Source organism: Phaethon aethereus, assembly GCF_964289735.1.
Source record: "Phaethon aethereus genome assembly, chromosome: W".
Taxonomy (NCBI): Eukaryota; Metazoa; Chordata; class Aves; order Phaethontiformes; family Phaethontidae; genus Phaethon; species Phaethon aethereus.
Genome location: NC_138581.1, coordinates 30,326,407 through 30,470,585, shown reverse-complemented (window position 1 = coordinate 30,470,585; position 144,179 = coordinate 30,326,407).

The following is a 144,179-nucleotide window of genomic DNA, read 5'->3' as shown; positions in this document are numbered from 1 at the left end:
CTCAAATTAACAATTTATTTGAACTTCACTTACAGGTTTAATAACAATATATTTGAACTTTACTCACAGGTCCAATACGCCACTAGTTTTTATGAATACAATGGAGGAATGCACTATTGCAATTCTGAACCATGGGTGCACTAGATATTAATACCTTGAAAAGAGTGCACTAATCACAATCTTAAAGCATGCCAAATACCATACATATGTTTCTTAATCATTTACCCTCTCTCAGGTAAGGCCTCTCAATCCCTGGGAAGTTGCCTTGTACAGCGTCCTGGACAAGGGGGGAGAGAATCTCCTACAGGCCAACTGTAGCGTTGGAAAGACTGCCCCCCCTTTCTGCCCAAACCTTACGTTTTTTATCTCCTGGTTTGATGGGTGGGGGCAGGACTCGTCTGAGTGGATAATTTTGTTTAGTGTGGTGCTGTGATGGCCCATTAGTCTACATTAACACAAAGTTACCGAATAGTGGTGGAATGGTGCTCGGGGCATTTGTTAAGGGATTACTGAAGGCGCCACTCAGGCCTCGGTTCTTACCATGGTGCAGTGTTCAGGCAACCCCGGGCTGAGCCGTTTGTGCAGCTCCCCCCAGGTCATCTTCTGCAGAGCTGTTAAGGTGAGATGAAGCTGAGTCGATTCACAACTCCCTGCATCTCGCCTTTGTGCTCTGAAACCGGTCTAGCCAGGTGATCCCTTACAGTTAGACATCCCTTACAGGGACAGGACATGGGATGACATTGTGAAATATGTTTATCTGATTCGTGTGATGAAGTGTAATCTTCTGTACTTTCATGGATTTCTCCTGCACCATAAAAAGGGGTATTTTACAGGAGAAAGTTAAACTACTTTGCTGGTATATCAGCTCAAACCAGTTTGACCACTGACCGCATAGTATTGTGTAAAGAAAGTGCATGCCTAAGGTTTGGGGTCATCCTGGGGGCACGCCGAGGAAGATTCGAGAAGACTCTAGCAGGAGAAGAGGGCATGCGCTGAAGAAGACACGCCTGTTTATTAATATGTATTAGAAGACACGCCTATTCATGAATATGTATTAGCGAACAGGATCACGCTGAGGAAGAGTCGAGAAGATTCTAGAAGGAGAAGAGGGCATGCGCCGAAGAAGACACGCCTATTCATGAATATGTATTAACGGACAGGATATAAACCAGGAACAGGAACTGAACCGCGTGCGTCTTGGTGGAGCGGAGACTCCCGGCGCACCCAGCGCTGTTTGCTTGCCTCTATTCGCTTAATAAATTGTAAATTTGAATTGGAATCCTCTTTGGGACTAAATCATTTATAACAACATGCATTTGGCAAAAAGGCAACAGTTCATCTTATTCCAAGCATGACTGCAGAACAAGATGCGGAATCATATCAAAAATAAGATGTATGTTTGTTACCCCAATTATGGGTTCTTCCACCTGGTGTGTAGAGAGACAAAAACCACACAGAGTCAAGATATTTGCTTTTATTCCAAATCTGCGCAGAGTTGGGTGGTAGGTCCACAAAGCTAGCACACCTCGGTTAATGTTATAAATGATTTAGTCCCAAACAGGATTCCAATTCAAATTTACAATTTATTAAGCGAATAGAGGCAAGCAAACAGCGCTGGGTGCGCCGGGAGTCTCCGCTCCACCAAGACGCACGCGGTTCAGTTCCTGTTCCTGGTTTATATCCTGTCCGTTAATACATATTCATGAATAGGCGTGTCTTCTTCGGCGCATGCCCTCTTCTCCTTCTAGAATCTTCTCGACTCTTCCTCGGCGTGCCCCTAGGATGACCCCAAACCTTATGCATGCACTTTCTTTACACAATACTATGCGGTCAGTGGTCAAACTGGTTTGAGCTGATATACCAGCAAAGTAGTTTAACTTTCTCCTGTAAAATACCCCTTTTTATGGTGCAGGAGAAATCCATGAAAGTACAGAAGATTACACTTCATCACACGAATCAGATAAACATATTTCACAACCCCCCATCTTTTTCTTTATAGTATTGATTCGTGTTTTCATTTCCAATTGCGTATAACCGAGTAGATTAATCTAGTAACAATCCCCCACATATCCTCAATACAACTATCCCGATTTTAGTCACCACCCATAAAATCTCCCCAAAATCCTCCTAGATTGATTCCATTCCAAGTTTGTCTCTCAGGAGGCCATTCGTTATACACCTGGACTCCTAGTCGCTCTCCCTAATTTATGGGTAACAGGAAAAAACTAGGTTTTATTGTTGATTACAGGTATGCGCTGTACAATTAGAAAAGGTCCTCACTTTTTCCGTTTTTCTTGGGTAAACCCCAGCTGGACTTGTTCCAATATTGACTACAGTTATGTGCCGTAGTCGGAGTCAAGGAACTCACCCCAAGTAGAACTAGAAGAGGTCCGGTCAGGGCCATAGTGATCGGCGGTCACAGCCCGAAGGGGTTGCAGCCCTTGGCAGACCCTTTTTAAGCCGCAACACCAGTTCCCCTCTGGTCTTGCCCTCTTCTTTCCTTTAAGGGGGTGCTTTCTTAGTACTCAAATTAATTGAGCACTGCTTGTGAAGGCCAGAGCTTTGATAGATCAGTGGTTTGTCCAGACCTGAGCAGTTGCCCGAGCCTGGTGATCCTCTTTATTTGCAAGGCTTTATGGCTACAGAAAACTGCCAGTTAGCCTGCAACACTAATCTTACAAATACACACCACCTTCTACACAAAGGACAAATTCTAGTTCCAGCTCCTTTTTCCTGTTCTTCTTTTGCCAACAACTCCTTCCGATTATACTCGTTTGGAGTACCCATTGTTGTTTCCTATTACCCTTTCCCATTGTTTTCCAAACTTGGGGATTACTTATATTTCTCTCCATAGCTTCCCATGGCCATCGTTCACCTTGATTTGTTCCACCACAAACGTAACAGTTATATTCAATGACTTAGCAATGTTTTCAGCAAGATTTACAAATAGATTTTTAGCAGCTGTGGGAATTTCATGTTTCACTCCTGTTTCTATTACAGGAGTAGCCGCAATAAAATTCCCACAGCAATTTAGTCAGATGTGACTTTCCACTCCTTCACTGGACCTTTCACTCGTGACACATGTGTCCATCCTTTTTCAGCAGTTCTCACAGCTGTTTCTGTAGTTAATAAAACAAGAAAAGGTCCTTCCCAGAGGGGAGATAGGTTTCCTTCTTTCCATGTTTTTATCAGAATTTTATCTCCTGGTTCTAACTGATGAATTGTAAATCCTAAAGGTGGTGTTTGGGCCACCATCCCAATATTATATATTGTTGGATACTATGATCCTCAATTACATTGTTCCCCAGAGGCATTCCTTGTTATATGGCATGCCTTATTTTCATTTCATATGGCGATAATCCAGTCTCACTGTATGGTTTCATTCTTATGTTTAGAAATGCCAATGGTAAACATTTCGTCCAGGGCATTTGTGTCTCAATCATTAATTTAGCCAATTGTTGTTTTATTGTTTGATTCATTCTTTCTACCTTCCCCGAGCTTTGTGGGTGCCACGGAGTGTGGTATTCCCAGTGAATACCCAATGATTGACACAATAGTTTTATTATTTTCTTTGCTATTTCAAAAATTCCAATACCACTAAATTGTTTAAGAAAATGATCACTTAACGCTTTTGTACCCCAATGTGTTTGCGCATGCAAACGTTCTAATAATCGCCTGGTGTAGGCTTTTGGCAACATTTCTCGCCCATCGGGTCCTTGTTCTAATTTAGCTCGTATTTTCTCCAATTTTGTTTGTTCTTCTGGGGTAAACTTCTTCTCTCTTTCCTCTCGTCCTTCTTTGCTGGTGTCCTCCTTTGTTTGTATGACATTAATTTTGGCAACTTTAGCCCTCAAGGCTGCTTCCTGGGCCTCTTTATCTGCTAAGTTATTTCCTCTAGTTCGGTAATCTAATCCCTTTTGGTGTCCCCTCACATGTACCACTATCTCCTTTGGTTCTCTTAACGCCTTCAAAATCTTTACTATTAATTCTTGATGTATTAAATTCCTCCCTTGAGTATTAATCAAACCTCTTTCTTCCCAAATTTTTCCAAAAGTGTGGACCACCCCATATGCATATTTAGAATCTGTAAATATTGTCCCGCTTCTTCCTTTTAATAATTCCAGGGCCCTACATAGGGCATACAGCTCACAAGCCTGAGCTGACCATGATGGACTCAGAGGTCCTGATTCCACAAGTTCTAAGTCCTTATTAATTATTGCATAACCCGATTTTCTCTTCCCTTCTACCACTCTGGAGGAGCCATCTATAAACAGCGCTTCTCCATTTTCCAACTCAGCATCTCTTAAATCTGGTCTCACCTTTGTCTGGGTCTCAATTACCTCTAAACAGTTATGTTGCAATTCCTCTGATGGTTCTCCAAACAAAAATTGTGCTGGACTCTGAGCAGAAGTTACCCTCAGTTCTAAGTCAGGGGAGTCTATTAGTATTGCTTCATACTTTAGGATTCGGCTGTCTGTTAACCATTTTTCCGCTTTTAGTAGTAAAACATTTCTGACATTGTGTGGGGTATACACTTTTAAAGGAGCACTAAAGGTAATCTTCCTAACTTCCTCTATTAATAATGCTGTAGCAACCAAAGCTTGGAGACAAGCAGGCCATCCTCTGCTTACTGGATCAAGTAACTTAGAACAATACCCCAAGGGTTTTTTTGATTCCTGCCCAGTCTTGAGTAAGAACTCCATAGGTTTTTCTAGATCTGGGAGGCTCAATACAGGTGCTTGTATTAATGCCTTTTTTACTTCCTCAAATCTCTGATCATCTTCAATAAACCATTTAAGTTGGTTATTAGTCTTCTCTAAGTAACTCCTCTAATCCTCTTTCTTGCCAATCTTCCAATTTTTCTAATTTCCTTCTTATATCCCCCCAGGATTTAGCTACAAATTGTGTTCTAAAGAGTGCGGTCCCAGCCACTGTATTCGGATCTGCAATTTGTCCCCTTGACTCTGAATGCTCAAGTTTAACTTCAAAATCAAATCCCTTCCTAATAAATTGTAATGTTTTGCCCTCGGGGAACCGCTTCCCTTATTCCCTGTATGATTAACGTTCTCAAATCCCTCATATTTTGTCTTCCTTGGGGTTGTTGATGATCCCAGTGGGGATCCACATTTGGCCATTTCTGATCTCCCGGGGGTCCTGCCTGATTCTGTCTTTCCCAAATTCTCATTCCAGCTTGTCTAATCATTCCCCTTTCCTCAACAGTGAATAGGATCCCTAAAATGGACTGTATTTCTTCCCAGGTATAAGTATTGGGGCCTAGGAATTGGTCCAATTTTTCAGCTACTCCGAGGGGATCATCTAATAGGGTCCCCATTTCTTTCTTGAAATTTCTTAGGTCTGTGGTATTTAATGGGACTGCCACAAACCTGATGCCTCCCTGATTGCCTCCGAGGGGTACTTCTCGTAAGGGATATAGAGAAGCTCCCTCAGATACAGCAGTCCTACTTCTCGTACATGCAGCCGGAGGTCGATCTAATTCCGGTGCTGTTGGTGGTGGAGATAGGGGCAACGGTGGTACAGGTAGAGGTACTACGGCCACCGGAGGGGGAGCCGCCGCCGAAGATGGATTATTAGAATATGGAGGCGGTAGGTTATCCAGTGGCTCCCATTTGTAATCTTTTTCCTTTTCCTTTTCACTTTTCTCTTCTTCTTCCTCAAACTTTTCATCTGTTTTTAATGTAAGTATTGAGGCTGGAAAAGGACGTAAAGTTCTGTCCCATAATCCTGCATAATCACTTCCCTTCTAACTAAAAGGTTCCTTTGAATTAACAAATATATTTAAGGCCTGGGAGACCCAGTCTTCAAAAGATCCAAAAACAGGCCAAAAGACATGTGATCTCAAAGGTTCTTTTAGCCATTCTACCATACAATATTGAACTAATTTTAATTTACTTTTTCCTTTTCTGGGGCCCCTATCATTCCAATTTTTACTGTGGCAATTCCTACAGCCCTTGGTTACCAGTAAGAGTGTCTTGCAGGGGGTTTAGGACCCATCACCCACCCACGAATCCCATAGGAATCGCTTCGGTCCTTCACCGGCCAAGTCCCTCGCGGGAGATTGGAACCGCGGTTAGAAGACCTCCACAATCGCTTCGGAACTAGGCTCCGTCTCAGTCACACTCTTACACACTCAGGCAACCGAATCCTACCCAACCGAATGGTATACACCTTAAATACTTACGACCCTGTTGTCTTCGTTCGGATCTTTGCGCGCAGAATTACGGGCAAAATAAACTGCTGCAGCCGGCAAGGGAGCTCATAAAAAAATCAAATTCTTTGCTTGCCCCTATTCAGATTCAGGATGGCGTTAGTCCCGACCCGACCCGATCAGGAGCCACCAAATGGTGGGGCGCCCCTCCTAGATCAAGTCAGAATTCAGGAACCAAGACCATCCCAGACGAGCCCCCAATTGTGATAAATGATTTAGTCCCAAACAGGATTCCAATTCAAATTTACAATTTATTAAGCGAATAGAGGCAAGCAAACAGCGCTGGGTGCGCCGGGAGTCTCTGCTCCACCAAGACACACGCGATACAGTTTCTGTTCCTGGTTTATATCCTGTCCGTTAATACATATTCATGAATGGGCGTGTCTTCTAATACATATTAATGAACAGGCGTGTCTTCTTCAGCGCATGCCCTCTTCTCCTGCTAGAGTCTTCTCGAATCTTCCTCGGCATGCCCCCAGGATGACCCCAAACCTTATGCATGCACTTTCTTTACACAATACTATGTGGTCAGTGGTTAAACTGGTTTGAGCTGATATACCAGCAAAGTAGTTTAACTTTCTCCTGTAAAATACCCCTTTTTATGGTGCAGGAGAAATCCATAAAAGTACAGAAGATTATAGTTCATCACACGAATCAGATGAACGTATTTCACAAGTGTGTTATACTACACCATTCAGACGAGTTACACTGTTCTCTGTTTGCTATCAAGGAACGAGACATACTACTCTTAATTCTGATCTTCTACAATTACAATGTTACATACTGATTAGATCCTTGATGTTTAAATCAAGATGGAAAGGGTTGGGTGGACTTCTGAGCAGCATTGCTGGTGCATAATGTTCTTATGGTTACATCTATATAACTAACGTGCGGAAAACAGGCTCCACAATCTGTAAGATTGTAAAGTAGGTATGTTTATTCAGAGCTGGGCAGCACGGGGGAGTAGTCCCACCAAAAACCGTGTGCGCCCCAACGTGGCACTTACTTCGAATATATACAGCAAAGACCATATGCATGACCTGTCCCCGCTTCGTATTGAAATGAGTTCCAAGACATTATTTCCATGAACCCCTCCCATCTGCGCTTGCGCATTGTCTCCTAGTGGTGGTCGTCAGGGGTCGCGGGGATGAAGGTTGGCGGTTCCTCTTCGTCACCGCTGGTAACCTTTTGTCCCTGCACAGACTCGGTTGTTCCTTGGTTCTTACTCAAACCGCAGGGTCGGTTTTAGCTAGTTTCTTGAGGCAAGTTCCTAATTCTTATCAGGGACTGTCCTTGTGAGGAGCCACAAATCTTCTTGCTCCTGTTAGTTTATCAGGAACTGTCTTTGTAAGGAACTACAGATCTCCTGCTTTAGTTACTTTACGCAATAGCTAACAAGATTTCAAACCTTATCTACTAATTAACTGCTAAGATTCCCTTAACCCCTTCTCTCAGTCCCCCCTTTTCTAAGAAGTTAGTAAATTCTTTTACTATGCCTGTTTCTAATACAGTGTTTCCTTATCCAGCATCTTTTCAAAATACTAGTTAGACTCAAGTCTGCATCGTAACTGGTTCCTCTTCCATTTGCCGTAGGAATCCCCTGTGTTCCAAAAACAACACAGGGCACATCGAACTATAACACAAAGCGCTATGGATAGAACCACAATAATTATTAGAGTAACAAATAATCGTTTTAACCATGATAGGTTTGGTAACCAAGAGGTTAACCTTTCCCACAGCTCAGAAAACCCCCAAAAGGTGTCATCTTGAGTTACTTCACGTAGGATTTTTGCTTGTTCTCTGATCTCCCTTAAGTCAGCAGATATTCGCCCACTTTTGTCTACATACATGCAACAGTTGACATTGATTACTGTGCACATCCCTCCCTGTGAGGCTAATAATAAATCTAGAGCTATACGATTTTGTGATACTATTTTCAATAAACTAGTAGTTTCTTCTTGGAGTGTCCTGATGACATCTATAGTTTTATTCTCGATTATCTCTATTACAGCAGAGATGTTTATTATAGCCTTTTTTAACTCGCTAACACCCAGAAATGGGATTAGCCACCGCACAAAGCTATGATAGAGCTTGTCGGCTTTTCTATTAAGGGGTTACTCATCCTTCAGTTTCTGATTAAAGTGGCTTTCCATTTTCTTCTCACAGGATTCTGTGTTGTTTTATCAATAATAGTGATGTTGGGGACTAGGGTGTCCAAAGTACATGCTCCCCGCCACCCCAGAGGTAAAGTTTTCTGAGCTGCTGTACCACACAACCAGTACCACCCTGTCCCTAGCGGAACCGGGAGGCCAGTATAATTAAGTAACTGAAATGCTGGGTCAATAGAGACAAAATGTGGTCCTCTGTCAGAGGATATAGTTGCTGGAACTCCAAAACGTGGTATTATCTCTTGTACCAATGCTTTAGCTACCTCCTGAGCTTTAGCTGTTCTGGTTGGGAATGCCTCTGGCCAACCTGAAAAGGTATCAGTTAATACCAATAAATATTGATACCCCCCTTTTCTTGGAAGTTCTGTAAAATCAATCTGCCATTGTTGCCCAGGCCCATTGCCTTTCCCAATCTGGGCCATTTCTGGCTTGGGGGTATTCTTAGGATTAGTCTGGAGGCAAAGATCGCACTGCTGAGTCAGCTGCCTCACTGTGGTGTATAAATTTCTTGCCACAATTTCCCTAATTAAATGTTTATATAGAGCCTCCATCCTTCAATGCCTTTTCCTATGTTCTTCCCTTACCAAATGCCATATTAGGCAGGAGGGAGTAACTAGTTTTCCTTGTGGGGTATAAGCCCACCCTTCTTCGTTATATGACCCTTCCAGATCTGTGATAAGGTTTTGATCTTCCTTGGTATATTTTGGCTTACATTCTAGGGAGATTCGCCCATCAGGGACTAAAGCGCCTTCTGTTTTTATCTCTGTTTTAGCTACCTGTTTTGCCTTTCTGTCCGCCAGCTCATTTCCTCTCTCCAATTCTGAGCTTACTTTCTGGTGTGCCTTAATATGTATAATCGCCACCTTCTCAGGAAGTTGGACTGCTTTCAACAGTCTCAAAATCTCTTTTGCATGCTTAATAGTTTTCCCTTGGGAACTCAATAACCCTCTTTCTTTCTAGATTGTTCCATGCGCGTGCACAACTCCGAAGGCATATCTTGAGTCTGTATAAATATTCACAACTTTGCCTTGAGCCAGTTCCAAGGCTCGGGTCAGAGCAATTATTTCTGCTTTCTCTGCAGAGGTATTTATGGGCAAAGGTCTATTATTTCTTGACTAGTGGTAATGGCATATCTCGCGTGTCTTTTATCACTCAGGACATAGCTGCTTCCATCTGTGAACCAGTTTTCTCCGCTTTCCATAGGGCTGTCTTTTAGATCTGGTTGGTTTGTGTACGTTGTTTCAATAGTCTCCAAACAGTCATGATGCACTCGTTCTCCTGTGTTTCCAGTCTGGGAGCTCTAAGGCCGGAGCCGACACCAAAGCTTTCTTTAGTAGCTCAAAGGCTCGTGTGGTCTCTTTGCCCGTCCAGATCATACAATCATCCTCTGTTTTGGTGGCGATCAGGATGTCATCCACATATTGTAACAGTTTCCCTTCTCCAGACCGGATTTCCCAAGATTCCAAGTCTTTTGTGAGCTGATTGCCAAAGATGGTAGGACTGTTCTTAAATCCTTGTGGCAACACCGTCCAAGTGAGCTGAGTCTTGCGACCACTTTTGGGGTTTTCCCATTGGAACGCAAATAATTTTTGGCTGGCTTCATGGAGAGGGAGGCAAAAGAAGGCATCCTTCAGATCTAAAACAGTAAACCAAGTTAGTTCAGGTGTTAATACAGTCAACAGGGTATATGGATTTGCTACTATGGGGTAAAGGTCCTCAGTTATTTTATTTACGGCCCGTAGATCCTGGACCACATGGTACGACCCGTCAGGCTAATGAATAGGTAATATAGGAATGTTGAAATCAGACTCACACTCTTTCAGTAATCCTATTTGTAAAAATTTTTCAATCACTGGCCGAATTCCTTCCTTATCTTCCTTCTTTAGGGGATATTGCTTAACTCTTGCCGGTTCCGGCCTTCTTTGAGTCTAACTTCAACAGGTAGTGCATTCTTTGCTCTTCCAGGTACATCAGTGTCCCATACCCCAGGATATACCTGGTTTAAGATTTCCCCCCTAATCTTTCCTTCTGTGGGGAGACTGGTTAAGAATAGACTCGGTATCTGGATATATTGCTGATCTTTTACTTCCAGAGTAATTTCTCCTTTTTCAAATGTAATTTTTGCACCCAATTGTTCCAACAAATCTCTTCCCAAAAGGGCCTTTGGGGAGCTGGGCATATACAGGAATTTGTGGATACCCCATTGTTTTCCCAATTTATACTTCAAAGGCTTACAAAAATACGCCTTTTCACTTTGGCCAGTCGCCCCTTTTACCATGATGTAGTCGTTCCCCAGGGGCATTAAAGCTTGATTCAAAACCGAATATGTTGCCCCTGTGTCAACCAAAAATTCTACTTCTTGTTGTTCTTTCCCTAGCCTCATTATAACCAGTGGATCTGCTAGGGTAGATTCCCCAGGTCCCCGTCAATCCTTTTTCACATGGGCTACTATTCTTCCTGTCTGATGGCTTCGCCTCTTTTCCTTGTTTCTTGGACATTCTCCTTTCCAATGACCAAATTTCTTACACAACGCACATTGATCCTTACCTAATCGAGACGATTCTCGTCTAGGCCTCCTTTCCTCCTCTTCCCTGACAACTGCTATCATTCTTCTTTGCCCTTGTCTATATTCTTCCTCTCTATTACTAAATACTCTCCACACTTCATCCAGCAACACTTCCAGATTTCTACCTTCTGTAGGGCGCAGCTTCTGGAGTTTGTGCCTAATGTCCCCCGTGGACTGACCCAAGAACAGGGAGACTATTTGTTGTATTCCTACCTTTGACCTAGGTAGGATCCAGCGGTGTGCTATGGCACATTACATCCCTCCATCGATCCAGGAACTCGGATGGGGACTCGGAAGGACCTTGTTTAACTGCATATAGAGCTGACCAATTTATGGTTTTGGGAATAGCCCTTTCCATTCCCTTCAAAATCCATTCTTGATATTCCTGTAACCTCTCCATATGGGCAGATTTATTAGCATCCCATTTTGGGTTTTGGAGGGGAAAATATTCTTTGACATCCCCCCCGTGATCTTGTAATGGTCTTCAGCTAAATTCCCTGCTGTTTTCAAAATTAATTGCTTTTCTGTTTCTGTCATATACTCGAAGAGCAACTGTATATCATTCCAGTCTGGATTATGTTGTTTTACTATGAACTGAAAATGCTTAGTAACACTCACCGGGTCGCTTCTATAGTCCCTTGCAACTTTTCTCCATTCTCCTACATCAGTGGTGGAAAAGGGCACCTCAATCATCATTGTTCCTCCATCAGGTCCCACTGCCTCTCGGAGAGGGGCTTGTAAAGCTGTAGGGACAGTCCTAGAGGCAGTTTTCTTCCTTGTGCGGGAAGATATGGGACCGTCCAGGGGAGTGGAGTTTTCGTCTGAGTCCGCATCCTGTTCCTGTGGTCGAGGGGGAGGCTTAAACAAATCAGTTAGATCTTGTTCTGGTGCCTGGTGAATTTTGTCTACTTTAGTACACCTTTGTCCAATACTACATGTTGAACAACACCGCCTCAGTTTACCCTTAAGTTCCTTATTATTTTCTCACTCAAGTGCGAGTACCATAGGGTCCTGTGGTGGCACCATTCCACAGTCCCTTTGCCACTCCGGATGGTTTCGGAGGGTGAAAAACATATCTGCGTATGAAACTTCATCCCACTTCCCTTCTCTCCTTAAAAACAACATCAACTGTAAAGGAGTGTTATAATCTATAGATCCATTAAGTGGCCACTTAGCTTCACTCTCCAATTTATACAACGGCCACCATTGGTTACAATACTTAATAAGGGTCTTTTCATTTTCTGTCCCTCCAGTTCCAACAATGTCTTTCCAATGAGCAAGCACACAGCCCAGGGGGCTTTTCTTCAAAACTCCCTCATGAGTGTTGCCCATTTTGCAAACCTCTTCTATTACTTTAGTTTCTGATATACTTTTCAATAAGTTTCCACACAAGCCGTTTCTTACACTTCTTTATGGTTTCTTCCCAGTTCTTTTCCCACACTTCCCAAATTTCCGGGATTAGATTTTCCTTTCCACACACAAAACAGGGAATTACTCCTATTTGTCCACCAGCACTGGGGCCTATAAAACGTCTGAAACTTGTTCTCAATCTAAGGCCACTTTCCGCCCTGCAGGAGTCACATACGCTCCTCTTAGATAAGATTGTTCATTTCCCCTTTTTATCCAATGTGCTCCTTCGTTTAAATATTTCCAAGGCTCGAGCCCAAACCACTGAAGGAGTAATTCCCTTTGCCCCGCTCCTTCATTAACATATAGAGGCATTCACAATCTTTCTATACATTACACACACAAAGACAAAGACTTTTAACATAAAATTCCCGGGTACTCAATTTATACGTTTATCACTCCAGGTAACACCCATCCAGCAGCTGCAAATATATATAAAAATAGTAACCCTACCGCAATTGCGAGGAGGTCCGCTTACCCTTCTCCTGCTTCTTATATACCAGTCATTAGCAGGTCCATCCTGGCTCCCGACACTGGGATGCAGCGGTGACCTCGGATTTGCTCGATCTACCCTCAAGATCGCTAGCGGCCGCCCCATCGGTCAGCAAATCCCCTTATTCCCATACAGGGTACCCTCCTCCTACGGGGTACCCTCCTCCCATACGGGGACTGTGCTGCACGCCAGACGTCTCTGCGCGATTTACCAGCTGCCCCGGCCACGCGTACGACTTACAGGCCCCCCTCATAAAACATACCGTTTTCTTCCGCGGCTTCAGGAGGTTGTTGTCTGCTCCCGCGGTGAGTGGCTGGCAGCGGAGTCCCCTCCGAGGAAAGTGCTCGAGGCGCGCCCAGGGGCGTCTGCTCCACAGCCGATCCCAAGGTTAAGCAGAGAGCCTCCTGGCTGGCTCACCAAAACTGACATGCGGAAAACAGACTCCACAATCTGTAAGATTGTAAAGTAGGTATGTTTAGTCAGCGCTGGGCAGCACGGAGGGGTAGTCCCACCAAAAACCGTGCGCGCCCCAACGTGGCACTTACTTCGAATATATACAGCAAAGTGTTGCATATACATAAAGTTTTGCAATATGCCTATACATATGCATGATCTGTCCCCGCTTCGTATTGAAATGAGTTCCAAGACATTATTTCCATGAACCCCTCTGTCGTGGTTTAGCCCCAGCCGGCAACTAAGCACCACGCAGCCGCTCGCTCACTCCCCCTCCCACAGTAGGGTGGGGGAGAGAATTAGGAAAAAAACCTTGTGGGTTGAGATAAACACAGTTTAATAGGACAGAAAGAAAGAAGGAAACAACAATGATAATACCAACAAAGGAATGTACAAGAACAAGTGATGCCCAATACAGCAATTGCTCACCACCCGGCGATCGACAGCCCGTCCCCGAGCAGCGATTTCCGCCCCCCGGCCAACTCCAGTTTATGTACTGGGCATGACGTCGTATGGTAGGGAATATCTCTTTGGCCAGTCTGGGCCAGCTGTCTCGGCTGTGTCCCCTCCCAGCTCCCCATGCACCCCCAGCCTGCTCGCTGGCAGGCCAGCACAAGAAGCTGGACTGTCCTTGACTGCTCAGCAGCAACCCAAAACATCAGCACATTATCAACAGTTTCTCATCCCAAATCCAAAACACAGTCTCACACTGGCTTCTGTGAAGAAAACCAGCTCTATCCTGGCTGAAACCAGGACACCCTCCCATCTGCGCTTGCGCATTGCCTCCTAGTGGTGGTCGTCGGGGGTCGTGGGGATGAAGGTTGGTGGTTCCTCTTCGTCACGGCTGGTAACCTTTTGTCCCTGCGCAGACTCGGTTGTTCCTTGGTTCTTACTCAAACCGCAGGGTCGGTTTTAGCTAGTTTCTTGAGGTAAGTTCTTAATTCTTATCAGGGACTGTCCTTGTGAGGAGCCACATATCTTCTTGCTCCTGTCAGTTTATCAGGAACTGTCTTTGTAAGGAACTACAGATCTCCTGCTTTAGTTACTTTACACAATAGCTAACAAGATTTCAAACCTTATCTACTAATTAACTGTTAAGGTTCCCTTAACCCCTTCTCTCATAACCTTATTATAATTCCCACCACCTTGGTTACAGCATGAGTACTTTTAAATGAAATTATTCCTAGGTTTGGGGTACCAGCTGTGATGTCCTCATGTCACCGAAATCGGGAATAAACCTCGTAACACCAATGTAGTGTTAAAAGGCAGGCATTCTTTATTCACGACGCCGGGAACACGGGGGATAGCTCCTCCTAAATCGTGTTCCCCGATCAGTTCAAAAGTTAAACATTTATAGGCATATGATTACAAAATTAATACATATTCATCAAGTATCCATACAATGATTGGTTAAGTATTCCTCGCCTACCATGTAAATGACCACGCATGCTCACTATAATTTCTTGGGATTTTACTTCCTTAATCTTTTGAGTCGGAGGGTTTCTTGAGTGGGTGGTCTCTGAGTCGGTGGTCACGATCTCCCCCTGCCGGAATTACCTTTCCTACAAAGTTCACTCCAAGTAAAGCGCTTTGTCAAAAACATGACAGACTGTTGGCTCAGAGCAGTGAATCTGCAGCTTATCAGTTTCATTGTACCTTCGAGTTCTCTATATCTCACAGAGCCTGGCCGCGGTGTCTCCACTCCGCTCCCTCCCCTCCACACAGTTTCTCCTAGAATCAGCACACCAAGCTCTCCTGGTGTGGCAACATCTAAAGTTAGAGGCCTAGGGAACTCCTGTGGACTGGATTCCTTGCATACCAGCCACACTACACTCTGGATGCTTCTTCAGTGCTGTATCTTTCTTTAAAATACGGATATAAGTACAGCAAAATTACATTTCATCGAAGTTGTTCCTTCTTCCTATCTACTCATTATTAAAACAAAACATAATACCATGATCACAATGTTACACTTAATTCCTTGATAATTAAATCAAGATGGAAAGGTTTAAATGGACTCTTGAGCAGCATTGCTGGTGCATAACACTAATGCGTAACCTATTCCTATAGTTACGGTTTTTATTACTATCCTGTTTTCTAATTATCGTTTGATTTCCCCATCACCTTGGTTACACTCAGATAGCGGTACTCATTTTTGTGCACAAGTAGTACAACAGGTTAGTAAAATTTTATTTATAGGAATAAACTGGCAACTACACACCCCATATTGGCCACAGGCAAGTGGACAGGTTGAAAAAATGAATCATCTAATTAAACAGCAGCTAGCTAAAATTAGCCAGGAGGCAAATTTGTATTGGTACCAGGCACTTCTGTTAGCCTTATTACGAATTAGAATAAAACCAAGAACAAAAGAGAATCTAAGTCCATTTGAAATTTTGTTTGGGTAGCTGTACCAATCCCAGTACCAAGGGGAAGATCTCACCCAGCTAGGTGAAAATAATCTACAGAAATATATAATAATATTAGGAAAACAACTTAATGAGGTAAACAAGATAGTTTTAGGAACCAGATCTAGAGGTCTGGATTATCCCATTCATCCTTTTAAGCCATGAGACTGGATTTATATTAAGGCTTTTACAGGTGAACCCTTGGAAGATAAGTGGAATGGACCCTTCCAAGTGCTGCTAACAACTTTTACTGCTATCAAGATTAAGGAACAATCGGCGTGAATTCACTATTCAGGGATCAAGAAGGCTTCCCCTCCATGGATGATAGAACAACAGGATTCCTTGAAGCTAAAGATAAACCAACAATATGTATAAATACATTGTGTTTTATTGTAAATTTGATAACCATGAGTCTAATCTGTGAAATGATTTACTGAGATCAGAATGTACATTTGATTCTGTCCCAGAGTGTTACTTTTCTAAACAAGAAATTCTAAACAAGAATTCTAAACAAGAATGTTAAATTTCTAAACAAGAAATTCTAAACAAGAGTGATTGCAAATGCCTAGATATTCTAGCCAGACATTATCTCTAATAGCAGCTCCAGTTCCAGTTAACATCTCTCTATTTAATAACCCCCACTACGGAATAGGTCATGATAAGAATAACTTTAGATGTCTTGGGGATTTGAAGAAGTTTGGAACAAATTAACCTCTTGGTTATCAGATTTTAAATGGATCAAAGAGCTGTTTGTACTCATATTAGTTGGTGGCCTATTCATTTTGTTTACCTGTTGTATAATTCAGTGTTCAGTGTGTTGTTGTCTGAAGAGTGGATGATTATGCTTGGAGAAAGAATAAGATCAAACATGAAGTCGCAACAAGGAAGTATTTTAATCGAACAGATGATAATGGTATGTTATGAGGGATTGCGAAAGAATTAGCAAGGATAATAGAAAAGGGGGGATTGAAACAAGGACCTGGGACAGTTATGAGTTTATTTTAGCATATGTAATTAGTCAGGTGTGGACTTTGTAAATGTCCTTTTGTAGTTGTGTGTACTTTCTGGAGGGTTGTTGATTGCATAATTGGTTTGGCTTTTGTACAGATTTCTTTGGCTTAATGACTGTGTGATTGTGTTTAACAGCCTACTCTCATAGTCCTTAGGCTATGCTTGCCTCAGTGCTAACATTTCAGCTATGTGTAAATAGTTAATCACAAGGAAATGTGTGCATGTAGAACGAAGAGGCCTCATGGAATTAAAACAAAGAGGAGTTAAGAGCAAGGACTGAGAGATTAACCTTGAGAATAGAAACATCCTAGCAGGAGTGCTCAAACAAGGATGATAAGAAAGAATCGCTTGGCTATGTAAATGTAGTAGATCGGCAGGGAGGTGGAGATTTCTCGGAAAATGTGTGGATATTCATGTCTTTAAGGTATATAAAGGATGAACTTTTGTTTCAGCGCACCCATGTTAGGAGGAGATATCCCCCATGCGTCCAGCGCTGCAATAAAGATGTCTGCTTAATAACACTTTGATGTTCTTAAGTTTGAATTTCTTAAGTCTGAATTTCTTTGAATCAAATCTCACGCTGGTGAAAAACAAACATTTACAACATAAGGATCTACGCTGGTTGCTGGGATGTGCCTGAGATGATTGACAAAGGACTTTAATCACCATTCACCATGATGCAGAAGAGAGACATCGTGTTTTGGACCGAATGAAGAAAGATGGAGAACATAGATGGTGGGAAGCTCTCCTCGGATGGTCACTCCAAAAAAATAGACTTTTCTGAACTCCCAAGAAACAGGTGGTTGTGGTATTTGTTAGTATACTAACACTAATTTATCTAGTGGAACTTTTAAGCATACCTCCTGGCCAGTATCCAAAGGCAAAGGATGGTTTTGGTTGTGTGGGACATATGCCAGGAAAAGCCTCCCTTCTAACTAGATGGGTCGATGTACATTAGGGGCAGTTGTACCCAAGGACACAGTTTTAAATCCAGATTCAAAATACTTTAACATGCCTTCCCAGAAGTCTTCAAAGCCCCTCGCACAAAGGCTGAGTGCTTTTCATAGCTTTGTAAGGTGATTCTTACCATGGTTAGGAGTCAGTGAATTAGAAAAATCAATAGTAAACATCTCTGCTGTATTGGAAAGTATTGAGAACCGAACTATTGACGCAATTCAAGCTTTGCAAGCTGAAGTTGATAGTTTATTGTCACCGAAATCGGGAATAAACCTCGTAACACCAATGTAGTGTTAAAAGGCAGGCATTCTTTATTCACGGCGCCGGGAACACGGGGGATAGCTCCTCCTAAATCGTGTTCGCTCGATCAGTTCAAAAATCAAACATTTATAGGCAAAATTAATACATATTCATCAAGTTTCCATACAATGATTGGTTAAATATTCCTCGCCTACCATGTAAATGACCACGCATGCTCACTATGATTTCTTGGGATTTTACTTCCTTATTCTTTTGAGTCGGAGGGTTTCTTGAGTGGGTGGTCTCTGAGTCGGTGGTCGCGATCTCCCCCTGCCGGAATTACCTTTCCTACAAAGTTCATTTAAGCTTGGCAACGCTAAATAGATCTTCACGGGCTGTCAGTCCAATATGCAATCATTCACCCCACAGTCCTTTGTTTTAAGACAAGACTATAGAATGAATAATTACCCACTCACCGGACCGTAGAACTGACCAAGGTGTTCCTTCTTTCTGACTACTTGCTATTAGAACAAAACATAATACCATGATCACAATGTTACACTTAACTCCTTGATAATTAAATCAAGATGGGAAGGGTTAGGTGGGTTCTCGAGCAGCATTGCTGGTGCATAATGTTCTTAGAGTTACAACTTGCTACAAATTCACAAACCTATTTTCTAACTCTATTTTATTGTAATTCCCTACCACCTTGGTTACATTATCACAGCTAACATTAAAAAATAGAATGGCATTGGATTTATTATTGGCCTCACAGGGAGGTGTTTGTACCATCATAAACACTACCTGTTGCATGTATGTGGATCAAAGCTGTAGGATATTTACTGATTTGGAAGAAATTTGGAAACAGACTAAGGTATTACATGGAGTGACTTTAGATGACTCCTCTTGGGGATTTGAAGAAGTTTGGAACAAATTAACCTCTTGGTTACCAAATTTTAAATGGATTAAAGAACTGTTTGTGCTCATATTAATTGGTAGCCTATTCATTTTGTGTACTTGTTGTATAATTTGGTGTTCAATGTGGTATTGTCAAAAGAATATGGATGATTATGCTACCTGGAGGAAAAATAAGATCAAGCATGAAGTCGCAACAGGGAAGTATTTTAATTGACAGACAGATGATAATGGTACGTTATGAGGGACTGCGAAAGAATTAGCAAGGATGGTAGAAAAGGGGGGATTGAAACAAAGGTCTGAGACAAGCAAGACGGTTTTAACATGTCTAATCAATCAGCTGTGTTTTGTAAATTTCCTTTTGTATGCAAGGATTGTGTAAGATAAACTACTGTGGAGAACTTCTTTTATCTTAACCAAGCAACTGGCAGGAACCGATAAGAACCAGTACAATGTTAAAATACAAGCTAAGCAAGTGGAAGGAGCCAATAAGAAAAGAGTTTGGACCGAATGAAGAAAGATGGAGAACACAGATGGTGGGAAGCTCTCCTCGGATGGTCACTCATCTGTAATACAGTTATTAGGCTAAAGAAATCCATACAAAAGTTAAACTAATCATGTAATCAATAACCCTCCAGAAAGTACATAAATGTATCACAGTTCTTACCAGCTTTGCGGTTAGTTCTCAACCTCAGGGCACAGGATGTTTTACACAGTTCACTTACACAATTCTCTTACACAGGAGTTTCAGTTACGATTCAAAGGATACAATGGAAATTTATAACATCAAAGCCCTGTTTCAGATTCATCCCAAAGGGAGTAGGCTGGGGAGACTTTAATATTTTCCCCAGCTCCTCTTCATTCATTGTCTGAATCTTCTAACATAATAAGATTAGCGTTTCCTGTGTGATCTTGTTCCTCTGGCCCCTTTTGGTTTGGGCATTCGTTCTTCCAGTGCCCTTCCTGTCTACGGTCCACACACTGATTTGGTCCTAGAGAGGTTCAGTTTTGTGGGCCTCTTCCTCTACCTTTCCCTTGACATCATCTCTATTTATTGCTGCTGTCAGCAAAGATGCTTGTAACCTCATTCTGCTCTCTTTTTCTTTCTCTCTCATCCGGATTGTTATACGCGTTATATGCTATTTATATCAATTGTGAAATCGATATTCCCCCAAGCCCCCTCAACTTTCTCCTTGTATCCTGAGTCGTTGCCCAATGCACAGCATATTGAACATCCTCTGATTTGCCTCATTGTCTGGATTTAAGTCCATCCATTTTCTAGCTACTTCACATAACCTCTTGTAAAAGGCTGATGGATTTTCATTGGGGCCCTGTCCCACTTCTGTCCTGGTTTCGGCAAGGATAGAGTTAATTTTCTTCCTAGTAGCTGGCACAGTGCTGTGTTTTGGATTTGGGATTAAAAGAATGTTGATAACACACTGATGTTTTCAGTTGTTGCTAAGCCGTCAAGGACTGTCCAGCTTCTCATGCTGGCCTGCCAGTGAGAAGGGCGGGGGGGGGTGCACGGGAAACTGGGAGGGAACACATCTTTTGATTTCTGTACTCTGTGTCAGACACCATATAATATTAATTGCTGATATTGCTTCAGCTGGGCCTTTCCTCTCCCCTGTCAGGATCCCACTCTGGATCTTTTCTAATAGGCAAATAATCCCCAGGGTCCTCCTGTCTACTTCTTTTCTCACCTTCTTCCCTGTTTTTTATTGTCATTCTTTTTCCTCTGCTGTAAAGAAAGTATTTAATAATGCTTGTACATCTCCCATCTCCCCAACTAGGGCTGTGAGTCAGCATTATATGTGAGTCAGTCTCATCTAGAGACTGTGAGTCTCTAGAAGTTGGTGCATTCTTTTAGGATTTTCTCTCTATAAACCAACAGATTGTTTCCAATTTAACAGGTCAGAGGTAGTGAATGGAACATGTACAAAAACTGGCAATCCTTCCGTTCCCACCACTTATCTATATAAAGGTGGAAGGAGGGGCCGTCGGGACTAACAGTTGCACATCCTCCTGCTCTTCTCCCTCTGCGATTTTTTTTTTTTATCATCACGGCCCATGTCAGAACCATTCCTTTTTTTCTTATCAGAAGCTGTATACATCACCAAGTCAGCTGCTAATTTACATTTTTTCTGAATATCAGTGTTTCTGTACAGAGTCATAAAAGCATCAAGATAAGGTACCTCATCCCTTTTCCCTATCTGGCAGCAAAACAACATCAATTGTAATATGGTATTATAATCCACCGATCCATTTTCTGGCCAGACCTCATCATCGTCCAATTCGTCATTTGGCCAACATAGATTACAGTATCTTTTAATTTTATCTTTAGTCATTGGATGTCCCCGAAATGTATTGCAGTTCTTCAAAATACACCCCAAAGGGCTACAGGGAGGAATTGAAAGGGTTAAATACCTGACAATCACTGGCTAAGACCTTAAACATGTAACTTCTTGCCTGACAAGATTAAACTGACCTTGAGCAAGCTCATTAGGCTTCCTGACAACAGGAGCTCAGGACGTTTGGGCTGAGATAAGCACCAAAGAACTAGTTTAAACTGACCCCCTTGTACCATTCTGAGGCCGAAAGACTGATGAGCTAATTCAATGACTATATATGGACAAAGGAAACCCAAAATTCAACTAGCTGACAGTGTGAGGAAGACTCTGGATGACCACTGGAGGGTGAAAAGACCCTAAACCTAATTTTACTGCACATGCTTGGACTATGTAAACGAATTCTGGAAACTCATCACCATAATATAACCAAGGTGATGGGGGAATCAAACGATAATTAGAAAATAGGATAGTAATAAAAGACGTAACTATAGGAATAATAATAATATAATATAATAATAATAATATAATCTGCAAAATGTGACCCAAATAACTGCATGTCTTCCAATTCCTAGAGCAGTAGGGGAATCAATTCCATGGGGAATTTTGACAACACATTTGACCAACGAAAAATCTAATAATGATACCTACTGTACACAAGCTCCTACTACTGGATGGCAGGAACATATAGATTATACCCGAAAACAATGGCAAACCCCTGGGAGTCGGGCAGATTGTGACAAATTGTTACATCCTGTTTATAGCCCAATAGGAAGGTTCCACGATGTAGGTTGGTGTTCATATGATGAACCAACTAAAAGAAATGTTAGTCAAACGATCATGGAATGGAAATGTGGAGAACGAAATCAAACTGGGCAAGAAACAAAGGTTACATGGGATTCAGTGTGGTCTATGGCTATTTTATCTCAATTTCAATATATGGCTAATACTTCATGGTGTTTTACTTGGGATGGAACAGTCTTTACAGTTTTTCCATCAGTTAATGACAGGGGAACCACATCCAGGGAAAAGGAGGATATAGTACCCTGGTGGAATTGTAAAAAAATATATAATTGCAGCACAGTTGATAGAGCAGTTCAAGAAATCCCTCCCTTAGCAGCTGCATTGAAATATGGGTGTTGGTGTAGAGGACTCAAGAACGATTTAGATTTGACTGATGTATATAAAATTAGAAGGGGATCAATATTTAGTTGTAGAAGGTCTACAGTTCAGAGCCCAGGACATTTAGTTTGGGCAATGAGTGATGGAATTGGACTACCCTTTACCGGTGGATGGGAAAGTGAAACAAATCACTTCAGGAATGCCGACATTATGTCCAATCTGGAAGAAAGCTCCCTTTAGGGGAGATTCTGAAAATTTAAAGTTAATACGGACAAAAAGATCACAAATTGATGATGATGATTGGAATGAACCTTCGGCAGGAGTGAAACTTGGATGGGCCTTAGAATCCTTATTGACTCCTTTGTCAACCTATAGGAATAGAGCTTGGTTGTATAAGCTGACAGGACAGGTGGAAAAATGGCTAATGTGACAAAAAAAGGGTTCAAACAGTTAAATTTACAACTACAAGCGACTTCAAAAATGGTTTTACAGACAGGATGGCCTTGGATATGCTCCTATTAAAAGAACATGGAGTTTGCGGATACCTGAGAGATAGGATAGATCATTGTTGCATACATATCCCAATGTTACCCAGGATGTTGAACATGACCTGGATCTATTGGAACAGATAGAAAAAGATACCAGAGAATACAACAGGACATGCAGGTAGATTGGTTTGATAAAATTTTCAGTGGATTGGGGTGGAATTTGAGTACTTGGGTAAAGTCTTGATTAGCACTATGTTATTGTTGCTATTAATATTCTTAGGAGTGTTATTCATTTATCATTGTTAAAAAGAGAATTCTATAGAAGAGCGGCAATGCCATGACTACAGGGGACACCAAAATTAAATGGACTAACTGATAATGCTCCTACCATCATACAATAAATTGATTGAATGTTAATAAGGAAATTAATTTGTAATGGAAGTATTGAAAGGAGATTATTTCAAAACTTCCAAAAGGGGGAAATGTAACCAAGGTGATGGGGGAATCAAACGATAATTAGAAAATAGGATAGTAATAAAAGACGTAACTATAGGAATAGGTTACGCATCAGTGTTATGCACCAGCAGTGCTGCTTGAGGACTCACCTGACCCTTCCCATCTTGATTTAATTATCAAGGGATTAAGTGTAACGTTGTGATCATGGTATTATGTTTTGTTCTAATAACAAGTAGCTAGAAAGAAGGAACACCTTGGTCAGTTCTATGGTCCGGTGGGTAGGTAATTATTCATTCTATAGTCCTGTCTTAAAACAAAGGACTGTGGGGTGAATGATTGCATATTGGGCCGATAGCCCATGAAAGCCTATTGAGTGTTGCCAAGCTTAAGTGAACTTTGTAGGAAAGGTAATTCCGGCAGGGGGAGATCGCGACCACGGACTCAGAGACCACCCACTCAAGAAACCCTCCGACTCAAAAGATTAAGGAAGTAAAATCCCAAGAAATCATAGTGAGCATGCGTGGTCATTTACATGGTAGGCGAGGAATACTTAACCAATCATTGTATGGACACTTGATGAATATGTATTAATCTTGCCTATAAATGTTTGACTTTTGAACTGATTGAGCGAACACGATTTAGGAGGAGCTATCCCCCGTGTTCCCAGCGCTGAAAATAAAGAATGCCTGCCTTTTAACACTACATTGGTGTTACGAGGTCTATTCCCGATTTAGGTGACTACGAGGTCTATTCCCGATTTAGGTGACAATAATGTCACCGAAATCGGGAATAAACCTCGTAACACCAATGTAGTGTTAAAAGGTAGGCATTCTTTATTCACGGCGCCGGGAACACGGGGGATAGCTCCTCCTAAATCGTGTTCCTCGATCGGTTCAAAAATCAAACATTTATAGGCAAGATTAATACATATTCATCAAGTGTCCATACAATGATTGGTTAAGTATTCCTCGCCTACCATGTAAATGACCACGCATGCTCACTATAATTTCTTGGGATTTTACTTCCTTAATCTTTTGAGTCGGAGGGTTTCTTGAGTGGGTGGTCTCTGAGTCGGTGGTCGCGATCTCCCCCTGCCGGAATTACCTTTCCCTCTAAGTTCATTTCAACTTGGCAACACTAAATACATCTTCACGGGCTATCGGTCCAATATGCAATCATTCACCCCACAGTCCTTTGTTTTAAGACAGGACTATAGAATGAATAATTATCCACCCACCGGACCGTAGAACTGACCAAGGGGTTCCTTCTTTCTGACTACTTGTTATTAGAACAAAACATAATACCATGATCACAAAGTTACACTTAACTCCTTGATAATTAAATCAAGATGGGAAGGGTTAGGTGGGTTCTCGAGCAGCATTGCTGGTGCATAATGTTCTTATAGTTACAACTTGCTACAAATTCACAAACCTATTTTCTAACCCTATTTTAATTCCCTACCACCTTGGTTACAATAAGACTGCCCTTTCCAGGAAATCTGATGAATATGTATGATTTTTCTGTATATGAACTGATGTGCTTTACTAACCCATTGGAGCACTCATGGTGGAGCGATCCCCAGTGCTGCCCAGTGCCGCAATAAAGAATGCCTGCCTTCTGAAACTTCAAACTAAGTGTTAGAGGGTTTCCTTGCTGACTTTTCAGTATCAGAATCATGGATTGGTTCGAGTCCATTTTGCCAATTGTTACCTATACCTGGTTCTCACACTTGGCAAGGCACCCCCCTGGTACCAAGCTTCAGCGTGTCGAGAACGTACCCCTGTGCACCCTCGGCTCTGACCGTCAATTAAGGCACCCCTTGCTGGCGTCTACGGGCGACTTATGCGCATGCGACTTTTTTTACCTTTTTGTACCCTTTCCATGAAAATAATTAATTTTTAATACTCACCAATCCAAGGATTCACCCCTCTTTCACCCTTATGCAAATATCTCTTTTTGGGCGTTGCACCTTTGAGTCACTCGTTGCCGCAACCTTGGAGGAGATCCGGAGGAGTCCCCGATCAACAGGTCAGTGCACGCTGGAGTCCTGTACAGTCCCATTCTCCACTGTCAGGGTCGACAAGATGATCCGGGAAAGGCCTTGTGGCAGTCCCATCTGGGGTGCCAAAACTGTTGTCCCAAATATGGGTTCTTCCACCCGGTGTGCAGAGAGCCGAAGAACACACAGAGTTGAGATATTTGCTTTTATTCCAAATCTGTGCAGAGTTGGGTGCTAGGTGGTAGGTCCACAAAGCTAGCACATCTCAGTTAACACACGGAAAATATTTATACACTTTGAGTAACAGTTATCAGTATTTTTAAAAGTTGTCTCCGTTGTTACCCTTGTTCCCACTGGTTCTCACAAGCCTCATCTCCACTTAAAATCACAGCATCCTTCTTTTTTCCTAGGCATGCCCAGTGAGGAAAGGGCTTTTGTTTGTAGGGGGCTTTCCCTGCCCAGGGGCAGTTTTCCATTATGCCAATTGTATGTTAATTAGATGTTAATTAGGATAGTTCACTCAAGGTTGAGTAGCTGTGTTTCTTTTGTGATTATCTTGTTCCTTCCCTCAAGGTTGCACCTTGTTAACTGCTCACAGAGACTAAACAATACCCCCAGCTTCATTCCTTGCATACCTTCAACAGTCTCATGACAGTTACTTTTTTCAACAGTAAAAGAACAACTCAATCTTCATGGTTTCCTGCTTAAGTCCAACTACTTCATCTTCTTGACCACTAAATCCAGGTTCATTAGTCTTCTTTAATTGTATTGTCTCCTACTGACCTGCCCCTCTTACACTCTTTCATTTGTCACCGACATCATTTCCCCCCTTTGAGACTATGAGATCTTCTTTTATAGATCTCATATGTCTCACTATTTTTGTTCATTAACATCATATAGTTTCCCGTCACAGTTTGTAAAATTAAGTTTAACACAACTTAAAGCAATACAAATTATGATCACAATTCCAGTTTGGAATAAACTTGCCAGCCCTCCAGTAAGGGAGAATCCTAGTTCATGTAGTATTTTGTTTAGCCATCCCATTTCCATTGTGGCCCTCAGATCACAACTAGATTTTGCTACTTCTTTTATCTTATCCAATTGGTTTTCTAAATCCTCAGTAATGTTAGGGATATGTACGCAATAGCCTCTATCATTTAAATTCAGATACCCACACACCCCATGTTCATGTAATAACATTACGTCTAACACTAATCTATTTTGCAAAGCCATTTTAGATGTAGCCTTTAACTGAATGTTCAAATCTCGAAGTCCCATTCGTGTTGTTCTTGTGCCCCCATCTCGAGGGGATGGACTGCAAGATGGGGACTGGAGGAGCAAAGTCCCTCCCGCTGTAAGAGAAGATCAGGTTCATGACCACCTGAGGAACCTGAACACGCACAAGTGTATGGGACCTGATGAGATGCATCCTAGAGTCCTGAGGGAATTGGCTGATGTACTTGCCAAGCCATTCTCCATGATATTTGAAAAGTCATGGCAGTCAGGTGAAGTCCCTGGTGACTGGAAAAAGGGAAACATTGAACCCATCTTTAAAAAAGGTAGCAAGGAGGATCCTGGAAACTACTGACCTGTCAGCCTCACCTCTGTGCCTGGGAAGATCATGGAACAGATCCTCCTAGAAGCTATCCTAAGGCACACGGAGGGCAGGGAGGTGATTCAAGACAGTCAGCATGGCTTTACCAAGGATGAAGTCCTGCCTGACCAAGCTAGTGGCCTTCTACGATGGAGTGACCACATCAGTGCACAAGGGAAGAGCTACGGATGTCATCTATCTGGACTTCTGTAAGGCATTTGACACAGCCCCCCCCAAAATCCTTCTCTCTACATTAGAGAGATATGGATTTGATGGGTGGACAGTTCGATGGATGAGCAATTGGCTGCATGGTCGCATACAGAGGGTCAAAGGCTCAATGTCTGGATGGAGATTGGTGACGAGTGGTGTCCCTAAGGGGTCTGTATTGGGACTAGTACTCTTTAATATCTTCATCAATGACATAGACAGTGGGATCGAGTGCACCCTCAGCAAGTTTGCAGATGACACCAAGCTGAGTGGTACAGTTGACACGCCTGAGGAAAGGGATGCCATCAAGAAGGACCTGGACAAGCTTGAGGAATGGGCCCGCGTGAACCTCATGTAGTTCAACAAGGCCAAGTGCAAGGTCCTGCACCTGGGTGGGGTCAACCCCTGGTATCAGTACAGGTTGGGGGATAAAGGGTTAGAGAGCAGCCCTGCCGAGAAGGACCTGGGGGTACTGGTGGATGAAAATCTGGACATGAGCCGGCAATGTGCGCTCATAGCCCAGAAGGCCAACTGTATCCTGGGCTGCATCAAAAGGAGTGTGGCCAGCAGGTCGAGGGAGGTGATTCTGCCCCTCTAATCCACTCTGGTGAGACCCCAGGTGGAGTACTGCGTCCAGCTCTGGAGCCCTCAGCACAGGAAAGACATGGACCTGTTGGAGCGGGTCCAGAGGAGGGCCACAAAAATGGTCAGAGGGCTGGAACACCTCCCCTGTGAGGACAGGCTGAGAGAGTTGGGGTTGTTCAGCCTGGAGAAGAGAAGGCTCTGGGGAGACCTTATTGCAGCCTTCCAGTACTTAAAGGGGGCTTATAAGAAAGGTGGGGATAGGCTTTTTCGTAGAGCCTGTAGCGATGGGACAAGGGGTAATGGTTTTAAACTAAAAGAGGGTAGATTTAGACTAGACACAAGGAAGAAATTTTTCACAATGAGGGTGGTGGAACACTGGAACAGGTTGCCCAGAGAGGTGGTAGATGCCCCATCCCTGGAAACATTCAAGGTCAGGCTGGACTGGACTCTGAGCAACCTGATCTAGTTGAAGCTATGTCCCTGCTCACTGCAGGGGAGTTGGACTAGTCAGCCTTCAAATGTCCCTTCCATCCCAAAGATCCTATGATTCTATGAAAACCAAACCCCCCTATGACCAAACCAATGCGCCGCCTGTAGACAGGAAGAGCACTAGAAGAATGAATGCCCATACTGAAAGGGGCCAGAGGAACAAGATCATGCAGGAAACGCTAATCTTATTATGGTAGAAGATTCAGACAATGAATGAAGGGGATCGGGGGAAAATATTAAAGTCTCCCCAGCCAATCTCGTGGTTCCCGTTAAGCTGGGGAATGAGACCATAGATTTTTTAATAGATAGTGGAGCCACTCATTCGGTAGTCACTAGTTGTAAAGGGCCCCTAAGAAAAACTGCTATACAGATTGTTGGGACAATGGGAAAGAGAACATTAAGGTCATTTTTACCACCTATGGAATGTAAAATTGGAAATAATAATCTAACTCAGGAGTTTCTATGTATGCCAGAATGCCCTCTTCCACTGCTAGGATGGGACTTGTTATGTAAATTGAATGCACAAGTAACTTTTTCTGAGAATGCTGTACAGCTTCACATCCCACCCAAAATGGCATGGAAGGCACAAGTCTGCCTGCTGACAGATAAAACCCTGGAAAAGCCTGTAAACCACATCCCGGACATGATATTGAATGCGGTAATTCCTTTGCCATCGGCCTCAAAGAAACCAGGTAAAGCAAAAAATGTTACTTGGATTAAAATAGAACTAAAGCCGGGGGCAAAGCTGGTAAGGGTAAACTAGTACCCTATTAGATTGGAAGCATGCAAGGGTTTGAAGCCCTTGACAAATACTTTTATGCAATACGGACTGCTTAGAGAATGTCAATCTGAATTCAATACTCCTATTTTACCAGTAAAGAAGCCTCGTACTGAAGAATATCACAGAATCACTAGGTTGGAAAGGACCTTCAAGATCATCAAGTCCAACCATTAATCCAGCACCACCATGTTCCCTAAACCATGTCCTGAAGTGCCACGTCCACATGTTTTTTGAACACGTCCAGAGATGGTGACTCCACCACCTCCCTGGGCAGCCTGTTCCAATGCCTGACCACCCTCTCAGTGAAGAAATTTTTCCTAATATCCAATCTAAACCTCCCCTGGCGCAACTTGAGGCCATTTCCTCTCGTCCTATCACTAGTTACTTGGGAGAAGAGGCCAACACCCTCGTGGCCACAACCCCCTTTCAGGTAGTTGTAGAGAGCGATAAGGTCTCCCCTCAGCCTCCTCTTCTCCAGACTAAACCACCCCAGTTCCCTCAGCCGCTCCTCATAAGACTTGTGCTCCAGCCCCCTCACCAGCTTCGTTGCCCTTCTCTGGACACGCTCCAGCACTAGTACAAGACTGGGCATACACCCCACTGTACTGAACCCTTACACCTTACAATCGGTACCTGAAAAAAATGCCTATTTTACTGTTTTGGACTTAAAAGATGCTTTCTTTTGTAACCCAGTGGACGAACAAAGCCAAACAATCTTTGCCTTCAAATGGGAAAACCCCATGATGGGAAGAAAAGTGCAGTTGTGTTGGACTGTGCTCCCACAAGGATTTAAAAGCAAAACCAGCCCTACTCTCTTTGGTGACGTATTGTCAAAAGACTTAAAGCAATCATGGGGTGAGAATGAAAATTTAACTCTGCTACAGTGCGTAGCAGGTAAGGGAGAATTGATTGGTGGAAATACTGAACTGTTCAAGAGATATGGAAGGATGGTGGGTAACCGCGAATCAGCAAGTTCTTACTGCAGCCAAAATGATGGAAGCTCTCCTCAAGAAACTACATGAAGAAACTCAGCTGGGAGCTGATGCTGTGATCAGCAGTGTTGAGATACGCTATAGGGCCAAAAATGCAATCAAGTGCAGTCCTAATAGTAAGAAGGTGTCAGACCTGCTGCACAAACAGCCCTAAGATACAAAGAAAGCCACCAATGGGTGAACTAGAAATGGGAATAGCCCCCAGGGAGCACTGGCAAATAGATTTCTCCGAGTTACCAAGTGTGGGCAATATAAATATCTACTTGTAGACACATTCTCTGTGTGGTCCAAAGCTTTCCCTTGCCACAACAATCGAGCTAGGGAAGTCATTAAAATTTTATTAGAAGAAATAATTCCCCAGTTCAGAACCCCTGAGGGCTTATTCTCCGATAATACACCTCATTTTATTTCAGAAATAATCCAAGGAGTGCCGGGTCCTTCACTTTGGTCACAATAACCCCATGCAACGCTACAGGCTTGGGGAGGAGTGGCTGGAGAGCTGCCCGGTGGAAAAGGACATGGGTGTGCTGGTTGACAGCCGGCTGAATATGAGCCGGCAGTGTACCCAGGTGGCCAAGAAGGCCAACAGCGTCCTGGCCTGTATCAGAAATAGTGTGGCCAGCAGGAGTAGGGAAGTGATTGTGCCCCTGTACTCGGCACTGGTGAGGCCACACCTCCAATACTGTGTTCACTTTTGGTCCCCTCACTACAAGAAGGATATTGAGTTACTGGAGCGTGTCCAGAGAAGGGCAATAAAGCTGGTGAGGGGTCTGGAGACCAAGTCTTATGAGGATTGGCTGAGGGAACTGGGGTTGTTTAGTCTGGAGAAGAGGAGGCTGAGGGGGAGACCTTATCGCTCTCTACAACTACCTGAAAGGGGGTTGTGGCGACGAGGGTGTTGGTCTCTTCTCCCAAGTAACCAGCAATAGGACGAGAGGAAATGGCCTCAAGTTGCACCAGGGGAGGTTTAGACTAGATATTAGTGTCCTGGTTTCAGCCAGGATAGAGTTAATTTTCTTCACAGAAGCTAGTATGAAGCTATGTTTTGGATTTGGGATGAGAAAATGTTGATAACGTGCTGGTGTTTTGGCTTGTTGCTAAGTAGTCAAGGACAGTCCAGCTTCTCGTGCTGGCCTGCTAGCAAGAAGGCTGGGGGTGCACGGGAAGTTGGGAGGGGACACAGCCAGGACAGCTGGCCCAGGCTGGCCAAAGAGATATTCCCTACCATATGATGTCATGCTCAGTATATAAAGCTGGGACGAAGAAGAAGGAAGGGGTGGAGGGACATTTGGAGTTATGGTGTCTGTCTTCCCAAGAAACCATTACGTGTGATGGAGCCCTGCTTCCCTGGAGATGGCTGAACAACTGCCGGCCCATGGTAAGTAGTGAATTAATTCCCTGTTTTGCTCTGCTTGTGTGCGCGGCTTTTGCTTTTACTTATTAAACCGTCTTTATCTCAAACCATGAGTTTTCTCACTTTTACTCTTCTGATTCTCTCTCCTGTCCCACCGTGGGGGAGTGAGCGAGCATCTGCGTGGTCCTTAGTTGCCGGCTGGGGCTAAACCATGACAATTAGTAAAAGTTTCTTTACTGAGAGGGTGGTCAAACATTGGAACAGGCTGCCCAGGGAGGTGGTGGAGTCACCATCACTGGAAGTGTTCAAAAAATGTGTGGATGTGGCGCAATGAACATATAATTAACATACAATTGACATAATAGAAACCCACCCTTGGGTGGGCAAAACCCCCTATCCACAGAAGCCTCTTCCTCCCTGAGCATGCACAGTAAAAAAATAAGGACGCTGTGAATTTAAGTGGAGACGAGGCTTGCGAGAACCAATGGGAACAAGGGTGACTGAGCCAACTTGCAAAAATACTGATAACTGTTATTCAAAATGTATAAATATTTTCTGTGTGTTAACCGAGGTGTGCTAGCTTTGTAGACCTACCATCTAGCACCCAACTGCGCAGATTTGGAATAAAAGCAAATAGCTTGACTCGTGTGTGTTTTTCAGCTCTCTGCACACCAGATGAAAGAACCCGTATTTGGTACAACACTTTGGGAGTATTATGAGAAACGTTTTCAGGGGAGAACTACAGAACACAAATCTGCCTAATTATACTTTATGGTGCTGGTATTTATCGCAGCTGGGGTAACTCTATTCCGTATAGGGATACTTTTATCCATCTGTTTCAACTGTAGGGAGTATAACTGGTGGGTTAGCCTTGGCTAACAGTCAAACTCCCACCCAGGTGCTTGTTCACTCTGCCCTCTGCAGATGATCGTAGAAAATAGGAAGAACAGGAACAGAAAACTCATGGACTGAGATAAATACAGGAAGAGTGCTTACCAGTTATCATCGTGGGCAAAACAAACTCATCTTGGGGAAAAATAATTTTTTGCCAGTTAAAATAGATATTTAATTACTGATTTGGGTAGTGAGAAACAAAAAGACAAACAGCTTTCCTCCACCCTTTCCCAGGCTCAGCTTCACTCCAGACTCCTCTACCCACCCCAAGCAGCTCAGGGGGAATGGGGAACATGTGTGTGGGGGTTATGGTCAATACATAATGGTTTCTCTCTGCTGCTCCTTCCTTTTCACACTTTTCCCTGCTCTCTTTTGGTCTCTTGATTGGCTGCAGTCCTTCAGGAAAATCTGCTCCAGCATGAATTTGTCACAGGCTGAAATTCCTGTTGGGAAAATTTGCCCTGGTGTGGGTTCTCCATGGGCCACAGTTCCTTCAGGAATATCCATCTCATCCAGTGTGGGTCTTGCATGGGCTGCTCTGCCATAGAGCACCTCCTTGTCCTTTCTTTGACCTTGGTGTTTCTTCTGTTGTTTCTCACTCTTTCTGTTCCCTCCTCCTCTCTATGGTGTTCTCTGACCTTTCTTAAATATGTTTTTACAGAGGCACCACTAACTTTGCTGATTGGCTCAGCTCTGGTCTGTGGTGGGTCTGTTGTGGAGCCATCTGTAACCGGCTCTGACACAGGGCAGCCAGATCCACTCCATCCCCCCACCCTCAACCTTGCCACATATACCAAATGCAGTAATGTATGACAGATCCTAACGGGGGGGGGGGAAGGCCCAGCTGAAGCAATAACAATGGTTAATATTATACGGAGTCCGTCACAAAGTACCAAAACCAAAAAATGTGTCCAAACTATATGAAATGAGACAAGGCCCTGATGAAAATCCATCGGCCTTTTACAAGAGATTATGTGAAGTAGCCAGAAAATGGATGGACTTGAATCCGGATGATGAGGCAAATCAGAGGATGTTTAATATGTTGTTCATTGGGCAGTCGACCCAGGATACAAGGAGAAAATTGCAAAAAGTTGAGGGGGCCGGTGGAATGTTGATTCCACAATTAATAGAAACAGCATATAACGTGTATAACAATTGGGATGAGAGAGAAAAGAAAAAAAAACAGGGCAGAATGAGGTTGCAGGCATCTTTGCTGGCAGCAGCAATAAATGGAAACGATGTCACAGGAAAGGGTAGAGGAAGAGGGGACGCACTGCGATAATACAGGGAAGAGGCCCACAAAACCGAACCCCTCTAGGACCAAATCAGTGTGCAGCCTGTAGACAGGAAAGGCACTGGAAGAACGAATGCCCAAACTGAAAAAGGCCAGAGGAACAAGATCACGCAGGAAATGCTAATCTTATTATGTTAGAAGATTCAGATAATGAATGAAGAGGACCAGGGGAAAACATTAAAGCCTCCCCAGCTGATCCCCTGGTTCCAGTTAAACTGGGGAATGAGACCATAGATTTTTTAATAGATAGTGGGGCCACTCATTCAGTAGTCACTAGTTGTAAAGGACCTTTAAGTAAAGTAACTATACCAATTGTTGGGGCAACGTGAAAAAGAACATCAAGGCCATTTCTACAGCCAATGGAATGCACAATTGGGGGAACCAAATTAATTCATGAGTTTCTATATGTGCCAGAATGGCCCCTACCCCTATTAGGATGAGATTTGTTATGTAAATTGAATGCACAAGTAACCTTTTCTGAAAATGCTGTACAGCTCCATATCCCACCTGAAATGGCTTGGAGAGTTCAGATCTACTTGCTGACAGATAAAACATTGGAAGAGTCTGAAGAGAATATTCCAAATGCTGTATTGAATGCAGTAGTTCCCTTGGTGTGTGTGGAGTAACAGGACATGGACTCTGGCAGGGTTTCAGGCCAAAGACCTTTATTGCTACAAGTGTCCACTTTTTATGCAGTTACAGCTCTTTCACGCGCCACAAAATACGTCCTGGTTGGTTACCACACACAGTCCATGCACTTCTCACACAGTCAGGATTCGCTGCCTGCAGGTGTCCACGCGCTCCTTTACTTCCTCTTAGCTGTTTACCACAGCTCCTTCTCCTCAAGGCTGAGCCATGCAGGTGTCCAGCTGTTTACCAGCTTCTCAATGCCACAGCTCCTTCTCCTTAAGGTCGAGCTGTGCAGGGTGATCCCAACATCTCCCCCTTTTTGTTTATCTATAAACAAAACCTGATGGATCATTTGCAACCCAAGGACTGTGAGGAAGATGGACCATCTGTACATTCTTGTACCGTCCTGTGCCGTGAACTCAGCCCAGCAGCCGGTAGGTGCCAGCTTTACGTGGGCGTCCCCACGGAGGCAACGGTGGCCTTGCCGTACACCGGCCCACTGCCCTTCGGGAAATCCCGGTATTACACATTTGTAGAGGAACGAGTTTCAACACACGTGGCCAGCGAGTGTCAGAACTCACCTCAGTTGTCACCTTTTAACACAGGGAGCCTATGGCGTATGCACCTGCTGGCCAGACGTGCTGCACGCGCTACAGCCATCCCGTCTATTGGTTCGTAGGCTTTGTTCACACGGCATCTTACCATAATCCAGCAGTCACATATCAACTGTGCTTAAATTAATAGCAGAATATTACAAGGCAAACAATTCTAGTTGTACTACTCCTAGCGATAGAAACTACTCCTAGCGATGGAAAAAGCACTTGTACAAAACTATGAAAACTGATATTGTATCTTACTAAAGGATTTGTAGTTATAGAGTGCTTTGCCCTAAAAGCTTTCCATGTTCCTCTCATGATACTGCCAATTTCAGTGTGATTTACCCATACATTTTCTTTTGGCTGAGGTGGCATCCAGATTGCGATGACACCTGATAGTGTCAAGATGTGTCCGACGATGACGATGGTGACTGTTTCACCCATGGTTTTACCCATTTTGCGGGTACCCAATGATTTCCAGAATCTGTAATGACACAAGCATAACCTCGTCCCCAGGTTAGCAGTTGAAAAGGTCCTTCCCACATATTCTTTTCCAAATTTTTAACTTTTACTTGCACATTTTGTGTTAACTCAAACAGACTTCCTGTCATTCCTTTTACATGTTTCTCCTTCTGCTAGGCGCAAATAATTTAACACATATAAGGCTTTATTCAAACGTTCTTGGGGTGGTGTGGTAGCCTCTCCCCCTTTTTGTTTTTGCAATAAACACTTCGGGGAATGATTCATTCGTTCAACAATAGCTTGTCCAGTTGGGGGATGCAGTATTCCAGTAACATGCGTCACTCCCCATTGAGCAAAAAATCTTTGGGTTGACTGGGCTACATAACCAGGACCATTATCGGTTTTAATTTGTAGGGGTATACCATGTGCTGCGAATGCAGCTCGCAAATGCTTTTGTACATATCTACTAGTTTCTCCTGTTTGTGCAGTGGCCCAAACTACTGCAGAATAGAAATCAATTGAAACATGAACATATTTAAATCTTCCAAAGTCTTGATAACAGATTCAACAATGGTGTCATTTCTACATTTGTTATTCCACAAATATTGCGAATCCAATTCAAATCTCCCACTAATTTTTTAACATCGTTCAATGTTCTGATTTCAGTTCTTAACATCATATTCTGTGAATTTTTTTTTTTTTTTTTTTAGGAATTACAAATACAAGTGTATTCCATGGACTTGTAGTGGGTTTAATATGTTTCTTTTCTAATTGCTCTTTTCCTAATTCCTGTAGCTTAGCGACCTTTTCTTGAGATAGTGGCCATTGATCCACCCAAACCGGTGTATCAGTTTTCCATGTCAATTTGTGTGTTAGTCGCTCCTCAATGGCTGCTCCACAAAATGTTCAGGAGTGATACTTAGAACACAACTCATTTGTCCCAAAACGTCTCTCCCTAGCCAATTGATTGGGATGGGAGCTACATATGGTTTTACTGTTACTGTATACCCATCTGGGTTCTTACATTGCAAGAGTACTGAACTTTGCATGGTATTAGAGATACCTCCGACCCCAATCAACCCATGGCTGGATTATGTGTTGGCCAGGTTGCAGGCCAGTCCCTGCTGGAAATAATGGTTACATCTGCTCCTGTATCTATTAGCATATGACAACTCCATTCTTTTGGGTCTGCTTGGTTGTTGCAAAAAGTCATTTTTAAGGTAGGTTGTCGTTGCCCTATTTCGAGCGCCCAAAAAACTTCTGGCAGATTGCAAGTTACCCAAAATTCTCTATCCCCCCAACTCTGTTACACCGTATACACCGTGGGGAGAGTGTCTTATTCAAATATACTCTTTGATTCCCTGCAAAAGAAATGATACATTTGTGACAATAATTACAACGACATAGAACAAACCCACAACACCGTTTTACAAATATGGCATATTGAAGTTCCTGCTCTTGAACGTCCAGGGAGTGCCGCTGAAACGGTCAACGAGCCGTCATTCCCCATACAAAAGAGCGAAAGCGTCAGCTGGTGGTGCGTCGGAGTTGACTGCGTCCGTGGGACGTGTGACAGGATCTTCTGGTCTTACTGCCGGCCGTACCGACCTGGCCGGTACCCACTTCGCTCCGTCCCCTCCCCCTCTGCCGAGGCCTCTTGTCTCATGCCTCGCCAATATCTTGACTTGGGGGAAGGATCGCCCCAGGCAGCCCCCTCCTGTTGCGGCACGGGCGACCAGCGCTCATGTTCCAGGTCAGGAGGCGGGGGCCAAGGAGGACTCGCCACCTCCGTTGGTTGCGTTAGCGGTGGGACGGGGGTGTGGGTGGGAGGCGCGGGCGGGGGTCGCTCGTTCTCATCATCCCCAGCTCGGCCTCCCTTCTCTCCCGGGGCTGCGGCAGCGGCAGCTGCTGCCGCTGCCCTCTACTGATTTTATCGCCTTTATAGAGTCTCTGACTAATCGCCAGGTTGTTAACACTTTCGCAGCCGTATGATCCCCTTTAGAGGCTGCCTCAAACACCAATTTCCCTGCTTTGTCCCAAGTATCTAGCTCAAAAACTGTTGCAGAGTCTGCTGCTAGCCCCTGGCTCTTCAAAAATGCTAACAATAATCGCAAAGTTTGTTCATCATAAGTAATCCCCCTTTTCTTCAAAATTTTTACTATAATACAAAGGATTGCTTTTTCTTCCGAAGATATTTGCGACCCCATTACTTAATGTCCCCAGCTGCTCACCTCTGGTGATTATTCGTCCGGACTGCAGCTCTGGTCCGCTGCTATTTTCCCCTGCAGCTCTGGTCCGCTGCTATTTTCCTTGCAGCTGTGGTCCGCTGCTATTTTTCCCTGCAGCTCTGGTCCGCTGCTACTTTCTCCTGCAGCTCTGGTCCGCTGCTATTTTCCTTGCAGCTGTGGTCCGCTGCTATTTTTCCCTGCAGCTGTGGTCCGCTGCTATTTTTCCCTCAGGTGGGCTACTCCACCGGTTGTCCCTTCCTATGATTCAAGTCCCTGTTCGGGCGCCATTTGTGGAGTAACAGGACACGGACTCTGGCAGGGTTTCAGGCCAAAGACCTTTATTGCTACAAGTGTCCGCTTTTTATGCAGTTACAGCTCTTTCACGCGCCACAAAATACGTCCTGGTTGGTTACCACACACAGTCCACGCACTTCTCCACAGTCAGGATTCGCTGCCTGCAGGTGTCCACGCGCTCCTTTACTTCCTCTTAGCTGTTTACCACAGCTCCTTCTCCTCAAGGCTGAGCCATGCAGGTGTCCAGCTGTTTACCAGCTTCTCAATGCCACAGCTCCTTCTCCTTAAGGCCGAGCCGTGCAGATCAACACCACAGCTCCTTCTCCTTAAGGTCGAGCTGTGCAGGGTGATCCCAACAGGTGTGGGCTTCAAAAAACCCAGGTAAAGCAAAAAACATAAGTCCAAATAAGATAGAATTAAAGGAGGGGACAAAACCAGTGAGAGTGCATCAATACCCCATAAGATTGGAAACTCGAAGAAGCCTCGAACCTCTGATAAATAACTTCATACAACATGGACTGCTCAGGGAATGTCAATCTGAATATAATACACCTATCTTACCAGTGAGGAAGCCTCACTCCCAGGAATACTGATTGGTGCAGGATTTAAGGGCTATAAATCAGATAACCAAAGATATACATCCTACAGTGCCTAACCCTTATACGTCTATATCAGAGAACCATGTCTATTTCACTGTGTTAGACTTAAAAGATGCTTTTTTCTGCATTCCAGTAGAAGAACGAAGCCAAACACTCTTTGCCTTTGAGTGAGAGAACCCGACCACTGGAAGGAAAGGACAATTATGTTGGACTGTTCTTCCCCAGGGATTTAAAAATAGTCCCACTTTGTGTGGTGAAGTATTGGCTAAAGAATTAGATCAATGGCGAATTAATAATAATGATGTTACTCTCTTACAGTATGTGTATGACATCTTGATTGGAGCTGACACTGAACAAGTCTGTACAGAAGCTACGGTAAGTCTGCTAAACTTTCTGGGAATGGCTGGATATCGGGTCTCAAAGAAAAAAGCCCAAACTGTAAGGGAAGAAGTCCGATACCTCGGTTTTAATATATCAAAAGGACAACGGGCATTAGGGGAAGAGAGGAAAGAGGCTATATGCCGAATAGCAGTACCCAAGACAAAATAGCATTTACGGGGATTTCTAGGAATGGCCGGATTCTGCCAAATATGGATCCCCAATTTTGGGCTCATAGCCAAACCCTTATACGCAGCCACAAAAGGTCCAGGGGAGCTGTTAGAATGGACTCCAGAGTGCCGGAGCAGTTTTGATGAAATCAAAAGAAAATTAATGGAAGCTCCAGCCTTGGGCCTCCCTGATCTGACAAAACCTTTTCAGTTGTATGTACATGAGAGACAACAAGTGGCTTCGGGGGTAATAACTCAGACGCTTGGAAGCTGGAAAAGGCCGGTAGCCCATTTTTCAAAACAATTGGATGAAGTGAGTAAAGGCTGGCCGGCTTGTCTTCGAGCTGTAGCCACCACTGTTCTGTTAATTCAGGAAGCCCGGAAGCTCACCTTAGGACAACCATTAACAGTACTAGTCCCGCATGCAGTGGTTGCTATCTTGAACCAAAAAGGACACCACTGGATTTCTCCAAACCGGCTGGCCAAATTCCCAGTCGCATTAATAGCCCAAGAAGATGTCACCCTAAGTGTAGTATCAACTCTAAACACTGCCACTTTATTGCTGATGGCGGAACAAGAACCTTTACAACATGACTGTTTAGCAACTATTGAACATGTTTATGCCAGCAGGCCAAACCTGAGAGATGAGCCATTGAAAAATGCAGATTTAGAACTATTTACAGATGGCAGCAGCTTTATACGGAATGGAGAAAGAAAGGCTGGATATGCAGTGGTTACCTTATGGGAGGAAATAGAGGCCAAACCTTTACCCCCTAACACCTTGGCACAAAAAGCTGAAATAGTTGCTCTTACAAGGGCACTAGAAATTGGAAAAAATCAAAGAATCAATATATATACAGGCTCCAAGTACGCCTTTGGAGTTGTACACGCTCATGGAACTATTTGGAAAGAATGTGGAGTATTAAATTCACAAGGGAGTGGTATAAAATATAGTCAAGAGATCTTAAATTTGCTTCAGGCCGTACTAGAGCCAAAAGAAGTGGCAATAATTCACTGCAAAGCTCAGCAAAAAGGGCAAGGAGAAATAATCCAGGGAAACAAAAGAGCTGATTTAGCTGCAAAAAGCACTGCCTTACACAAGCAAATATTCGGAGCTTTGACACCCAGCAGAAAGATCAATATAAAACCCCCTAAGTATTCAAAGAAAGAAGATCAACTAGCAGAAAAATTGACGTGTACAAAGAACACAGAAAGATGGTAGATCACTCTGAACCAACAAGTTCTTATTACAGCTAAAATGATGGGTGTTCTCCTTAAAAAACTACATGAAGAGACTCATATGGGAGCTGACGCTATGATAAGTAGCGTCAGGAGATATGCAATAGGGCCAAAAATGCAATCAAGTGCAGACCCAATAGTAAGAAGGTGTCAGACCTGGTGCGCAAAAAACCCTAAGATTTAAAGAAAGCCACCAATGGGCGACATAAAAAGGGGAATAGCCCCTGGGGAGTACCAGCAAATAGATTTCTCTGAATTACCAAAATGTGGACAATATAAATATTTACTCGTTTTGGTAGACACATTCTCTGGATGGCCAGAAGCTTTCCCTTGCCGCAACAATCGAGCTAGGAAAGTCATTAAAATTTTTTTAGAAGAATTAATTACCCAATTCAGAATCCCTGAGGGCTTATCCTCGGATAACAGACCTCACTTTATTTCAGAAATAGTCCAAGGAGTGTCGAGATTCCTTCAATTGAAGTGGGATCTACATACCCCTTGGAGACCACAGTCTAATGGGAAAACAGAAAGAATGAATCAGATCCTTAAAAGACAGATTTCCGAATTATGTCAAGAAACCCAGCTTAAATATATAGATATTTTATCAATTGCCCTGAGGAGGATTAGAATTACTCCCTGAATGAGAGAAGGGATAAGCCCGTTGGAAATATTATATGGAAAACCATATCCTGTCAATGAGATGGGTAGTCGGAGTGATCAGATACACATCAGAGGTGAAGGAATTTTGAAAGATTATTTATTATCCCTTGCAGGCATTATCCTCTTTACACAGGTATCTCAACCAGCAGGCTCTGCTTCCCTTGGACTCTCCTGTACATAACTTCAAGCCTGGTGATTTAGTTTACATCTGGACCTGGAAGAATGAACCACTAAAAGAAAAGTGGAAGGGACCTCACCTCGTGCTCTTGACCACATACACTCCAGTAAAAGTAGAAGGGATCAGCTCATACATGAGAGTGAAGGGAGCTCCACCGGAGGAACAGTGGACATCTATACCAACAGGAGCACTAAAGCTAAGACTTCCTAAAAACTCTATGAGCTAACAAACTGTTTATAGTCATAATATGATTTATGGTAACATTGATCTTTTCAAACTAAATCGCAATGACAATAAGAATATTAATGAAGATACTCTTGCTTTTACTGCTAATTAGACACTCTACACTATACATGATTAGAGTTAATGGAAACACAGGAATAATGGGAAAGCCAATACAGAATCTTACATTGACAATAACTAGTAATCATATGTCCTGGTTTCAGCCAAGGTAGAGTTAATTTTCTTCACAGCAGCTAGTGTGAGGCTATGTTTTGGATTTGGGATGAGAAAATGTTGATAACGTGCTGATGTTTTGGCTTGTTGCTAAGTAGTCACGGACAGTCCAGCTTCTCATGCTGGCCTGCCAGCAAGAAGGCTGGGGGTGCACGGGAAGTTGGGAGGGGACATAGCCAGGACAACTGACCCAGGCTGGCCAAAGAGATATTCCCTACCATATAACGTCATGCTCAGTATATAAAGCTGGGACAAAGAAAAAGGAAGGGGTGGAGGGACATTCGGAGTTGTGGCATCTGTCTTCCCAAGAAACCATTACGAGTGATGGAGTCCTGCTTCCCTGGAGATGGCTGAACACCTGCCTGCCTGTTGGGATCACCCTGCATGGCTCGACCTTAAGGAGAAGGAGCTGTGGCGTTGATCTGCACGGCTCGGCCTTAAGGAGAAGGAGCTGTGGCACTGAGAAGCTGGTAAACAGCTGGATATCTGCAGGGCTCGGCCTTGAGGAGAAGGAGCTGTGATAAACAACTAAGAAGCAGCGAGGAAAACAGGAACACCTGCAAGCAGCGAATCCTGACTGTGTGAGAGGCGCATGGACAGCGCATGATATTTTGTATATAGCCAATTGCAATAGTGTGTGTAACAAGCTGTAACCAATCATGAGTGTGTGCGCAGTGACTAAGCGAAAATTATGATATATATTGGAGTCAGACAAGACAATAAATGGCTTCGGAATATAACTCTCATAGAGTTGTGAAGTCCATCCTTCTCCCGCAACTGGTGACCCCGACGTGATACGATCTCTGGGATCTCATCGTTGAACACCGGTCGAGCGCAGAGGACGCCGCAGGAGAAGCCCGGTTGGAAGAATTGCAGTCAGCGGGACTGACGCAAGGAAAAAGAAAAAGGAATACGTTGCAACGGAGAAGCACCCAGCGAGGTGAGGTGAGCAACCGGGGCGGCATGGGGCAGAACATATCGCATGAAGAAGGGGCGATAGTCAGACTCCTGCTGCATATGGTCTCTAAGAGAGGACTGAACTATGATGAATATACACTTAAAAGGCTCCTAATTTGGTGCCGAAAGAAAGGGTACCCCCCCGATCCCTCTGTGGCGTTTAAGGCAGACACGTGGGAGGAGATAGGAAAAACGTTACAGGAGCATATTGAGAATGGAGATAAAACCGCTGCAGAGTTAGTGACAGCATGGGAATTGATATTAAACACTTTAAAAACCTTGAAAGCAGAGAGAAAAGCTGCAGCTGGTACGGAGGAGGCTGTTAAACCGCCTTCAACCAATCCCTTCTTAACCGAGTCAGGGGGTCCAGGACCTTCAGCGACTCCAACTGCACCTCCCGAGGGTGAATTGGCTGCATCAGATAAGTCAGAGAAACAGGTCTACAATGATATATGTGAGGGCAAGACGGGACAAAGTTGCCCAGAACAACGTACTCAATGTTCCCCTGTGTGCTCGTGTGAAAGATTGATGGGGCGGGCTTCACCACCCCCGAAACCACCCAGACTTAACCGATCGAAAGCCGTAGTTTTGAAGCCCTCAGCCGAGCCCCTGCCACCTTTACGGCCCCCGTTGCCTGACAGCAGTGACGAAGGAGAAGAGCCTGTTGTAGAGACTATAGGGAGGCAAGAGCCTAGAATGAAAGGCGACCCTAGGGAGCGGTGGAAAGACGTTTTTTTAGGAGCGATGAAAGACGAGGAAACAGAGTTACCAATGGCATTCCCCGTTAGTGTACAGCCTCACGGGCCCAATCGCTGGGACCCATTTCACTGGGACTTGATTAAGGAAGTGCGGAAGGCAGTGCAAAATTATGGCTTGCAATCACCTGTCATGCAAGCTTTATTAGATAACATATTCACGGGAATGATTCTTACACCATGGGATTGTCGGCAGATGATAGATATGTTGTTGACACCAACCCAAAGGTTATTGTGGGCAGACAGATGGCATAAAGTCTGTATGCAAGAAGCCCTGAAAAACCTGGAGCGTCAAGACGGCGATCCGCTTCAGAACATTACTATGGAACAAATGACAGGCCAGGGACCATTTGTGGATGTTAGATTGCAAGCTCGGCTGCCTTTAGAGGCCTTGCAATTAGTTGGGCAACTAGCGTTGAATGCGTTGCGAACAGTCCCTGAGGAGGGAAAGAGGCAACCATCTTACACTCAAAGTAGACAAGGGAGAGATGAACCATATATGTCTTTTGTTGATCGTCTGAGAGACACTTTGAATAAAGTGTATACCAATGAAGAGGCAAAACTAGCAGTGTTGTTGAATTTAGCGGTAGAAAATGCCAATGTAGATTGTAAAAGAATTTTGTTAACTTTGCCAAAAGAAGCAACGTTAGTACAAATGGTAGAAGCCTGCAACAGAGTAGACTCTGCCACACATCAGGCAGAGACACTCGCAAGTGCCTTTGCAGCAGCAATTAAGCCATTTATAAATGGAAAAGGGGAGAAAAAATGTTTTAATTGTGGAAAGACAGGCCATTTTAGAGCTCAGCGCAAGGCCACAAGGAAAGGACCTAGGCAGATTGAGACAGGTCATAAATCCTTCCAACAAGGACCCTTTCAGCAAGGAATAGGCCCAGCAGGAGCACCATGTGGTCGATGTCAAAAATTTGGTCATCAAGCCTCAGAATGTTGTTCAAAGTATCATCGGGATGGTATGAAATTGGGAAACGGGCGACCGAGCGCGAAGGCACCCCGCGCGACGACACAAATGGGGAAGCACCACCAGGCTGCTTGGCAAGCCTCAGCGCCCAAACCAGAGGGAGCGCCGGAATGGACGCGGAAACAGCAGTAGAAGTTACCTTATGGGACATGTCGGTTTATGATGTCCCGACTAACGCGAATGGACCATTAGGATATGGATTGAGTGCTTTGTTATTAGGACGATCTTCAGCAACAAAGCAGGGACTTTTTGTTCTCCCTGGAGTCATCAACGCTGATTATACAGGAACCATCAAAGTAATGTTGTGGACTCCATCTCCTCCTGTTGCAGTTCCTGCAGGCACACGTATTGCACAACTGGTGCCTTTTACTGCTTCTGTACCTCAGGCAGCACAATCAGTGAGGGGGAATGGAGGGTTTGGCTCAACAGGAAGACCACAAATCTTTCTAGCATTAGATATCAGCAGAAGAAAACCGACTTTGAAAATGAAGTTTAGGCATCCTGACCCCGCCGTGCGACCACGACAATGGACCATCGATATGTTAGTGGATACAGGAGCTGATGTGACCATAATCAGTCAGCAAGAGTGGCCGCCAGGCTGGCTGGCTCACTCTCCAGCTCACGGACTTGTAGGGGTTGGTGGGTTTTCTGCAACACAATAGAACGTAACAACCTTAACCTGTGAAAATCCAGACGGGCTAGTGTGTTCAGTACGACCCTATGTAGCCACATTACCATTAAGTTTGCTTGGGCGGGATGTATTGACTCAAATGAATGTATCACTCTCTAGCGATCCACAGGGTTTTCGGTAGTGGCCATTGAAACGCGACTTGTGCTCAAACTGGAATGGAAAACAGATGATCCAGTGTGGGTAAATCAATGGCCACTGACCGCAGAAAAGGTCGCCCACCTGGAAGATTTGGTAAAAGAACAGCTAGAAAAAGGCCATATTGTGCCAACCACTAGTCCTTGGAACACACCTGTTTTTGTGATTCCAAAGAAAAGTGGAAAATGGAGATTATTTCATGACTTGCGAGAAGTCAATAAGGTTATAGTGGACATGGGAGCCTTGCAACCAGGGCTACCATCTCCCTGTATGATACCGAAGTATTGGAAGCTTTTGATTATAGATCTCAAAGATTGCTTTTTTACAATCCCTCTGCATAAAGACGATGCCAAACATTTTGCATTCTCAGTCCCAAGTACAAACAAGGCGCAACCCATGCAAAGATATCATTGGACAGTATTGCCACAAGGCATGAAAAATTCGCCCACGATGTGTCAAATTTATGTAAATTGGGCTTTACAGCCAATCAGAAAAAGGTGGCCTCAATACCTCATCTATCATTATATGGATGACATATTGTTGGCTGGTGATCAATTAAATCCGGAAGAAATGATTGGGGAGCTCGTTGAGCTTTTGAGACAAAGTGGGCTGCAAGTGGCGCCGGAAAAGATACAAACTGAAGCACCTTGGAGGTACTTGGGGTGGATGATCACTGAAACGTCGGTGACCCTCCAAAAGGTTGAATTAAGAATTCAGATTAAAACATTAAATGATGTACAAAAATTGGTAGGAGACGTTAACTGGATTCGACCTATTTGTGGGATCACAAACCAAGATATGGAGCCCTTGGTTCAGCTGTTGCGAGGGGATAGCAGGTTAAACTCTCCTCGGCAATTGACCAAGGAAGCCCGGGAAGCAGTAGCAAACATTTCTGAAAAGATAACTCAAGCATTTAGTTCTAGGATAGACCCCTCGATAGGGATCCCTTTGGCAGTAATCAATCACGAGCGACATCCCTATGCGCTTATAATACAGTGGATAACAAAGCTAGAATCAAAAGCAGACCCATTGAGAATTTTAGAATGGGTCTTTTTGCCTCAGCAGCACAGAAAAACCATCACCACGAAAGTAGAGTGTTTTGCAAATTTGATTATGAAAGGGCGCAACAGAATTATTGATATATCAGCAAAGGACCCAAAAACGATTTTAATACCATTACAACAAGAATATTTGACTTGGGCTTTGCAGCACTCTGTTCCCTTGCAAACTGCATTAGCAGGATTTGAAGGTGACATTCAGATTAATTATCCATCACGCAAAATGTTTTCCTTTTTTAAAAACCATGAAGTAGAAGAAAAATCAAAGTGTAGTCAATATCCAGTTCAAGGTGCTACAGTATTTACGGATGGTGGTGGGAAAACACGCAAGGCAGCAATAGTATGGCGAGAGCACGGAGAATGGAAAGAACGGGTACTTGTCGTGCCAGGATCAGTTCAAAAGGTAGAACTACAGGCAGTAATTGAAGCCTTTAAATTATGGTCTGAAGAACCTGTGAATATAATTACTGATTCTTTATATGTAGCTGGAGTACTCCAAAGATTGGAAGGTTCAATCCTCAGACAAGTACAGCAGGAACAGCTATATCAACAATTTAGAACGCTTTGGTTTTTATTGCAGAAAAGACGACATCCTTATTACGTTATGCATATACGCAGCCATACCAACCTTCCAGGGGAATTGGTGGAAGGAAATGCAAGAGCTGATCGGCTGACTGCCGCAGTATGGGCTGGACCTGTCCCAGACCGTTTAGGTCAAGCACAAGCCTCTCATGCCTTTTTCCATCAATCTGCCAAAGTTTTAGCAAGACAATTTAATCTAAGTGCAGGTGACGCTAGAGCTATCATACAGACTTGTGCTGATTGTCAACAAATAGGCCCAGGAATTGCGATTACAGTTAGTCCCCAAGGATTGCATTCGCTACAACTATGGCAGATGGATGTGACACATGTTGCTGACTTTGGAAGTTTTAAATATGTTCATGTTTCAATTGATTGCTATCCTGCAGTAGTTTGGGCCACTGCACAAACAGGAGAAACTAGTAGGCATGTACAAAAGCATTTGCGAGCTGCATTCGCAGCCCATGGTATACCCCTACAAATTAAAACCGATAATGGTCCTTGTTATGTAGCCCAGTCAACCCAAAGATTTTTTGCTCAATGGGGAGTGACGCATGTTACTGGAATACTGCATCCCCCAACTGGACAAGCTATTGTTGAACGAATGAATCATTCCCTGAAGTGTTTATTGCAAAAACAAAAAGGGGGAGAGGCTACCACACCACCCCAAGAACGTTTGAATAAAGCCTTATATGTGTTAAATTATTTGCGCCTAGCAGAAGGAGAAACGTGTAAAAGGAATGACAGGAAGTCTGTTTGAGTTAACACAAAATGTGCAAGTAAAAGTTAAAAATTTGGAAAAGAATATGTGGGAAGGACCTTTTCAACTGCTAACCTGGGGACGAGGTTATGCTTGTGTCATTACAGATTCTGGAACTTGTTTGGTACCCGCAAAATGGGTAAAACCATGGGTGAAGCAGTCACCGTCGTCGTCGGACACATCTTGACACTATCAGGTGTCATCGCAATCTGGATGCCACCTCAGCCAAAAGAAAATGTATGGGTAAATCACACTGAAATTGGCAGTATCATGAGAGGAACATGGAAAGCTTTTAGGGCAAACTGCTCTATAACTACAAATCCTTTGGTAAGATATAATATTGGTTTTCATAGCTTTATACAAGCACTTTTTCCATCACTAGAAGTAACTTCTATCGCTGGGAGTAGTACAGCTAGAATTGTTTGCCTTGTAACATTCTGCTATTAATTTAAGCATAGTTGATATGTGACTGCTGGATTATGGTAAGATGCCGTGTGAACAAAACCTACAAACCAATAGACGGGGTGGCTGTGGCGCGTGCAGCACGTCTGGCCAGCGGGCACATGCGCCATAGGTTCCCTGTGTTGAAAGGTGACAACCGAGGTGTGTTCCGACACTCGCTGGCCACGTGTGTCGAAACTCGTTCCTTGGCAAATGTACAAATACTGGGATTTCCCGAAGAGCAGGGGGATCGGTGTACGGCAAGGCCACCGTTGCCTCCATGGGGACGCCCACGTAAAGCTGGCACCTACCGACTGCTGGGCTGAGTTCGTGGCACAGGACGATACAAGAATGTACAGATAGTCCATCTTCCTCACAGTCCTTAGGTTACAAATGATCCATCAGGTTTTGTTTTTAGATAAACAAAAAGGAGGAGATGTTAGGATCACCCTGCATGGCTCGACCTTAAGGAGAAGGAGCTGTGGCGTTGATCTGCACGGCTCGGCCTTAAGGAGAAGGAGCTGTGGCACTGAGAAGCTGGTAAACAGCTGGATATCTGCAGGGCTCGGCCTTGAGGAGAAGGAGCTGTGATAAACAACTAAGAAGCAGCGAGGAAAACAGGGACACCTGCAAGCAACAATCCTGACTGTGTGAGGGGCGCGTGGACAGCGCGTGCTATTTTGTATATAGCCAATTGCAATAGTGTGTGTAACAAGCTGTAACCAATCATGAGTGTGTGCGCAGTGACTAAGCGAAAATTATGATATATATTGGAGTCAGACAAGACAATAAATGGCTTCGGAATATAACTCTCATAGAGTTGTGAAGTCCATCCTTCTCCCGCACCTGCCCATGGGGAGTAGTGAATGAATTCCTTGTTTTGCTTTGCTTGCGTGCACGGCTTTTGCTTTACTTATTAAACCGTCTTTATCTCAAACCATGAGTTTCCTCACTTTTACTCTTCTGATTCTCTCCCCTGTCCCACCGTGGGGGAGTGAGCAAGCGGCTGCGTGGTGCTTAGTTGCTGGCTGGGGCTAAACCACAACATCATATAATGATGGAAACAAATAGGCACCTTATTTCTGTTATACCAGGTGATAAAATCTCTGTTAGATGTGATGTAACAAACTATCTGATGGGACATACTTCCATAGTCATCAAGATGACTGTCCTGGTTTCAGCCAGGATAGAGCTGGTTTTCTTCACAGAAGCTAGTGTGAGACCGTGTTTTGGATTTGGGATGAGGAACTGTTGATAATGTGCTGATGTTTTGGGTTGTTGCTGAGCCGTCAAGGACAGTCCAGCTTCTTGTGCTGGCCTGCCAGCAAGCAAGCTGGGGGTGCACGGGGAGCTGGGAGGGGACACAGCCGGGACAGCTGACCCAGACTGGCCAAAGAGATATTCCCTACCATCCGACGTCATGCCCAGTACATAAACTGGAGTTGGGCGGGGGGCGGAAATCGCTGCTCGGGGACGGGCTGTCGATCACGGGGTGGTGAGCAATTTCTGTATTGGGCCTCACTTGTTCTTGTACATTCCTTTGTTGGTATTATCATTATTGTTCCCTTCTTTCTTTCTGTCCTATTAAACCGTGTTTATCTCAACCCACGAGGTTTTTCCTAATTCTCTCCCCCGTCCCACTGTGGGAGGGAGAGTGAGCGAGCGGCTGCGTGGTGCTTAGTTGCCGGCTGGGGCTAAACCACGACAATGACAAATCAAACTCAATCAAAGGAAAGGGAAAGCTGTTTCTCAAGCCCCTACTGTAATATTAGCTTTGTCTTAAATTACACAACTGTGACAGTAGTTTGCTTATGGATAGATACAGGGAAGGATAATGGAAATGGACTTAAAGATCATGCTAACACCTACTCCTAAACCTCATATCACTCCAACAGTCATCCTGACTGCCTATCATTCTCTATCCCACCTGATAACTTACACCACCACCCAAAGTATATACCCATTGATCTCTGAAATTGGACCATAGGCAATCAGGTATGTAGGACAACAGCAAATGATGTTTAACCCATCATGGTCCCTCAAATGAGTAGAACTATCATTGCAGATTAATATCTCTGCAGTTAAACTAACCTGTTCAGCATTTGTAAATATATCTTATGCAGTGTGGTTAGCATGGTTATGTGAGCGGTCCTTTACCCCTTCAAAGCGAACAAGAAGAGATGTAACTGATATCGTAGGGACAGGATTGGGAGTCTTAAACAGCATAAATGCTGAAATACTTGCAAATAAACTTAGCACAGCCACACATGATTTAAACAAACTAGAACATCCATTACAGTCCTCCCTATCAGCTTTAGGCACTCATCAGTAGCTTTTATCTAAAATATTACCTCAGTGGGAAAGAGTCACTGAAAGGGACCACCAATTAATCCTAGATGCACTTGATGCAGCTCAAAGTAATATTTCTCTGTCTCTTAGTTGCATCCAGGCCCAACTGTGGGTGCAATCTACAATAGCAGCAATTGAAAGAGAAGGAGAAGATGGCACCTTACCCACAGAAATTCGAAAAATAATCCGGGAAAATGCAACCGAATTCGAGAAAAAATTCCAATCATGGTGGTATCTAGTTAATTTCACTCATGATCCTATTAATAATAAAGCCACAGGTTTTGTTCTAACCATACTGAATCTGTCAGTAAAAACCATCTACCCAATCATTGCATTAGGGTTAAATCACAACAGGACTGCACTCTATCCATTAGAGCATAGAGCATGGGCCCAAAGGGCTAATAACAAATGGCAGACTGTTGAAATTGATGCATGTGTGGTACGGGAACAATGAGCATTCATTTACAAAAGTAACACCATTAAAGCTCAGGACATTTGCCTTGACATGGAGCAAAATGTTTGTCACTTCAAGATACATCCGGAGGAGAACCTTAAAACTATTCTTATATATATTGGGAAGGGATGTGTATGCATGAGAACTCATTGTAATTATTTAGTTGTAGATAATGTCACAGTTGATATAAGTAATTACTCGAACACCTGTATTTGTAACTTTGTTAACATTATAGGATGTGATGTCAACTGTTCAGCTCCTATTACACCTTATCAGCTATTACTATTCAATTATACTTTAGTTAAAAATCTATTACCTACTCCCATTAGAATGAATCTCACATTGGTAAGAAAACTTCTACAACATAAGGAACTATGCTGGTTGCTGGAACGTGCCCGAGATGATGGAATTTTAATCACCGTTCACCATGACGCAGAAGAGATACATCATGTTTTAGACCAAATGAAGAAAGATGGAGAACACAGATGGTGGGAAGCCCTCCTCGGATGGTCACCCACAGCAACTGGCATTGTTAATCTCATGCTACATCCTGTTGTGATCTTATTGTCACTAACATGTTTATGTTTATTGCTTATAATCATATTGTACTTTAAGGTTTGGCTCCTAATGAAGCAAATAGCTCAAATGCAATCACCCAAGGTAGGCATGCTCACAACAGAGGAAAATAAACTCCTTAGACCTAAAAGCTTCCCTATAAAGAATAGAAAAAATTTTCAACAAGACATATGGCAATGGGAAGGAACCAAAGAGCAATTTTTGAAAATTCTGAAGCCTCCCAATATGGTTAATCCTTGAGCAGTGATCACGCAGAAATTATGACTCCCCTCTTGTTGTCCCACAAACGGGGTCCAGTACCCAGTGTACAATAGGCCAATCTTGCACACAGAGCCAAGATATTTATTTATTTCATGTTTGCACAAAGATGGGTGCTAGGGGGCAATTCCACAAAGCCAGCACACCACATGAAGGAATTACAACGTATTTATCCTGTTACATGATTAGCAAAAACAATGGAAAACCTGCCCAAATTTACATTCATTGGTTAGTGATTACCAGATCACTTGCTATTGGCTTGTTATATTTAAATTAGCTTCACTTGCCATGTAAATCAGCACGCATGCTCTTGGCAGGTGTGGGGGGGCAATTTGCATAGTCCCTCGATTGAGTCAGTGGTCATGATCTCCCCCTGCTGCCTTTACCCCAGTTACTGTGGATTTTGCTGACTTCATGCCAGTGGCCTTCCTCTATCCTTGTTATCTTCCTTGTAACAAGATGTCTCCTTGAAGTCCCTCTTATCAATTCCTCCTCTGGAGGTAGGTGATTAGTAAGGCATACAAAGTAATCAGACCTAAATTGAACAGTGTCACCATTATCTAGGCATTAACCCAAACATGGTTGTACTCAGTCTATACTCTGACCTAAGGCTTGCAGTGACAAAAGGCTGCTTTTGTATCTCACAAGCCCAGTTAGCATAAGGATGTGTGACGGATGCACTCGACTCCTTAACCAAACTAGCAGTAGTTTGGTACAGGCTCCAAAGGAGGTAAAGGCCTAAGCTGTAACTGGGCCAAGAACTTCTCTATTTACAGTCTGTTCTCTGAAAATCCACAAAGGAACAGTGATACAGTGAGCATTGATGCATATGAGCTTGGAACACCGACCATGCTTGAAACCGATCATGCGATTAACACATGAATAGCAGGTGGCTTTTCCAAGACTCATTTATCAAGGAACAAAGAAAGTTGTGGGTACAGGGAGTCTCATGCATACCTTTTCCATTGCATGTAATTTGACTATGAGCCAACCACTTTATTCCATAAATATGACAGCCTATGTGACCCGCCTTTGAGCTCTACCTGCTAAGCAGCTGGATGCATGGTGGTGATCTCCCCTTGAGCTGGGATGCCTCTCAAGGTTGCTCCTTGAGGCAGAGAGATCTTTCACCAACTGCAGATCTTTGGTAAGCGACCAACATCACGCATAACCTTGTATTATAGTGCACTAAGATTTTGTCTTGGTAATTTTGATTCTGTCTTGGTAGTTTTGAATCATTGTTATATCCTTTGTGCAGTAAGTAATAGAGTGAACCTTGACATCGAACTTTGTTAAGTCACACTTTTACATCATGATATTTCAATAAAACCACTTTTGCTGATACCTTTGACAGTGGTTAAGTGGTCTAAATTGCCTATTCGTGACAGGATGTTTTTCAGAGACTTTTGATCCATTTATGCCCTGCTGTATCAGCTTTGTTAGGAAAAAAAGGCTTCAGCTCCAGGAATGGTACTCATAACTATGGTGTAGAGGATAATTTTTAATGATACTGTCTTGGCTTCAATACCTGGTTTCAGGGAATACATCTAAGACAGAATTCAGACCATTTTAGGACCAGAGGCAACTCATTTAGCTTGCTTCCAGTTGATGGAAGATTAAGGAAAATGCAATGCTGAATCTCTTTACCTTTGCTGGACTCTGCTACATCTGATACTGGGCCCCTCTGCAGGTAACTGAGCTGACTGAAGTCAATAGTCGGAGGACTTGTTTTGCCTTTCATGCAAAGTTACTTGGTACTTTCCCGATCTATGTACATTGATCTTCAGGACCTGGGGGACCTGGTGGACAACAAGCTGACCATAAGCCAGCAATGCATCCTTATGGCAAAAAAGGCCAACAGCATTCTGGGCTGCATTAAGGATATTGTTGACAGCTGGTTGAGGTTGAGGGCCTCACCAGAGCTCTACTCAGCACTGCTAAGGCCATATCTGCAGTACTGTGTCCAGTTCTGGGCTCCCCAGTACAAGATTTGGACATATTAGAGCGAGTCTGCATAGGGCCACAAAGATGATTAAAGAACTGGAGCAGCTTTCACATGAGAAGAGGCTGAGAGATCTGTGACTCTTTAGCCTGGAGAAGAGAAGTCTCAGGTGGGGTCTTATACCTGATGGGAGGGAATGAAGAAGAGGGAGACAGACTTTTCTTAGTAGTACCCACTGACAAGACAACGGCAATGGCACTGATGAGACAAGGCAATGGGCACAAATTAAAACACAGGAAATTCCATGTCAACACAAGAAAACACTTTTACAGTGAGGATGGTCAAGCACTGGTGTTGTCCCAAATATGGGTTCTTTCACCCAGTGTGCAGAGAGCCGAAAAACACACAGAGTCAAGATATTTACTTTTATTCTATTATGCTTTTATTTTATAATCAATATTTCAAATAAGTCTCACTTAGATCTTTTCATTCTAAAGTCCCCATACTTGGGAGGCTTCAGAATTTTCCAAAATTGCTCTTTGATTCCTTCCCATTGCCATAAGTCTTGTTGGAAATTTTTCTATCCTTTACAGGAAAGCTTTTAGGTCTGAGTTTATTTATTTTCCTCTGTTGTGAGCATGCCTACCTTGGGTGATTGCATTAGAGCTATTTGCTTCATTATGAGCCAAACTTTAAAGTACAGTATGACTATAAGCAATACACATAAACATGTTAGTGACAATAAGATCACAATGGGATGTCGCATGAGATTAACAATGCTGGTTGCTGTGGGTGACCATCTGAGGAGGGCTTCCCAACCATCTGTGTTCTCCATCTTTCTTCATTCGGTCTAAAACACGATGTATCTCTTCTGCGTCATGGTGAACAGCGATCATTAAAGTCCTTTGTCCATCATCTCAGGCACGTCCCAGCAACTGGCATAGATCCTTATGTTGTAAAAGTTTCTTTTTTTACCAGCATGAGATTCATCCCAATGGGAGTAGGCAATAGATTTTTAACTAAAGTATAATTGAATTCTAACAGCTGATAAGATGTAATAGGAGCTGCATAGTTAAACTCACATCATATAATGTTAATAAAGTTACAAACACAAGTATTTGAGCGATTACTTATACCAACAGTGATATAATCTACAACTAAAAAATTACAAAGAGTTCTTATAAAAACACATCCCTTCCCAATATATATAAGTACAGTTCCAGGGATCTCTTCTGGATGTATCTCAAAGTGACAAACATTTTGCTCAGTGTCAAGGCAAATGTCCTGGGCTTTAATGGTGTTACTTCCCTGTTGTTCCCATACCACACATGCATCAATTTCAACAGTCAGACATTTGTTATTGCCTCTTTGGGCATATACTCTATACTCTAATGGATAGAGTATAGTACCGTTATGATTTAATCCTAATGCAATGATTGGGTAGATGGTTTTTACTGATGCATTCTGTATGGTTAAAAAAAAAAGCTGTGGCTTTATTATTAATAGGATCGTGAGTGAAATTAACTAGATACCACCACGACTGGAATTTTCTTTCAAATTTGTCTGCGTTTTCACAGATTATTTTTCAAATTTCAGTGGGTAAGGTGCCATATTGTCCTTCTCTTACAATTGCTGCTGTTGTAGATTGCACCCACAGTTGAGCTTGGATGCAAAATTCCTTCACCTTTAATGTGTATCAGATCACTCTGGCTACCCAGCTCATTGACAGGATACAGTTTTCCATATATTTCAAAGAGGCTTATCCTTTTTCTCACTTGTGGAGTGATCTTAATCCTCATCAGGGCAATTGGTAGGATATCTACCCATTTAAGCTGGTTTTCTTGACATACTTTGGAAATTTGTGTTTTAAGGGTCTGATTCATTCTTTCTACCTTCCCACTAGACTGTGGTCTCCAAGGGGTATGTAGATCCCATTTCAACTGGAGGAATCTTGACACTCCTTGGACTATTTCTAAAATAAAATTAGATTCATTATCAGAGGAAAAGCCCTCAGAGATTCTGAATTGAGGAATTATTTCTTCTAATAAAATTTTAATGACTTCCCTAGCTCGACTGTTGCGGCAAGGGAAAGCTTCTGGCCATCCAGAGAATGTGTCTACCAAAACAAGTAAATATTTATATTGTCCACATTTTGGTAATTCAGAGAAATCTATTCACCAGTGTTCCCTGGAGGCTATTCCACTTTTTGCTTCACCCATCGGTAGCTTTCTTTCAATCTTAGGGTTCTTTGTGCAGCAGGTCTGACATCTTCTTACTATTATTTTTTGCTTTGCCTGGTCTCTTTGACACCCATGGCAAAGGAATTACCGCATTCAATATTGTGTCCGGGATGTGGTTTACAGGCTTTTCCAGGGTTTTATCTGTCAGCAGGCAGACTTGTGCCTTCCATGCCATTTTGGGTGGGATGTGAAGCTGTACAGCATTCTCAGAAAAAGTTACTTGTGCATTCAATTTACATAACAAGTCCCATCCTAGCAGTGGAAGAGGGCATTCTGGCATACATAGAAACTCCTGAGTTAGATTATTATTTCCAATTTTACATTCCATAGGTGGTAAAAATGACCTTAATGTTCTCTTTCCCATTGTCCCAACAATCTGTATAGCAGTTTTTCTTAGGGGCCCTTTACAACTAGTGACTACCGAATGAGTGGCTCCACTATCTATTAAAAAATCTATGGTCTCATTCCCCAGCTTAACGGGAACCACGAGATTGGCTGGGGAGACTTTAATATTTTCCCCCGATCCCCTTCATTCATTGTCTGAATCTTCTACCATAATAAGATTAGCGTTTCCTGTGTGATCTTGTTCCTCTGGCCCCTTTCAGTTTGGGCATCCGTTCTTTCAGTGCCCTTCCTGTCTACGGGCCGCACACTGATTCAGTCCTAGAGAGGTTCAGTTTTGTGGGCCTCTTCCTCTACTTTTCCCTTGACATTGTTTCTATTTATTGCTGCTGACAGCAAAGATGCTTGTAACCTCATTCTGCTCTCTTTTTCTTTTTCTTTCCCTGTCATCCCGACTGTTATACACGTTACATGCTATTTCTATCAACCGTTAAATCGACATTCCCAGCCCCCTCAACTTTCTCCTTGTATCCTGAGTTGCTGCCCAATGCACAGCATATTGAACATCCTCTGATTTGCCTCGTCATCTGGATTCAAGTCCATCCATTTTCTAGCTATTTCATATAACCTCTCGTAAATGGCTGATGGATTTTCATTGGGGCCCTGTCCCACTTCTGTCCTGGTTTTGGCCAGGATAGAGTTAATTTTCTTCCTAGTAGCCAGCAGGCACAGTGCTGTGTTTTGGATTTGGGATGAAAATAATGTTGATAACACACTGATTGTTCAGTTGTTGCTAAGCAGTCAAGGACTGTCCAGCTTCTCATGCTGGCCTGCCAGCGAGAAGGTGTTGGGGGGGCTGCATGGGAAGCTGGGAGGGGACACGTTTTTCGATTTTGGTACTCTGTGCCAGATCCCATATAATATTAATTGTTGGTATTTCTTCAGCTGGGCCTTTCCTCTCCCCTGTCAGGATCCCACTCTGGATCTTTTCTTGTAGGCAAATAATCCCCAGGGTCCTCCTGTCTGCTTCTTTTCTCACCTTTTTCCCTGTTTTTTATTGTCATTCTTTTTCCTCTGCTGTAAAGAAAGTATTTAATAATGCTTGTACATCTCCCATCTCCCCAACTAGGACTGTGAGTCAGCATTCTAGTCTCTAAAAGTTGGTGCATTCTTTCAGGATTTTCTCTCTATAAACCAACAGATTGTTTCCAATTTAACTGCTCAGAGGGAGTGAACGGGTCATGTACAAAAAACAGCAATCTTTCCGGTCCCACCGCTTAACTATATAAAGATGGAAGTTGGGGCTGTTGGGACTAACAGTTGCACATCCTCCCTCTCTTCTCCCTCTGTGATTTTTGTTATCGCAGACTATGCTACAATCCCTTTTTTTCTGTCCTAATCAGAAGCTGTATACATCATTAGGTCAGCTGTTAGTATACATTTTTCTGAATATCAGGATTTCTGTACAGAGTCATAAATGCATCAACAATCAAAACTTCATCCCATTTTCCCAAGTCGATAACAGAACAACATTAACTGCAGTATAATATTAAGTTTTTAAAAGCCATTTTCCAGCCATCGTTCACCATCATCCAATTTGTAATTTAGCCACCATTAACTACAATATCTTTTCATTGTTTCTGTAGTCATCAGATCACCTCCAAACTTACTCCAGTTTTTCAAAATATACCCCAAAGGGCTACAGGGAGGAATTACAGATTGGTTTGAGCCTATTTTGCCAGTTGTTACCTATGCCTATACCTATACCTGGTTCTCACACTTGGGAAGGCACCCCCCTGGTACCAAGCTTCAACATGTAAAGAACGTGTCCCTGTGCGCCCTCGGCTCTGACCCCACTGGTCAATTAAGACACCCCTTGCCTGTGTCTACAGGCAACTTATGCGCATGTGACTTTTTTTTACCTTTTTGTACCTTTTCCATTACAATAATTAAATTTTAATACTCACCAATCCAAGGATTCACCTCCCTTTCACCCTTATGCAAATATCTCTTTTTGGTCCTTGCACCTTTGAGTCCCTCTCGCCCTGACCTCCAGGGGATCTGGAGGAGTCCCCGATTTTGGGTGTTGTTGGGTATTGATGGGGGTATTGTTTAGTCTCTGTGAGCAGTTAACAAGGTGCAACCTTGAGGGAAGGATCAAGATAATCACAAAAGGAACACAACTGCTGAACCTTGAGTGAACTATCCTAATTAACATGCAATTAACATATAATTGGCATAATATAAATCTGCCCCAAGGCGGGGAAAGCCCCTTCCTTACTGGCCATGCACAGTAAAAAAGAGGACACTGTGACTTTAAGTGGAGACAAAGCTTGCGAGAACCAATGGGAACAAGGGTGACTGAGCCAACTTTTTAAAATACTGAAAACTGTTGCTCAAAGTGTATAAATATTTACCGTGTGTTAACCGAGGTGTGCTAGCTTTGTGGGCCTAACCCCATGCACCCAACTTTGTGCAGATTTGGAATAAAAACAAATATCTCGACTCTGTGTGTTTTTCAGCTCTCTGCACACTGGGTGGAAGAAACTATATTTGGGACAACAGCTAGAGCTGAACTTGGCAAGGCAAGACAAAGAAAAATAAGGGCTTCTACAGATATGTCAGCCGGAGAAGGAAGATCAAAGAAAGCGTACTCCCCTTGATGAGCAAGACTGGCAAATTGGTAACAATGGATGAGGAGACAGCTGAGGTACTCAACGACGACTTTGCCTCAGACTTCACTGGCAATCTCTCTTCCCACACCTCTTGAGGGGATGGCCTGCAACACAGGGACTGGAGGAGCAAGGACCCTCTCACTGTAAGAGAAGATCAGGTTCGAGACCATCTGAGGAACTTGAACATGCACAAGTCTATGGGACCTGATGAGATGCAGTCCTGAGGGAACTGGCTGATATAGTTGCCAAGCCACTCTCCATGATATTTGAAAAGTCATGGCAGTCAGGTGAAATCCCTGGAGACTGGAAAAAAAGAAACATTGCACCCATTTTTAAAAAAGGTATCAACGAGAACGGGAACTACCTGACATGCGGAAACAAACTTCACAACTCAAAAAAGTTATAAAGCAGGTATGTTTATTACAGCGCTGGACGCATGGGGGATATCTCCTCCTAACATGCGTGCGCTGAAACAAAAGTTCATCCTTTATATACCTTAAAGATATGAATATTCACTCATTTTCCAAGAAATCACCGCCTCCTTGCTTATCTACTACATCTACATAATGCTGGCATTGCAAAACTACACTACGCATGCGCGGGGGTCTCGGGTGGTCGTTGGTGGTCATTTGGGGAGTTAGCCCCTTACTCCTTTTTCCCTTTTATGGTCACGGGTCTCTTGAGGATAATTTCTTCTCCTTGGATGTTTGCCCTTTCTGTTGTCTAGCCAAGCGGTTCCTTCTTATCATCCTTGTTAGAGCATTCCTGCCAGTCTGTCTCTATGCTCAAGGTTAAGATATCTTCTCTGTTCTCTTTAATCTCTCAGTCCTTGCTCTTAACTCTTCTTTGTTTTAATTTTCATGAGGCCTGCTTTAGTCGTGATTAACCATTTACACATAGTTACAATGTTAGCATTGAGGAAATACAGCCCAAGGACTATGAGAGTAGGCCGTTAAATATAATCACATAGTTATTAGGCTAAAGAATTCTATACTAAAGTCAAACTAATCATGTAATCAATAACCTTCAAAACTTAGAGTTGATTAGCGACACATGCTGAAAACTTATAATTGTTTTAGATCCTTGTTTCAACCGACCTGTCAGCCTCTCACCTCTGTGCCTGGGAAGATTATGGAACAGATCCTCCTAGAAGCTATGCCAAGGCACATGGAGGACAGGGAGGTGATTCGAGACAGTCAGCATGGCTTCTCCAAGGGCAAGTCCTGCCTGACCAACCTAGCGGCCTTCTATAATGGAGTGACTGCATCAGTGGACAAGGAAAGAGCTACCGATGTCGTCTATCTGGACTTCTGTAAGGCCTTTGACACGGTCCCCCACAACATCCTTCTCTCTAAACTGGAGAGAGATGGAAATGATGGGTGGACTGTTTGGTGGATGAGGAATTGGTTGGATGGTTGCATCCCGAGGGTAGTGGTCAAGGGCTCAATGTCCAGATGGAAATCGGTGATGAGTGGTGTCCCTAAGGGGTCTATTTTGGGACCAGTACTCTTTAATATCTTCATCAATGACATAGACAGTGGGATCGAGTGCACCCTCAGCAAGTTTGTAGACGACACCAAGCTGAGTGGTGCAGTTGACACACATGAGGGAAGGGATGCCATCCAGAGGGACCTGGACAAGCTCAAGGAATGGGCCTGTGTGAACCTCATGAGGTTTAACAAGGCCAAGTGCAGGGTCCTGCACCTGGGTCAGGGTCAACCCCTGGTATCAGTACAGGCTGAGGGATGAAGGGATTGAGGGCAGCCTTGCCGAGAAGGACCTGGGGGTACTGGTGGATGAAAAGCAGTACACGAGCCGGCAATGTGCTCTTGCAGCCCAGAAGGCCAACCTCATCCTGGGCTGCATCGAAAGAAGCGTGGCCAGCAGGTCGAGGGAGGTGATTCTGCCCCTCTAATCCACTCTGGTGAGACCCCAGGTGGAGTACTGTGTCCAACTCTGGAGCCCTCAGCACAGGAAAGACATGGACCTGTTGGAGCGGGTCCAGAGGAGGGCCACAAAAATGGTCAGAGGGCTGGAACACATCTCCTATGAGGACAGGCTGAGAGAGTTGGGGTTGTTCAGCCTGGAGAAGAGAAGGCTCTGGGGAGACCTTATTGCAGCCTTCCAGTACTTAAAGAGGACTTACAAGAAAGATGGTGACAGACTTTTTAGCAGGGCTTGATGTGATAGGACAACAGGTAGTGGTTTTAAACTAAAAGAGGGTAGATTTAGACTAGACACAAGGAAGAAATTTTTCACAATGAGGGTGGTGAAACACTGGAACAGGTTGCCCAGAGAGGTGGTAGATGCCCCATCCCTGGAAACATTCAAGGTCAGGTTGGATGGGTGTCTGAGCAACATGATCTAGTTGAAGATGTCCCCGCTCATTGCAGGGGGGTTGAACTAGATGACCTTTAAAGGTCCCTTCCAACCCAAACTCTTCTATGATTCCATGATTCTATGACCAAAAAGTTAAAGCATGTTATTAAGGGCATTGTCAAAATGTCTCTTAAACACTGACAGGATTGGGGAATTGACCACCTCTCTAGGAAGCCTGTTCCAGTGTTTGATCTCCCTCGTGGTAAAGAAATGCTTCCTAATGTCATGTCTGAACCTCCCCTGATACAGCTTTGAACCATTCCCACATGTCCTGTCACTGGACACCAGGGAGAAGAGATCAGCACTTCCCTGTCCACTTCCCCTCCACAGGAAGCTGTAGAGAGCAATGAGGTCTCCCCTCAGCCTCCTTCTCTCCAAACTAGACAAATCCAGAGTCCTCAGCCACTCCTCATAGGACGTGCCTTCCAGCCCTTTCACCAGCTTTGTTGCCCTCCTCTGGACACAATAAGGACCTTAACATCCTTCTTAAATTGTGGGGCCCAGAACTGCACACAATACTCAAGGTGAGGCTGCACCAACGCTTAATACAGCAGGATGATCACCTCTTTTAACTGTCTGGTTATGTTGTGTTTGATGCACCCCAGGATGTGGTTTGCCCTCTTGGTTGCCAGGGCACACTGCTGTCTCCTATTGAGCATGCTGTCAACCAGCACCCCCAGATCCCTTTCCAGGGCTGCTCTCCAGGCACTCTTCTCCCAGTTTATACTTGTGCCCAGCAGTACTCCATCCCCCATGCAGAATCCAGCATTTGTTCTTGTTAAATTTCATGCCATTGACGATTGCCCAATGCTCCAATCTATCTAGATCCCTCTGCAAGGCCTCTTATGCCTCAAGAGAGTCAACAGCACCTCCCAGTTTGGAATCATCAGCAAACTTGCTAATGGTGCATTCAACTCCTGCATTCAGATTGTTGATAAATAGATTTAACAGAACCAGCCCTAGGATTGAACCCTGAGGAACATCGCTGGTGACTGGTCACCAGCCAGATGTAGCCCCATTCACTACAACCCTTTGAGCCCTGCCATTCAGATAGTTCTTCACCCAGCGCACCGTGTTCCTGCTCATCCCACAGCTGAACAATTTGTCCAGAAGGATGCTATGAGGGTCAGTATCAAAAGCCTTACTAAAATCTGGAAAATCTACATCTACTGCCTTCCCTTCATCTACCAGGAGAGTGACCTTATCATAGAAGGATATCAAATGAGTTAAATGGGACTTTCCCTTTGTGAACCCATGTTGACTGTTCCTGATGATTGCATTGTCCTTTAAATGTCTTTCAGTAGCACCCACTATGATCTTCTCCATAATTTTTCCAGCAATGGAGGTTAGACTAACATGTCTGTGTTTTCCTGGGTCTTCCCTCATGCCCTTCTTGTAAATTGGAATAACATCTGTCTCTGGCTATCTCTTTCTCCCTCTCTGTCTGTCTTAGTCTCTGTCTCTGTGTCCTTATCATTCTTTTTCTCTGTCTCAAGCTCTGTGTATCTCTTCTTTTCTCTCTTGGTCTCTTTTTCTTTTTCCTATGTCATTTTGTTGTGTTGGGATGTCTCCTGTGACTGGGGTGACATGATGGACGTTTACAGGCTTTTCAGGAGGGATAGGCAGGGTAGGCAAGCAGGGAGGTGGCACTGTGTATAAGGAAGGGGTTGGATTGTATGGTCCTTGCACTTGTCAACAGCATGGTTGAGTGCCTCTGGGTAAGGATGAAGGGGAAAGCAAATAAAGCAGATGTTGTTGTGGAAGTCTGCTATCAACCATGCAGTCAGGACCATGACACCCATGAATTATTCACAGAATCACAGAATCACTAAGGTTGGAAAGGACCTTCAAGATAAAGTCCAACCATTAATCCAGCGCCACCATGATCCCTAAACCATGTCCTGAAGCACCACATCCACACGTTTTTTGAACACTTCCAGGGATGGTGACTCCACCACCTCCCTGGGCAGCCTGTTCCAATGCTTGACCACCCCCTTGGTGAAGAAATTTTTTCTAATATCCAATCTAAACCTCCCCTGGCGTAACTTGAGGCCATTTCCTCTCGTCCTATCGCTGGTTAATTGGGAGAAGAGACCAACACCCTTGTCGCCACAACCCCCTTTCAGGTAGTTGTAGAGAGCGATGAGGTCTCCCCTCAGCCTCCTCTTCTCCAGACTAAACAACCCCAGTTCCCTCAGCCGCTCCCCATAGGACTTGTGCTCCAGACCCCTCACCAGCTTCGTTGCCCTTCTCTGGACACGCTCCAGCACCTCAGCATCCTTCTTGTAATGAGGGGCCCAAAACTGAACACAGGATTCAAGGTGCAGCCTCACCAGTGCCAAGTACAGGGGCACAATCACTTCCCTACTCCTGCTGACCACACTATCTCTGATACAGGCCAGGACGCTGTTGGCCTTCTTGGCCACCTGGGCACACTGCCGGCTCATGTTCAGCCGGCTGTCAACCAGCACCCCCAGGTTATTTTCTGCCGGGCTGCTCTCCAGCCACTCCTCCCCAAGCCTGTAGCGTTGCATGGGGTTGTCGTGACCCAAGTGCAGGACCCAGCACTTGGCCTTATTAAACCTCATACAGCTGACCTCTGCCCATCAATCCGGCCTGTCCAGATCCCTCTGCAGAGCCCTCCTACCCTCCAGCAGATCAACACTCCCGCCCAACTTGGTGTCATCTGCAAACTTACTGAGGGACCACTCGATCCCCTCATCCAGATCATCAATAAAGATATTGAATAAGACCGGCCCCAGAACTGAGCCCTGGGGAACACCGCTTGTGACCGGCCACCAGCTGGACTTAACGCCATTCACCACAACTCTCTGGGCTCGGCCATCCAGCCAGTTCCTCACCCAGCAAAGAGTAAACCTGTCCAAGCCACAAGCTGCCAGTTTCTCCAGGAGAATGCTGTGGGAGATGCTGTCAAAGGTTTTAGTAAAAGTCCAGGTAGACAACATCCACAGCCTTTCCCTCATCCACTAGGTGGGTCACCTGGTCATAGAAGGAGATCAGGTTGGTCAAGCAGGACCTGCCTTTCATGAAGGGCTGGGCCCGATCCCTTGGTTGTCCTTCATATGCCCTGTGAGCACTCTCAAGACGAACCGCTCCATGATCTTCCCCGGTACAGAGGTCAGGCTGACAGGCCTGTAGTTCCCAGGATCCTCCTTCCGGCCTTTCTTGTAGACGGGCGTCACATTGGCAAGCCTCCAGTCATCTGGGACCTCCCCTGTTAACCAGGACTGCTGATAAATGATGGAGAGTGGCTTGGCAAGCTCCTCTGCCAGCTCTCTCAGTACTCTCGGGTGGGTCCCATCAGGCCCCATAGACTTGTGGGTGTCCAGGTGGTTTAACATGTCCTTAACTGCTTCCTCCTGGATTATGGGCGGGTTATTGTGCTCTCCATCCCCATCTTGTCACCGAAATCGGGAATAAACCTCGTAACACCAATGTAGTGTTAAAAGGCAGGCATTCTTTATTCACGGTGCCGGGAACACGGGGGATAGCTCCTCCTAAATCGTGTTCGCTCGATCAGTTCAAAAATCAAACATTTATAGGCAAGATTAATACATATTCATCAAGTTTCCATACAATGATTGGTTAAGTATTCCTCGCCTCACATGTAAATGGCCACGCATGCTCACTATAATTTCTTGAGATTTTACTTCCTTATTCTTTTGAGTCGGAGGGTTTCTTGAGTGGGTGGTCTCTGAGTCGGTGGTCGCGATCTCCCCCTGCCGGAATTACCTTTCCTACAAAGTTCACTTAAGCTTGGCAACACTCAATAGATCTTCACGGGCTGTAGGTCCAATATGCAATCATTCACCCCACAGTCCTTTGTTTTAAGACAGGACTATAGAATGAATAATTACCTACCCACCGGACCGTAGAACTGACCAAGGTGTTCCTTCTTTCTGACTACTTGTTATTAGAACAAAACATAATACCATGATCACAATGTTACACTTAACTCCTTGATAAAATAAATCAAGATGGGAAGGGTTAGGTGGGTTCTCGAGCAGCATTGCTGGTGCATAATGTTCTTATAGTTACAACTTGCTACAAATTCACAAACCTATTTTCTAACCCTATTTTAATTCTCTACCACCTTGGTTACAATCTTCCAGTTCAGGGGGCTGAATACCCTGTGGATACCTGGACTGGCTATTAAAGACTGAGGCAAAGAAGGCATTAAGTACCTCATCCTTGTCCTCATCCTTGGAGACAATGTTCCCCGCCATATCCAGTAAGGGATGGAGATTCTCCTTGCCTCTCTTTTTGTTGTTAATATATTTGTAGAAGCATTTTTATTATCCTTTGCAACTGTGGCCAGACTGAGCTCTAGCTGGGCTTTTGCCTTCCTAATTTTGTCCCTGCTTGACCTAACGAGGCCCTTGTACTCTTCATGAGTTACCTGCCCCTTCTTCCACAGGTGATAAACTCTCCTTTTTCTTCTGAGTCCCAGCAAAATCTCCCTGTTCAGCCAGGCCAGTCGTCTTCCCCGCCAGCTCTTCTTATGGCACATGGGGACCGCCTGCTCCTGCGCCTCTAAGATTTCCTTTTTGAAGACTGTCCAGCCTTCCTGGACCCTTTTGCCCTTCAGGACCGTCTCCCAAGGGACTCTCAACCAGTGACCTGAACAGGCCGATGTCTGCCCTCCGGAAGTCCATGATAGCAGTTTTGCTGACCCCTCTCCTTACTTCCCTCACAACTGAGAATTCTATCATGTCGTGGTCGCTAAGCCCAAGACAGCCTCCAACCACCACATCTCTCACCAGTCCTTCTCTGTTTGTAAACAGCAGGTCCAGCAAGGCACCTCCCCTGGTGGGCTCACTCACCAGCTGTGTCAGGAAGTTATCTTCCACACACTCCAGAAACCTCCCAGATTGTTTCCTCTCTGCTGTGGTATACTTCCAACAGATGTCCGGTAGATTGAAGTCCCCCACAAGAACAAGGGCCAGTGAATGCGAGACTTCTGCCAGTCGCTTATAGAATGTCTCATCTGTCTCTTCATCCTGGTTGGGTGGTCTGTAACAGACTCCCAGCAAGATATCTGCCTCATTGGCCTTCCCCCTCATCCGTACCCACAAGCACTCAACTTGGTCTTCACAATCATTGATTTCTATACAATCAAAACACTCCCTAACATACAGAGCCACCCCACCACCTCTCCTTCCTTGCCTATCCCTTCGGAAGAGCTTATAGCCATCCATTGCAGCACTCCAGTCATGAGAAGCATCCCACCATGTTTCTGTGATGGCAACTACGTCATAGCTGTCCCGCTGCACAATGGCTTCCAGCTCCTCCTCTTTGGTGCCCATGCTGTGTGCATTGGTGTAGATGCACTTGAGCTGGGCTATCGATTTCAACTCTGGTACGCCACCCCTAGGCTCAACTCTAGTGAGCCTGGTTTTATCCCCTCCCCCCTTCAAGTCTAGTTTAAAGCCCTCTCGATGAGGCCTGCCAGTTCATAAGCAAGAATCCTTTTGCCCCTTGGAGTCAGTTGCACTCCATCTGCTGCAAGGAGGCCTGGTGCCGTGTAAACCGCCCTGTGGTCAAAAAAACCAAAATTCTGACGATGGCACCAGCCCCTGAGCCATGTGTTGGTCAGATGTGCTTTCCTCTTCCTTTCAGCGTTCTTCCCTGTCACTGAAGGGATTGATGAAAACACTACCTGTGCTCCCGCTCCATCGACCAGTCACCCCAGTGCTCTCAAGTCCTTTTTGACTGCCTTTGGGCTTCTTAGTGCAACCTCATCGTTGCCAACCTGCATGACCAACAGTGGGTAGTAATCAGTGGGCCGAACCAGACCAGGGAGTTTCCTGGTGACGTCTCTCACCCAGGCCCCAGGGAGGCAGCAGACTTCCCTGTGAGTTGGGTCTGGTCGACATATTGGGCCCTCTGTATCCCTCAGAAGGGAGTCGCCTACGACAGTCACCCTCCTTTTTTTCTTAACAGAGGACGTCTTGATGCGTGGGGCTGGCTGACTCACCCTAGGCACCCCCTTGGACGGACCTTTGTCAGGGTCCTCATGTTCCTGTCCCTCATGTTCCAGGGCCCCATACCTGTTGTGTAAGGGCAGCTGGGACGGTGAGGGAGGCCGGGAGGGGATTTGCCAACCTCTCCAAGCAGGGACCTGCTTCCATTCTCCCTCATCTCTTAGGTCCCCTCCTGCCCAGCAGCAAGAGGACAGGGGATCCCCTGCTGCTTGTGGAGCCTCCACCAGCTGCCCCTGCTTCAGGGATGGCAGGGTGTGGCTCCACCAATCTACCTCCCTTTCACACTCCCTAATGCTCCTCAGCCTCTCCACTTCCTCTTTCAGCTCTGCCACCAGGCTGAGCAGGTCTCTCACCTGGTCACACCGCGTACAGGTGGTGTCCCCATTGGTCTCTGGTACAACCGACAGGCTCAGGCACTCTTTGCAGCCGGATACTTGGACAGCTGCGTGCTTGAGTGGGAGCTCTGTCTGTGTCGCCACATTCTTTCTGGCCACGGTTTTCAGCCGAGTGGCAACCATGGCTGAGCCTCCTCTGGGAGGATGATGGCCACTTGTCAGAGAAACTCTAGTGCCGGGGGGGAACTGTGCCCTGCCCCCGCGAACTGACGTGCAAACTGACACGCAAACTGATGCGCTACATCCTTCTGACGCGCCATGTCCTGTTTGCCCGCCCTATTCGCCACACTCTGTGTCGCTCGCACTCCCTGGGGCTGCTCTTGTAGCCAAGGGGCTTTGGCTGCTGCCGCTCTAGTCCCCGCCCACGCTGAGTCAGAGCTGCCACTTGTCAGGAGCCCGCTCCACCAGCCTGGGGGGGCTGGGGCACCCTCTCTCTCCCTTTGCTGCTGCCTTCACGGTTTGGCCACTTCAGGAAGGGTCCCCTAGCGCGATCCTTCGCTCTGGAGCCCTTTGCCTCGGTGGCTTCTACAAGGAATTAAGGGGATATTTCTAGTTCATCTGCCCTTGTCCTTACGGGTGATTTTAACTTCTCAGACATCAACTGGGAATATCAGACAGCAGACACAAACGGGTCCAGGAAATTCCTGAAGCACATTGAACATAACTTCTTGGTGCAGGTAATAAGAGAGACAACTCGGAAAGGTGCCCTCCTAGGCTTATTGTCTGCAAACAGAGAGGAACCCATGGGCGAAGTGGTGATTGGTGGCTGTCTTGGTCACAGTGACCATGATGTAGCTGAGTTTCAAATTGTTGATGATAGGAGAAAAACTGCCAGCAAAACTTCGACCCTGGATATGGGGAGAGCAGACTTCAGGCTGCTGATGGAGCTAGTTAGTAACATCCCCTGTGAATCTGCTTTTGAAGGCATTGGGGTCCATGAACACTGGTCGCTTTTTAAGAGCCATCTCTTAAGAGCGCAGGAGCAGGCAATTCCAAAGTGTCGGAAGTCAAACGAGCAGGGCAGAAGGCCGTCTTGGCTGAGCAGGGATCTTCTTCTCGAACTTAGGTGGAAAAGGAAAGTGTACAGATATTGGAAGCAAGGACAGGTGACACAGGAGGACTACAGAGATGTTGTTTGCCACTGTAAGGAGAAAATTCGTGCAGCCAGAGCTCGATTAGAGTTCAAGCTGGCCAGCACTGTGAAGGAGGACCAGAGATAACATTGGTCTATTACTTGATGAGGTTGGTCACCTCACAAATATGGACGTAGACAAATGCCTTCTTCACCTGTCTTTAACACCGAAGATGGGCCCTGGGACCTCTGGAGTCCTGTGTTGGAAGACCATGGCTGGGGGGGATCATCTCCCAGCTGACTCCGAACTTGTTCAAGTCTTGCTGCTCCAGCTGGATGCACATAAATCTATGGGGCCTGATGGGATTCATCCCAGGGTACTGTAAGAGCTGGCCGATGTTATCGCGGGACCACTCTCCATTATTTTTCAATGGTCTTGGGAGTCAGAAGAGCTAAAATTAGAGAGAAGGTTATTCTGGGAGTTATTGAAAAACACTTGAGAGATAACACCATCATTGGTCATAGCCAACACAGGCTCACGAGGGGAAAGTCCTGTTTAACTAATGATACTAAATTAGGAGGAGCTCTGGACTCCCTCGAGGGTAGAGAGGCCTTACAGAGAGATCTGGATAGACTAGAGAGCTGGGCAATCACCAACCATATGCAATTTAACAAGAGCAAGTGCAGGGTTCTCCACCTGGGATGGGGTAATCCTGGTTATACATACAAATTGGGGGATGATTTGTATTGTCTGTGGAAAAATATCTGGGGGCTTGGGTTGATGGCAAGTAGAATATGAGTCAACAGTGTGCCCTGGCAGCCAAGAGGGCCAACTGTGTCCTGGGGTGCATCAAGCACAGCATAGCTAGCTGGTTGAGGGAGGTGACTGTCCCATTCTACACCGCATTGGTGTGGCCCCACCTCAAGGACTGTGTACAGTTTTGGGCGCCTCAATATAAGAAGGACATCAAACTATTAGCATGTGTCCAGAGGAGGGAGACTAAGGTGGTGAAAGGTCTTGAGGGCAAGACTTATATATTGGGTTTGCATGGCATGGTTTTGGTAGTGGTGGGGCTACAGGGGTGCCTTCTGTGAGGAGCTGCTAGAAGCTTCCCCTATGTCCGATAGAGCCAATTTCAGCTGGCTCCAAGACAGACCTGCCGTTGGCCAAGACCAAGCCAATCAGCAAGAGTGGTAGCGCCTCTCTGATAACATATTTCATAGAATCATAGAATGGTTTGGATTGGAAGGGACCTTAAAGATCATCTAGTTCCAACCCCCCTGCAATGAGCAGGGACACCTTCCACTAGACCAAGTTGCTCAAAGCCCCATCCAACCTGGCCTTCAACACTTCCAGGGATGGGGCATCTACCACCTCTCTGGGCAACCCGTTCCAGTGTTTCACCACCCTCACTTTGAAAAATTTCTTCCTTATCTCTAGTCTAAATCTACCCTCTTTTAGGTTAAAACCATTACCCCTTGTCCTATTGTAACAGGCCCTGCTAAAAAGTGTGTCCCCATCTTTCTTAGAAGCCCTCTTCAAGTACTGGAAGGCTGCAATAAGGTCTCCCCGGAGCCTTCTCTTCTCCAGGCTGAACAACCCCAGCTCTCTCAGCCTGTCCTCATAGGAGAGGTGCTCCATCCCTCTGATCATCTTCCTGGCCCTCCTCTGGACTCATTCCAACAGTTCCATGTCCTTCTTATGTTGGGGGCTCCAGAGCTGGACGCAGTACTCCAGGTGGGGTCTCACCAGAGTGGAGTAGAGGTGCAGAATCACCTCCCTTGACCTGCTGGCCACACTTCTTTTGATGCAGCCCAGGATGTGGTTGGCTTTCTGGCCTGCAAGTGTACATTGATGGGTCATGTTGAGCTTCTCATCAACCAACACCCCCAAGTCCTTCCTGGCAGGGCTGATCTCAATCCATTCTCCACCCAGCCTGTATTTGTGCTTGGGATTGCCCCAACCCATGTGCAGGACCTTGCACTTGGCCTTCTTGAACCTCATGAGCTTCACATGGGCCCACCTCTCAAGCCTGTCAAGGTCCCTCTGGATGGCATCCCTTCCCTCCAGCATGTCGACTGTACCACACAGCTTGGTGTCGTTGGCAAACTTGCTGAGGGTGCACTCAATCCCACTGTCCATGTCGCTGACAAAGATGTTAAACAGCGCCGGTCCCAATACCGACCCCTGTGGAACGCCACTCATCACTGGTCTCCACTCAGACAACGAGCCGTTGACCGCAACTCTTTGAGTACAACTGTCCAGCCAATTCCTTATACACTGAGTGGTATATTTGTAAAATCCACATCTCCCTAATATAGAGACGAGGATGTCGTGCAGGACAGTGTCAAATGCTTTGCACAAGTCCAGGTAGATGACATCAGTGGGATGGTCTGCGAAAGCATTTAAGAAAGGAAAAAACACTGTGCAGGAGTGTGCAAGAAAGGGGAGTCGGGGTGGGGGGGAAAGTGAGAGAAACAATCCTGCAGACACCAAGGTAAGTTAAGAAGGAGGGGGAGGAGGTGCTTGAGTATCCAGAGAGGAGGTTCACTGCAGCTTGTGGAGAGGACCATGGTGGAGCAGATATCTACACTGCAGCCCATGGAGGATCCCATGCCACAGCAGGTGGATGTGCACTGAAGAAAGCTGCAGCCTGTAGAGACCCCATGCTGGAGCAGGCTCCTGGCAGGAACTGTGGCCCATAGAGAGGAGCCCACGCAGGAGCAGGGTTCCCTAACAGGATCTATAGCCCATGGAGGAGCCATGTTGGAGAAATCTTATCCTGAAGAACTGCAGCCCATGGGAAGGATCCATATCTGCTCGTGCTGGTCCAGAGGGACACAATGTTGATCAGGGGGCTGGAGCACCTCCCCTATGAGGACAGGCTTGATACAGAGACATAACTATCTTTTAAACCACTTAGATACTGTCTTTTGTTTATTCTTTAAAAAACTCACTTACCAAGGTTGGCGCTTGTGATGTCTGTTAAGGGTTAAGCTTATCAGGGACTGGTATTTGTCAAGAACAGACTTACTAAAACAAAGTGATAACTGGAACTGCAAGGTTAACCTTATCACAAAACTGGCTAGAGCTTGTTAAAAACTGTTGAAATCAACAAGTAAGAAGAGAGCATGTATAAAGGACTAAAGTTCATCTAAAGGACAGAAGAGGAAGAGGAAGATAAGACCCCTGAAGAAGTAAACGACCACCAGAGACAGATCTGAGCCTGCGCATTGATAACATAAACTGCTAACGCAAGCCTTTTGAACTACTCCGCCTCACTTATGCATATGTATGTTTTATGTTATGTCATCATATGAATATGTATGCTTCTGTGTAATAAATATTTGCCTGCTTGCCAAAACGGTGTGCAAGTTAGGAGGAGCGCCTTGCACCCGGCGCCGTAATAAACATACCTGCTTTATAATTCTTTTGAGTTGTGAAGTTTGATTCCGCACGTCAGGCTGCGAGAGTTGAGGTTGTTTAGCCTGGAGAAGAGAAGGCTCCAGGGAGACCTTATTAGCAGCCTTCCAGTACATGAAGGAGGCCTACAGAAAAGATGGGGAGGGACTATTTATCAAGGAGTGTAGTGATTGGATGAGGGGTAACAATTTTAAATTGAAACAGGGTAGATTTAGATTAGATATTAGGAAGAAATTCTTTACTGTGAGGGTGGTGAGGCAGTGGAACAAGTTGTCCAGAGAAGCTGTGGATGCCCCATCACTGGAAGTGTTGAAGGCCAGGTTGGATGGGGCTTTGATCAACCTGATCTAGTGGAAGGTGTCCCTGCCCATGGCAAGGGGGTTGGAACTAGATGATCTTTAAGGTCCCTTCCAACCCAAACCATTCTACAATTCTATACTGGAGCAGGGGAAAAGTTCAAGGATAAAAGAGCAGGAGTGGCAGAGCGGAACTGTTATGTACTGACCGCAATCCCCCATTCCCTATCCCCACCTGTGCCACTAGAGGCAGGTGCTGCAGGTGAATTATTAAGAGAAGTCATCCTTGTGGGGTTCACTAAAAGGCTTTTATTAATGATCACATTTTAATTAATTGATAACTGAATGAGAATTAAATGGTAATAAAATTATGATTGAGCAGTAACTGAGTAGTAATTAAACAGTGATTTGACAATGGTTTGACAATGATTTAAATGACAATTTATATGGTGATTAGATGGCAGTCAAACACTCTACTGCTTACTACACTTCTAATAATTAAGCTATAGCTGGATATATAAATGTCACTAGCATATAATATACTTTTAGGCCTAATGTAAAATGTCACTTAACTCCTTATAGATATCAGATGCTGAGTAAGGGGTCTCAACCTTAAGGAGTAACCTTGAGAGGCGTCCCTTCTCAAGGGGGAGATCACTGCCATGTAGCCTGCTGCCATACAGGAGAGCTCAATGGGCTCAGGGGGGCTACAGATAATTATAGCATAAAGTGATTGACTCATAGTCAACCCCCCCCCCCTTGGTGTATGTGTAGGAGTGCAGCTATAGCAGTTTTAGTTTTGTCTAGTCCCAGCTCAGGCTGGTACTGTTAGCTTCTTATAAGACATGGCCTAGACTCCTTAGTTCCTGAAAAATATGGCCTAGCATAATTTTCAAGGTTTGCACAGAAAGGCTGATTTCAGTCAGGCCTACTTGTCGGTGATGCCTGAACCAAAGTACTGTTCACTCGGTCAGAGTGGGTGCATTCATCACAGCAGGGGAGGGGAGGAGGTAGAGTCATCCAGAATGGAGGAAGCTCCCCAGAGGGGCTAGGGGGGAAGGTTTTTTAGTTTTTGTCTTTTCCCCAAGTCGAGTCTGGTTTTCCCTTGACCATATTTGGTAAGTGATCACCCTGTCTTTATCTTGACCCACAAGCATTTCATCTTATTTTCTCCTCCTGTCCTGTTGAGGAGGGGGAAACCTGCTTCTGCATGAGCTCCTCTTGATAGGCTGCAGTTCTTGCCATGAGCCTTCTCCAGCATGGGTATTATCCACCTGCTCCAGCAGGTCCTCCATGGGCTGCGGTGTGGATATTTGGCTGATGTAGTCCTTTCTCTTGCTCTGTTTTTGTCTTTTTTCCTTCCCTTTTATTTTTTCTCTTTCCCTCTTTTTGCCCTCTCATTTCCTCATTTCCTCTATTCTCTCTATTTGTCTCTCATTTCTGTCATTTTTTCCATTCTTCCCTTTTTTCTCCCCCCTTCTTCTCTCTTTATCTGTTTTCTATCTTTTGCTCCTCTTTTCTCTCTCTGTCCCCCTATTATCTCTTTCCCTCTGGTCTTCCATTTTCCTTTTGTCTCTCTTTTTCTCTCTTTTTCTTTTTCTTCCATTCCCCTCCCTTATCTTTTTGTCTCTTGTTTCTCCATTTTTCTCTCTCCTTTTTCTCCTGTTTCTCTCTCCTTCCTTCCTTCCTCCCTCCCTTCCTCCCTCCCTTTCTCTTTCCTCATTCTGATTTTATGTCTTATTTTCTGCCTTTTCCCTCTCTCCTCTTTTTTCTTACTCTTCATTGTATTTCTCTCTCTCTCTTTTTTGCTTTCACTTTTCTGTCTCTGTTCTCTCTTATATTGTGCTTTTCTCTCTTTCTTTCTCTCTGACTTTCCTGTATCTTCTTTCTCCATTCTGTCAGTCTTGCATCTTGTTTTTGATCCTGTTTTCAAATTAATTTTATACTACTTGTTCGTACTTTCAGTCAATTAAATGCTAAGCTTTAGATTTTTCCTTTTTTTTCTTAAAATGATTTACTTAGGTCTTTCTGCTTATTTTTAGATAGTTTTCTGTGTCCTTGAATGATGTTGAAATGTATGTCGTGATTTATTTTTTATTTATTCAACCAAATTTTTTTCCTGTTGAAAATAATAAACAAGAAATTACCTGCATGAACCTATTTTTCATTGACATTTAGTAAAAAGGCCATTGCTTGCATTTGGGACGATCTTAAAAGATCTTTATCTTAATTCATGCCTTTTGTTGTTCTCACTCATAATTCTGGCATGGAATCTTTTTATTCAAGACAACTGCATGAAAAGCTGTAGGTAATGTGCTGTTTCTTATTTCCTGTTTGACATCTTATTTCAACCCCACACTAATGATGGCTACCTTGAGAATAGTTGTGATGTTACAGGTGCAGCAGTAAATCTGGATCAGGCTTGTTCTTACTGTGCAGAGTGCAATACAAGAACCTTGCAATTGAAGATAAACAGCACATGGGATTTCTGGGCCAGGACTCTGTCCTGGTTTCAGCCAGGATAGAGCTGGTTTTCCTCACAGAAGCTAGTGTGAGACTGTGTTTTGGATTTGGGATGAGGAACTGTTGATAATGTGCTGATGTTTTGGGTTGTTGCTGAGCCGTCAAGGACAGTCCAGCTTCTTGTGCTGGCCTGCCAGCAAGCAGGCTGGGGGTGCCCGGGGAGCTGGGAGGGGACACAGCCGGGACAGCTGACCCAGACTGGCCAAAGAGATATTCCCTACCATCCGACGTCATGCCCAGTACATAAACTGGAGTTGGCCGGGGGGGCGGAAATCGCTGCTCGGGGACGGGCTGTCGATCACGGGGTGGTGAGCAATTTCTGTATTGGGCATCACTTGTTCTTATACATTCCTTTGTTGGTATTATCATTATTGTTCCCTTCTTTCTTTCTGTCCTATTAAACCGTGTTTATCTCAACCCACGAGGTTTTTCCTAATTCTCTCCCCCGTCCCACTGTGGGAGGGAGAGTGAGCGAGCGGCTGCGTGGTGCTTAGTTGCCGGCTTGGGCTAAACCACGACAGTCCTTTATGCCGTGCTCTTTGGCCCAGGTGTCTATGAGGTTGTTTCAGAAATGAGTCCCATTGTCTGACTCAATTCTTTCGGGGGTGCCATGTCGCCATAAGACTTGCTTTTCAAGGCCCAGGATAGTGTTCCGGGCGGTGGCATGGGGCACAGGGTATGTTTCCAGCCATCCGGTGGTTGCTTCCACCATGGTAAGCACATAGCGCTTGCCTTGGCGAGTTTGTGGAAGTGTGATATAGTCAATCTGCCAGGCCTCCCCATATTTATATTTCAACCATCGTCCTTCATACCAGAGAGGCTTTAACCGCTTGGCTTGTTCCACACACCCTGCCATTCATAACTATCCAGCCTTGGGGCAGATCTCCGGGTGATATTCTTAAATTGCTTGCTAACCTTAGACAAAACTGAAACCATGTTCCCCAGAAGTAGCAATAGAGGTATTTTAACCAGCCAAGGGTGTTCAAAATACTGTCCTGGTTTCAGCCAGGATAGAGCTGGTTTTCCTCACAGAAGCTAGTGTGAGACTGTGTTTTGGATTTGGGATGAGGAACTGTTGATAATGTGCTGATGTTTTGGGTTGTTGCTGAGCCGTCAAGGACAGTCCAGCTTCTTGTGCTGGCCTGCCAGCAAGCAGGCTGGGGGTGCCCGGGGAGCTGGGAGGGGACACAGCCGGGACAGCTGACCCAGACTGGCCAAAGAGATATTCCCTACCATCCGACGTCATGCCCAGTACATAAACTGGAGTTGGCCGGGGGGGCGGAAATCGCTGCTCGGGGACGGGCTGTCGATCACGGGGTGGTGAGCAATTTCTGTATTGGGCATCACTTGTTCTTATACATTCCTTTGTTGGTATTATCATTATTGTTCCCTTCTTTCTTTCTGTCCTATTAAACCGTGTTTATCTCAACCCACGAGGTTTTTCCTAATTCTCTCCCCCGTCCCACTGTGGGAGGGAGAGTGAGCGAGCGGCTGCGTGGTGCTTAGTTGCCGGCTGGGGCTAAACCAAGCAACGTGCAGCAGTGATGAAACCAGAACTGGCTTCAGCAGCTTGCGCCCAACAAATCCCTCGAGATCGACATCTTCGACCTGCAGATCATGGACATGGACCGTGCCAGATGACAATCCAACACCACATACCATCTCCCCTGCCCTGAGAGACTGAAACCAGGACAGACTCTTAAATAGGTCTTTATATAGTCTTGAAGTGTGAGTGGTAGCATGTTGCTCCAGCTGGGCCTCTCTCAGGCCCCATCTTTTACTCCTTGCAAAAAAAATGCACCTCACAGCAGACAGCCAACAGATGCAGCAGTTTGCACAGCAGTCTCTGGGTTCTGCTTTGGGAGCTTCTGGATCTTCTGGGGACAAGGTCCAAGGTCATTGGGGAATGCCTGGAAACACTTTGAGAGACTTGAGGGTACCTACTTGTTGTGAATGAGTGGTTTTGGTTGGGATAGGCAGGGAAGGAGAGGCGGTGGGGTGGCTCTGTATGTTAGGGAGTGTTTTGATTGCATAGAAATCAAAGATTGTGAGGACCAAGTACAGTGCTTCTGGGTAAGGATGAGGGGGAAGGCCAATGAGGCAGATATCCTGCTGGGAGTCTGTTACAGGCCACCCAACCAGGATGAAGAGACAGATGAGACATTCTATAAGTGACTGGCGGAGCTCTCGCATTCGCTGGCCCTTGTTCTTGTGGGGGACTTCAACCTACCGGACATCTGCTGGAAGTATAACACGGCAGAGAGGAAACAATCTGGGAGGTTCCTGGAGTGTGTGGAGGATAACTTCCTGACACAGCTGGTGAGTGAGCCCACCAGGGGAAGTGCCTTACTGGACCTGCTGTTTACAAACAGAGAAGGACTGGTGAGAGATGTGGTGGTTGGAGGCCGTCTTGGGCTTAGCGACCACGACATGATAGAATTCTCAGTTGTGAGGGAAGTAAGGAGAGGGGTCAGCAAAACTGCTACCATGGACTTCCGGAGGGCAGACTTTGGCCTGTTCAGGTCACTGGTTGAGAGAGTCCCTTGGGAGACAGTCCTGAAGGACAAAGGGGTCCAGGAAGGCTGGACAGTCTTCAAGAAGGAAATCTTAAAGGCGCAGGAGCAAATGGTCCCCATGTGCCGTAAGAAGAGCTGGCGGGGAAGGCGACCGGCCTGGCTGAACAGGGAGATTTTGCTGGGACTCAGGGAAAAGAGGAGAGTTTATCACCTCTGGAAGAAGGGGCAGGCAACTCACGAAGAGTACAAGGATCTCGTTAGGTCAAGCAGGGACAAAATTAGAAAGGCAAAAGGCCAGCTAGAGCTCAGTCTGGCCACAGTCGTAAAGGATAATAAAAAATGTTTTTACCAATATATTAACAACAAAAAGAGAGGCAAGGAGAATCTCCATCCCCTACTGGATATGGCGGGGAACATTGTCTCCAAGGATGAGGACAAGGCTGAGGTACTTAATGCCTTCTTTGCCTCAGTCTTTAATAGCCAGTCCAGGTATCCGCAGGGTATTCAGCCCCCTGAGCTGGAAGATGGGGATGGAGAGCACGATAACCCGCTCATAATCCAGGAGGAAGCAGTTAAGGACATGTTAAACCACCTGGACACCCACAACTCTATGGGGCCTGATGGGATCCGCCCAAGAGTACTGAGAGAGCTGGCGGAGCTATTCCAACCCCGGCAACAGTCACTGTGGCTACTCCAACCCCAGCAACAGGCACTGTGGCTACTTCAACCCCGTTGACGGGCACTACAGCTACTCAAACCCTGGCAACGGGCACTGCAGATGAACCAGAGAACCAACCCGTGCCAGTATCAGTTGCCCCTATACACAAGAAGAAACGGACATGAAAGTCATCTCATTTAGTAAAGGATGACGAAGAAGGGCCATCACAAGACCTGGAGGAGGAACAGGCAGAACCAGAGATAACCACCTGATCCCTATCCCAGAATGAGCTGTGAGATATGCGAAAAGACTTCAGCCATCGTCCAGGTGAGCGCATTGTCACCTGGCTGCTCCAATGCTGGGATAACAGGGCCAGTAGCCAGGAACTAGAGGGTAGGGAGGCCAAGCAGCTGGGATCCCTGTCTAGGGAAGGGGGCATTGAAAAAGCAATTGGAAAAGGTGCACAAGTCCTCAGCCACTGGAGGCAACTCCTGTACGGTGTCCTGGTTTCAGCCAGGATAGAGCTGGTTTTCTTCACAGAAGCTAGTGTGAGACTGTGTTTTGGATTTGGGATGAGAAAATGTTGATAATGTGCTGATGTTTTGGGTTGTTGCTGAGCAGTCAAGGACAGTCCAGCTTCTTGTGCTGGCCTGCCAGCGAGCAGGCTGGGGGTGCACGGGGAGCTGGGAGGGGACACAGCCGGGACAGCTGACCCAGGCTGGCCAAAGAGATATTCCCTACCATACGACGTCATGCCCAGTACATAAACTGGAGTTGGCCAGGGGGCGGAAATCGCTGCTCGGGGACGGGCTGTCGATCACTGGGTGGTGAGCAATTGCTGTATTGGGCATCACTTGTTCTTGTACATTCCTTTGTTGGTATTATCATTGTTGTCTCCTTCTTTCTTTCTGTCCTATTAAACCGTGTTTATCTCAACCCACGAGTTTTTTCCCAATTCTCTCCCCCATCCCACTGCGGGAGGGGGAGTGAGCAAGCGGCTGCGTGGTGCTTAGTTGCTGACTGGGGCTAAACCACGACAACGGCATGAAGGAAAGGTATCCCTTCAAGGAAGATGTTCTATGTCACCCAGGCAAGTGGACCACCATGGAGAGAGGTATCCAGTACCTGAGGGAATTAGCCATGATGGAGATGATTTATGATGGCCTGAACAACACAGATCCAGAGGAAGTCCAGTGTACACGACCCATGTGGCAGAACTTTGTACGGAACGTACCATCATTCTATGCCAACTGTCGTGGTTTAGCCCCAGCTGGCAACTAAGCACCACACAGCTGCTCGCTCACTCCCCCCTCCCCCAGTGGGACAGGGGAGAGAATTGGGAAAGAATTCGTGGGTTGAGATAAAAACGGTTTAATAGGACAGCAAGAGAGAAGGAAGCAACAGTGATAGCAACAATAATAATACTGACAAAGGAATGTACAAGAACAAGTGATGCCCAATACAGCAATTGCTCACCACCCAGTGATCGATAGCCCATCCCTGAGCAGCGATTCCCGCCCCCCCGGCTAACTCCAGTTTATGTACTGGGCATGTTGTTATATGGTAGGGAATATCTCTTTGGCCAGCCTGGGTCAGCTGTCCTGGCTGTGTCCCCTCCCAGCTCCCCGTGCACCCCCAGCCTTCTTGCTAGCAGGCCAGCACGAGAAGCTGGACTGTCCTTGACTACTTAGCAACAGCTCAAAAAATCAGCACGTTATCAACATTTTCTCATCCCAAATCCAAAACATAGCCTCACACTAGCTTCTGTGAAGAAAACCAGCTCTATCCTGGCTGAAACCAGGACACCAACTCATTGGCAGTAATGACCTGGAAAGACGAAGAGGGACTGACTGCACATGAATTAGGTGGCCAACTCCGGCAATACAAAGAAAATCTCTCCTCCTCCCTATGGGCCTGTGTCTCAGCTGTGGAAAATCTATACAAAAAGTCTGAAAACCTGTTTGAAAAGCTGTTCTGGGAGTTCCAGAAATTCAAAGAGGATATGTTCTGCTCCCCACCTATACAAACTAGTATCTCAGCTGTTAGTAGGCGTTCTTCTCATCAAGAGAGAGGATATAGGGGGTACACCGTGTGGTTTGATCTGCATGACCATGGAGAGGACATGAGGAAGTGGGATGGAAAATCTACCTCGACCCTAGAGGCATGGGTACGTGAGTTGCAAGGAAAAACAGTAAGAAAAGGTGGTTCGGATTCTTCCAGGAAAATCGCTGCTCCACTTTCCAGTGGGCAGTTCACCAGACAGAGTAGAAGGGATGATCTTCCTTCCGATCCTCTTGGAGGGACTTATGATTTGTATTTACAAGAAGTGAGGAATGAATACTATGACCAGGACTAGAGGGGCCCTGCCTCCAACCAGGTGGAGGAGAGGGATAACGGAGTTTATTGGACTGTGTGGATTTGATGGCCCTGCACATCAGACCCACAGGAATATGAGGCCCTAGTGGACACGGCTGCACAGTGTGCCCTAATGCCGTCAAGCTATAAAGGGGCAGAATCCATCTGTATGTCTGGTGTGACAAGGTGTGGTGGGTTGACCTTGGCTGGAAGCCAGGTGCCACCAAGTCGCTCTATCACTCCCCTCCTCAGCAGGACAGGGGGGGAGAACTTAGGATGAAAATAAATAACCAAACACGTGGGTCAGATAAAGGCAGTTTAATAAACAAAAAGTAAAGGCCACGTGCGGAAGCAAAAGAAAACAAAACTTTTATTCTCTACTTCCCATCAGCAGGCGATGTCCAGCCACTTCCTGTGAAGCAGTGCTTCAGTACGCATAGCGGTCGCTCCGGAAGAAAAATGACAAAAAAACTAGTGTCCCCCCTCCTCCTCCTTTCTCTTAACTTTTATTGCTGAGCTGATGTCCTGTGGTGGAGGAGCTTGCCAAGCCACTCTCCATCATTTATCAGCAGTCCTGGCTAACAGGGGAGGTCCCAGAAGACTGGAGGCTTGCCAACATGACACCCATCTACAAGAAAGGCTGGAAGGAGGACCCCGGGAACTACAGGCCTGTCAGCCTGACCTCCATGCCGGGGAAGATCATGGAGAGGTTCATCCTGAGGGTGCTCACAGGGCACGTGCAGGATAACCAAGGGATCAGGCCCAGCCAGCATGGGTTCATGAAAGGCAGGTCCTGCTTGACCAACCTGATTTCTTTCTATGACCAGGTGACCCGCCTAGTGGATGAGGGAAAGGCTGTGGATGTTGTCTACCTGGGCCTTAGTAAAGCCTTTGACAGCGTCTCCCACAGCATTCTCCTGGAGAAACTGGTGGCTCGTGGCTTAGACAGGTGTATTCTTCGCTGAGTAAAGAACTGGCTGGATGGCTGAGCTCAGAGAGTTGTGGCGAATGGTGTTAAAAACAGCTGGCAGCCGGTCACAAGTGGTGTTCCCCAGGGCTCAGTTCTGGGGCCGGTCTTGTTCGAACAATATCTTTATTGATGGTCTGGATGAGGGGATCGAGTGCTCCCTCAGTAAGTTTGCAGATGACACCAAGTTGGGTGGGAGTGTTGATCTGCTGGAGGGTAGGAGGGCTCTGCAGAGGGATCTGGACAGGCTGGATCGATGGGCCGAGGTCAACTGTATGAGGTTTAATAAGGCCAAGTGCAGGGTCCTGCACTTCGGCCACAACAACCCCATGCAACGCTACAGGCTTGGGGAGGAGTGGCTGGAGAGCTGCCCGGCGGAAAGGGACCTGGGGGTGCTGGTTGACAGCCGGCTGAATATGAGCCGGCAGTGTGCCCAGGTGGCCAAGAAGGCCAACAGCGTCCCTGCCTGTATCAGAGATAGTGTGGCCAGCAGGAGGAGGGAAGTGATCGTGCCCCTGTACTCGGCACTGGTGAGGCCGCACCTTGAATCCTGTGTTCAGTTTTGGGCCCCTCACTACAAGAAGGACATTGAGGTGCTGGAGCGTGTCCAGAGAAGAGCAACGAAGCTGGTGAGGGGTCTGGAGCACAAGTCTTATGAGGAGCGGCTGAGGGAACTGGGGTTGTTTAGTCTGGAGAAGAGGAGGCTGAGGGGAGACCTTATCGCTCTCTACAACTACCTGAAAGGGGGTTGTGGCGACGAGGGCGCTGGTCTCTTCTCCCAAGTAACCAGCGATAGGACGAGAGGAAATGGCCTCAAGTTGTGCCAGGGGAGGTTTAGATTGGATATTAGGAAAAATTTCTTCACTGAGAGGGTGGTCAGGCATTGGAACAGGCTGCCCAGGGAGGTGGTGGAGTCGCCATCTCTGCAAGTGTTCAAAAAACGAGTGGATGTGGCGCTTCAGGACATGGTTTAGGGGACATGGTGGCGCTGGATTAATGGTTGGACTTGATGATCTTGAAGGTCCTTTCCAACCTAGTGATTCTGTGATTCTGTGATTCTGTGATTTACAAAAAGCAAGCTTTTTTGCTGTATTTTTTCTTACTTTTTGTTTTGGTGAATTTGGTTATTACTATAACCTCAGGTATTTTGAAGTTGTCAATTCTTTGTCAGTTTTTGTAAACATTGTTAAGTACATATCTAATAAGGATTTGGATTCATTAATATATGCAATATAGGATAAAATGAAATACTTAATGCTTTATTTCTTAGTAGACTACTTGACCCTTTAGAAGTCTTGGCATTTTTAAATTTTATAAAAGTATTGTGATGCTAGCCATGCATATTAGTAGCTGTTAAAGAAAAGCTTATTTCAAAGTCCCTTGAGGCTAAGAGGAATTTTTCATTGTTTCCAATGAACCCTGAGACGTGTGCTTTGTGTGTTAGGAATACAAACAAAAAGAGAGGCAAGGAGAATCTCCATCCCTTACTGGATATGGTGGGGAACATTGTCACCAAGGATGAGGACAAGGCTGAGGTACTTAATGCCTTCTTTGCCTCAGTCTTTAATAGCCAGTCCAGGTATCCGCAGGGTATTGAGCCCCCTGAGCTGGAAGACAGGGATGGAGAGGACAATAAACTCCCCATAATCCAGCATGAAACAGTTAAGGACCTGTTAAGGCACCTGGATACCCACAAGTCTATGGGGCCTGATGGGATCCACCCGAGAGTACTGAGAGAGCTGGCGGAGGAGCTTGCCAAGCCATTCTCCATCATTTATCAGCAGTCCTGGTTAACAGGGGAGGTCCCAGATGACTGGAGGTTTGATATTGTGACGTGCATCTACAAGAAGGGCCAGAAGGAGGATCTGGGGAACTACAGGCCTGTGAGCCTGACCTCGGTACCGGGGTAGATTATGGAGAGGTTGGTCTTGAGGGTGCTCACAGGGCATGTGCAGGATAACCAATGGATCAGGCCCAGTCAGCACGGGTTCATGAAAGGCAGGTCCTGCTTGACCAGGTGACCCGCCTAGTGGATGAGGGAAAGACTGTGGATGTTGTCTACCTGGACTTCAGTAAAGCCTTTGACACTGTCTCCCACAACATTCTCCTGGAGAAACTGGCGGCTCGGGGCTTAGACAGGTGTACTCTTCGCTGGGTAAAGAACTGGCTGGACCTGGGGGTGCTGGTTGATAGCCAGCTGAACATGAGCCAGCAGTGTGCCCAGGTGGCCAAGAAGGCCAACAGCATCCTGGCCTGTATCAGAAATAGTGTGGCCAGCAGGAGGAGGGAAGTGATCGTGCCCTTGTACTCGGCACCTCAAATACTGTGTTCAGTTTTGGGCCCCTCAGTACAAGAAGGGCGTTGAGTTGCTGGAGCGTGTCCAGAGAAGGGCAGTGAAGCTGGTGAGGGGTCTGGAGAACAAGTCTTACGCGGAGCGGCTGAGGGAACTGGGATTGTTCAGTCTGGAGAAGAGGAGGCTGAGGGGAGACCTTATCGCTCTCTACAACTACCTGAAAGGGGGTTGTGGTGAGGTGGGTGTTGGTCTCTTCTCCCCAGTAACTAGCGATAGAACGAGAGGATATGGCCTCAAGTGGCGCCAGGGGAGGTTTAGAGTAGATATTAGGAAAAATTTCTTCTCTGAGAGAGTGGTCAAACATTGGAACAGGCTGCCCAGGGAGGTGGTGGAGTCACCGCCACTGGAAGTGTTCAGAAAACGTGTAGACGTGGCACTTTGGGACATGGTTCAGTGGGCATGGTGTTGTTGTGTTGATGTTTGGACTTGATGATCTTAAAGGTCTTTTCCAACCTTAATGATTCTATGATTCTATGTTTCTGTAATTATTTACAACTCAGAAATTTCCTGAACCAGCCATAATTTCTTTGTATTTAGTAATCTTCACGGGACTTCTATTTCACCAGGTGTCCTGGTTTCAGCCAGAGTAGAGTTAATTTTCTTCATAGAAGCTAGTGTGAGACTATGTTTTGGATTTGGGATGAGAAAATGTTGATAACGTGCTGATGTTTTGAGTTGTTGCTAAGTAGTCAAGGACAGTCCAGCTTCTCGTGTTGGCCTGCCAGCGAGAAGGCTGAGGGTGCATGGGAAGTTGGGAGGGGACACAGCCAGGACAGCTGACCCAGGCTGGCCAAAGAGATATTCCATACCATATAACGTCATGCTCAGTATATAAAACTGGGACGAAGAAGAAGGAAGGGGTGGAGGGACGTTCGGAGTGATGGCGTCTGTCTTCCCAAGAAACCATTACGCGTGATGCAGCCCTGCTTCCCTGGAGATGGCTGAACACCTGCCTGCCCATGGGGAGTAGCGAATGAATTCCTTGATTTGCTTTGCTTGCGTGCGCGGCTTTTGCTTTACCTATTAAACTCTCTTTATCTCAATCCATGAGTTTCCTCACTTTTACTCTTCCGATTCTCTCCCCCGTCCCACCGTGGGGGAGTGAGCGAGCGGCTGCGTGGTGCTTAGTTGCCGGCTGGAGCTAAACCACAACACCAAGTCATTGAGTTTCCTCTTGAAGTCATTACTGTGTACTTTTGGAATTTAACGAACCCTGTGGCAAGGAATTCCGCAGGTTAGTAATCACTAGCATAAACTTTAGCTAATAAAATGCCCGATTGCTCAACTGAAATATGCCCGCCTTGTGTTTGTTGTTTGGTTTCGTTATAATTATAACAAGAACAAGTAATAGAAGCAGACAAAAAACCCCAGAACATTTCTAAACAGCTATGCTTTCACATAGAGTGGTTTAAAATTCCTACCAAGGTAAAACTACACATTTCTACATATCTGAAATAAACCTCAGAAAGAAAAGAAATACTTTGGTGGCAGTTTTTAAGTATTCTGTATTTTCATCTTCTGCTGCATTATAAGATATCTGTACTGACCTATTCAGATAAATATCTGATGATGAGGCTTTTCTATCTACAGTTTTTACGTAAAGAAGCTGGGTTAGCTTACTGAGGTACACAAAGGCAGCAGCTACAATTCTGCTGTGCCAGCCAGTTTCTGCATGATCCCTTCACAAATGAAAACTGCAACTATTGTTACATCTGTGTCTCCTGAAGGACTAAAAAATGGTGAGAAATATTATTTTTTCACACAGAAACACAGAACAGTTGAGGTTGGAAGTGACCTCTGGAGATCATCTTGTCACCCACCCCTGCTGCTCAAGCAAGGTCACCTAGAGCCAGTTGCCCGGGGTCATGTCCAGACAGCTTTTGAATATCTCCAAGGATGGAGACCCCACAATGTCCCTGGGCAACCTGTTCCAGTGCTCAGGCACCCTCACAGTAAAAAAATTTTTCTTATGTTCAGAGGGAACCTCCCATGTTTCAGATAGCGTCCATTGCCTATTGTCCTGTCACAAGGAACCATTGAAAAGTCTGGGTTTGTCTTCTTTACACCCTCCCTTCAGTTATTTCTATACATTGATGAGATTCCCCCTTGAGCCTACTCTTCTCCAGGCTAAACAGTCCCAACTCCCTCAGCCTTTCCTTATAGGAGAGATGCTCCAGTCCTTTCATCATCTTTATGGCACTTCTCTGGACTCTCTCCAGTATGTTCATGTCTCTTGTACGGGGGATCCCAGAACTGGACACAGGATTCCAGCTGTGGCCTCACCATTGATGAGTAGAGGGGAAGGATAGCCTTCCTTGACCTGCCTGAAACAATCTTCCTAATGCAGCCCAGGATACCGTTAATCTTCTTTGCAGCAAGGGCACATTGCTGGCTCATGTTCAACTTGGTGTCCACCAGGACCCCCAGGGCTTTCTCTGCAAAGCTGCTTTCCAGCTGGGTGGCCCCAGCATATATTAGTGCATGGGGTTGTTCCTCCCCAGGTGCAGGATTTCTCACTTCCCCTTGTTGAACTGCATGAGGTTCCTGTCGGCCCATTTCTCCAGCCTGTCAAGGTCCCTCTGGATGGCAGCACAACCCTCAGGCATATCAGCCACTTCTCCCAGTTTGGTGTCATCAGCAAACTTGCTGAGGGTAGTCTCTGCCCCCTCATCAAGATCATTAATGAAGATGTTGAACAAGACTGGACCTAGTATTGACCCCTGGGCTCCAATTAGACTTTGTTCCACTGATCGCCACCCTCTAAGTTCAGCCATTCAGACAGTTTTCAATCTCTAGCCCATACATCAACAGTTTCTCTATGAGGAACTTATGGGAGACAGAGTCGAAGACCTTCCTGAACTCCAGGTCACCTCAGTTGCCAAGGCGAGCAGCTCCGGTGCTGGCAGGATCTGCGCTCTAGTGCAGTGTACAGGGGGTTTTCCCGAACCGGGGAAACCTCAGGGGAGCGGAGAGACCTGTCAGGAGCCTGCAGCTCGCGCAACAGTGGCTGACAAGACCTGTGCGGGGCCAGGAGCAACCGCGGACAAGCCCCTACACCTATAAAAGAAACCTCTAGGGAGCGCTAGCGACCAGGGTGTGGTGCATCAGTAAGGGTGTGGTGCAGCAGTTTGTGCGGAAGGGCGTGCAGGAAGGGCGCTGTAACTCTGCTGGCTCGACCAGGGAGCAATGGGATCTAGCTGGCAGAAGTCCGTGTCCTGTCGAAACTCTGCACCAGCTGTGACTGGCGCAGCTTCGCAGACAGAGCTCTGATGAGAACATGCTGCTACCCAGGTGTCAAGCTGCAGGGTGAGCCCTACTCTTATGCCAGTACCAGACGGCAGTAGTGACTACACCTGTGAGAGGTGCACCCAGGTAGAGGAACACCTCTGCTTAGTGGCAGAGCTCCGAGAGGAGGTGAGTAGGTTGAGGAGTATCAGGGAGTCTGAGGGAGATAGACTACTGGAACCGCACCCTACTGTCCCTGAGACAGACCTGTCAGGCAGACAGGACACGTGATATGGAGGATTCCCTGTCCTCTCTCCATCCAGCAGAGTGCAGTGACTTAAAGGATAGGGGGCGATGGTGACAAGTTCCTGCCTGGCGCAGCAGGCACATCTCCTCCATGACTACCCCACCTTCCCAGGTGCCCTTGCATAATAGGTATGAGGCTCTGCAAGTGGAACCAAACAATGATGAGGATGATGGTTCATCTAGGTTGGAGGTGTCACCAAGGTTAAGTTGGCCTGCGCCCTGTGTCACAGACACTTACATAAAGAAAAAAAGATGGGTCGTTGTCATAGGAGACTCTCTTCTGAGGGGAACAGAAGGTCCAGTATGCTGACCGGACCCACTTCTTAGGGAAGTCTGCTGCCTCCCTGGGGCCAGGGTTAAAGATGTGAAGAGAAAGCTTCCTACCCTGGTACCGCCCTGAGATTATTATCCATTATTGCTCTTTCACATAGGCAGCAATGAAGTTGCAATAAGAAGTCCAAGGGCGATCAAGAGAGACTTCAGGGCCTTGGGACGACTGGTTAAGGGACCAGGAGCACAAGTAGTGTTTTCCTCTATCCTTCCAGTTGCAGTGAATGATGTTGGAAGAAACAAGAAGACCTAGCTGATCAATACCTGGCTCCGTGGCTAGTGTCACCAGCAGAATTTTGTGTTGTTTGATCACGGGTTGGTCTACAAGGCACCAGGCCTGCTAGCAACAGACAGGGTGCACCTGTCTCAAGGGGGGAAAAGGATCTTTGCACAAGAGTTAGCAGGGCTCACTGAAAGAGCTTTAAACTAGATTTTAAAGGGGAAAGGGATAAAACCAGGCTTGCTAGAGATAAGCCTGGGGGCAGCACGCCAATGTTTGAGGGACAAGCAAGGTTCTTCAGTCTGCTCCACGATGTGCTGAGTACACTGGAGTGCATTTGTAATGTCTTTATACTAACGTGTGCAGCATGAGGAATAAACAAGAGGAGTTAGCAGCTTTGGCCCAGTCCCAGAACTACGACATCATTGGCGTAAGTGAAACCTGGTGGGATGAGTCCTGTGACTGGGGTGCTGTGATGGACGTTTACAGGCTTTTCAGGAAGGATAGGCAGGGCAGGCAAGTGTTCTGGTTTCAGCTGGGATAGAGTTAATTTTCTTCATAGAAGCTAGTATGAGGCTATGTTTTGGATTTGGGATGAGAAAATGTTGATAATGTACTGATGTTTTGGGTTGTTGCTAAGCAGTCAAGGACTGTCCAGCTTTTCATGCGAGCCTGCCAGCAAGAAGGCTGGGGGTGCACGGGAAGCTGGGAGGGGACACAGCCAGGACAGCTGACCCAGGCTGGCCAAAGAGATATTCCATACCATATGACGTCATGCTCGGTATATAAAGCATGGACGAAGAAGAAGGAGGGGGGGAGGGACGTTCGGAGTGATGGTGTCCATCTTCCCAAGTAACCGTTATGCATGATGGAGCCCTGCTTTCCTGGAGATGGCTGAACACCTGCCCGACGACGGGAAGTGGTGAATGAATTCCTTGATTTGCTTTGCTTGCGTGTGCTTTTGCTTTACTTATTAAACTGTCTTTATCTCAACCCACAAATTTTCTCACTTTCTTACCCAGTGTATTAACTATTAAATTTATGCAATTATTTATAGTGTTTCAAAAAAATGATTTTATGTGAATATGCATTCTATATGTTACTTTCAGAAATAAATAGAATACATAATTAACACTGTGAAGGGGAAATTCATATTGTAACTGCTAAGCAATGGTAATTTGTGACCAAGGAATGATCTGGCAAGAAGATCTAAAAGCAGAACCAGTTAAACTGACTAGAAGCAGGAATGACAGACGTGGAACAACTCTGTATAAGCTGATAAGATAAGAAATGCCACAGTATTGACTTGAAACATTAGGATCTGGCGCATGTATATATAAGTATATATATGGAATCGGCTTGTCCTGCATCTTTGCAGACACCTTGTAGAACTGCTTATGGTCTGTCTAATGCATTGTTTATTAAATCTCTGTGGTGGGTTGAACCTGGCTGGACACCAAGTACCCACCAAGCCACTCTATCACTCCCCCTCCTCAACAGGACAGGGGGAGGAAAATATGACGAAAGGCTCATGGGTCAAGATAAGGACAGGGAGATCACTCAAGCAATTACCATCATGGGCAAAACAGACTTGACTTGGGGAAATTAGTTTAATTTATTACCAATCAAATCAGAGTAGGGTAATGAGAAAATAAAAACTAAATCTTAAAACACCTTCCCGACACCCCTCCCTTCTTCCCAGGCTCAACTTCACTCCTGATTTCTCTACCTCCTCCCCCCGAGTGGCACAGGGGGATGGGGAATGAGGGTTGCGGTCAGTTCATCATGCTTTGTCTCTGCTGCTCCTTCCTCCTCACACTCTTACCCTGCTCCAGCATGGGCTCCCTCCCATGGGAGAAAGTCCTCCACCAACTTCTCCAACATGGGTCCTTCCCACGGGTTCTTCGCGAACTGTGCCAGCCTGAGTCCCTTCCACGGGGTGCAGTCCAGGAACAGACTGCTCCAGTGTGGGTCCCCCCACGGGGTCACAAATCCTACCAGCAAACATGCTCCAGCGTGGGTTCCTCTCTCCACGGGGTCACAGGTCCTGCCAGGAGCTTGCTCCAGCGCAGGCTTACCTCATGGTAAGCCTTACCTCATGGTCACAGCCTCCATCGGACATCCTCCTGACTCCCTGCCCTATGACCAATATTGGCAGCATAGACAGACTGCTGACTCCCTGCCCCCTGAACCAACACTGGCAGCGTAGGCAGGATGCCACCCATATTATTCATGTACTCTCAAATCACACTGCCATTGGTGGAGCCAAGGGATGTCATGACTTTTACCTGCATTCAAAAGGCATTTTCACAATTCACTATGTATTGGGTATGCGTGGCAAGCTTTTGGTAGCGGGGAGGGGGGCTACAGGGGTGGCTTCTGTGAGAAGCTGATAGAAGCTTCCCCTGTGTCTGATAGAGCCAATGCCAGCTGGATTCTAAGGCCCATCCAAGTTTTACTCCTGTCGAGGGTTCATTCCAATCATCATCATCAATTTGTGATCTTTTTGTTCGCATTAACTTCAAATTTTCGGCATCTCCTTTAAAGGGAGCTTTCTTCCAGATTGGACATAATGTCGGCATTCCTAAAGCAATTTGTTTCACTTTCCCATCCATTGATAAATGGGTGGTCCAAGTTCCATCGCTCATTGCCCAAACTAAATGTCCTGGGCTCTGAACTGTAGATTTTCTACAACTGAATACAGTCCCTCTTTTGATTTTATACGTACTAGTCAAATTTAAATCGTTCTTGAGTCCTCTACACCAACACCCATATTTCAATGCAGCTGCTAAGGGAGGGACTTCTTGAACTGCTCTATCAATTGTACTGCAATTATATATCTTTTTACAATTCCACCAGGGTACTATGTCTTCCTTTTCCCTGGATGTGGTTCCCTTCTCATTGACCGATGGGAAAACTGTAAAGACTGTTCCGTCCCAGGTAAAACACCATGAAGCATTGGCCATATATTGAAATTGAGACAAAATGGTCATAGACCACACTGAATCCCATATAACCTCTGATCCTTGGTTAGTCTGATTGGTTTTTCCACATTTCCATTCCATGATCATTTGACTAACATTCTTTTTAGTTAATTCTTTATAGTCACATGTTCCTCCCGGTGCTGGATTTTGTAATGTAGCCACCGGTGTGTATTTATTTGACTCCTTTGTTCCTAACCTATCGCAGTCCTCTTTGCTCAGAGTATATCTTCGCTTTTGTTGGAGTTTTAATTGTTCCCGCCATACCTGTTTTGGAACTTGTTCACAACTCATGTTCTCATTATTAAATCCCCTGTTGCTTAGACCTGTTGTCAATATTCCCCATGGAATTGATTCACCTACTGCTCTTGGAATTGGAAGACATGCGGTTATTTGAGTTACATTTTGAAAATTTGCAAATTCTTTTATCAATCCTATCATTAAGTTCTCCTCTGGGGTTCTTTTTGGGACGTATATTAGTTGTCCTACTTCATCTTCAACTTTCCCTTCCAATTGGTTTATTGTTACCCCAAACAATGCTCCCAACATCATCAGTTTCCAAATCAAAACCCATTTTTCCATACTTTCCAATGATAATTCCTTAAACACGTTTTAAAGTCAACTTTGCAGTCTCTGGATCCCTGTTAATGACCTTCCATGACGGGGCTTTCTTCACTCGGGTGTAGTGTATCCACGGTTCCACTCCTCCTACCTCGATTGCAGTATAAGTTGTTAACAGTACCTGGAATGGTCCCTTCCACTTTTCTTGCAGTGGTTCAGAGTTCCAAGTCTTGATATATACAAGATCACCTGGCTGATACTGATGTACGGGCGTATCCAAGGCAAGTGACCTAGTCAGCGCAATATATCTCCGAAGCGCTCCAAGGACTTTTCCTAAAGAAATTAGATACACTTTCAAATCATTTTCCCCAGCTACCTTCATATCCCCTGGGATTAGAGGAGTCTGGTATGGTTTACCATACAGGACTTCATATGGACTTATACCGTCTCTTGATCTTGGTTGGATCCTGATTCTCAAGAGAGCTAATGGTAAAGCCTGTGGCCATTTTAAAGATGCTTCCTGGCAAATATTACTTATTTGTCTTTTTAATGTTTGATTCATTCTCTCAATTTTTCCACTCGATTGTGGTCTCCAGGGGGTATATAGGTCCCATTTTATGCCCAAAATTTTACTGATTTGTTGTACTACTTCTGCCACAAAATGTGGTCCTCTATCAGAGGACATTCCCATTGGCACTCCAAATCTTGGTATTATTTCCTTCAATAATATCTTAACTGCTTCCTTAGCTTTGTTGGTGCGGCAAGGGAAAGCCTCTGGCCATCCAGAAAATGTATCAATTAACACTAACAAATACTTACATCCACTCTGTCTGGGTAACTCAGAGAAATCAACTTGCCAATAATCTCTGGGAGAATTTCCTTGTTTTGTCACTCCTAAAGGTGGTTTCCTTTGGTTCAAGGGATTATTTTTAAGGCAGATTGGACACTTAACTATTATTGATTTAACTATTCCTGTCATTCCTGCACATACTACAGATGTTTTTAAACTCGAAACCATAGCATCTACTCCCCAATGTGTTTGCTCATGTTTTTCCTTTGCAAGTTGTATCATAACTTGCGGGGTTACTATCACCTGTTTCTCTGGCGTTACCCACCATCCTTCTACATTTTGTGATGCTTTTGATTGTTCTGCTAACTGCTCATCCAATTTATTGTATTTTGGTTTTAAATTTGAAAATTTTGTTTGTTTTACTGGTACTAGTGCAAGGATACCCCGTTCTGCTGCCTCTTTTGCGGCTTAGTCCGTCAGTCAAGAGAACCTCTGGCAATACCCATTAGATCTTTAAATGACCTCTCTACAGCTATCACAAAGGCTGCCTGTATCCAGGCTATGCATGAACACGGAGCTCACAATGTGCCTATATCAGCGCTCATAAATCATGAAATGTTAAAGCCATTAATTAAGGGAGCCCCTACTATGCTTAAGCCTTACATCATTGCAAGATGAGATGAAATTAGGAGAGATATGGACTTTAATGCACTATTAGACATGAGGAATGCTGTTGAAGATCAGGAAGAAGAACTGATACATAGACTCCTCCCTACCTGGGCAACACTAATGCATGATATTATAAAAAATGGGCAAGAAATGGGATGGTGTGATTTGCCTACTGAAAACAGGGCTGCAGGCCATAACATTAGACAACTTAAGCAAACTCCCCAAAACAGTTCGGAGCCCACTGAATGCACCTCAGGGCCCAGAAGTGGAAGGAACTATATAATCAAGCATTAGCATTAGGCATTCCAAAAACTGCAATTCAGAGACAATATCCTAGCGTTATTCAGAGCCTAATTATTGCATTCCAGAGAAAAGACACCCCAAACACTCAGACACCAACACCAACTCCGAGAGGGAACAATAACCCTTTCCCTCCCCAAAATCCAAAGTCAAAAAACAAGTGGTGCCAGGATGGCAATTGGGCCTGCCTGTCCAGTGAGTAGAACCTTATCAATGGATAAACGATAATGGCCCATACATTTTGATCCCAGTTGGCCCTCAACAATGATTGGTAAAATTCCTAATAGATACGGGAGCACAAATTTCAATATTAACACAACAGGATGCTGAGAAGCTGGGTATACGGCCTGGACAGCAAAGAGTTAACATCACTGGAGTAAATGGAGCAAGTGTTCTTTGTTCTGTCCTTATCTCAACCCACAAGTTTTTTGTTATATTTTGACTCCCCTATCCAGCTGAGAAGGGAAGTGATAGAGTGGCTTTGGTGGGCACCTGGCGTCCAGCCAGGGTCAACCCACAATAGAATCAGAAGAGCAAAAGCAATAAAAATAATGGTGTTAATCCTGAGACACAAATTAATAGGTGAAGCAAAAGTTGTGCATGCGAGCAAAGCAAAAAAAGAGGAATTTATTCACTACTTCCCATCAGTGGGCAGATGTCCAGCCACTTTCTGGGAAGCAGGGCCTCAGCACATGTAGCAGTTACTTGGGAAGACAAACGCCATAACCACGAACATGCCCACTTCCTCCTCCTTTCCTTGGGCTTTTATTGTTCAGCACGATGTCATATGGTATGGAATATCCCTTTGGTCAATTCAGGTCAGCTGTCCCAGATGGGAAGTAGTGAATGAATTCCCTGTTTTGCTCTGCTTGCGTGTGTGGCTTTTGTTTTACTTATTAAACTGTCTTTATCTCAAACCATGAGTTTCCTCACTTTTACTCTTCCGATTCTCTCCCCCATCCCACCATGGGAGAGTGAGCGAGTGGCTGCGTGGTGCTTAGTTGCTGGCTGGGGTTAAACCACGACAGCGAAGCAGGAGGGTGGTGCTGTATGTAAGGGAGGGGTTGGATTGTATGGCGCTTGCAGTTCTCAACAGCATGGTTGAGCGCCGCTGGGTAAGGATGAAGGGGAAAGCAAATAAAGCAGATGTTGTGGGAGTCTACTATCGACCATCCAGTCAGGACGACGACACCCATGAATTATTCTACAAGGAATTAAGGGGATATTTCTAGTTCATCTGCCCTTGTCCTTATGGGTGATTTTAACTTCTCAGACATCGACTGGGAATATCAGACAGCAGACACAAACGGGTCCAGGAAATTCCTGAAGCACATTGAACATAATTTCTTGGTGCAGGTACTAAGAGAGACAACTCGGAAAGGTGCCCTCCTAGGCTTATTGTCTGCAAACAGAGAGGAACTCGTGGGCGAAGTGGTGATTGGTGGCTGTCTTGGTCACAGTGACCATGATGTAGTTGAGTTTCAAATTGTTGGTGATAGGAGAAAAACTGCCAGCAAAACTTCAACCCTGGATATGGGGAGAGCAGACTTCAGGCTGCTGATGGAGCTAGTTAGTAACATCCCCTGTGAATCTGCTTTTGAAGGTATTGGGGTCCATGAATGCTGGTCGCTTTTTAAGAGCCATCTCTTAAGAGCGCAGGAGCAGGCAATTCCAAAGTGTCGGAAGTCAAACAAGCAGGGCAGAAGGCCGTCTTGGCTGAGCAGGGATCTTCTTCTCGAACTTAGGTGGAAAAGGAAAGTGTACAGACATTGGAAGCAAGGACAGGTGACACAGGAGGACTACAGAGATGTTGTTCGCCACTGTAAGGAGAAAATTCGTGCGGCCAAAGCTCGATCACAGTTCAAGCTGGCCAGCACTGTGAAGGACAACAAAAAGGGCTTTTATAGATATATTAACAGCAAAAGGGCAAAAGGAGGATCAGAGATAACATTGGTCCATTACTTGATGAGATCGGTCACCTCACAAATACAGATGTAGACAAAACGGAGACGTTTAATGCCGCCTTTGCCTCTGTCTTTACCACCAAAGATGGGCCCTGGGACCCCTGGAGCCCTGTGTTGGAAGACCGTGACTGGGGGGATGATAATCTCCCAGCTGACTCTAAACTTGTTCAGGACTTGCTGCTCCAGCTGTATGCACATAAATATATGGGGCCCGATGGGATTCATCCCAGGGTACTATAAGAGCCGGCCGATGTTATTGTGGGACCACTCTCTATTATTTTTCAATGGTCTTGGGAGTCTGGAGAGGTCCCAGTCAACTGGAAGCTGGCAAATGTTGTCCCGGTTTTCAAGAAGGGTAAGAATGAAGACCCTGGTAATTGCAGGCCTGTCAGTCTCACTTCAGTGCCTGGTAAAATTATAGAGAAGTTTATTCTGGGAGTTATTGAAAAACACTTGAGAGACAATGCAGGCATTGGTCATAGCCACCATGGGTTCACGAGGGGAAAGTTCTGCTTAACCAACTTAATCTCATTTTATGACAAGGTCACCCATCTAGTTGACCAAGGGAAGCCAGTAGATGTGGGATGTTTTTGAAATTTAGCAAAGCTTTAGATACTGTCTCTCACAGTATCCTTCTGGACAAAATGTCCAGTACGCAGATAGGCAAGTCCATAATACATTGGGTGAGCAACTGTCTGGCGGGTCGGGCTCAAAGAGTTATAGTATATGGAGTTACATCAGGCTGGTGGCCAGTCACCAGTGGGGTTCCCCAGGGCTCCATTTTAGGGCCAGTGCTCTTTAATGTTTTTATAAATGACCTGGAAGCAAGGAGTCAAATGTATATTAAGTAAGCTTGATGATGATGTTAAACTAGGAGGAGCTCTGGACTCCCTCGAGGGTAGAGAGGCCTTACAAAGAGATCTGGATAGACTAGAGAGCTGGGCAACCACCAACCATATGCAATTTAACAAGAGCAAGTGCAGGGTTCTCCACCTGGGATGGGGTAATCCTGGTTATACATACAAATTGGGGGATGATTTGTATTGTCTGTGGAAAAATATCTGGGGGCTTGGGTTGATGGCAAGTAGAATATGAGTCAACAGTGTGCCCTGGCAGCCAAGAGGGCCAACTGTGTCCTGGGGTGCATCAAGCACAGCATAGCTAGCTGGTTGAGGGAGGTGATTGTCCCATTCTACACTGCATTGGTGTACATTGGTGTACAAGGGTACATCTTCCTGGCTCCAGCTTTTCCCCCTGGTCTCTGGGCCTGGGATTCCTGAAGGCCGGTCTTGCTAGTAAAGACTGAGGCAAAAAAGGCATTGAGCACCTCAGCCTTTTCTGTGTCCTGTGTCACCAGGTCCCCTGCCCCATTCAGCAGTGGGCCAGCATTTTCCCTAGTCTTCCTTTTGCTGCTTATGAACGTGTAGAATCCCTTCTTGTTGCCTTTGACATCCCTTGCCAGATTCAATTTCAGGTAGGCTTTGGCTTTCCTAACTGCTGCTCTGCATGCTTGGACAGTGTCTCTACATTTCTCCCAGGTTACCTCTCCCTGCTTCCACCTTCTGTATGCTTCCTTTTTGTGTTTGAGTTTTGCCAGGTGCTCCTCGTTCATCCATGTAAGACTTCTGGCATCTTTGGTTGACTTCCTGGGATTGAGATGGACTGTTCCTGAGTTTGCAGGAGGTGATCTTTGTATATTAATCTCTCAGGATCCTGGACTCCACCATCTCATGGTCACTGCAGTCAAGGCTGCCTTTGACTTTCACATCTCCAATGAGCCCTTCCTTTTTGGTGAGTATGAAGTCCAGCAGAGCACCTCTCCTTGTTGGCTCCTCTATCCTTGTCCCCAAGCTAAATGCAAAGTCACGAGACAAGCAGAGACAGCAATAACATTTACAGCTATGGCCATGGTTTTACAGTGTATGACAAAGCTCACAAAAGTTTCTCACCCCAATGCCTTCCTGACATCCTTAACACCATAATACTATACAGAAGAGAAAAAAAGAGAAAAAAAAAAAAGAAAATTCTGAGAGGTAAAATATTTTTTGTAAGGCTTATGAGGAAGTTAGAGACAGGTCAGGAATCAGAATGTAGGGGATTCCTGCAATCAGGATAATGTTTAGACCATCAGATATCTGAGTCTCTATGGATGCAAGTATTTGCATGCAAGCATAGTTTGAAAAGACATTTTCCAACCAGAATATTCCTTTTTTTTGTCAAAGCACCATATGTCTACTTGGGTAAGTGAACAGGAGAAGGATTCCCATCCTCATTCAATACTCAGTGGGGGATATCCACACTGGCAAATGAAGATCTAGAGATCTATGCTCAAGCACGGAACATCTGACCATCCAGGATGCTTAATTCTGTTTTGTATTGCTCCAACTAGTTATTTTAAGACAATGCCCAGGTACAGGCAGACTGAGACCAAAAATTCATTACTGGTAAAACTACATCAGATTCGTCTCCTTCCATCCTCCACATTCTATCAACATTACTCCAGCAGGTCCTGGGGCTCTCAAAAATGCCCTCATGCAACCTGTTAGGGCACACCACACATGCTCTCAGTTTCATGTTATAAAAAACCACTCTGGTAGCTGTCAATGGAGCTCTCATGTTATTTCAGATACTTTGAATTAAAAAAAACCACACAAAACAATGTATATATTTTAACGCTACAAAGAACAGAGCAGATACAGGATCCAGTGGTATGTAGTTTTGGATGAGGGAGAGGAGTCTAACAAATGTGAATGAGAACCAGTCTGTGTCACTTGGCCTTTGGGACAGGTTATCAGTCCTTGGACCTCTTCTACTTAGCACGAATATTTGGAATTTGAGGTATCACTTCATAATTTGAAAAATTTCCAAAAGTGACTAGTAGGATGCTCAATTCTAGGAGGCCTAGCATAATTGATAATTTTGGGTGATGATGGAGTGTTAGGAGTGAAAAGCAGGTGCGGATCCCTCAGGGACAAGGCACGACACTCAGCAAGTGAAAGCTTTGGCTTTAATGAAAGCATAGTGTTACCACAGTGGGAGCCCCGGGACACCGACGCATTTAGAGCAATGCCTTTAACCTTTAAACAACACTTTCCTCCAGACTGCAAGTAGCCTTAGGATTTGGGGCCTGTAGGGTGCGAGAAGACTTTGTTACGGTGACCCAGGATAGTTTTCCTCCCCCATCCAAGTATGCAGAGTCCTGAGGACATCTTATCTTGTTATTACGGTAACCTGGGATAGTTCCCTTCTTCCCATCCAAGTATGTAGAGTCCCAAGCATGTTTTATCTCATTGTCACAGTAACCCAGGATCAGAGTAAGCCCCTATGGTGCTTTCCTTTGAGCTTCACTTCTGAGGAGGGTTCCACTGTGTCAGGTCCCCATTTGATTAGTGTCAGTGTCCCAGGGCTCCCACCGTGGTAACACTATGCTTTCATTAAAGCCAAAGCTTTCACTCGCTGAGTGTTGTGCCTTGTCCATGAGGGATCCAGGTTTGCTCGTAACAGGGCCTGATGATGCAATCTTTGTAATGTGCTCATCTGGCAGCAACTCACTCATCAACTCACCTAAATAGTCACCGAGCAGGGGGGGTTCCAATCCCCAGGATGACTCATGAATATCACAGTCTGTGTCATTATAAAGGCAAAGGTCTTGCAGGGCATCTAAGAGATCATAAAGCTCTAGGCATGCATATGCCATGGTGAAGCAAGCTATAAAATTGTTAGTGTTACCCTCCAGGGTCACACGTCCTTTGGCGTACTTCCATGAGACAGTGGCCGCATCCTCACCAATATAATCACAGGAGGACACATCCTAAGCCAGAGAAAAGAGGTAACTATACAACTCATCTGGTTCTCTTACAGTGGTGGTGTTGGGTAGGTTGGATTTCTGTCCCGATTACCCCATAGAAAATTAAAAAAACACTTTTGCAATTTGGCGTTGCGCAGAGTTGTTCAGGCCACAAAATGACATTTTCTTTCTGCCTGTAATCTTCAGTGTATTTAGCTTTTCTGTCATTATCTGTGCACCAGACTGGGTAGCCTGAAGTTTCCTGCTTCTGGTGGAGGTAGATTTTTATATAATCTGAGAAAAGACTGCTACCCCTCTGTTCAAAATGCAAAGCCTTGTATATTTCACAAACTCTCTAGCCCTTCTCGAGAGCCTTGTTCAGTTCTGGGGAACACCAGATAGCCACAAAGGGCTCGCTCTTCATCACTGTGGCTGCAGAGGGCAGGTATCAGCACAAGTGCAGCCCAAGGGAAACAATAGCTTGACGTTTACCCTCATGGGAAGCACAGGGGAAAAAAGCCCATGAGGCATGTACTCCTTTAATTTGACCATCACAAAGTAGGCTGTCAGGGCATTAAAATTTTAAAAAATAACTTTGGGGTGCCCAAGAGGGTATTTTTTTGCTTTGTGATGAGGGGAGAGAGGCTAGTAAAATCTATTCATCAGGGTCGTCTTTGTAATAGAGAGATATGACATTTGTCCTATCATCAAAAATTGCATCTTGGAGGACCAGCCATCTAAGAAGTCAAATCCTGCTTGATATTCACCACCTTGTAATGCATAATGAATTTTAATATTTTCCTTTTTGGCCACGTACATAAGCCATTGAACAGAGGGGGCTAAATATTTCTTTTTCCTTTGATGATAACTGTCTGGGGAGAGAAGTGCAACCGTGGTATGTTTAAGGAACATAAACTGGTACATGGCCATGCAAGTAGAAGACAGTGTAGTATGCTGAAAAGGATCTATATAGTGCCACACCTTCACCTTTTCACTGTCCTCTTTCCCACAGAATGGGTCATCACCATAATCTCATTCCTGTATGATCAGCAGGCCTCCGTCAAAATTTTTACGTCTTGTTCACAATAGTAACTCGGTTCTTTTTACAAATAAAAAAATTTCTCCTTAACTGATTTTTCTCTTCAAGCATCATGCGGTTCACCCCATAATATTCCGGTGGTGGAAGAGGGCCTGCATAACCTTGATTTTCAGCAGCGTTGAAAAAATGGGGGTGTATTCGGTTTGCATGGCAAGGTTTTGGTAGCGGGGGGGCTGCAGGGGTGGCTTCTGTGAGAAGTTGCTAGAAGTTTCCCCTGTGTCTGATAGAGCCAGTGCCAGCCAGCTCCAAGACGGACCTGCCGCTGGCCAAGGCTGAGCCAATCAGTGACAGTGGAAGCACCTCTGTCATAACATATTTAAGAAGGGGAAAAAAGCAGCACGCAGCAATTGCAGCCAGAGAACGGAGTGAGAATATGTGAAAACAACTCTGCAGACACCAAGGTCAATGAAGAAGGAGGGGGAGGAGGTGCTCCAGGCACCAGAGCAAAGATTCCCCTGCAGCCTGTGGTGAAGACCATGGCAAGGCAGATTGTCCCCCTGCAGCCCATGCACGTCCACAGTGGAGCAGATATCCACCTGCAGCCTGTGGAGGACCCCACACCAGAGCAGGTGCATGTGCCCAAAGGAGGCTGTGACCCCGTGGGAAGACCGCGCTACAGCAAGCTCCTTGGCAGGACCTGTGGCCCCATGGAGAGAGGAGCACATGTTGGAGCAGGTTTGCTGACAGGACTTGTGACCCCCTGGGTGACCCATGCTGGAGCAGTCTGTTCCTGAAGGACTGCACCCCGTGGAGGGGGCCCAGGCTGGAGCAGTTGGTGAAGAACTGCAGCCTGTGGGAAGGACTCATGTTGGAGAAGTTTGTGGAGGGCTGTCTCCCATGGGAGGGACCCCATTCTGCAGCAGGGAAAGAGTGTGAGGAGTCCTCCCCTTGAGGAGGAAGGAGTGGCAGAAACAATGTGTGATGAACTGACCTCAACCCCCATTCCCCGTCCCCCTGTGCCGCTTTGGGGGAGGAAGTAGAGAAAATCGGGAGTGAAGTTGATCTTGGGAAGAAGGGAGGGGTGGGGTGAAGGTGTTTTAAGATTTGGTCTTATTTCTCATTATCCTACTCTGATTTTGATTGGCAATAAATTTCCCCAAGTCAAGTCTCTTTTCCCCAAGACAGTAATTGCTGAATGATCTCTCCCTGTCCTTATCTCGACCCACAAGCTTCTAGTTCTACTTTCTCTCCCCTGTCCAGCTGAGAAGGGGAGTGATAGAGCAGCTTTGGTAGGCACCTGCCGTCTTGCCAAGATTTCCACCACAGCAGGAAATAATCTTTGGAGCCCTCAATACCTAAAGCTTGGGGAAAGCTGCTTAGTTTCACTGGTAAAGAATTTAAAGAATCTATGAAACTGTATTGGGTTTACATGGGCAAGGTTTTAGTAGTAGCAGAGAGGCTGCAGGAGTGGCCTCTGTGAGAAGAGACTAGGGGCTACCCCTGTGTCAGACAGACCCAGTTTGAGAAGGCTTTAAAATAGGCCAAAGCTGAGCTAATCAACAACCCTGGTGGCTCCTCTGTGATAACATATTTGAGTAAGGGTAAAAAACACTGCAAAGCAGTTGTGACACACAGGAGTGAGAAAAAATGTGACAGAAAGCCAGTCACAAAGCACTGTGATGTTCAACAAAATGGCAGCTCCCTGCCAGAAAATGGTGGATGAATCAAAATGGTGGCCCCAGTTGTATGTAGGGGAAGGGTTTTCAATGTCTGATGTACTTTTGGGTAAATTGGTAGGAGTGGCTGGTCGTGCTAGAAAATTGCAACAGACCACATGACCAGAAAGGAGTGACTTTTGGGAGAAATACCCCCTGAGGCTTCTGGGAGGTGGGCATGACTTCCATTGGAAGCTGGGGACAGGGCACCTGTCACTCCTTATCTTGTATATCAGTGGTACCATATACTACTAACAGAAGAACTGATCAGTTAATGAATGAAGAAATATTGCGGTTCATTTGTAACATTAAAACAATTATGTAGCAATTATATACAATTAAATGTACTAGCTAAGCATTCAGCCTGTCATCAACACCAAAGGATAAATTAATAAAATCAGATGATTTATCAAACTGCAAATGTCTGTATGAAAAAAAATTTTGAACTACTGTCTCTAAGCATTAGGCTGTTTTAAAATCTCATTCCTCTTCTAGTTAAGAGTAGTCTTTCAGTTTCTAGTTTAAACTTCTTGATAATCAATTTATGTCTATTTGTTCTTCTCTTCGAAGCCTCTTTTAGGTTAAACAGCTTTTCATTCTCCTTGGGGTTTGTGCTATAATGAATTCACAGAAAGACTTTTCACTTCGTACTAGCAGATATTGTCTTATTTCATGCTTCAATCTTTAAAGCTATTCACACATAATGATAGAATCATAGAATGGTTTCAGTTGGAAGGGACCTTTAAAGATCACCTAGTCCAAACCCCTGCCATGGGCAAGGACATCTTTCACTAGATCAGGTTGCTCAAAACCCCGTCCGGTGTCCCACCACCCTCATTGTAAAAAGGTTCTTCCTTATCTCCAAATTAAATCTACCCTCTTTCAGTTTAAAACCATTGCCCCTTGTCCTGTCGCTACAGGCCCTAGCAAAATGTCTCTCTCCATCTTTCCTATAAGCCCCCTTTAAGTACTGGAAGGCTGCAATAAGGTCTCCCTGGAGCCTTCTCTTCTCCAGGCTGAACAACCCCAACTCTCTCAGCCTTTCTTCATAGGAGAGGTGTTCCATCCTTCTGATCATCTTTGTGGCCCTTCTCTGGACCTACTCTAACAGGTCCATGTCTTCCCTGCGCTGATGTCTCCAGAGCTGGATGCAGTACTCCAGGTGGGGTCTCACCAGACCAGAGCAGAGGGGGAAAATCACCTCCCTCGACCTGCTGACCACTGTTCTTTGGATGCAGCCCAGGATATGATTGGCTTTCTGGGCTGCAAGTGCACATTGCTGGCTCATGTCCAGTTTTTCATCCACCAATATCCAGCTGCACCTTAGCTTTCCTGATCCCATCCCTACACATCCATGCAGCATCCCAATATTCTTCCCAGAATACACATCCCTGGTTCCACTGCCTGTGCATTTCCTTCATACACTTTAGTTTGACCATGAGGTCCTTTCTGAGCCATGCTGGTCTCCTGCCTTCCTTGCCTGATTTCTTAAACACAGGATGTTCACAGTTATGGCATTTGTCTTCCCAAGTAACCATTATGTGTGATGGAGCCCTGCTTTCCTGGAAATGGATAAACATCTGCCTCCTGATGGGAAGTAGTGAATTCCTTGTTTTGCTTTGCTTGTGTGCACAGCTTCTGCTTTACCTATTAAACTATCTTTATCTCAACCCACAAGTGTTCTCACTTTTACTCTTCCGATTCTCTCCCCCATCCCACCAGGGGGGAGCGAGAGAATGGCTGCATGGTGCTTAGTTGCCAGCTGGGGTTAAACCATGACAGAGGTTTCAAGTCAACTTCTGCTGTGACTCATGTCTTAACAGTTTCTGAATTCCTTTGTTTAGCGTCAGTTCAGGCCTAGAGGAAAGACATTTCAGAAGAATAAATGAAAACATACGTAATTGCAGATAGGAGCAGAAAGGTTGAGATTTCACTGTGCAACAACATCCTAATACTAGTGCATGCTAAAAATTATATGTTCTTCTCAAAGTTTTGTGGCTTTCTAACCTCTTTGGTGCTACCAATTCATAACTGGTTATATCAGTCCTGTGGAAAGAACATTATCAGCTTCCATTTAAAAGGGCTGTCTTGTAGTTGCAAGACTTGAGCCTAGGAAGAGCTGGCCTTCAAGAAAACAGTTAGGTTTCAAAGACTTTTGCTCCTAGCAAAAATAGCTGTGGTTCAATAGACAAGATTTTCTCCCCCTGAAGGGCATAAACCACGAGTTTTCCTCTCCACCTATGATCCTATTCAGGCTCTCTAAAAATTTTGCATTGTAAATTTTTGATTTAATATTAATTTGATCCTCTGCAACTTTATTTCCACCTTAACCTTTTTGTTAATGCCTCCTGCTCCCCTACCTCCTGTGCACCTTCTCTTCCTGCATCATTCAGTCAGGGCACATAGCAAACAGCAGAATTGGTTTCATTAGGTGAGTGCATTCTGCCTTGCTGTTTAAATGTAATGAAAGATAAAAGCCATTGTGAATGAACGTATTTGCAAAATTGCTTCCTGAGAGTAAGAAGTTTTATGAGATTGAAGATAATATAATGAAAGTTTGCAAGTCTCTCAATTTTGGGGACAGAGATTAGTGTAGCAAATTTATTATAATTGTTTTAATTTAAACAAAAATCAATATTCAGAGAAAAAACAGAAGACATAATTCCTATATATTTATCAAAAATTTACTGCTAATTTCCATCTCAGTTTTATGGCATTACTGTTGAACTGCTTACTTCTACAAGGAATAAATACTTGAAATAAATTGATCTGTCAATTAGTAGGGTATGCTATCAAAGGTAATAAACAATTGCTTGGTTTTTACTTAGCCAGAGAGCTCCTGTACTGGGTCTGTCTGGGATGGATTTAACTTTCTTCATAGCAGCCTGTATGATGCTGTGCTTTGTATTTGTGACCAAAACAGTGTTTATAACACAACAATGTTTTGACTATTGCTGAAAGGTACTTGCACAGCATCAAGGCTTTCTCTTTTTCTCACTCTACTCCCCTTAAGGAGTAGGCTGCAGGTGGGCAGGAGATTGGGAGAGGACACAGCGAGGACACCTGACCCAAATTGATTCAAGGGGTTACCATATACCATACTCAGCAACAAAAGCTTGGGTAGAGGAAGAAGTGTGTGTTGTGTCTTCCAAGGAGAGGGCAGTGGGTGTATGGGTGCTTGGTTGCTGGCTGGGACCAACCTACAACAGCTGTTAATAATCTCTTAGTATCTTTTCTTGTTCTTGCATACTCACTATCATCAGCATATTACAGAAGTGATTGCCTCCTGGTTTTAATTTAAATATTAATTCCTGAGGAGTATATTTTTCAAACATTAGTTTTCTATATCCTGGTCAAAGTGAATGCTCTTTAATTCTCTCTTAAAGATATTTAATGCAAGTTAAGGTTTTTGAGAGCAGAACAATTCTATTTATCCATGGTCTTGCTTAAAGGGGAATGACCTGATATGCCTGGTAAAATTATATATTCTGGAGCTTTGCCAAGACATTTGTTGACATCCATCTTTTCTGAAAAAAATAAAAAGAGACAAAGCTATAAAATTAGCTGAAGTAGCTTTTGAGGTAAAGAATAGATCACTTAATGTACACAAAGAGTCCTTTTTATTGCAAGGAAAGACCTCCTATATTTTTAGTATAGGAATTCTAGTTAAGATATGCATAACAGTGCATGAAAGTATAGTAAATTATATGAATTGCTGCAGTTCTTGGAAAAAGCCTGATAGCAATCTCCCTCCAGATCTGATTAATTTAGACAGTGACCAAACCATCAGAACATATGATGATATGGGATTTCCACTTAATTAGATGTCTCTTCCTTTCACACTGAACTGATATGCCCACTGAGAGACAGTCTTTATGCATGTTCCAATCTGTATGCTGAGAAGACTGAGATTTCTTCTAATTCATGTGGGCTTTTTTGTAGCTATTCTATGTGGATTTTCTTTACAATGAAAGGGTGTATTGGGCATTGCCATGATGACATAGGCTGTACACCTGTTTCAATTTCCATTTGCCTGATTCTATATTTTCATGTTGTTCATTTATATCCAACCAAATAAAAATTACCAATATTCATGTTCACAAGGGTACTCTAAATTATAGTATGATTCATATAGGATTGCTGCTCTAGCTGCAGTTTGCTCAAAGCAAAATTGATATCTGTTCACCATCACTTCTTTAAGGAAAATGCAGGTAAAGAAAAAGACATGAATATTAACAGCGCATACAAAGCTATTTGATGGACAAAAATGATTGTTAAACAGTGTCGTGGTTTAGCCCCAGCCAGCAACTAAGCACCATGCAGCTGCTCACTCACCTTCCCCCTGCCTAGGAGGGATGGGGAGAGAATCAGGAAAAAACCCCTCATGGGCTGAGATAAAAACAGTTTAATAAGACAGCAAAGGAAAAGGAAACAACAATAATAATACTGATAAAGGAATATACAGAAACAAGTGATGCCCAATGCAGCAATTGCTCACCACCCAGCGATCAATAACCCATCCCTGAGCAGCGATTCCCACTCCCCGGCTAACTCAGTTTATGTACTGAGCATGACGTTATATGGTAGGGATTATCTCTTTGGCCAGCCTGGGTCAGCTGTCCTGGCTATGCTCCCTCACAGCTTCTTGTGCACCTCCCTGCTGGCAGAGCATGGCAAACTGAAAAGTCCTTGACTGAGTATAAGCACTACAACTACTTAGCCACAACTAAAACCATCAGTGTGTTATCAACATTATTCTCATCCCAAATCCAAAACACGGCACTATACCAGCTATTAGGAAGAAAATTAACTCTATCCCAGCTGAAACCAGGACAGTATCTACCCCTTATTCTATATCATCTATGTCATGCCTAGGTCCTCCACTTTCCAATATATTCCAACTGATCACTACCACTTTCCCTGTCTTTTGATATATATACATACACGACACGGAAGTCTCGGACATGACGCATACGACCAATATGATCAGGTCAATGCCGTTTATTGTCTTGTCTGACTCCAATATATATCATAATTTTCACTTAGTCACTGCGCACACACTCATGATTGGTTACAGCTTGTTACACACATTATTGCAATTGGCTATATACAAAATATCACGCGCTGTCCACGCGCCTCTCACACAGTCAGGATTCGCTGCTTGCAGGTGTTCCTGTATTCCTTGCTTCTTCTTAGTTCTTTACCACAGTTCCTTCTCCTCAAGGCCGAGCCGTGCAGATATCCAGCTGTTTACCAGCTTCTCAATGCCACAGCTCCTTCTCCTCAAGGCCGAGCCGTGCAGGGTGATCCCAACATCTCTCCCTTTTTGTTTTTGTATAAACAAAACCTGATGGATCATTCGCAACCCGAGGACTGTGAGGAAGATGGACCATCTGTACATTCTTGTATCGTCCTGTGCCGCGAACTCAGCCCAGCAGTCGGTAGGTGCCAGCTTTACGTGGGCGTCCCCACGGAGGCAACGGTGGCCTTGCCGTACACCGGCCCACTGCCCTTCGGGAAATCACGGTATTTATGCATTTGCAGAGGAACGAGTTTCAACACACGTGGCCAGCGAGTGTCGGAACACGCCTCGGTTGTCACCTTTTAGCACAGGGAGCCTACGGCGTATGCGCCCGCTGGCCAGACGTGCTGCATGCGCCACAGCCACCCTGTCTATTGGTTCGTAGGCTTTGTTCACACGGCATCTTACCATAATCCAGCAGTCACATATCCACTATGCTTAAGCCAATAGCAGAATGTTACAAGGCAAACGATTCTAGCTGTACTACTCCTAGCAATGGAAACTACTCCTAGCGATGCAAAAAGCGCCTGCACAAAGCTATGAAAACCAATATTATATCTTACCAAAGGATTTGTAGTTATAGAGTGCTTTGCCCTAAAAGCTTTCCATGTTCCTCTCATGATACAGCGAATTTCAGTGAGATTTACCCATACATTTTCTTTTGGCTGAGGTGGCATCCAGATTGCGATGACACCTGATAGTGTCAAGATGTGTCTGACGACGACGATGGTGACTGTTTCACCCATGGTTTTACCCATTTTGCGGGTACCCAACGAGTTCCAGAATCTGTAATGACACAAGCGTAACCTCGTCCCCAGGTTAGCAGTTGAAAAGGTCCTTCCCACATATTCTTTTCCAAATTTTTAACTTTTACTTGCACATTTTGTGTTAACTCAAATAGGCTTCCTGTCATTCCTTTTACACGTTTTATTATGGGAGGCACTGTTTCTCCTTCTGCTAGGCGCAAATAATTTAACACATATAAGGCTTTATTCAAACGTTCTTGGGGTGGTGTGGTAGCCTCTCCCCCTTTTTGTTTTTGCAATAAACACTTCAGGGAATGATTCATTCATTCAACAATAGCTTGTCCAGTTGGGGGATGTGGTATTCCAGTAACATGCGTCACTCCCCATTGAGCAAAAAATCGTTGGGTTGACTGGGCTACATAACAAGGACCATTATCGGTTTTAATTTGTAGGGGTATACCATGGGCTGCGAATGCAGCTTGCAAATGCTTTTGTACATGCCTGCTAGTTTCTCCTGTTTGTGCAGTGGCCCAAACTACTGCAGGATAGCAATCAATTGAAACATGAACATATTTAGATCTTCCAAAGTCAGCGACATGTGTCACATCCATCTGCCATAGTTGTAGCGAATGCAATCCTCGGGGATTTACTGTAATCGCGATTCCTGGGCCTATTTGTTGACAATCAGCACAAGTCTGTATGATAGCTCTAGCGTCACCTGCACTTAGATTAAATTGTCTCGCTAAAACTTTGGCAGATTGATGGAAAAAGGCATGAGAGGCTTGTGCTTGATCTAAACAGTCCGGGGCAGGTCCAGCCCATACTGCGGCAGTCAGCCGATCAGCTCTTGCATTTCCTTCCACCAATTCCCCTGGAAGGTTGGTATGGCTGCGTATATGCATAACGTAATAAGGATGTCGTCTTTTCTGCAATAAAAACCAAAGCGTTCTAAATTGTTGATATAGCTGTTCCTGCTGTACTTGTCTGAGGATTGAACCTTCCAATCTTTGGAGTACTCCAGCTACATATAAAGAATCAGTAATTATATTCACAGGTTCTTCAGACCATAATTTAAAGGCTTCAATTACTGCCTGTAGTTCTACCTTTTGAACTGATCCTGGCACGACAAGTACCCGTTCTTTCCATTCTCCGTGTTCTCGCCATACTATTGCTGCCTTGCCTGTCTTCCCACCACCATCCGTAAATACTGTAGCACCTTGAACTGGATATTGACTACACTTTGATTTTTCTTCTGCTTCATGTTTTTTGTTTTTTTTTTAAAAAAAGGTAAACATTTTGTGTGATGGATAATTAATCTGAATGTCACCTTCAAATCCTGCTAATGCAGTTTGGAAGGGAACAGAGTGCTGCAAAGCCCAAGTCAAATATTCTTGTTGTAATGGTATTAAAATCGTTTTCCGGTCCATTGCTGATATATCAATAATTCTGTTGCACCCTTTCATAATCAAATTTGCAAAACACTCTGCTTTCGTGGTGATGGTTTTTCTCTGCTGCTGAGGCAAAAAGACCCACTCTAAAATTCTCAATGGGTTCGCTTTTGATTCTAGCTTTGTTATCCACTGTATTATAAGCGCATAGGGATGTCGCTCATGATTGATTACTGCCAAAGGGATCCCTATCGAGGGGTCTACCCTAGAACTAAATGCTTGAGTCACATTTTCAGAAATGTTTGCTACTGCTTCCCGGGCTTCCTTGGTCAATTGTCAAGGAGGGTTTAACCTGCTATCCCCTCGCAACAGCTGAACCAAGGGCTCCATATCTTGGTTTGTGATCCCACAAATAGGTCGAATCCAGTTAACGTCTCCTACCAATTTTTGTACATCATTTAATGTTTTAATTTGAATTCTGCATTCAATCTTCTGGGGGGTAACCGACATTTCAGTGATCATCCACCTCAAGTACCTCCAAGGCGCTTCAGCTTGTATCTTTTCCGGCGCCACTTGCAGCCCACTTTTTGACACATCGTGGGCGAATTTTTCATGCCTTGTGGCAATACTGTCCAATGATATCTTTGCATGGGTTGCGCCTTGTTTGTTCTTGGGACTGAGAATACAAAATGTTTGGCATCGTCTTCATACAGAGGGATTGTAAAAAAGCAATCTTTGAGATCTATAATCAAAAGCTTCCAATACTTCAGTATCATACAGGGAGATGGTAGCCCTGGTTGCAAGGCTCCCATGTCCACTATAACCTTATTGACTTCTCGCAAGTCATGTAATAGTCTCCATTTTCCACTTTTCTTTGGAATCACAAAAATAGGTGTGTTCCAAGGACTAGTGGTTGGCACAATATGGCCTTTTTCTAGCTGTTCTTTTGCCAAATCTTCCAGGTGGGCGACCTTTTCTGCGGTCAGCGGCCATTGATTTACCCACACTGGATCATCTGTTTTCCATTCCAGTTTGAGCACAGGTCGTGTTTCAATGGCCGCTACCAAAAACCCTGTGGATTGCTAGAGAGTGATATATTCATTTGACTCAATACATCCTGCCCAAGCAGACTTATTGGTAATATGGCTACATAGGGTCGTACTGAACACACTAGCCCGTCTGGATTTTCACAGGTTAGAGTTGTTACGTTCTATTGTGTTGCAGAAAACCCACCAACCCCTACAAGTCCGTGAGCTGGAGAGTGAGCCAGCCAGCCTGGCGGCCACTCTCGCTGACTGATTATGGTCACATCAGCTCCTGTATCCACTAACATATTGATGGTCCATTGTCGCGGTCGCACAGCGGGGTCAGGATGCCTAAACTTCATTTTCAAAGTCGGTTTTCTTCTGCTGATATCTAATGCTAGAAAGATTTGTGGTCTTCCTGTTGAGCCAAACCCCCCATTCCCCCTCACTGATTGCGCTGCCTGAGGTACAGAAGCAGTAAAAGGCACCAGTTGTGCAATACGTGTGCCTGCAGGAACTGCAACAGGAGGAGAAGGAGTCCACAACATTACTTTGATGGTTCCTGTATAATCAGCGTCAATGACTCCAGGGAGAACAAAAAGTCCCTGCTTTGTTGCTGAAGATCGTCCTAATAACAAAGCACTCAATCCATATCCTAATGGTCCATTCGCGTTAGTCGGGACATCATAAACCGACATGTCCCATAAGGTAACTTCTACTGCTGTTTCCGCGTCCATTCCGGCGCTCCCTCTGGTTTGGGCGCTGAGGCTTGCCAAGCAGCCTGGTGGTGCTTCCCCATTTGTGTCGTTGCGCGGGGTGCCTTCGCGCTCGGTTGCCCGTTTCCCAATTTCATACCATCCCGATGATACTTTGAACAACATTCTGAGGCTTGATGACCAAATTTTTGACATCGACCACATGGTGCTCCTGCTGGGCCTATTCCTTGCTGAAAGGGTCCTTGTTGGAAGGATTTATGACCTGTCTCAATCTGCCTAGGTCCTTTCCTTGTGGCCTTGCGCTGAGCTCTAAAATGGCCTGTTTTTCCACAATTAAAACATTTTTTCTCCCCTTTTCCATTTATAAATGGCTTAATTGCTGCTGCAAAGGCACTTGCGAGTGTTTCTGCCTGATGTGTGGCAGAGCCTACTCTGTTGCAGGCTTCTACCATTTGTACTAACGTTGCTTCTTTTGGCAAAGCTAACAAAATTCTTTTACAATCTACATTGGCATTTTCTACCGCCAAATTCAACAACACTGCTAGTTTTGCGTCTTCATTGGTATACACCTTATTCAAAGCGTCTCTCAGACAATCAACAAAAGACATATATGGTTCATCTCTCCCTTGTCTACTTTGAGTATAAGATGGTTGCCTCTTTCCCTCCTCAGGGACTGTTCGCAACGCATTCAACGCTAGTTGCCCAACTAATTGCAAGGCTTTTAAAGGCAGCCGAGCTTGCAATCTAACATCCACAAATGGTCCCTGGCCTGTCATTTGTTCCATAGTAATGTTCTGAAGTGGATCGCCGTCTTGACGCTCCAGGTTTCTCAGGGCTTCTTGCATACAGAGTTTATGCCATCTGTCTGCCCACAATAACCTTTGGGTTGGTGTCAACAACATATCTATCATCTGCCGACAATCCCATGGTGTAAGAACCATTCCCGTGAATATGTTATCTAATAGAGCTTGCGTGAAAGGTGATTGCAAGCCGTAATTTTGCACTGCCTTCCGCACTTTCTTAATCAAGTCCCAAAGAAATGGGTCCCAGCGACTGGGCCCGTGAGGCTATACACCAATAGGAAATGCCATCAGTAACTCTGTTTCCTCGTCTTTCATTGCTCCTAAAAAAATGTCTTTCCACCGCTCTCTAGGGTTGCCTTTCACAGAATCACAGAATCACAGAATCACTAAGGCTGGAAAGGACCTTCAAGATCATCAAGTCCAACCATTAATCCAGCGCCACCATGTCCCCTAAACCATGTCCAGAAGCGCCACATCCAAATGTTTTTTGAACACTTCCAGAGATGGCGACTCCACCACCTCCCTGGGCAGCCTGTTCCAATGCCTGACCACTCTCTCAGTGAAGAAATTTTTCCTAATATCCAATCTAAACCTCCCCTGGCACAAATTGAGGCCATTTCCTCTTGTCCTATCACTGGTTACTTGGGAGAAGAGGCCAACACCCTCGTGGCCACAACCCCCTTTCAGGTAGTTGTAGAGAGCGATAAGGTCTCCCCTCAGCCTCCTCTTCTCCAGACTAAACAACCTCAGTTCCCTCAGCCGCTCCTCATAAGACTTGTGCTCCAGCCCCCTCACCAGCTTCGTTGCCCTTCTCTGGACACACTCCAGCACCTCAACATCCTTCTTGTAGTGAGGGGCCCAAAACTGAACACAGTATTCAAGGTGCGGCCTAACCAGTGCCGAGTACAGGGGCACGATCACTTCCCTACTCCTGCTGGCCGCACTATTTCTGATACAGGCCAGGACGCTGTTGGCCTTCTTGGCCACCTGGGCACACTGCCGGCTCATGTTCAGCCGGCTGTCAACCAGCACCCCCAGGTCCCTTTCCGCCGGGCTGCTCTCCAGCCACTCCTCCCCAAGCCTGTAGCGCTGCATGGGGTTGTTGTAGCCGAAGTGCAGGACCCTGCACTTGGCCTTATTAAACCTCATGCAGTTGACTTCTGCCCATCGATCCAGCCTGTCCAGATCCCTCTGCAGAGCCCTCCTACCCTCCAGCAGATCAACACTCCCACCCAACTTGGTGTCATCTGCAAACTTACTGAGGGAGCACTCGATTCCCTCATCTAGATCAATTATAAAGATATTGAACAAGACCGGCCCCAGAACTGAGCCCTGGGGAACACCGCTTGTGACCGGCCGCCAGCTGGATTTAACGCCGTTCACCACAACTCTCTGGGCTCGGCCATCCAGCCAGTTCTTTACCCAGCGAAGAGTAAACCTGTCTAAGCCCCGAGCAGCCAGTTTCTCCAGGAGAGTGCTATGGGAGACGCTGTCAAAGGCTTTACTAAAGTCCAGGTAGACAACGTCCACAGCCTTTCCCTCATCCACTAGGCGGATCACCTGGTCATAGAAGGAGATCAGGTTGGTCAAGCAGGACCTGCCTTTCATGAACCCATGCTGGCTGGGCCTGATCCCTTGGTTGTCCTGCAGATGCCCTGTGAGCACTCTCAAAACCAACCGCTCCATAATCTTCCCCGGTACAGAGGTCAGGCTGACAGGCCTGTAGTTCCCAGGATCCTCCTTCCGGTTTTTCTTGTAGACGGGCGTCACATTGGCAAGCCTCCAGTCTTCTGGGTCCTCCCCTGTTAACCAGGACTGCTGATAAATGATGGAGAGTGGCTTGGCAAGCTCCTCCGCCAGCTCTCTCAGTACTCTCGGGTGGATCCCATCAGGCCCCATAGACTTGTGGGTGTCCAGGTGGTTTAACATGTCCTTGACTGCTTCCTCCTGGATTATGAGGAATATATTGTGCTCTCCATCCCCATCTTCCACCTCAGGGGGCTGAATACCCTGCGGATACCTGGACTGGCTATTAAAGACTGAGGCAAAGAAGGCATTCTAGGCTCTTGCCTCCCTATAGTCTCTACAACAGGCTCTTCTTCGTCGCTGCTATCAGGCAGCGGGGGCCGTAAAGGTGGCAGGGGCTCGGCTGAGGGCTTCAAAACTACGGCTTTCGATCGGTTAAGCCTGGGTGGTTTCGGGGGTGGTGAAGCCCGTCCCATCAATCTTTCACACGGGCACACAGGGGAACATTGAGTACATTGTTCTGGGCAACTTTGTCCCGTCTTGCCCTTACATACATCATCGTAGATCTGTTTCTCTGACTTATCTAATGCGGCCAGTTCACCCGGTGCATCTGGCACCTCAGGAGGTGCATTCGGAGTCGCTGAAGGTCCTGGACCCTCTGACTCGGTTAAAAAGGGATTGGTTGAAGGCGGTTTAACAGCCTCCTCCATACCAGCTGCGGCTTTTCTCTCTGCCTTTAAGGCTTTTAATGTGGTTAATATCAATTTCCACACTGTCACTAACTCTGTGGCGGTTTTCTCAATATGTTCCCATAACATTTTTCCTATCCCCTCCCATGTCTCTGCCTTAAATGCCACAGAGGGATCGGGGGGGTACCCTTTCTTTCGGCTCCAAATTAGAAGCCTTCTAAGTGTATATTCATCATATTTCAGTCCTCTCTTAGAGACCATATGCAGCAGGAGTCTGACTATCGCCCCTTCTTCATGCGATGTGTTCTGCCCCATGCCGCCCCGGTTGCTCACCTCACCTCGCTGGGTGCTTTTCCGTTGCAACGTATTCCTTTTTCTTTTTCCTTGCGTCAGTCCCGCTGACTGCAATGCTTCCAGCCGGGCTTCTCCCGCGGCGTCCTCTGCGCTCGACCGGTGTTCAACGATGACATCCCAGAGATTGTATCACGTCGGGGTCACCAGCTGCGGGAGAAGGATGGACTTCACAACTCTATGGGAATTATATTCCGAAGCCGTTTATTGTCTTGTCTGACTCCAATATATATCATAATTTTCGCTTAGTCACTGCGCACACACTCATGATTGTTTACAGCTTGTTACACACATTATTGCAATCGGCTATATACAAAATATCACGCGCTGTCCATGCGCCTCTCAGTCAGGATTCGCTGCCTGCAGGTGTTCCTGTGCTCCTTTGCTGCTTCTTAGCTGTTTACCACAGCTCCTTCTCCTCAAGGCCGAGCTGTGCAGATATCTAGCTGTTTACCAGCTTCTCAATGCCACAGCTCCTTCTCCTTAAGGTCGAGCCGTGCAGATCAACGCCACAGCTCCTTCTCCTTAAGGTCGAGCCATGCAGGGTGATCCCGACAGGTAACTCAGAGAAATCAATTTGCCAATAATCTCTGGGAGAATTTCCTTGTTTTGTCACTCCTAAAGGTGGTTTCCTTTGGTTCAAGGGATTATTTTTAAGGCAGATTGGACACTTAACTATTATTGATTTAACTATTCCTGTCATTCCTGCACATACTACAGATGTTTTTAAACTCGAAACCATAGCATCTACTCCCCAATGTGTTTGCTCATGTGTTTCCTTTGCAAGTTGTATCATAACTTGCGGGGTTACTATCACCTGTTTCTTTGGCGTTACCCACCATCCTTCTACATTTTGTGGTGCTTCTAATTGTTCTGCTAACTGCTCATCCAATTTATTGCATGTTGGTTTTCAATTTGGAAATTTTATTTGTTTTACTGGTACTAGTGCAAGGATACCCTGTTCTGCTGCCTCTTTTGCGGCTTAGTCCGCTTATCAATTACCTATATTTACAGCCGTCTGACCAAATTGATGAGCTTTACAATGCATTACCGCCACCTCCTCTGGTCTCTGCACATCTTCCAGGAGTAGGAGAATTTCTTCTTTATACTTTATTTATGTTCCTTGGGCTGACAGCAGTCCCCTTTCTTGCCAGAGGGCTCCATGAGCATGGATCACACCAAATGCATATTTAGAATCAGTCCAAATATTTACCCTTTTTCCTTCTGCTATTTACAGAGCCCGCCTCAGTGCCACCAATTCTGCTTTCTGTGCTGAGGTATTTACAGGTAGTGTCCCTGACTCCAGTACCTTGGTGGTGGTGACGACAGCATATCCGGCCTTTCGTTTTCCTTCTTGCACAAAACTGCTCCCATCTGTAAATAATTCCAGATCAGGATTTTCCAAAGGTTCATCTTTCAGGTCCAGTCTGCTGGAATAGACTTGCTCAATAGTTAACAGGCAATCATGTTCTAAATTTCCTGTTGGATTTTCTGTTGATAAGAATATTTCTGGATTAACAATCGGTGTGGTTTTCAATTCCACATCATCTTGTTCCAATAGGACAACCTCTGATATTTCAGCATTCTGCTGGGAGATAACCAATGACCCCCTGTTGCGTTGAGGCAGAGCAATTTGGCAGAAACTAAACCCCCTTGCTTTCCAGTCGATCCTCAGATATCAGAGGGACTGGGGGCGGCTGAGCTTAGGTTCTGAGTGATGCCCAAAGTCAGTGTTAGTACTCCGGTTGCACCCAACACCTTTGTTGGACTATCACGGGTCCGGATGCACTAATAACATCACACTACCTGCTCAGCCGGACACCTCCTGAACTAACACGGCCACACTCAGAGGTACGGTTGCGTTCAGGGACAACACACACACGGCTGAGTCAATCAATAGTGCGATTTATTGAAGCAACAGATATACAGGTTCTTTGGATTGCCGGTGATAAATTCACTACCTATAAAGCACGTGCAAATGCTAAAACTACGAGGGACACTACTTGGCTATAAACGCGTTAAAAGATGTAAAGTGACTCTATATAGAGATTTCTAAGTTTCCCGGGGAGGCACTTGGTATGACCAAGGGTTCAAATCTTACCCAACGGCGTCCCGATGAGGGGGAAGAGAGGCTCAGCCCGTCGACTGATCCCAGAAGTTAGAGTGGTACACGACGATGGTATCTTCCCTAACATCCAGCTCTTAAAACATTATTTTATAGTGTTTTACTTTGCAGGTGGAGCTTGAGTGACTCTAGTCATACATACCTTTATCAGGATTGGTGCAGAATTCTCTCGCTTCGCGTTTAAAGGTACAGACTAGGAAAAATTCAGTGCGCACACTCATTGAGGAGGGGTCGCACCTTGGGGGGGTGGTAACTTTTGAGAGGGGTGTGCGTTTTAGTATTATAATGATATTATAATTAGCAAAGTTCACTCCAAGTACAGCACTTCATCAAAGTTGACAGGTCCTTGGCCCAGGGCATCGCAAGTGCAGCTTATCAACGTACATCCTGTGCATCCCTAAACTCCCCTGTTCACAGAGCGTGGCCGCGAGGTCTCCACTCCACTCTCCATGTAATCTCTCCCAGGGTCAGCACACCAGGTGCCCCTGATGTTGCCAACATCCAAGGCTGTTCAGGGAGTCTCCATGGCACAGACCCGTTGGACATGAGTGCTACGTTCCACCTGGTTTCAAGGCTGTTCTTAGAGGGTAAATTTCCAAATTACCCCTCAGCGATTACTCCACACCCCCTTTTGCTCTAGAACAGCTATTACCATATGTGGTGCATACACCACCATCTTTTCACCCATAGTCATTTTTCGAGCTTCTTGGATCAGCAATACTGTTGCTGCTACAGCACATAAACATTCTGGCCATCCTTTACTCACGTTGTCAAGTTGTTTAGAGAAGCACCCCACTGGTCGCTTCCAGGATCCTAGACGTTGTGTCAGCACTCCAAGAGCCAGATGTTGCCTTTCATGTGCAAACAGCTCAAAAGGTTTGGTCACTTCAGGTAATCCCAGAGCAGGTGCCATCATTAATGCCTTTTTCAGTTCTTTGAATGATTTCTGACATTCAGGTGTCCAAGTCAGATACTGATCCTTGGATTCCTTTAAAGCCTCATACGGTGGCTTTACATACAATCCATAATCCAAAATCCAAAGTCGGCACCACCCAATCATTCCCAGAAAAGCTCGCAGTTCCTTCGGGCTACTAGGTTCAGGAATTTGACAAATAGCTTCTTTTCTTTCATTTCCTAATCGTCTTTGTCCTTGAGGTATTTCAAATCCCAAATAAATCACTGTTTCTTTTCCTATCTCGGCCTTCTCTCTGGAAACTCTATATCCTCCTTGGCCCAGAAAATTTAGTAAACTGATAGCGATTTCAAAATATTTTTCTTTACTTTCTGCTGCTATCAGAATATCATCCACATACTGTAACAATGTGCCTCCCCCTTGGTTCTGTTTCTTCCATATCTCTAATTCCTTTGCCAATTGGTTCTCAAATATCGTAGGGCTATTTTTGAATCCTTGTGGAAGTACAGTCTATGTTAATTATGTCTTTCATCTTGTGGCGGGGCTCTCCCATTCAAAAGCAAATATGCTTTGGCTTCCTATATCCAGAGGTATGCAGAAGAAGGCATCCTTTAAATCTAGTACAGTAAACCACTTATGCTCTTCTTTTAAGGAAGTCAGTAGAGTGTATGGGTTAGCCACTACTGGGTGTATGTCTTGGACTATCTGATTTATAACTCTTAAATCCTGAACTAGTCGGTATTCCTTGCCTCCGAATTTCCTTACTGGCAATATCGGAGTATTATATTCCGATTCACACTCTACCAATAGTCCATATTCTAAAAATTTTGTAATCAACCCCTCTAATCCTTTTTGAGCTTCCCACTTAATAGGATATTGTTTTTGTCTTACCAGCTTGACTCCAGGTTTTCGAATCACCTTTACCAGCTCTGCCAATTTAGATCGTCCCGGAATTCCACTTGCCCAGACCAAAGGAATAACTGCATTTTCCACTTCTTCTGGAATTTGTTCTTCCCTGTGGGAATCCTGTAACATAAACAATCTTGCCTCTATGGCTTTTGATTCTGGTATTAGCAATTTAATTTCTCCATCTTTGAAAGTTATTTGTGTGTTTAATTTACTCAACAGATCTCATCCTAACAAAGGCAGCAGATATTCAGGCATATACAGAAATTGATGAGTTACCCATTGTTTTCCCAATTTACACTTTAATGGCTCTAAGAATGGCCAATTTTCCTTCTGCCCTGTCGCACCAACAACATCTACTGATTTGTGACTAAATCTCCCTTTACATGTATTCAATACTGAGTAAGTAGCTCCTGTATCTACCAAAGATTCTATTTCTTCATTCCCTAGCTTCAATGTAACCAGAGGTTCAGCTAGGGTTGATTCCCCCGGTACCCTTCATAGTTCTTCATCCAGAGTCATTAATTTAATTGCCCGGAGAGCCGGATCTAATTCTCCTGCCTTAGGACATTCTCTTTTCCAGTGCCCACGCTTCTTGCAAACAGCACATTGGTCTTCTGCTAATAGGGGCTTTACTTTCCTCCTTTCTCCAATATTTATTCCCCGTCCTCTTCCTCTACCTCTTCTATGATCTGTTAAAATCGCTAATAATTTTCCATCCCTTCGGGCTTGCCTCACCTCTTTTTCTTTTTCTCTATTGTTATATACAGCCCAAGCAATTTCAAGCATTTTACCCTAGCCACCCTTTCGGGATCCTCCCGATAGGTACCTGCAGTCTCTTTCCAGGATCTTAAATCAGTAATTGAAACAGGAACTTTCACCACCACTGGACCATCATTCCCCACCGCTTCTCGTAGAGGGGCTTGGAGGGAAGTAGGACTAACTTCCCCGTGTTCTTCCTGAAATTGGGCTAGATTCTCCTCCTTCTCTCCCCTCGGGAGATGCAGGGGAATTATCATTGTCATCCTCCAAATCTTGGATCCCTCTTTCTCTCTCCCTCCTTCAGTGAGGGGCAATCATCAATTCAATATCTTCCTCCTCACCTCCCTTCCTCCAGCCATTCTTTTTGGTCTTACAAGAAGAGCAACATTTCCCCGAGTTCCCATCACATTTTCCTTTTTGCACAGCCGTTACCATGGGATCATATGGATGTATTCCACACTGTCTCTGCCATTCTGGATGATTTCATAGTGTAAAGAACAAATCAACATATGCCATTTCTTCCCATTTACCTTCCTTTTTACAAAACAACATTAATTGCAAAATGGTGTTATATTGCAATGTCCCATTTTCTGGCCGTTCCTCCCCACTTTCCAACCTATACATTGGCCACCAATGATTGCAATATTCAATTAATTGCTTCCGAGTCAGAGGATCACCTCCCAGATCTTTCCAGTGTCTTAAAATACATCCCAAAGGTGTTTTCTGTGGGATGGGTTTCTTCCTCGGAAGTATACCCATTTTCCCAAGACTAGTGGGTGTGATTGTGCACTATCACAGGCACTAGTCGGAGGGACCCCAAACCCTGTTGAAGCTCCCTCTAGGATTCTGGCCCCCTGCCAGAAATCCCAACCTCCTTACCTGGGCCCCTAGCCCAACCTTGCGAGGCTTTCACCACGACTTATAGGCAGGCGTTACTCGTGAGGGTCTCGTACCCTCACCCTTTCCAGAGGTATCTTTCAGCCCTACTCTGCGTAGCTTTCGCCGCGCCTTACGAGCGAGCTAGTGGGACTCGAACCCACGTTACTTCAATCCCTTAAAGAATGCCTTATTACCTCTCCAGGGGACTTGCTCAGAATTCTTCGGTCCGGGGATCAGAGGTTCTCCCCGAGAATCCCTCAGTGCCGGCTGGAGGTCCTGTGATCCCACGGATCTGTCGAGATTCACAAGTGGAGTCCCATCTGGGTCGCCAAAACTGTCACCGAAATCGGGAATAAACCTCGTAACACCAATGTAGTGTTAAAAGGCAGGCATTCTTTATTCATGGCGCCGGGAACACGGGGAATAATTTTCCCAAATCGTGTTCGTTCAATCAGTCTAAGAAACATTCTTTTATAGATACACAAATACATATTCATCATCCTCTATACAATGATTGGTTAAAAATTCTTCGCCTAACATGTAAATGACTATGCATGCTCACTATAACTTTCTAAGAATTCACTTCCTTAATCTTTTGAGTCAGAGGGTTTCTTGAGTGGGTGGTCTCTGAGTCGGTGGTCGCGATCTCCCCCTGCCGGAATTACCTTTCCCTCTAAGTTCATTTAAACTTGGCAACACTAAATAGACCTTTACGGGCCGTTGGCACAATAAGTAATTATTCATTCCAAAGTCTTTGTTTTAAGACAAGAAAATTACAAATTACACTTCTACATCATTGTTTAAACCCTTGATACTTAAATCAAGATGGAAAGGATTGAGTGGACTTCTGAGCAGCATTGTTAGTGCATGACATGTTTCTATAGTTACAACTTGCTACAAATTCACAAACCTATTTTCTAACCCTATTTTATTTTAATTCCATACCACCTTGCTTACAAGAGGATCCTCCTCAGAAAAGGTGGGGGAGGCAGCAACAACAGTATGGTAAGTGCTACAGCAGGCAGAGGTTGAAGTCCCACCTGAAAAATGTCAGGGACCAAGCAGAGAAGTAAAATTTTTAGGTACTTGGTGGATTGCAGGTAGTGCAGCAATTCCACCAGACACCTTAAATAAAATAGAACAATTGCAGATGCCTCAGTCTCAAAAAGAATTACAACAGCTTATGGGTACTCTAGGATATTGGAGAAAACACGTACCTGGATTTTATATAATTGCTCGTCCCCTGTACTCACTTTTACGAAAGGGAAAATCATGGAAATGGGACCCAGAACATGAGGTGGCAATCAAACCTTAATAGAGGAGTTAAAAACATACTGGTTATTAGGACCAGTACACCCCCACAATCCTATCATAGCAGAATGGGGTTTTGCTGAACACGGTACTTACTGTAAACTATTCCAAACTGGCCCTGACGGACCAAAAAGACCTTTATTGTTCAGCTTGACTGCATTTAAGGAAACAGAACAGAGATATTCCGAATGGGAAAAGGGACTTTTGTCTTTAGTCTGAGCAGTCAAACAAGTTGAGAAAATACACCAGGGACAACCCCTTCAGACTAGAGGGCCATTTAACTTATTAGAAACAGTCCTAAAGGGAACTGCTCCACAGCCAGGAATTGCACAAAAACCTGCCATCAGAAAGTGGTATGCCTGTTTGACAGGAATAGCAGATGAAATGCAATTAACTGAAGGACATACTAAAGTTTCCAAATTACAAATGACTATAAATGCAGACCCACTGGCGTTACAACCACCTTCTAAACTCTCACCAATTTTAGATGCACCTACCTTCACTGAGGAAACACCTACAGAAAACATTTGGTTTACTGATTCTTCGGCAAAAAGGGTAAATGGTAAATGGCAATACAAAGCTGTTGCATTAGAAATTGCCGCGGGCAAACAAATGATAAAAGAAGGTGAAGGCAGTGCACAAGTAGGAGAATTAAGGGCAGTTGTTTTAGCAGCACAAAACGGAGTAAAAATTATATATGGAGATTCCTATGCTGTATGGGCTGGCGCCACACAATGGGTCTGTCAGTGGGAGTCCCTGAATTAGGAGGTACACAGATCTCCAGCTTGGAGAACTCAAGATTGGCAATTATTATTAAATATAGCCAGGAAAACTCCATTTAAGATGGGATGGGTGAAAGCACATGCTAAGGATAATAAGCCAGCTACAAATTGAAACCAAAAGGTAGATGAATTAACAAAGATTAGGAAAATCACTTCAGATCCTGAGTGGAGAATTTGGAGAATGGTTACATCAAAACCTAGGCCACACAGGTAAAGAAGCACTTTTCTTTGCTGCACAAAGCAAAGGTTTGCCTCTTAACAGAAAAACTTGTGAAACTATTCTTACAGAATGTTCCCAATGCAGATTAAGACTACAAGCAGATCACCCTGCTAAAGGACCACCTCTACATATCAGTGAAGGCAAAACCTTGTGGTCCACGTGGCAAATTGACTATATCAGACCACTCAAACCTTCTGCAGAATATCGATATATCCTCACAGGAGCAGAGGTAGTCGCCAGCTTACTTATGGCAACTAAACGTCGGAAAGCCGATGGGCAAAACATTATATGAGGATTATCATGGTTCTCAGGCCTACCTACTCCTGATGTCATCCAAAGTGACAATGTTTCACATTTCTCATGCAAAGAGGTACAGGAATGGGCAAAACAGAAAGAAATCCAATGGGTATTCCACACCCCATATTACACCCAATCAAATGGGATGGTAGAAAGAGCTAATGGCCTATTGAAAAGGAGCCTCAAACCATACAAAGCCCAGTGGGATACTTGACTTTCCAGAGTGCTTTGTCAATTGAATAATTGGTATGGGCCTGCGGGGAACGCAGTGAGCAGAGCATTCTTTTCAGAGACTAAGCTCAGTGCTCCATCTACTGAGCAACAGAAGTGCCTTACCACGTCGTGGTTTAGCCCCAGCCGGCAACTAAGCACCATGCAGCCGCTCACTCACTCCCCCCTCCCCCAGTGGGATGAGGGAGAGAATTGGGAAAAAACTCATGGGTTGAAATAAAAACAGTTTAATAGGACAGCAAGAGAGAAGGAAGCAACAGTGATAGCAACAATAGTAATACCGACAAAGGAATGTACAAGAACAAGTGATGCCCAATACAGCAATTGCTCACCACCTGGTGATCGATAGCCCGTCCCCGAGCAGGGATTCCCACCCCCCCAGCTAACTCCAGTTTATGTACTGGGCATGACATTATATGATAGGGAAAATCTCTTTGGCCAGCCTGGGTCAGCTGTCCTGGCTGTGTCCCCTCCCAGCTTCCTGTGCACCCCCAGCCTTCTTGCTAGCAGGCCAGCACGAGAAGCTGGGCTGTCCTTGACTACTTAGCAACAGCTCAAAACATCAGCACGTTATCAACATTTTCTCATCCCTGATTCAAAGAAATCCAAACTTAAGAAATGCAAACTTAATAACATCAAAGTGTTATTAAGCCAACATCTTTATTACAACGCCGGACGCATGGGGGATATCTCCACCTGACATGCGTACCTCGTGTTACCAACATCTGAATTATATAGAGTACATACATTCATATTCATTATGATTGTTTGCATAGTCATAAGATTTCCGGGAAATTATTAACATATTCAGATGTCCTTAACACATGCGCTGTTAAATGAGTCGGTGGTCTCCTGGTGGTCTCTGGTGGTCGTTTACGGCACTTAGCCCCCTTAACTCATCTGTCCTTCAGATGAACTCTTTTCTCATTGGTCCCTTCCACCTGTCTTTTGCTTATTTCAAACTTGCGCTGGTTCTTGTCAGTTGTGTGGTGATAAAAGAAGTCTTCCACGGTACAGTTATCTTACACAATCCTTATAGAAGAAACTTCTATGGAAACTCACATTTGATTAATTATGCATGTTAAAAACCTTTTCCTTGTCTCATACCTTTGTTTCAGTCCCCCCTTTTCTACCATCCTTGCGAATTCTTTCGCAGTTCCTTATAATATACCATCATCGCTTGTCCGTCGATTGAAATATTTCCCTCTTGCAACTTCATGCTTAATCTTATTTTTCCTCCAGGTAACATAGTCATCCATATTCTTTTGACAACACCACATTGAACATAAAATTATACAACAAATACACAAAACAAATAGACTTCCAATTAATACAAGCACAAATGATTCTCTAATCCATTTAAGATTTGATAACCAAGAGGTTAATCTGTTCCAGACTTCCTCAAATCCCCAAGATGTGTCATCTAAAGTCACTCTGTGTAACATCTTAGTCTGTTTCCAAATTTCTTCCAAATCAGTAGATATCCTACTGCTTTGATCCACATACATGCAACAACTAGTGTTTATGATGGTACAGTCACCTCCTTGTGCGGCCAGCAATAGATCCAATGCCATTCGGTTCTGACCTACCACCTGTGACAGGCTAGAAACCTCTTTCTATAGGGCCTGTATTGTATCTATAATCCTATTTTCTGTTATTTCTATTACCGCCTAAATGTTCACTAAAGTTTTTTTCTAATTCACTTACACCAAGCCATGGGAAGAGCCACCTTATAAAACTGTGGTATTTTGTGGGTATAGCAGTAAAGGTGGTTAACAGCACTTGGAAGGGTCCGTTCCATTTCTCTTCCAAGGGTTCACCTATAAAAGCCTTAACATAAAACCAATCCCCTGTCTTAAAAAGATGAATAGGGTGATCCGATCCTCTTGACCTAGTTCCCAGTACCAATTTGTTTATCTCAGTTGTTTTCCTAACATTATTATATACCTCTGTAAATAATTTTCACCTACCTGAGCGAGATCTTCCCCTTGATATCGGGATTGATATGATCTTCCAAACAAAATTTCAAACAGACTTAGGTTCTCTTTTGTTCTTGGTTTCGTTCTAATTCATAATAAGGCCAGTGGAAGTTCCTGGTACCAATACAAATTTGCCTCTTGGCTAATTTTAGCCAGTTGTTTAATTAAATGATTGATTTTCTCAACCTGTCCACTTGCCTGTGGTTGATATGTAGTTGCCAATTTATTCCTAGAATTTTACTAACCTGTTGTACTACTTGTACACAAAATGGGTACATCTGTCTGAGGATATTACTGCCGGAACTCCAAACCTAGGAATGATTTTGTTTAAAAATATTCGTGTTACCTCTCTAGCCTTATTGGTCCTACAAGGAAAGGCTTCCGGACAACCTAAAAAGGTATCTGTTAATACTAATAGGTACCAATACCCCCCTTTTCTTGGGAGTTCGGAGAAATCTATTTGCCACTGTTGTCCTGGTATATTCCCTTTCTCAGTCGTCCCAATTTGAACTTTATACCTAGTATTTGGATTGATTTTTAAACAAATCTCACATCTCTGAGTAATTTGTTTTATGGTAGAATATAAATTTCGACTAACTATACTCTGATTTAAATATTTATATAACGCATCTGCCCCCCAATGCGTTTTGCTATGTTCTTCCTGAATAAATTTCCATAAAATGTTATAGGGAACTATTATTTTTCCATCTGGTGTTGTATATACTCTGGCTTGCTGGTTTTCCTTCTCTCCTAGATCCTCTATCATAACCTTATCTTCTTTAAAATATTCTAATTTTTCATTCTCTTTTATAATAAATTTACCATCTGGGATCAAAGGAAAAGTTTTTACAATTTCTGTCTGTTCCGCCACCAGTTTAGCCTCATAATCCGCCAATTTGTTTCCAACCTCTGGATCAGCATTGCCCTTTTTCCTTTTGAAATTTCCAGTGCTCGAATTAAGGCAATAATCTCCACCTTCTGAGCCGATGTTCCTGCAGGTAGAGCCTTGTCTCACAAAACTACTTCCATCAGTGAACAAATTTCTTTCTTTCAGCGTCCTCCAGCGGTTCTTCCTTCAAGTCAGGTTGACTGGAGTAAACCGCTTCCATTGTCTCCAGACAGTCATGGACTACTGGTTCAGTAACTTCACCACTGAGAAAAGATGCTGGATTCACAGTATTAGTTGTTTACTATATTGACATCGTCCTGTTCAGCTAAAAGGGCCTGATATTGCAGGAACCAGGAGGGTGATAACCAATGTGGTCCCTTCTGTTCCAGCACTGCGGAAACTGTGTGTGACATCAACACAGTTATCTTCTGGCCCATGGCAAATTTGCGAGCTTCTTCAATGTTAAGCACTACTGCTGCTATGGCTCTCAAACAACTGGGACAACTTTTGCTTACTTCATCTAACTGTTTAGAAAAGTATGCAACTGCCCGCTTATACGGCCCCAATCGCTGTGCCAATATGCCCAAAGTGTAACCAAGGTGGAAGGGAATTAAAATAAAATAGGGTTAGAAAATAGGTTTGTGAATTTGTAGCAAGTTGTAACTCTAAGAACATTATGCACCAGCAATGCTGCTCGAGAACCCACCTAACCCTTCCCATCTTGATTTAATTATCAAGGAGTTAAGTGTAACATTGTGATCATGGTATTATGTTTTGTTCTAATAACAAGTAGTCAGAAAGAAGGAACACCTTGGTCAGTTCTACGGTCCGGTGGGTGGGTAATTATTCATTCTATAGTCTTGTCTTAAAACAAAGGACTGTGGGGTGAATGATTGCATATTGGACCGACAGCCCGTGTTGCCAAGCTTAAGTGAACTTTGTAGGAAAGGTAATTCCGGCAGGGGGAGATCGCGACCACCGACTCAGAGACCACCCACTCAAGAAACCCTCCGACTCAAAAGATTAAGGAAGTAAAATCCCAAGAAATCATAGTGAGCATGCGTGGTCATTTACATGGTAGGTGAGGAATACTTAACCAATCATTGTATGGACACTTGATGAATATGTATTAATCTTGCCTATAAATGTTTGATTTTTGAACTGATCGAGCGAACACGATTTAGGAGGAGCTATCCCCCGTGTTCCCGGCGCCGTGAATAAAGAATGCCTGCCTTTTAACACTACATTGGTGTTACGAGGTTTATTCCCGATTTCGGTGACAAAAGCAATGCCTTGTTTTTCATGTGAAAAGAGCCAAAATGGTTTGGACACATCAGGAAGTCTGAGGGCTGGTGCTCTCATTAATTCAGCTTTTAATAATTTAAAGGCTCTTTCTGCTTCTCCAGTCCAAGTTAACAGTGAAGGGCTTCCTTTCAACAAACCATACAAGGGTTTCACCAATATTCCGTAATTATAAATCCATAATCTGCACCAACCTGTCATCCTGAGGAAGGTCCGCAATTCTTTTACCGTAGTTGGCTTTGGTGTTTGGCAGATGGCTTCCTTTCGCTCTGTTCCTAGCTCTCGTTGTCCTTTCGAAATCCTGTATCCAAAGTAGGTTACCTGTGTCTGGATCAGCTGGGCTTTCTGCTGATATACTCTGTAACCACTCAGTCCCGGGAAATTCAGCAAACTAATAGTCCACTGAATACATTCTTCCTCAGTTGTCGTAGCAACTAATAAATCACCTACATATTGTAATAATGTCCCATTTGGAGATGGTGGATTTCATCCTTCAAGCTCCCGAGCTAATTGGTTCCCAAAAATTGTTGGGCTATTTTTGAACCCTTGTGGTAACACTGTCCAAGTTAACTTCTTGGGTTCTTCTCCTGGTATCGGGATTCTCCCATTCAAATGCAAAAATTTTTCTGGCTCTCTTTGGCAAGCGATAAACAGAAAAAGGCATCCTTTAGATCCAAAACGGTAAACCAGTTTTGAGTTTCTTTTAACCTAGTCAGTAGCGTATACGGATTTGCCACCACAGAATCTAAGTCCTCAACTATATTATTTATGGCTTTTAAATCTTGCACTAAACTTTTCCCGTCTGGCTTTTTTCACTGGCAAGATAGGAGTGTTATATTCAGATTCACATTCTATCAATAACCTGAATTGTAAAAAGTCATTTATTACCCCTTTTATTCCTTCCCTATCTTCCCCTTTTAGGGGATATTGCTTTTCCCTAACAGGTCGTGGTCCCTCTTTTGAGTTTAACAACAACCAATTCTGCATTTCTAACCTTCCCAGGTATTCCTGAGGCCCATACTCCTGGATATACCTGGCCTTTTATTTCTTGTGTAATTTCTTCTTCCCCAATTTGGGGTTCAGTAAGAGCCAAACTTAAAATTTCAATGTGGTTCTCATCTGGTATTTTAAATTCAATTTCTCCATCTCTAAATCCTATTTCAGCATTCAATTGTTCTAAGGAGTCCCTTCCCAAAAGTGGTTTAGGAGCCTCAGGGAGGTAGAGGAATTTATGAATCCCTACACTTTTCCCAATTTTGAATTTTAGTGGTTTCAAAAAGAACGCCTTCTCAGCCTGTCCAGTTCCCACAATATTAACAGTTTGCCTACTCACAGGTAATAAGCTCTGATTTAATACTGAAAATGTGGCACCTGTATCTATTAAAAATTCTACAAGTTTCTCTTTTTTCCCTAACTGAACTTTTACCAAGGGATCCGTTAGGGAAGGTTCCCCTGGTCCCCGTCAATTATCTTCCATGTCAGTAATGATCATCGACTTGCCCAGTCTTGGGCACTCCTTTTTCCAATGCCCCATTTGCTTACAATAGGCACACTGATCTTTCAGGAGGGGTTGATTTCCCCTGGATGGGGCACTTAGGCTACTTCTCATGGCTCCTCTCCTCCCATTAGTGTTGTTTCCTGGTAGGTTCTCAGAGGTTACCTGGCCCCCTGTGGTGCACAAAGCAGCCACTGTAGCATTGGCAATTGTTTTGCCCGTTTCTCTCTTTCTGACTATCTCTATTCCGATACACTTGCCAAGCAGTCTCCAGCAATTTCTCTAAATCTCTCACATCTCTTCCTTGCACTTTTTCTGTAACTTTCTCCTGATATCACCCACTGACTGTCCCAAAAAAAGGAATAGCAATTTACTGATTTTGGGACAGCATTTCTTATTCCATGCGCAATCCACTCCCTATACTGCACTAATAAATCCCAGGCCTCCGTTTGGTTAGGGTCCCAACCGGGATTGGTAATTGGAACATGGTTATCCAGTGTTCCCGGCAGAGTTCCAGCCAAAACCAGAGCCTGTACCTGGGCTCTGGCCACTCTCACAACCATCTGCTTTTCTGACTCACCAAACACCACATCCAACATTGCATCCACATCCTCCCAATCAGGGTCAAACAATCCTCTAACCTCTCATTCTGTGAACCAACCTTTAAACATCTTTGTCCAATGCTACAAGTCAAGCAACATCTTTTTTGCTTCCCATCTCGCTTATTTTTGTCTTTTTCTATTGCCAGGACCATAGGGTCCTGGGGTGCTAAATTGATTCCACATTCTTTCTGCCATTCAGGGTGATTTTGCAGAGTGAAAAACATATCTGCATAAACCACTTCATCCCATTTTCCTTCTCTCCAAAGGAACAACATTAGCTGTAATAATGTATTATATTTTAATGTCCCATTAAAGGGCCATTTTTCTCCATCATCTAATTTATAGAGAGGTCACCACTGATTACAATACTTAATTAAGGTTTTTCTATCGACACTTCCCGGCACTCCCCCCAGATCTTTCCAATGCTGTAAAACACATCCTAATGGACTTTTCTTTAGAATTCCGCTACTCTGTGATCCTCCCATATGTGATGCAAATTTTACCATTAATAACCAAAATCCGATAAATGACAAACCAATAATCAATACCCGAAATGCATTAGATAACAGTTAACCAGACCTCCAAACGGGGACGCAGCCCCTCCAAATGGGGAATTTAATCCCCTACCAAATGGGATAGAAGTCCCCCAAGTGTATACCTGTAAGGTTGCTAGCCACCCGGTATACGCCGACCTGCACGATTCGCTTCACATCTTATGGACGGTCCCCAATGCAATCGATCGTCTTGCCAAATTCAAGATTTAAAGATGTCTTCTTACCAGAGGGTCTTTGTCTGTTCCCGCAGTGGTCCAACTGAGAATGGGAGTCTCTCCGGAAAAGATCTCCGGGAGTACCCAAGAGAGTCCCAGACTCATTGGGTCCCACAGCCAAACAGAGGAGGTCCCATCTGGGGTGCCAAATGATTTAAAGAAATCCAAATTTCTTTAAATTCTTTCTTTCTTAAATTCTTAATTCCTTAATAACAAATACAGGAGAAAATTAATCTACTTTGATGGCAGCAATGGCAGCATGCTCTCTACCCGCTCTTGCTTTCCTTCTTAATTGGGATAAGTATGATCCCTCCAATTTGGGCACAAAATCTTTGGGACCATGCATTACTATATTATACTGGAAGTGCCAAAATCCAACCGAAAGATAATCTGTAATAGTGCAACCAAATTTGAAAAGGAATTCCAATCTTGGTGTCATCTAATTAATTTCACTTATGACTCCACAGACAGTAACGCCACAGCTTTTGTTTTGACAATACGTGATGCTTCGGTATATACCATATACCCAGTCATTGCACTGGGATTAAATCACCATGGAACCATACTCTATCCGTTAGGACTGTCCTGGTTTCAGCCAGGATAGAGCTGGTTTTCTTCACAGAAGCCAGTGTGAGACTGTTTTGGATTTGGGATGAGAAACTGTTGATAATGTGCTGATGTTTTGGGTTGCTGCTGAGCAGTCAAGGACAGTCCAGCTTCTTGTGCTGGCCTGCCAGCGAGCAGGCTGGGGGTGCACGGGGAGCTGGGAGGGGACACAGCCGGGACAGCTGACCCAGGCTGGCCAAAGAGATATTCCCTACCATCCGACGTCATGCCCAGTACATAAACTGGAGTTGGCCGGGGGGCGGAAATCGCTGCTCGGGGACAGGCTGTCGATCGCCGGGTGGTGAGCAATTGCTGTATTGGGCATCACTTGTTCTTGTACATTCCTTTGTCGGTATTATCATTGTTGTTTCCTTCTTTCTTTCTGTCCTATTAAACTGTGTTTATCTCAACCCACAAGGTTTTTTTTTCCTAATTCTCTCCCCCACCCTACTGTGGGAGGGGGAGTGAGCGAGCGGCTGCGTGGTGCTTAGTTGCCGGCTGGGGCTAAACCACGACAGTCCTTTTTGGCGCCCAACGTGGGGCCCGAGGCTTGAGATAATAACAGTTGCAGGTCACAATATCAGTTTATTTGATTTGCATGATGCTCTCGTCTTTGTTGTACATGTTAAGGATCGGTGTTGGTCTCTGCGGGCTGCTGTACTCGCCTGCAAGTTTTGTTTTTCGAGCACTGACCTTGAGCTTAATGTGGTATCATCTGAACTCTGTACTAAAGCCGTTACTGTATTTTGGCTACAGTCTTGTGGAGACGATTAGCAATTATACTTCTGCCTCTGAAAGGCTTTCTATGGAGGAAATGCAGAATGGTACCTTTGCTACCCTCTATCATAACGTTTCCTCCTTCATCACAGTAATTTTTCCGTATTTTGAACACCCTTGGGTAGTTATAATACCTCTATTGCTACTTCTGGGGAACATTGTTTCGGTTTTGTCTAAGGTTGGCAAGCGATTTAAGAATATCACCCGGAGATCTGCCCCAAGGCTGGATAGTTATGAATGGCAGGGTGTGTGGAACAGCATGGGCAAATGCCTGGGGCGGTGGGCACCTCCGGTGTTTTGGAGCTTCACTCCTGAACAAGTGCAGAATCCTGATAAACTAGCAGAATATCTGGAAGAAGTATGCTGTCAGCCTGGCAGCTCCAAGGAGACACAAATCATTGCCATGTTCTGGGGCCTGGCCCATGCCTACCGAGCTCTATTTAACACTGTGCAAAGGGGAGAGAGGCTCTCTGGGTCTGATGGCAATGTGGCAGGCACTGTGACTACTCCAACCCCTGCAACAGGCACTGTAGCTACTCAAACCCCTGCGGCGGCCACTGTGACTACTCCAACCCCTGCAACAGGCACTGTAGCTACTCAGACTGTTGCAGCTGAACCAGAGAACCAGCCCATCCCAGTATCAGTTGCCCCTGTACAAAAGAAGAAATCTTGGAAGCGGAAGTCAGCTCGTTTAGTAAGGGAGGAGGAAGATTCTGCTAAGAGGGAGGCAGAGGAAGCGAGTGAGGAGGCAGAGTGCTCTGAAGCAGGGCCATCACAAGGACTGAAGAGGGAAGAGAGCAGGTCATCGCTTGAAGAGGAGGAAGAGGAAGAACTCATAAAAGAGACGGTAACTACCCGATCTCTATCACTGAGTGAACTGCGAGATATGCGAAAGGATTTCAGCCGTCGTCCAGGTGAGCACATTGTCACCTGGCTGCTCCGATGCTGGGATAATGGGGCCAGTAGCCTGGAATTAGAGGGTAGGGAAGCCAAGCAGCTGGGATCCCTTTCTAGGGAAGGGGGTATTGACAAAGCAATTGGAAAAGGTGCACGAGTCCTCAGCCTCTGGAGACGACTCCTGTCGGGTGTGAAGGAAAGGTACCCCTTCAAGGAAGATGTTCTATGTCACCCAGGCAAGTGGACCACCATGGAGAAAGGTATCCAGTACCTGAGGGAGCTAGCGGTGCTGGAAGTGATTTATGGTGACTTGGACAATGGACAATCATCCAAAGATCCAGATGAAGTCAATTGCACGCGACCTATGTGGCGGAAGTTTGTACGGAGTGCACCATCATCATATGCCAACTCATTAGCAATAATGGCCTGGAAAGATGGAGAGAGACCAACAGTGGATGAATTGGCTGGCCAACTCCGGCAATACGAAGAAAGTCTCTCTTCCTCCCTACGGGCCTGCGTCTCTGCTGTAGAGAAACTGTCCCAGGAGTTCCGGCAATTCAAAGAGGATATGCCCTACCCTCCACCCGTACGGACCAGTGTCTCAGCCATTAGGAGTAAACGCTCTTCTGTTCAAGAGAGAGGATATAGAGGATACACACCGCGAGCCACCCTGTGGTTTCAATTGCGTGACTACGGAGAGGACATGAGGAGGTGGGATGGAAAACCTACCTCGACCCTAGAGGCACGAGTACGTGAGCTGCAAGGGAAAACAATTACAAAAGGGCGTTCATGTTCCTCCAGAAAAATCGTCGCTCCACTTTCCAGTGGGCAGTTCCCCAGAAAGAATAGAAGAGCTGATCTCACCTCTGATCCTCTTGAAGGGACTTCTGATTCCTATTTACAAGAAGTGGGTAACGAGTACTATGAGCAGGATTAGAGGGGCCCTGCCTCCAGCCAGGCGGAGGAGAGGGATAACCGAGTTTATTGGACTGTGTGGATTAGATGGCCTGGCACATCAGACCCACAGGAATATAAGGCTTTAGTGGATACTGGTGCACAATGTACCTTAATGCCATCAAGCCATATAGGGGCAGAACCCATCTGTATTTCCAGAGTGACAGGGGGATCCCAACAGCTGACTGTGCTGGAGGCCGAAGTGAGCCTAACTGGGAATGAGTGGCAGAAGCACCCCATTGTGACTGGCCCAGAGGCTCCGTGCATCCTGGGCATAGACTATCTCAGGAGAGGGTATTTCAAGGACCCAAAAGGGTACCGGTGGGCTTTTGGTATAGCTGCCTTGGAGACGGAAGAAATTAAACAGCTGTCCACCTTGTCTGGTCTCTCAGAGGACCCTTCTGTGGTGGGGTTGCTCAGGGTCGAAGAACAACAGGTGCCGATCGCTACCACAACAGTGCACCGGCGGCAATATCGCACCAACAGAGACTCCCTGATCCCCATCCATGAGCTGATTCGTCGGCTGGAGAGCCAAGGAGTGATCAGCAAGACTCGCTCACCCTTTAACAGCCCCATATGGCCAGTGCGAAAGTCTAATGGAGAGTGGAGACTGACAGTAGACTATCGTGGCCTGAATGAAGTCACGCCACCACTGAGCGCTGCCGTGCCAGACATGCTAGAACTTCAATATGAACTGGAGTCAAAGGCAGCCAAGTGGTACGCCACCATTGATATTGCTAACGCGTTTTTCTCGATCCCTTTGGCGGCAGAGTGCAGGCCACAGTTTGCTTTCACCTGGAGGGGTGTCCAATACACCTGGAATCGACTTCCCCAGGGGTGGAAACACAGCCCTACCATTTGCCATGGGCTGATACAAACTGCACTGGAACAGGGTGAAGCTCCAGAGCATCTGCAATACATTGACGACATCATCGTATGGGGCAACACAGCAGAAGAAGTTTTTGAGAAAGGGAAGAAAATAATTCAAATCCTTCTGAAAGCTGGTTTTGCTATAAAACAAAGTAAGGTCAAAGGACCTGCACAAGAGATCCAGTTTTTAGGAATAAAATGGCAAGATGGACGTCGACAGATCCCAACGGATGTGATCAACAAAATAACAGCTATGTCTCCACCAACTAGCAAAAAAGAAACACAAGCATTTCTGGGCGTTGTGGGTTTCTGGAGAATGCATATTCCAAATTACAGTCTGATTGTAAGCCCTCTTTATCAAGTGACCCGGAAGAAGAATGATTTTAAATGGGGCCCTGAGCAACGACAAGCCTTCGAGCAAATTAAGCAGGAGATAGTTCATGCTGTAGCCCTCGGGCCAGTCCGAGCAGGACAAGATGTTAAAAATGTGCTCTACACGGCAGCCGGGGAGAATGGCCCTACCTGGAGTCTCTGGCAGAAGGCACCAGGAGAGACTCGAGGTCGACCTCTCGGGTTTTGGAGTCGAGGATATAGGGGATCTGAGTCCCGCTATACTCCAACTGAAAAGGAGATACTGGCAGCATATGAAGGAGTTCGAGCTGCCTCAGAAGTGGTTGGCACTGAAGCACAGCTCCTCCTGGCACCCCGACTGCCGGTGCTGGGCTGGATGTTCAAAGGGAGGGTCCCCTCTACGCATCATGCGACTGATGCTACGTGGAGTAAGTGGGTCGCGCTTATTACACAGCGGGCTCGAATAGGAAACCTTAATCGCCCGGGAATCTTGGAAGTGATCATGGACTGGCCAGAAGGCAAAGATTTTGGAATATCACCAGAAGAGGAGGTGGCGCGTGCTGAAGAGGCTCCACCATATAATGAACTGCCAGAGAATGAAAGGCAATATGCCCTATTTACTGATGGGTCCTGTCGTATTGTAGGCAAACATCGAAGGTGGAAAGCTGCTGTATGGAGCCCTACACGACGAGTCGCAGAAGCCGCTGAAGGACAAGGTGAATCAAGTCAGTTTGCAGAGGTGAAAGCAATCCAGCTGGCTTTAGATATTGCTGAATGAGAAAAATGGCCAGTACTCTATCTTTATACTGACTCATGGATGGTGGCAAATGCTCTATGGGGGTGGCTACAGCAATGGAAGCAGAGCAACTGGCAACGCAGAGGCAAGCCCATCTGGGCTGCTGAACTGTGGCAAGATATTGCTGCCCGACTAGAGAATCTCGTCATAAAAGTACGCCATGTAGATGCTCACGTACCCAAGAGTCGGGCCACCGAAGAACATCAAAACAACCATCAGGTGGATCAGGCTGCTAAGATTGAAGTGGCTCAGGTGGATCTGGACTGGCAACATAAGGGTGAATTATTTATAGCTCGGTGGGCCCATGACACCTCAGGCCATCAGGGAAGAGATGCAACATACAGATGGGCTCGGGATCGAGGGGTGGACCTGACCATGGACGCTATTGCACAGGTTATCCATGAATGTGAAACGTGTGCTGCGATCAAACAAGCCAAGCGGTTAAAGCCCCTCTGGTATGAAGGACGATGGTTGAAATATAAATATGGGGAAGCCTGGCAGATTGACTATATCACACTTCCACAAACTCGCCAAGGCAAGCGCTATGTGCTTACCATGGTGGAAGCAACCACCGGATGGCTGGAAACATACCCTGTGCCCCATGCCACCGCCCGAAACACTATCCTGGGCCTTGAAAAGCAAGTCTTATGGCGACATGGCACCCCCGAAAGAATTGAGTCGGACAACGGGACTCATTTCCGAAACAACCTCATAGACACCTGGGCCAAAGAGCACGGCATTGAGTGGGTGTATCACATCCCCTATCATGCACCAGCTTCCGGAAAAATTGAACGATACAACGGACTGTTAAAGACTACACTGAGAGCAATGGGTGATGGGACATTCAAACATTGGGATAAACATTTAGCAAAAGCCACCTGGTTAGTCAACACTAGGGGATCTACTAATAGAGCCGGCCCTGCCCAATCAAAACTTTTACGTACTGTAGAAGGGGATAAAGTCCCTGTGGTGCATGTGAGAAGTATGCTGGGGAAGACAGTCTGGGTTACTCCTGCCTCAGGCAAAGGTAAACCCGTTCGTGGGATTGCCTTTGCCCAGGGACCTGGGTGCACTTGGTGGGTAATGCGGAAGGATGGGGAAGTCCGATGTGTACCTCAAGGAGACTTGATTTTGGGTGAAAATAGTCAATGATTTGAATTGTATTATGTTAATTGTTACACAATACAGTATGTCATTACTACTATGGTTGCTATCTACCATATCGATGGTATTACAGTAAGAATCACCCAGACTGATGAAGAATGAGCTTCACCGAAACTAAGCAACATGCAGCAGTGATGGAACCAGAACTGGCTTCAGCAGCTTGCGCCCAACAAATCCCTCGAGACCGACATCTTCGACCTGCAGATCATGGACATGGACCGTGCCAGATAACGATCCAACACCACATACCATCTCCCCTGCCCTGAGAGACTGCTATGATGGATGAAGCCCAGAGTCATGGACTGAATGAACTACACAGACATTTTAAAGTGATGGCCCATGGACTAAGAAAGTGATATCTGTGTGTATATATTAAAAGACAGGAAGAGTAATAATGAATAATTGGAATGTATTGAAAGTACAGGACCTGGGCATGACGTAAATGGTATGGAATAAGGGGTGGATACTGTCCCGGTTTCAGCCAGGATAGAGCTGGTTTTCTTCACAGAAGCCAGTGTGAGACTGTTTTGGATTTGGGATGAGAAACTGTTGATAATGTGCTGATGTTTTGGGTTGCTGCTGAGCAGTCAAGGACAGTCCAGCTTCTTGTGCTGGCCTGCCAGCGAGCAGGCTGGGGGTGCACGGGGAGCTGGGAGGGGACACAGCCGGGACAGCTGACCCAGGCTGGCCAAAGAGATATTCCCTACCATCCGACGTCATGCCCAGTACATAAACTGGAGTTGGCCGGGGGGCGGAAATCGCTGCTCGGGGACAGGCTGTCGATCGCCGGGTGGTGAGCAATTGCTGTATTGGGCATCACTTGTTCTTGTACATTCCTTTGTCGGTATTATCATTGTTGTTTCCTTCTTTCTTTCTGTCCTATTAAACTGTGTTTATCTCAACCCACAAGGTTTTTTTTTCCTAATTCTCTCCCCCACCCTACTGTGGGAGGGGGAGTGAGCGAGCGGCTGCGTGGTGCTTAGTTGCCGGCTGGGGCTAAACCACGACAGGACATAGAATATGTGCCCAACAAAATGGAAACAAATGGCAAACTGTTGATGTTGTTGCATATATGGTACAGGAACAACAGGGATTTATCTGTGAAAGTAATACCATCAAGGCTCAAGACATTTGTCTTGATATCAAGAAAAATGTTTGTCATTTTGAAGTACACCCCAATGAAGCCACTGAAACTGTGCTGGTGTATATTGGAAATGGATATATTTGTATAAGAACCCTTTGTGATTCTATATTTGCAGACGACATGACTGTGGGGACAAGTGAAACAAAGGTATGAGACAAGGAAAAGGTTTTTAACATGCATAATTAATCAAATGTGAGTTTCCATGGAATTTTCTTCTATAAGGCTTGTGTAAGACAACTGTACTGTGGAAGACATGGTTAATCTTCACCACATCACTGACAAGAACCAGCGCAAGGTTGAAATAAGCAAAAGACAGGTGGAAGGGACCAATGAGAAAAAGAGTTCATCTGAAGGACAGATGAGTTAAGGGGGCTAAGTGCCGTAAACGACCACCAGAGACCACCAGGAGACCACCGACTCATTTAACAGCGCATGCGTTAAGGACATCTGAATATGTTAATAATTTCCCAGAAATCTTATGACTATGCAAATAACCATAATGAATATGAATGTATGTACTCTATATAATTCAGATGTTGGTAACACAAGGTACGCATGTCAGGTGGAGATATCCCCCATGCGTCTGGCGCTGTAATAAAGATGTCAGCTTAATAACACTTTGATGTTATTAAGTTTTAATTTCTTAAGTTTGGATTTCTTTAAATCACAAGCAACCACTCAAATATTTGTGTTTGCAACTTTACCAAAATTATGGGATGTGACTTTAATTATTCAGCTCTTGTCACATCTTATCAATTGCTACAATCTAATTATATATCCTATCAAGATTTACTGCCTACTCCTATTGGGATGAATCTCACATTGGTGAGAAAACTGTTATGACATGATGACCTGAGTTAACTACTAGAATGCATCCGAAACACTGCCACTCTGCAAGAAAGAGATGGATTGATTGTAGTCATAGGGTGGATTGTGGTGGTGCATCCCCCTCCTTGCCTTGTACCTGGGCCGTTCTAAGCTGCCTGACAAGCCTTGGCCTCCGAACAAAGGGTTTGGTGGTTGAGAACCCTTCAACCATACCAAGTGCTCTTGTGTAGCCAAGGAGGAGAATGGGACTGAGTGTATCAGGGACGTGATTGACTAAACAGGAACAGAACTAATAAATTATCTCCTGACAATCCTGGCAGCCGTACCGTTAAAACTTGAGAAGTCACCTGCCTGGATTGTGGGAAACTCACTGATGCCTGAAGTCAATCATCTCCCAGCCCTATAAATAGTGGTCCCAAGTGAGACCCTTTGAGCTCTCCTGGACTGCAGTGGGCTGCAACCAGCACCTCCCTCTGAGTGGGACGTCTCTCAGAGTCCATGAATCCTCAAGTTTGCGATCAACTGTCCTGGTTTCAGCCAGGATAGAGCTGGTTTTCTTCACAGAAGCTAGTGTGAGACTGTGTTTTGGATTTGGGATGAGAAACTGTTGATAATGTGCTGGTGTTTTGGGTTGTTGCTGAGCAGTCAAGGACAGTCCAGCTTCTTGTGCTGGCCTGCTAGCAAGGAGGCTGGGGGTGCACGGGGAGCTGGGAGGGGACACAGCCGGGACAGCTGACCCAGGCTGGCCAAAGAGATATTCCCTACCATACGACGTCATGCCCAGTACATAAAGTGGAGTTGGCCGGGGGGTGAAAATCGCTGCTCGGGGACGGGCTGTCGATCGCCGGGTGGTGAGCAATTGCTGTATTGGGCCTCACTTGTTCTTGTACATTCCTTTGTTGGTATTATCATTGTTGTTTCCTTCTCTCTTGCTGTCCTATTAAACCGTGTTTATCTCAACCCACGAGGTTTTTTTTTCCTAATTCTCTCCCCCGTCCCACTGTGGGAGGGGGAGTGAGTGAGCGGCTGCGTGGTGCTTAGTTGCTGGCTGGGGCTAAACCACAACATCAACTCAGAGGCTCGACTGTGCACCCGTTGAATGATGCAAAGCATTCGATGTGAGTATTTGACCGGATTTGAGGGGGATATTTAATAGGTACCTTTGTACATATCTGTGTCTTTTCTCTACATCTCTTTATGTGTCTCTATCTCTACACCTATATGTGTGTGTGATTAAGGAATCTTAGTAAGTTTTAGGTTGATTATGCTGCTAAGTTTTATATGATTTGATGCTGTGATTTAACTCAATAGCGTCAGTGAATCTGATTGCTGTTATTTTGTATTAGATAAATTGCCATCCTAAAGTTACACCAAGCACAAAATCATAGACGATATCACCACACCAGAATCCCCGATACTCTATCCCTTTAGTCATAAACTGTTGACCAAGTCTGGGACTAGGATTGGATTCAGCCGCACCTAGACTCCTCTCTGAGAAGGAGTTCAGAAAGCAAGGGGGTCCACTCTGAACCTCGTGACTCAACGGGAGGGCATTCCTTTACTTTCCTTACCTAACCTTAGTCATAAACCGTTGACCGAGTCTGGGACTAAGGGTGGATTTCGGTCCACTCTGAGCCTCGTGACTCAACAGGAGGATCTCCCCTACTTTCTCTCCTCAATATACATATAAGCCTCATTAACCCAATTTGATCCATGAGTAAATCATTCCAATTTAATTATGATTTGGTTTCTCTTTGTATACCTTTTCCATGTTGAATAAGTAATAAAGTGGACATTGCCATCGAATTCTCTTGTCACACTTTTTACAAATTTATATTAAAATCATTTGCTTTCTGATATCTTTGGTGGTGATACTTTAAGCGGCCTAAATTACTCATTCGCGACACCAGTACAAGATGGAAAGAGTAAAATTAAACTGTATATTTTTGAGACCAAGAACAGCTTAATTTTGTTTTCCAACACACATAAAAAAGCAGCTATATTGGGTTAAATCAAAAGTTCATCTAGTACAGTAGTATGCCTCTTGTCTGTGTGTAACGAGCGAAAAGCAGGTGCGGATCCCTCAGGGACAAGGCACAACACTCAGCTAGTGAAAGCTTTGGCTTTATTGAAATCGTAGCATTTCCACGGTGAGAGCCCCAGGCACTGATATTAGTTAAAATGGAGAAACCCGATGCAGCAGAGGTCTGCTCAGGGTGAGGCTCAAGGGAAAGCACCACAGGGGTGGATAATAAAACTTGTGCTGATTAACATATCATACATATGCAGTGTCATATTTTGCTCATTAGCAAACTTGCTGATGTAATGCAGGTCCTGTTTTCCAAATTCTGAGATCCACAGCTAGCCGCCATGTTGGCACCCATGCAAGTGTAACCAAGGTGAAGGGGGAATCAAACGATAATTAGAAAATACGATAGTAATAAAAGACGTAACTATAGGAATAGGTTACGCATCAGTGTTATGCACCAGCAGTGCTGCTTGAGGACTCACCTGACCCTTCCCATCTTGATTTAATTATCGAGGAGTTAAGTATAACATTGTGATCATGGTATTATGTTTTGTTCTAATAACAAGTAGCTAGAAAGAAGGAACACCTTGGTCAGTTCTACGGTCCGGTGGGTAGGTAATTATTCATTCGATAGTCTTGTCTTAAAACAAAGGACTGTGGGGTGAATGATTGCATATTGGACCGACAGCCCGTGAAGATCTATTTAGTGTTGCCAAGCTTAAGTGAACTTTGTAGGAAAGGTAATTCCGGCAGGGGGAGATCGCGACCACCGACTCAGAGACCACCCACTCAAGAAACCCTCCGACTCAAAAGATTAAGGAAGTAAAATCTCAAGAAATCATAGTGAGCATGCGTGGTCATTTACATGTGAGGCGAGGAATATTTAACCAATCATTGTATGGAAACTTGATGAATATGTATTAATCTTGCCTATAAATGTTTGATTTTGAACGCCCATCTACAAGAAAGGCCGGAAGGAGGATCCTGGGAACTACAGGCCTGTCAGCCTGACCTCTGTACCAGGGAAGATTATGGAGCGGTTGGTCTTGAGAGTGCTCACAGGGCATCTGCAGGACAACCAAGGGCTCAGGCCCAGCCAGCATGGGTTCATGAAAGGCAGGTCCTGCTTGACCAACCTGATCTCCTTCTATGACCAGGTGACCCGCCTAGTGGATGAGGGAAAGGCTGTGGACGTTGTCTACCTGGACTTTAGTAAAGCCTTTGACAGCGTCTCCCACAGCATTCTCCTGGAGAAACTGGCGGCTCGTGGCTTGGACGGGTTTACTCTTCGCTGGGTGAGGAACTGGCTGGATGGCCGAGCCCAGAGAGTTGTGGTGAACGGCGTTAAATCCGGCTGGTGGCCGGTCACAAGTGGTGTTCCCCAGGGCTCAGTTCTGGGGCCGGTCTTGTTTAATATCTTTATAGATGATCTGGATGAGGGAATTGAGTGCTCCCTCAGTAAGTTTGCAGATGACACCAAGTTGGGTGGGAGTGTTGATCTGCTGGAGGGTAGGAGGGCTCTGCAGAGGGATCTGGACAGGCTGGATCCATGGGCAGAGGCCAACTGTATGAGGTTTAATAAGGCCAAGTGCAGGGTCCTGCACTTTGGCCACAACAACCCCATGCAACGCTACAGGCTTGGGGAGGAGTGGCTGGAGAGCAGCCCGGCAGAAAATAACCTGGGGGTGCTGGTTGACAGCCGGCTGAACATGAGCCGGCAGTGTGCCCAGGTGGCCAAGAAGGCCAACAGTGTCCTGGCCTGTATCAGAAATAGTGTGGCCAGCAGGAGTAGGGAAGTGATCGTGCCCCTGTACTCAGCACTGGTGAGGCCGCACCTTGAATACTGTGTTCAGTTTTGGGCCCCTCACTACAAGAAGGATGTTGAGGTGCTGGAGTGTGTCCAGAGAAGGGCAACGAAGCTGGTGAGGGGTCTGGAGCACAAGTCTTATGGGGAGCGGCTGAGGGAACTGGGGTTGTTTAGTCTGGAGAAGAGGAGGCTGAGGGGAGACCTTATCGCTCTCTACAACTACCTGAAAGGGGGTTGTGGCGACGAGGGTGTTGGTCTCTTCTCCCAAGTAACTAGTGATAGGACAAGAGGAAATGGCCTCAATTTGTGCCAGGGGAGGTTTAGATTGGATATTAGGAAAAATTTCTTCACTGAGAGGGTGGTCAGGCATTGGAACAGGCTGCCCAGGGAGGTGGTGGATTTGCCATCTCTGGAAGTGTTCAAAAAACGTGTGGATGTGGTGCTTCAGGACATGGTTTAGGGGACATGGTGGTGCTGGATTAATGGTTGGACTTGATGATCTTAAAGGTCCTTTCCAACCTAGTGATTCTGTGATTCTGTGATTTTTGAACTGATCGACGAACACGATTTAGGAGGAACTATCCCCCGTGTTCCCAGCGCTGAAAATAAAGAATGCCTACCTTTTAACACTACATTGGTGTTACGAGGTTTATTCCCGATTTCGGTGACACAAGGGTACATGCAGATGGGGGGGAAGTGAACTATCCTGGGTTACCATGACAAGATAAGATGTGCTTTGGAATGTACATATTCAGATGGGGGTTACCGTGACAAATTCTTCTCGCGCCCTACACTCCTCCCCATGCCTCTTCCATGGTGAGTTACAAAGTATCATCTGAGTCTGCAGAGTGTAGCTCTTGTTGAGTTCAATGGAGTCCTAAAGATCACAACTTGATTCCACAGGTAATACCAAAGTACAGTGCAACACATCCCAGAATTAAAAGCAAACCACCCTGCACCAAATGTGCAGCCCAGCCTCAGAGGGATCCCAGCCATGACCACAACCACTGATCTCCCTGAATTTGACACTCAGCTAGCCGCTGCAATTCTTCAAGTTGTCTTTCAATATTATCACTTTCATAAGTAATGTTTGTTGGGATCACTCTGTCACCGAAATCGGGAATAAACCTCGTAACACCAATGTAGTGTTAAAAGGCAGGCATTCTTTATTCACGGCGCCGGGAACACGGGGGATAGCTCCTCCTAAATCGTGTTCGCTCGATCAGTTCAAAAATCAAACATTTATAGGCAAGATTAATACATATTCATCAAGTGTCCATACAATGATTGGTTAAGTATTCCTCGCCTACCATGTAAATGACCACGCATGCTCACTATGATTTCTTGGGATTTTACTTCCTTAATCTTTTGAGTCGGAGGGTTTCTTGAGTGGGTGGTCTCTGAGTCGGTGGTCGCGATCTCCCCCTGCCGGAATTACCTTTCCTACAAAGTTCACTTAAGCTTGGCAACACTAAATAGATCTTCACGGGCTGTTGGTCCAATATGCAATCATTCACCCCACAGTCCTTTGTTTTAAGACAAGACTATAGAATGAATAATTACCCACCCACCGGACCGTAGAACTGACCAAGGTGTTCCTTCTTTCTGACTACTTGTTATTAGAACAAAACATAATACCATGATCACAATGTTACACTTAACTCCTTGATAATTAAATCAAGATGGGAAGGGTTAGGTGGGTTCTCGAGCAGCATTGCTGGTGCATAATGTTCTTAGAGTTACAACTTGCTACAAATTCACAAACCTATTTTCTAACCCTATTTTATTTTAATTCCCTACCACCTTGGTTACAACTCTGCACGGCTCGGCCTTGAGAAGAGGGAGCTGTGGCACTGGGAAGCTGGTAAACAGCTGGACATCTGCAGGGCTCGGCCTTGAGGAGAAGGAGCTGTGGTAAACAGCTAAGAAGAAGCACTGTATAAGAAAAACAGGATGGAACCCGGACCACGTAGCAGTAACCGCAAGTAGGAGGAGTATGATAATGCAATCTTTAGAGCTAAGCCAATGATTGTAAGACAAGTATGCATAAGGTAGAACTTAGTGTATAAATATGTGTAAGGTTTTGCAATAAAGTTGAAGCTTGCCTTATCACTCATATTGAGTCGACTGCTTGCCTTCCCTCGCTCGTCGCAAATGTTGAAACAGTACATACCATCAAACTAATTACAGAGGTGGTCATATCTAATTGATAGATACCATTAATTGGCAGGCTCCTGTGCTTGCCATGGGTTTGCTTTCCTTACTGTATATTAGTCTAGTGCTCATTAGTGGCTGCTTTTTGCTTTCGCTGCTTGCTGTACTGCTGTATTGCTTATCGTCTTACTCTGCTGTGCCTGGGAAGATTTTGATAAC